At 43.2% G+C, this 144,179-nt stretch overlaps 2 protein-coding genes across 2 annotated transcripts; one reads left to right on the plus strand and one right to left on the minus strand.

Moving 5' to 3' along the window:
* Positions 1-2,143: 2,143 nt before the first annotated feature.
* ALG10 (ALG10 alpha-1,2-glucosyltransferase) lies at positions 2,144-45,672 on the minus strand. Its single transcript, XM_086967243.1, has 3 exons — positions 45,385-45,672; positions 17,580-17,777; positions 2,144-4,255 (listed from the first exon to the last, which is right to left on the minus strand). Exons 1-3 carry the CDS (start codon positions 45,547-45,549, stop codon positions 3,206-3,208), a joined length of 1,413 nt encoding a protein of 470 aa, XP_086823369.1. The 5' UTR covers positions 45,550-45,672; the 3' UTR covers positions 2,144-3,205.
* A 400-nt stretch (positions 45,673-46,072) lies between these two features.
* On the plus strand, positions 46,073-107,207 carry TPRKB (TP53RK binding protein). Its single transcript, XM_086967245.1, has 5 exons — positions 46,073-46,144; positions 68,847-69,035; positions 88,152-88,274; positions 90,343-90,519; positions 106,850-107,207. The coding sequence occupies exons 2-5, from the start codon at positions 68,895-68,897 to the stop codon at positions 106,934-106,936; spliced, it is 528 nt and encodes a 175-aa protein (XP_086823371.1). The 5' UTR covers positions 46,073-46,144; positions 68,847-68,894; the 3' UTR covers positions 106,937-107,207.
* Positions 107,208-144,179: the final 36,972 nt, after the last annotated feature.

The raw sequence follows: 144,179 nt of genomic DNA on the forward strand, positions 1-144,179 counted from the left end.
TATGATTTTACCCCTCCAGTGGGTGATGTCATAATTGTTAATTTGCATTAAGGTGATGCCTGTGTCCCCTTGAATCCTATTTTCGAGTCTTCTGGGGCCCATTCCAGGGTACAGTCCCTGGTGGCTGCCGCTGCCCAGCTCTGATACCCTCCAATGTGGGCAATAAAGGTACCGTAATACGATGGAAGTGGGACTTTCAGTCTTTGCCCATTGGAGGGCAGCTCTCTTGTTTGAATTAAAATTCACGAAGCTGCATTAAACCCATTGGAGGGTATTGAGCGCCTAGAGACTACAAATACAATGATGCCCTGCATGAACACACCAGAGCCAAATGAACGAATAAATGAAGGCTAAGCAGGAGCGCAATGAAACAGACTTGAAAGAAGGAAAGCGGATTTGTATCAGGAAAGACTGCAACCTCGGTGTGCCTTTGATAAAGAAGATTGTATCTTCGAAACGCGTCAGGCATAATCACAGAAGGAGAGACAAGGACTAAAATGCCTACTTCATCTTAAAATAAAAGTTGTGGAATGCAACCTACCCGTTTGGTGTGCGGGCTTATTTGCGCAGGCATTTTCGAGGTGTATATATATATATATATATATATATATATATATATATATATATATATATGCTACAAACATCCCAGGATCCTTGGTCCATCAAGAAAGTAGCACACGCAGGGGGTAGTTCCACAAAAGATTTATTGCGGGAACTTAACAGCAACGACGCGTTTCGCCTTAGGGCTTTGTCAAATTGTGGCACAATTTGACAAAGCCCTAAGGCGAAACGCGTCGTGGCTGTTAAGTTCCCGCAATAAATCTTTTCTGGAACTACCCTCTGCGTGTGCTACTTTCTTGATGGACCAAGGATCCTGGGATGTTTGTAGCTTGGATTAATTAAACGGGTACACCCCCGTTGTGTGTGCACCCACTCACGTGTGCAGCCGGCTGGTGTTTGGAAGCTAATATATATATATATATATATATATGCTATGAAACACACTGTCGAGATCCCTTCATATTAAGGCAATAATAAGTGGGGTATGTCACATCAACTTGAACTGTACCGTTAAAAAAACTATTAGTCAATAATGGGACAGCGTAGCTTACAGAACATTTACTTTATTGCTCAACATAACCAATGAAGAGTGCACATAAATTACTAATCCCACTGCTGGTAACATTTAAATGTACGATATTTCCTACTGGCACTCCCTACACATCTCAGCCTGAAGTGAGTCCTTTCATAAGCAGACTTTTTCAGGGCGCCAGGGTTTGTTTATCACGTTTTTTTTGCAGTGCTGCACTAATTGCTGTCAACATTGTCTGAGGTCAGACCCAATTACGTTATATAATAACGAAGACAACAGTTTATTTTAGAACAATAAGGCAGCCAGCCGGTAGAAACAACACACATTCAAAGTAGCCTTCCAAAAATCGTCGCCACAACGTCACGCTGCCCTCCTCATCATCACCAACCCCATTTCACCACCCCGTATCCAGAAACCAAATAGATTTCCAGGGTTACAAAATCTTTGAGCTGTGTTAAAAGAGGGCATTTTCTTTCAATAATATCTAGATGTAGTTGTGCACAGTCATAAATATTCCTGACAACTCCTCCTGAGCCACTTTCAACTGACTCTTCAAAAACGGTGTGACATTTCACTCCTAGCAATTCATATATCTCAAAGCTCTTCGGGGCATGAAGGGAGATTCAATATACTTCAATAACAACCCAGCAGCCCCCTCCCTCCCACACTAAAGAGCATGGTGTTTTTACCAAATACGCGGTCTGCGCTACTCATACCCTATTACGGACACAATTACTTGGCTTTCCCTCCTCGTCCAGACTGTCTGCCTCTTGTCACAACCGTGACAGGCTGATGGCGAGGATTGTTTACTTGTCTTTTTGTAGAAGCCCGGGTACTAAATCTCTCCTCCCTCCCTGTCGACAAATATCTAGGCACTGTCAACAATACAGGTGCCAGGCGAACATGGACATGGGGGGAGAATTAAGGGATTTTAACAGAGACCCTCCTGAGGTCTGTGTACTTTCAATCTAAAATAAAAACGTGCAGATGTACTTTTTGCAAGCTAAATGGAATACATTTTCAGATTTACCAAAATAAAAGGGAAACTTGTTTTGTAAACCTCAACGAGGTCACTGCTGGTTTTAATTCAGCTCAAAAATGTGATCACTCCTCTAAAATGCATGTATTTAATTACTGCTGAGATGACCATAAAGTCATTGTAAGAAAACATAAACATTACAAATGTCATATTCGTACAAAAACAATATCCAGTCACTGGATAGTTCTGGCTATAAACGATCAAGAAGACATGGCACAAGCCTGCCACCTAGTGTTGAGATTACAGAATACTGCTATAAGATCAGAACACATTTATGTCATTCTTATTACACTGAAGTCATTTTAAATCAACGATTCGATAACAAACGAAAATTACCAAAGGAGTACCTATAAGCAATGTATCAAAGCTTGCAGTTACAGAATGAACATTATTTCCTTGACTACGTATATAAAGTGGAAACATAACACAAATATTATTTCAATGTTATACTGTGCTGGTTGCTATGGGAAAATAACAGACATGACGTTTAGAAGACCCAGCCATACTTTTCCAAGTAATACAAATCTTTCACACGTTACCTGCTCTAATATTTGTGCTAATCAATGAAAAAAACTGATTTGGTTGGTTGTGAATCAAACAAAAAAAATCTAACTCCCAAAACAACATAAAACCATCCCTAAACCCCTCCGCAAAAACGTTAAATAGACGATGATGTGCTTTATGGTTTACAGGTGTAAAAAAAAAAAAGTGGTTTGTAACTCAAGGATATGTTTCAAGTTGGCTGCATACTTCACAGTAAAACACCTTCCAAAGTCCAAAATAGCCTCAAGAAGTAAATCCTCTAGGAGAGCAAACTTGGTAAATGTGCACTTCCTTCAAAAACATAAACTGGTGCGTTTGGTATGATGGCTGCAATTGTTGCATATTTCTTCCACATGATTGAAGCGAGCAGTCAAAGAACACCAAATGTTGAGAATACCATAGCTGGTCATATTATCAGTGCGTTATCCCACTTCCAATTGGAAGAGGTCTACAACTTGGTCTGTGTAGAAGCATGATTAGGCATGTTACCCCAAACAGATATGCTTTTTAAACCAGGATTATAAAAAGAGTTACCACATGAACCTCTGGGTTTCTTCACTATCCGGCCACTGAAAAGTTCGATTTAGAAAAAGATGCAAAGTCACAGCATTTACGGCGCCGTACAAGGCCAGTTCCAGCAGTAGTCTGGGCACCGAGGGGACCTGGACATTGAGCCTGTAAATGAGGTAGGGCAGTATAAAATAGCGGAACTCCAATAATTTCTGAGGAATCGTGGCTGCCAGCAGGCAGGCAAGAAACATTAAGTTCCAAAACACAGACTTGCCTTTCAGTTCATCGAGAACATTCCAACCAGCAAACACATAAACGGGGACAGCCAAAAACCTTGCGAGTGCATGCTTCTGGAAGATTCTTTGCCAGATATAAAAGGTGTAGTGCCGGTTATCTGCGAGCAAGTACTTGTGCACGTGGGTACATTTCCAGACAAGCAGCAGGCAGGCTGCAGTGAGGATGAGGTAGCGGACAGGCTGCCTCCACACGGACTGAATGAAGTCTGCGATTCTACCAGGTGAGAGCACGAGGCAAGGGAAGGAAAAGGCAAGGGCGAAGGCAAAAAAATAAAACAGTTGAGGGACGTTCAGACAGGCTTCATGGTTGCTCCTGTCTCCAACAACTATCCCACCATTAACAGCTACAAAAACAACAAAAACAGATACCACAACGAGGTATGGCCAAGTCGAAAAGATGAGTGCCTTCAAGTTGGTGAATTTCATGAGGTGTTTAATGAGGAACTGCATTCCCCGCGCGGCTTCTGAAAGCGACCCCTTGGGTGGCGCGTGACGCTCGTCCTTCAGCTCAGCTGTCCATGCGTCGCTTAACCGCTCGGCGACCAGGCCCCCTCCGCAGAAGAGCGTCCAGATGATGTTCGTCTGCCGAAACCAGACGGCGCCAAAACTCAGGAGGGCGGCGGTCTTGTGGTTTCCACAGAGGCACATGAAGTAGGAGAAGAGGACGAAAAAGGTGGAGCCCGCGTCCGTGTAGTAAAGGAATGTAAAAAAATAAAGAACAGGGAACATGGAAAGCGTGAACGCAGACAGGATTTTCTTGAAACTCGTAGCTCCCTGCAGAGGGAAACAGAGAAAGAAGAGTATTAAATAACGTTTTTGAGATCCCATTTTCAAAGCCACTTTGTATGAATATGTCAGACTATTCAGCCAGGTTAACAGGAGCGAAATAACAGTTTTATAATAAAAAAAAAGTATAAGTCCTTATTTAATGATTCGGTACAAAAGGGGGTGGTGATGGACGGAGCATCTGAATCAATCAAACACTCACACTCAGTCAAAAGATCTGGGTTTAATCCATCACCGTTCTTTAGCCCACTCTGCCACCCCAGTTCAGACATGGCCATATGCAAATCAGTCTGACTCTGTGCCTCATGGGAACAATCCAGCCCGAACTGCCAAACCATGCCTTCCCTGGACCGGAAACAAGCTTCCGAGGACCGGTTTCTGGCATTTCAGTTGTCTTCAGCCCGGCTTGCTTGAATCCAGTGGCAAAGTGAGCAAGGGACTCACGTCTGAGCATACCCTGCCAACTTATGGCGAACAAAGCGGTACAAAAGGGGGTGGTGATGTTTGGCAGGACGAGGTTTGTACAGTCTGCAATCTTGAAGATGCCTGGTCACTCACAGCTATGGCCACCTTTCTGTCTGATTTGTGGACCATCTCACCATACCGGGACCTAGCAGCTGCTGGCCCTGACACTCAGTCAGTCAGTCAAAGAAACTTTATTCGGTTAATTAAAACCATAAAAGCAGAACATCGTACATGATACCAAATTAAAAAACAATTAAACATGTAAAAAAAGGGATCGCAACTCCATCATAAGAACACAGTAAAGACTTTTTGTTAAAAATTTACCAAGTTTAAAACAGATAGATATGGTAAGTGTCCATTTCAGCATGTTTAGGTAGATTCCAACAAAATTAGCAAATATCAAATTTGGTGGTTCATAGTAGCAGCAGATCTTAATTTATTTTGTCTGGCAGCTGCTACCAGAAAACAGGCAACCCCATATGTGACCTGTACCGAGCTCAGCATCTGTAAGTATAATAATGCTGGCCGAACCTGGACAAAGTTCAGATCTTTCAGGATAGGGACCAGGAATTTTTTCCGAGCCACCAGGTAATGTTCACAGAGCATGACTAAATGAAGGGTGTCCTGTATAGAAAAACAGTCACATGTACAGGGAGGTAAATCTTCTGGAGAACCCCACTTTGACTGCGAGCCAAGCACGAGGTGTATTAAGTTGAACCTGAACCTTATAAGTAAAAAGCGATGATAGGGCTTGGTGACATATTTCAGATAAGGTTCCATGGCTGTGGTTGTGGAAAGTTGGAAGAGTGAACGTACCATTGGTTTTCCAAGTTCAACCATTTCCCTTTCACCATCCAACAAATTTTGAAAATGCAGTTTGACCCATCTTACATCCTCTTTTTTTAAATTATGTGGCAGAGAGTACATTTCTGGTCGTCCTAGCCTTGCGCATGCCGCTCTAACATACGCCAGCCACGGGATTTTATCGGCTTTGTCCAGAGACATACAGTCTTTAAGAATACAATGATTTAGGCTGATTTCCTCATTTGTCCAGGTTTTAACCCAGCATAACACTGGCGACATTTTTAGGAGGTCAGTCACGTGGCCCAGGCCTATTTCATTATGAATTGTATGTATAGGGGATGAATTTGGGAGTGATAGCAAGGCTCGTATGAAGTTGTTTTCTGCGGTTTGAATACCTGGGCTTGCGACATAGCCCCAAATAGCAGCTCCATAGGAAGCGATTGCCAGACATTTAGCTTTGTAGATACGAGTCATGGCTTCCATGGGTCTTGAGCCCAGTCTTTTGGCGAAATGCAGAAGGGCTGTGGTGGATCTAATAACTCCATTCTGTTTTAGCTTCATTTGTGCGCCACCGTTCCTTTCTCATCAAATGTGATGCCCAAATAGCAAAAGAAAGGGACCCTAGAGATTGGTGAGCTATTGCAGCTGAAGGACCTGATCTTCGTGTGTTTCTTTCGCGAACCAGTAACCATGACATGGGATTTGGCAGAATTGATCTTAAGGTCCAAAGCTTCCATAAAAAGGCCAAAATGATCTAAAAGTTTTTGGAGGCCTGTGCCAGTCCGAGCTAAGAGGACGGCGTCATCCGCGTAAAGGAGGACCGGAATAGGTACCCCCCCATACGTGGAATATCCGGGGTGACTGAGTTCAATGTTTTCCCCAGGGAGTTGATGTACAGTGTGAAAAGGAGGGGTGCCAGAATGCAACCTTGTCTAACACCTCTCCCGGACTTAAACTTCGCTGTGCACCTCCCATCCCTGTTCACCCTAACAGAAGCAAACAAATTTAAATGAAGATTGTGCAGAAAATTAACCAGAGTTGTGTCCAAACCCATATTACGCAAAATAATCCACAGTTTTGAACGGTTGACCAAATCAAAGGCGGATGATAGATCCATAAAACCTAAATAAAGAAGCCCCCCCTTCACCACAGTGTACTTGCTAATAATAAGGTGAAGGTTAAGACACTGGTCTATGGTCCCTCTGTGTGCCCTGAAGCCATATTGTAGGTCCGACAGGATCCCGCTCTCCTCGAGCCAATCCCCGAGCCTTTGCAAGATGACTCTGCCCAGGATCTTAACGGCAGAGTCCAGCAAGGAGATTGGCCTGTAGCAGGCCGGGTCCCCCCTGTTCCCCTTCTTGAATATAGGCACGATGATGGAGGTGGACCAAGAGGAAGGGAAGCCAGCTGTGGGTATAGCGTTAAAAACATTCGTTAATATCTTTGACCAAAATTGAGGGTATTGGATGTAGAGATCTGCAGGGACCCCATCAGGGCCCGGGGCCTTGTGTTTACTTGTGTCTTTAATCGCCCTTTCGACCTCCAGGGTGCTAAAATCCATTACCAAGTTAGGAGAGTCATGGGCACTAACAGGTGAACCAGGTGCTGTGGATTCGTAGATATTTTCAAAGTGGCCTAACCATCTGCCATCTTCTATCACGCAATCCATGTCAGTTTTCCCATCTTCGGAAAAAAGGGGCTGGTTAACAGTGGCCCAGAACTTTTTACTATCTCTCAAAACATCCAAAGATAATAGATTTTCCCACGCTTCCTCCTTAATTTGAGATTTGCGGTTAAGAACTGCGATTTTATAATCCTTCCTTAGATTGGCCACTAAAAGCCTGTCCCTAGGTTTTTGTTTTAGGGCTTTCAGCAGGGCAGTGTGTTTCTGCGAGCATTCCTTATTAAACCATTTATACGTTTTCTTGTTCCTTTGCCCAGCAGACTTTAACTCCAAATTCTTGGAGATCCTTGCGCATATCTCCTCATAGGCAGCCACAACCTCAGATCCCCTGGCAGTTGGATCCAGGCACACTGCCATATTGGCTTCGGACTCTTGGGCGAGTAACTGGTAGAATTGTTCGGGAACTACCTGCTCCCATTTTAGTCGCCTGCCCTGGTCTTTAGTCTTCAAGTCCTTTGGGGCCACCACATCAGTCGATATACGGGTCCGAAAACAATCTAAATCCAGCAACAAGAGAACAGGATTGTGATCACTGAAGCTAGCAGTGACCACCGTGTACTCGCATGCCTTTGCCAAGACCCCAGATGATACGAAAATAAAGTCTATGATGGTATTGGCGTCTTTGCCCACAAAGGTTGGGGCTCTGGGATCCTTCTTGCTTTGATCAAGTTCAAATAAATTTAAATTCGCTAAGAGAGACTCAAGACACTCACCCTCCATTGTATGCATGAAGTGTGGAATGGCTTCTGTTGGTAGGCCTCCATATCTATCGTTGAGACAATCTCCCTCACAGGGGTGAATATTAAAATCACCCAGGATTATCATCTCTGGGGCAGGGGTGCAATCATATCTATAGGCTGACAAGAAATTTAATAAGGAAGTCAAATGTTCATTCACGTGGGAGGACTCCTTTGAGTTGTAAAAGTTAACCAATAAAAAAATTTGGGAATCAGGTAGGGTCCACTCCACGACTAGCATGTTCGCGGATACGGTTTCTATTTGTTTAAAAACTCCTACCAGGTCCAAGGAACACAGTGTTAATAGACCGCCTTTTGCTCTTCCTCTTGCACCAGAGACTGCGGGAGTGGAAAAACTGCAAAAGCCATCCAGTGCAAAGTTTGTTGTGGTGTCCCAAGTTTCTTGAAATCCCATGATGTCGTATTGTTTTACAAACCCTTGCCATATAGGGTCTAGAGCTTTTGAATGTAAGCCTGCTACATTCCAGGTGAGAATTTGACAAAGCACCAAAGGAGCGGTGGAGGGATTAGGGATACTCTGGCTCTCAAGCTCCACCAGACTCTTATCGGGGGTAGAGGGAAGATTACCTATGGGCGGGTCTGTTGTTGCCACTACCTCACAGGGAGAAGTCAAAATGGTCTGAGGTCCCCTTCCCTTTGGGGAGCCCTGTGTATGTCAGTCAACCCAGTCTGTGGTTGAGAGACATTCAAAGCGATTCGCCGTAGGGAAATACAGGGGATTAACAAGACCATTTAACTGTTGGGGGTAATGATAGGATTGGATGAAAGGCGGGCCAAATAAAGGGCCACCTTGCGGTGGTCTACCTCCTCTGTTCCTAGCCAAGTTCCATCCCCTGTCCCAACCCTCCTCTCGGCCAGGTGATTGTAAGTCCCAGGGAAAGTTGGATTTCTGTCTGGGTTTACGGGCGTTGGGTCCCTTAAGCCAACTCCATCGATTGTCGACTTGATTTTGTGGGAGATAGAAATATGAAAGTGGTCTAGCAGTCACCGTGCTCGCCTGGTATCTGGGAGCCCTACTGCTACAAATAAAGTCAACAACCTCGGTGTTCTCGAAGGTAACCACTATACAATCCCCTGGGAGGTTTTTCCTATTGTCTCCTACCCAAGGAGCTCTCTCTATCATAAGGATGTTACAAGGAATATTTGGCGGGAGGGGATAGTTTATTTTTTAAAGCCTGATACGACTCTTGTTCTGATGCAGGGATTTCAGTGACCCCAGTAAGGATCACCACATAGGAACAAGCATCAGGGGGGAGGTGGATATTTTTCCGAGCCCTACACTTCACTTTATCAGGTGCTTCAGGGTTTACAGGCTGGGATAAGCCATCCCTGGGAGCAGCCTGAGGAGTTGGGTTATTATTGGAAGGTGTTTGGGCGAGATCGGTTTTCTTAGTTCTCTCTGCTACAGGAGGCTTGATATTAGGGACAGTCTGATTTGAAGAATTACAGCGATTCTTCGCCGCTTTATTGGTCTCCAAAGTTTTTTGAGCAGTCGCCTGGGGTTTTGATGATTTAGTCTGATTAGTAGCCTGGGCAGTTTTATTATTTAGGGTAAAACTAGGTGCACTTATGTCCTTGTGAATATTTTTTAGGACAGTTTCTAGGCAACGTAATCTAGCCTCTATGGGTTCTAACATTGTTTTAAGCATGTTAAAAATCACAGAGTTGCTAGCAGTTGAGCCGTCCACCTCCTGTGGTGGCACTGAGGGTGAGTTTCCAACATCGACACTAAGCTCTAAAATTTCCTCCAGACTTTGGTCAATTAAAGTGTCATCAAGAAGATTCAAGGGTAGACCAATCTTATTTGGGAGTGAACCCCCTGTTGAGCTGGATGGGGCATCTAGGAGCTTATCACCGTTGGGGAGGTTGGGGGGAATCTGGGCCTTCTTTCGTTTGGAAGTAGTTTGTTTATTGCCCTTATGTTTTTGCTTGGGGACAGCCCCTTCAATCCTGCCCCTCTCAATAATAGCGGCAGTAGTATCACAGGTGTTTGACTCAAGAGGTTGTGTTCCACTCTCTATTAGGAGGTTTAGATTGGGTGAGGCCTCTAGGTCCAGGGCAGTGTTTGTAGCATCCGTGTCCCCATTTTCACCATGGCTATGTACTAGGGCCTGAATTTGTGGCCGAGAATCAGTGCTGGGTGTCTGGGCCTGTGCTATCAGGCCCAGTGATGAACGCTTGGCCATGGCCAGGTCTTGTGATACTCTCCTGTCCATGAGTATGATTCCCTCATCGATTAATGCATGCGTGCGGGTAATAAAGTCGTCCAAAGTCCCAGTCAGTTTTTTAGCGCCGGCAACAGCCACAGCCATACTTCTAGTTTTACGAGTGGACATAACCCGTATCTAGGCAAAGATGGATTAGAAAAACTCGACCAAAGTCTGTGGCCCAGCCCAGCCTGGCCTCTTCTGGCCTCTGAGGGCCACAGAGGGCCCGCCCTTTGCCCGGGCTTCGCCCCGGGCGCTCCCGCGCAGCGGATGTACAACCGGTATTAAATCCCTGTTAACGAGATAGGCGGGGTGGGGGCAGGGCCGGCAGGGAGAGCCGGCTAGCTGGTGTTGATCAGGCCCTTGCAGGGACTCCTGGTCCACGGAGTCCCTGCTCCCAGCTCGCAGCCCTGCCGGTTTCCTCTCACACGCCCCTCCTTTCACACAGCTTCCGCGGAGATCCGCGCAGCGGGACCCGCGAAGCGGGTCCGGCAAGTCGTGGAGCGAGTCCCCCCTGGTGTCAGCCCTGCTGCCCAAAGGACCAGGAAGCACGTCTCCAGTCACCCGGTAAGGTCCGCTTGCAGGGGTATCCCCTGCACTCAACACCTTACCCATCACAGGAAGAAGCCAGTGAGAAAGCCCTTCAAGGCTGATAGTCACAGGGCAAATGCTCGGCTACTCAGGCAACTAAACCGAAGCAATGTCACTAAAATCAAACAGTAATCATTAACTTCTACTGTGGTCATGCACCTGTTTAACTTTCACTGGAGCCCCCCCCCCCCCCCAACCCCCCCCAAACTTACTTCTTAGGTCAAGATCTCATCTAGGTTTGCAGTGACTTCCCCTTGTTCCAAGCCTACAATTGTTGATGGCAGAGCTCCACAACTCGATGGAACTGTGGATCGCCCACGACATGGACCCTCATTTACCAGTTATTGTTGTCCCCAAGCAGAGGGTGCACTTGACGGAAGCGTGTTTCCGGTCCAGGGAAGGCATGGCTTGGCAGTTCGGGCTGGACTGTTCCCATGAGGCACAGGGTCAGACTGATTTGCATATGGCCATGTCTGAACTGAGGTGGCAGAGTGGGCTAAAGAACGGTGATGGGGATTAAACCCAGATCTGTTGACTGGGTGTGAGTGTTTGATTGGTTCAGACGCTCCGTCCATCACCACCCCCTTTTGTACCGCCTTATTTAATGATTGGCAATTTTGTGTGAGCAAACAATAGGCAGATAGATTAGTAAAGGTTCATTAAGGTGCTGATAATCCACAATCTTTGCAATCAACACTGTTTTATTAAAACACATTATTATGCTGAGGTATCACTGCTAATATTCCTGGAATAGATTTAGGCCCAGATCTCTGTACTGGGGTGAATGTATGACATTGTTCTGCATTCTGTCCATCAATTGTTATTTTTGCATTTGTCACCCCAAGTGGGACGGGCATGCCCAGACGTGGGTCCCTTGCTCTCCATGCCACTCGAGTCAAGGTATCCTGGCTGATGAGGGCTGAAAGCCCAAAACCGGTCCTAGGATGCTTGTTTCCAGTCCAGGGAGGACATGGCCTGGAAGTTTGGAGTTTGGGCTGTTCCCTTTGGTCGCAGGGTCAAGACTGATTTCCATTTGGCTTGGTCTCAACTGGAATGGTATGGTGAGAAAAAAAACTATGGATTTAGGCCCAGATCTCTGTACTGGGGTGAATGTATGACATTGTTCTGCATTCTGTCCATCAATGGTTCTTTTGCAATATTCCTGGAATAACAGGAAAATTAACATGCCAGATATGATAACATATCAACTATTTAGCCTCTTTGTGCAGTATTACAAGATTAGGTTAAATGAAAACTAGCATTGGCAAAGCCGATAGACTGGACACTACTCAAGCACTGACAAAAGAAATAAAAATGACGCACGATATGCAAAACAATTTACAAAAAAGTACTCCTCTATATAAACAATGTAGACAGTGGAAGTGGAAGGATATAAACAAACAGCCATAGAAAGGAGGTGAGACTAAAAAAACTCTTGTGAGGTGATGCAAGATGAGATTTCTAATGTCTTTCATCAATGGCTGATGCTCCCTGACCCAAACAAGCCCATGACTAAAGGAGGCTGAGCTAAAGCCTAAAAAAATGATACGCAGAATACAATAGGTTTACCAGGAAAGATACAATCACGTTTACATGCCAAAAGTAGAAATTAAGAATTGGATATGTTCTTTCATGTTGTACAACATTTCATTTCCAAAACCACTAGCTTTTATGGTATTTCATTTTTTAATATTGTTAGGCTAGTCTGCATCTGTTGCAAAGTCCATGTTTTCACAGAACGATTTACGATGTAAAACTTTGTAATATTGCTGTAAATGAAAATTGCCACAGCGCCCAGTACTGAATCAGTACAAAAAACGTTTAAGATAGAGAAGACATTTCAAGTCTTAATTCCTATAGTGTTCTATTAAAAGGCTACAATGGGGCATCCTGTGCATTCATACTTAGAGTTTTGTAAAGTGCTGAAAGTCGTCTTTTGATTACCTCAGAATGAACAGGTGATGACAAAAAAACAGGTTAGTGAGTAAAAAGGGACTTTAAAGTCCTATCAGATAAGTGGGAACCATGACTGACATTTTTCAATCAATCAAGCAGGATTTCTAAAGCGTAACTAATCACCTATAAGGGTATCCAGGCGCTGAGGGCCTTGCTGTTTCAGGTGGGTTCAGTTTAACAGTCAGGTCTTGAGTGCCTTTCAGAATTCTAAGATAGAGGTGGAGCTCCGGAGGTGAAGGAGGAGGTTGTTCCAGGATTTAGCCACAAGGTGGGTGAAGGAGTGTTCTCCACTGTTGCTTCTGCGAATGTGGGGGGCAGTGCGCGAGGGAGAGGGGGTGGAGTGAAGGTGTCTGGAGGGTTGGTGGAAACTCATGTGATGGTTGATGTATGCTAGTCCTTGGTTGCGCTGGGCTTTGTAGGTGTGGATCAGCATCCTTAATTGGCATCTCTTCTGTATGAGGAGCCAGTGGAGTTTCTTGAGGTGAGGGGTGATGTGTTTGGAGATGTCAAGGATGAGTCTGGCCACTGAGTTCAGTATGGTGTGCAGTCTCTTCAGGAGGTGAGTGGGGATTCCTGCATAGAGTGCATTGCCATAGTCCAGGTGGCTGGTGACTACGGCTTGAGTGACGGTTCTCCTGGTGTTGATGGGGAGCCATTTGAAAATTTTCCGGAGAATGCTTAGAGTAAGGAAGCAAGCAGATGAGACCGCGCTGATCTGGCTTTTCAGGGTGAATTTGCTCTCCGGGATGATGCAGAGGTTGCAAGAATGGTCTGTCGGAGTCAGGGTCTTAGTTCAGAGTTGTCCTAGTTTCAATTGTGAATGATAGGTCTGAGGGCGTGTCCGAGTCTTAGGCCTTTTACACCAAGGGCTCTCATTCTGGGCTTAAGCCTCTTGATTAGTCATGGGTTAGTCAGATGGGAAGCCAATGAATAGAGATTTCAGGTGAGGAATATTGAGCAGTTAGCTTTCTTTGCTATTGTGGACCACTGCCCCAATACACTTGGTAAACTTACAATTCATCCTAGCATCTACTTGGTGTAAGGGAAGGTTTGATGTGGTCCAACTTGCAGCGATTTAAGCACATTATGGCTGCCTGATTCTCTAGTCTTTAGAGCCTGGCCATAAGTTTATGAAGAAAGACAATGTAGATCATGTTCCAATAGCCAAGGTGTACCATGGCAAGGGTTCTTATCAGCTCCAAATGATGGTCAGTATGGAATGAGAGATGAGGAGGTTGGAGATGGGCCAATACTTTCTTAGATTCGTAAAATATGCAGATGTTGTTTCAAGAGGGGTATGATGATTATATGTTTCAAGGATCCAGTAATGATTCCAGAGTAGATGTTGGAAATAATCATATTTGCTGGGCCTTTAGCAAGAGAAGGGGAGAATTGTGTGGGTAAGCACCACTTCATTGTCAACAGGTTTGAACGCACTTGTGTCAAAGGGTAAAGTATGAGATGGTAAGAATGTTGCTCACAATTATTAGAGATGGACCTGCACAATTTGGCAATTTTGGCATTGAAGAGCTGATGGGGCGACAGAGCCTTCAGCTCCTGCGCTCCAAAAATTTGGAATGCTCTTCCGTCTGAGATCAAGGAAATTACCTCCCACCTCCTCTTCCGAAAGGCTCTGAAGACCTGGCTTTTCAGGCAGGCCTACAACTGATCCTCCCTCCCGTCTTCTACCACACAGCTCTTTATTCCATCTCTAGCGCCTTGACGCCCTCGGGCAAAGTAGCGCTCTATAAATTACCTCTCAACTCAACTCAAGTACGTCTTCACAATCTTGCCAGTGTATGTGAGGTTTGCCTTTCCAGGCTTCTGGATTTATTCTTTCGTGGGAGATACAGAAGATTTCATTAGCATTGCCTTTTGAGCTTGATATTCACACATTTTAGTTCAGCTAATTCTTCAGTAAACCACCTCGTGACTAATTTGGTGCCCATATTGGCTGTTCAAGCTTTAGCTGGTTTTAGGTTGTCTGGAGAAGACTACATTTTGTCGTAGAGGTTGTCAAACATAATTCTGGTTTCAAGCGAGTATGGTTGGTTAAATCTGGTAGTATTGCAGATAGAGTCAAATTCCTCTGTGCTTATGTTGTTAAGATGTGTAATAGGGACATAGTTTCAGATGCATGTGATAGGCTAAGTTTTGGTTTGACAGGTTGACATTTTTAAAGGATTGGACCAAAATGATTGGTGACTGAACTGTCATTTCAGAAATTTCAAGAGTAAGTGTGTGCACCAGAGATCCAATATATATATCTCTCACTATGCACCTGGGGCCACTCACCTCGAACATGGTGTTGAGGGCTTCCTATTATCAAGGAGGTCTGCAGTTGGTTGAGAATCTGACCTGTCAACTAACAAATTGAAGTCTTCTGTGGCATTTAATAATATTTAGAGTCCTCAAACAAAAAACATACTATCAGAGTTACACATTTCCTTAACGAATTGGATTTAGTATACATTAGCAAAGAGTTGAGTTTAAAAAAATATTATTTCATATAGTTACCAATCTGCTGCGTGAATCCAGCCTCAACTCCTAGTCTTCAGTCAGAAAACACATTTCTACAGTATGTTCGTTATCTAAGCATTTGTTGGTGATAACTACTAGAACCTTATAGAACAACATTAGTAAATGAGCATGTACTTGTTCAAAGAGTCCGGTATATATGTAACTCGGTGGCTACAGGTCCAATTCTTGAGAGGTCACACAGATGTGCAGGTAGCCTGCAGTACACTGCTGAAGTAAGCTCTGGCCTCAGTACACATTCAGACTCAACATAGGGGGTGGGGTGGTGGGGGGTGGTGAAGCCATTCTATGCACCCAGCACCTGCTTGGAATGATGAGAAGTTAAGCTCAGCGGAGTCTGCATTGTCGGCGACATTGAGCTCATTAGCGAAGCAACTGTACTTTTCCTATGCAAAATACAACTTGATCATAGCCACTGATTCCTTAACACAGACTCTTTATATACATAATACAACACATGCTTAAGAGACGAACAATCGAGACATATACCTTGCCAACAATCTGTGTAGTCAATGACATAGGATTGCATTCTTGTTTAAAGGCTACTGCTTTGGTGTCTTGCTTGACACATATAACATTCACACAAATGAGAGAATTTGTGTACATTTGTAAGGATTGTGAATACAGCGTGTGTCTGTGTGTTGTAATCGTACAACAACCAAAAAACACTTTTAGGAAAACATAGGATTCTCTGAAGACACCGTCTCTATTTTAGGTGCCGTCTCTATTTTAGGGCGCACAGGAGTGTTACACGTTATCAATAAAATATGATGAATTAGGATACAGGACACATTTTGCATTTGCTTGTAGCAAATCATAACGCCATAGCAAATGAGGAAGGTCAAACTGTTTTGGCAATAGAACCTACACAAAACTGAACGAAATGGTCATTTGGTGATATAGTATGCCATAATAGCATGGACCATTGTCTATACTGATAACATGTAATCTCTCAATTGATATTTATGAGGGTGCCCATAGATGTTTATTCAAGGATAGATTTGCATTTTACATATAGATACTCAACCTTATGATCTTTGACGCATCTTAGGAGCTTTTGACTAACTTTGTTTCAGCAGTCCATTTATATTGATATTTGTAAACTGCATAATGGCTCGGCATATGCATGTGTGTCTACTGCACCATCTAGCCACAGCCTTAATGAATAAATAGTCATCACAATTAAAAATAATTGCTCTAACCTGCCTGTCTTGGTTTGTTTCGAGGGTTATCCAATCATGCCTTCTGTGTGTGCACACATCAACACCCCCTTGCAATTTTGTTGGCTTTGATTGCTTTATCAATGACCGGCAGTGAGGCTAACATTATCCTACCACCCGCTCCCAGACAACTACACAAACAGCACTGCCCATCACTCAGCCATTGTTTGATGCAGAACAGCTAGTGCTGCTGAGCACTTTCTCTCTTGGTGGAGACTGATTTCCCACTTCTAGCAGCTACAGACCATGCCAGAACATTAGCCCAAAGTACCTTCGTAAATATATATATATATATAATTTACGAAGGTGCTATATATATATTAGGAACATTAAACTCTACTTCTAAGGTGAACCACTCTATGAGCATTTCACTAGTTAGGACGAGTGAGAAACTAATGAGTAAGGAGAGGAGCTCGACAAAGTAACATTCAACAGACATAAGCGCAACTTTATTAAGTACCCCGGCAGGGTGATAATAGAGTCTGGAGGTAGGGGCCCGGTCTCCCCGAGGGACTGTAGTCTCGGTTTTTTCCTGTGGAATGCCACAGTCCGTCTTGATGGGTTTATCACACGGCTGAAAACAGCCGGAAAATAAATAATTGGCTCCGTATTACATCTTTGCAGTTCGCCCCTTGTTTATTTCCGGGAGTGAGCGGCTCAGTTTAAGCAGAAATTACAGTGGAACTGCAGCAACAATGCATTCACAAGCTCCCTTGAAGTGACTATCTACAAAGAGAACACAGTGAAAACGTATTTTAAGCAAGCGCGGCTGCGCTTCATAGTTCAGACACTCGCCGCTGTCTTTCATTTTCACATCACAGAAGCGCCATTCCCGAGACGTAAACAGTTGGAAAGTCGGATTAAATATGCTTTTGATTATTTTTTCCCCCTAAAATAAAGCGCTTCCATTAAAAATACATTTTCCTTAGCTTCACTCCCGCGTGTGCACGGCCGAATACAAAACCTTCGCATCAGAAGGTACAAAAATCAAAAGCCCCCCGTTTCCTGTTTATAACGCTCGCTGGCTGCCAACAAAACAACCTCAGAGCCACCGCTGAACCGAGGTGTGCTTTGTGTCTGTTACCGTACCTTGTCTTTGTAGTGGATTCTGCAGACGAGCGAGTACAGCAGGTAAAGGTTGCCGACGCTGAAGAGAAGGTTAACGAAGCGGAGCATGGCGGCGGAGCAGACCACACTCGCAGGCCATCCCAGAAGCCAGGCCGCTGGTTTCACGATGCCAATGGACACTAGGTACAGGCCGGGCAAAGTAGTGATCATGGGGTCCCACTGAAACAAACACAAGCAACACAGAGACGAACACAGACGACAAAAAGAGAAGAAGGGAGAATATTACTGACATGGAATGAGACACAGGCGAATGCTTGAGAAATGAGAATGCATTAACCACAGTGAGCATGGACAGTGAGCCAAACTAGGTTTCAAAATACACACTGCGAAAATAACACGCGATTCGCTCCAGTTTCCTCTCATGGTAAGGAGGGCATCCCTGAAACTTCCATAAACCGTTTGGTACCCTTGGATGTTAATAGCATGCCAACTTGAAGACCCCTGCATGCAAAAGCCAGATATTACTGCAGACACTCTGTTTGGAGTAAGCGTGTAGAAGACAACATATGTGCAGTACACTGATCACATCCCATAAGGATGACTCCCTTAAGTCTTGTTCGTGAGGTGCAGCTGGAGTCCTATGGCACAATGAGCATGGGTGCACCAGTCTGAAGTTGTGCTCTCTTGATAGGGGACGTGGCCTGCCATTTGCGCAGGAGCGTTCCTATTGGAGCAGGACAAAGAATGATTTGCATATGGCAACCACCTGAAGGGGCATTAAACCGATGGGCTGTGGCCCATACTAAATACCATTTGCTGACACTAAAACAAGTAATCCATCCACTTTTTGTTTTCCTCAGCCTGAACATAGCGGGCATATGCTTGCTGTAACATATGAAATTAAACTGACTGACATCCCCCTCCCCTCACAAGACCTCTGCAACAAACTCAGCACCTTCTTCCACTGCAAAATCAAGAACATCTAAGATAACTTCGACAAAGACAACCAACACACAGAACACCCAGCAATTACCCTGACGCCTCAAAGCCAACGATTGACAGCTGTACAACCCTCACCACCGAAGACGATTAAGTCAATCCACTCCGGGGCCCCCACGGACCCCTGCCCCCACCACATCTTCAACAGAGCTGCCGACACCATCGCACCCATGCTTCGCCACACCATCAACCGCTCCCTGGCGAACGCCTCCTTCCCCGACGACTGGAAACATGCAGAGATCAACCCTCTCCTAAAGAAGCCCTCAGCGGACCCCACCAACCTCAAAAACTACAGACCCATCTCCTTGCTCCCGTTCCCAGCGAAAGTAATTGAGAAAGCCATCAACAGCCAACTCGCCACCTTCATCGAAGAACACAACATCCCTGACCTGCCACAATCTGGCTTCAGAAAAAAACACAGCACAGTAACCGCCCTCCTCACCACAACAGACGACATCCGCTCCCTACTGGACAAAGGAGAAACAATAGCCCTCCTCCTCCTCTCAGCGGCCTTCGACACGGTATCCCACTGCACCCTAACACGCAGACTCTGCGACGCAGGTACCGGGACAAGGCCCTCGACTGGCTCTACTCCTTCCTCTCCGGCAGAACACAGCGGGTCAGACTCCCCCCGTTCCTCTCGGACCCTACACCAGCCACCTGGGTAGTCCACCAGGGGTCCTCCCTCAGCCCAAGGCTCTTCAACATCTACATGGCTTCCCTCGTCCCTATCATCAGAACCTAAGGGCTCAACATTGTTTCATACGAAGACAACACCCACCACATCCTCTCCCTGTCCAAAGAAGCCAACCCAGCCAAACACAACTTCCAAGAAGGCATGTAAGCTGTCACCAAATGGATGAAAACCAGCTGCTTACAACTCAACACTGACAAGACAGAAGTATTCATCATGGGCCCACACTCCGACGCCTGGAACGATACCTGGTGGCCCACCGCCCTTGGCAGCCAACCCGCCCACACGGACCACGCTCGCAAACTTGGAATATTCCTAGACTCCGAGCTCAAAATGGACCGCCCGATCCACTCCGTCACATCCTCCTGCTTCCACATCCTCCGCCTCCTATGTAAACCTTGAAATGGATTACCCTTGAGCACAGAAACACAGTCACCCACGCCTTCATCTCCAACAAACTCGACTATGGCAACGCACTCTACGCGGGAATAAATAAAAACCTCATCCGCAAGATACAAAATATCCAGAACGCTGCCGCAAGACTGGTCGTCAACTTACCATGACACTGCCACATCTCCCAACACCTGCGCACACTCCACTTGCTCCCCACCGAGGCAAAAATCACCTTCAAGATCCTCACCCATGCACACAAAGCCCTCCACAACACCGGACCAGCATACCTCAACAGCCAAATCAACTTCCACGCACCTCAAAGAACCCTATGATCAGGCCAGCTCTCCTACGCTGTGGTTCCCTGCGCCAGAAATACCAGATCAGGAGATCGCTTCGTCTCCTTCCTCGAGGCCAGTGCATGGAACACCCCACCACTCCACCTCACACAGACATCACTCCCCATCTTCACAAGAAACCTCAAAACCTGGCTATTCGACAGACCCCCTCCTTGATGGACTGGAAACAGCACCCCGCGCCTTGAGACCCTTAGGGGTGAGTAGTCGCGCTTAACAAACCCATGATTGATTGAACATGGCAGGAGGCCATCTTGCTTTGGTATTGTATATACTGTATCATTGTTTTAAAGTTCCAGCATTACCACATAGGATGTAGTGCACTGCAGTTCACATAAACAGCAAGTGTCCCATTGACAATATATAGGGAGCTGAAGTAAGCTCTAAAAAGTAACAATAAATAGAGAAGGAAATAAATAAAAGGGGACCGTTAACAGGAGAAAATGGAAAACTAAAAGGACCAGCTCACCAGCCCTGTCATTTTCAGGTGGAGGTGCATATGTAACCAGAGAAATGCTTTTATTCAAAGGGCTAAAGAGCCAATGGCTGTAGCGAGAGATGTGTTGTTCTACACTGTTATTATGGAAGCAGACTTTGAAAGACACTCATACAGACCAATTACAGAAGACAGCTGACCAAAAAACCCTCTAAGGGTCAGATGAAAGACAATGTTATTTTGCGAGTCGCAAATTGCGCTCAATTGCAAGTCGCAATTTGCAAATCGCAAAATTACATGTACAACAGTGTCAGAGACACTGTTTGCAAACTCATCAATATTCTTGAGGCACTCACAATTTGCGACCCCATTGAGAATGGCTGGCACTCCCAGGTATGGTGGCCTGCTGGGCTCAGCAGACCTCCATGTCTGGGACTGCTTTTAAATAAAGCATTAATATATTTATTTTAATACAGCCCATTTTCCTTAAACGAAAACGGCATGCATTCCAAAAATAAATAAAAAAATGAAATGTTTTTGTTTCATTTTTTAAGGGCAGATAGTGGGGGTCGCTATTAGGAAGGGGACGCCCCTTCCTAATAGCGAGTCACTAAACACTATTTTGCAAGTCGCAATTTATTTGCCACTCGCCAAATAGTGTTTGTACATGGCCTACATGATTTTTGCATGCGTAAATGGCTCGCAAACCCGTTTGCGCATGCAAAATCCCATTGTACATCTGACCCAAGGTGTGTAGATGTATGTACATATATTACAGAGCGGCAGTAGACACTCTATAGTTATAGTTAGAATTCTCAGTTAAAGGAATTTCTCAAATTGTTGCTCACTAATACCTTTGCCCACATTTGAAGAATCTCCACAAACCTTTACAGACCTATTCCTTATTCTACATTGGCAGAAAATGCAAAGTTTTGGGTTGGTTGTTTTGTTAAGTGGTAGAAAGAAAAAGGGAAGCCCTAAAACACATTTTTCAACCAATGTATTTTCCATAGACTTTTAAGTTAGACGTAGCTGAAAAACGGATAAACAGAGTTTGATGAAATTTGGCACAATTATAAATAATGGTATGAAGATGACCCGTTTTGATAGTACCAGGTAAGTATTTTTCAAGTTATAAGGGATTTAAACATAGTGATATCTTAGGCCACGGAACACAGTACAATTTTGCGAAATACCGCAAAATGACTGCAGTACTTGCCAATGACATGGCAGTATATGATTGGGTGAGGGCTGCCTTTACAAAAGTGCAGACATGATGTATTACCCACCCTTTGACTGTGTTCTGGGTTATGGCCTTAGATGTACGCAAGTAGTAGGTTTTATATTTACACTTTATTAAAGTGGTAGTTGGTATAGGAAATTATGTAAAAGTTTCTATCCTTTTTAAAACAAATTTACGAAGTACTACAGTACTACCTAGGAAGTACTGCAGTACCTAAAATAAAAAGAAATAATATGTATACAATTTTTTAAACACTGGGCTACACTATATGTCACAAATATAGTGTTCTACAGTGTATTTTAACATTTTTGCATATTTAATTTTTCACAAAAAAAGTATCAGAGGACTGCAGTAATATCTACAAATTACCACCGGTGTACTCAAATATATATTTTTTAAATTACATTTGTTAAAAAATTTAAAATAAACTGCACTATACTATATTTCAGTGTATTTTTTACATATTCTTTTTTATGTTTTCCTGTTCTCAAGCAATACTCCATAAACCTTCCTAAAAATATACAGAAAAATATAAATATATTTCCCTATCTTTTATCACTTTAATAAAGTTAACATAGATAGGGACCAACAATAAAACCTACTACTTACCTATATGTAAGGGCCTAACCCAGTGTCTTAAGTTTTATACTTTCTCAGTAACAACTGTGCGTTTGTTGGACAACATCAGAACTGTACAAGACTGACTCCCCGTACACCATATGGATTTGTTGGACTTAGTCCTGCTAGCTCACAGTGCACCATCTGTACCGCCAACCTGACAAGGTAACACATGGATTGTGCAACCATAGAACATGACAACCCTGACTCCCCAAGAAAATCGTGGTAACATAACTAGAACCCTTTTGCTTAGTTCCTTATGTATACCCAAAGAGATACACAAGAAACACACAGTAAAGCGTTTCAATATTTATTGAAGCATTGTGATTCTGGAGTAAAATACTTGTGCTGCAATAATCAATAGAAGGAAACAGAATAATGTGATTAGCATTACAAGAATGGTGAAAAAGATAAGCCATTCAACCATTTTGCTTATTACAGAGAATACATGCTTGCATACAAGAACTGTAATATATTGCACTCCTATCTAGCACATCCTAACCTGCATGTCTAGGGTGAGTGAATCTGCCTAATTACTGTAAGGTTATCTAACTCCCTGTTACCTGAGGGTAAGTGTCATTAGGCTGCCCGTCATGGTGGAGAGCTATACAGCATCCCTCGCATGAGGTAAACATGAAGCAGCTGGGCTGGAATTAATCCATCGGTCTACCTCTCGGTGCCAACGAAATGTCTAAATAAGGGAGTGATGTTGTTCATATAATAAACAGCATCTATGATACCATGCCGAAATCCCAGTCAAGCTGCTATTATTTTTGCTTTTCTGATAGCTGTCACCAAAAGGGCAACACAAATAGCATTTTGTGTATTGAATTTAGCCCTTGTACAGAATGTTCAAAGTATTTGATAATGTGCCCATGAAGAGGAAATGTAAGCATAGCTCAGTTCAGAGAATAAAATTCTGCCCAGGAACGCAAACGAAGTCGTTAATTGTCACAGTGTTTGAGAAAGAAGGCAACTTAACGCGATCATGTAAAATGGTGGTGTTTTTCCTGAGACCTATGATGTGACCACATAACACCAGAACACAACCAAAGTGTGGTGAACACCATATGGCCACCTTTTACTTTTACTAAGGCAGCCATTAGCCAATGATATACTGCATTGTGATTGTCATGTACCGCAATACACTGCAAAGTTACAGCTGTAGACCGTGGCACACTATATAACTAAGGGTCTGATTATGAGTTTGGCGGAGTGGGAGCGGTTGCCACGCCACTGCCTGCTCCCACACCACTAAACCTCACAGCCTGCTGGCAGCCTGCCAGATTAAGAGTTATCTCATAGTCTGGCAGGCGGTTCTTTGGAATTCCCACAGTGCTGCCTATTAAAAAGGCATCACAATGAGAGCACCATAGCCCGTTACTGTACAACATGGACTGCAAAGTCCATGCCGTGCAGGAAAAGGGGTGCATGCAGACGGGTAGGTGGGGGTTCACCATGTGCCACCCTACATGCATCCCATGGCCCTGAGTGAACAGGGAGCCCTGTAGGTCCCCCTAAGTTTTCTCACCGCCACTCTTTTCCTGGAAGGCTCACCGCCATGAAAAGGATGGGATGTGAGGAAACTCCTAATATGCTTGATGGTCCCGCAGCAGCACGGCCAGCATATTTTAGCCCTCAGACGGCCGCCACCAGAGAAACCTGGTGGTTGTGGCAGGCCTATTGCAGTCCGACTTCAATACTCTTAGTACGACGTTCGGACCACTGGTGCAGCAGTCCACAACCGCCACCGCACCTCCACTGAGTGTTTGGTGGTCCTATGGAACGTCAAACTCTTAATCGGACCTAAGTGTTTTCTAGACATAACTTTAACAGTACTTTACCAATATATAGCTGGAAAGATTACCTCTTTCCACCCCATAATATATATATTCCTGTCACATTTCACCTACTTCTGTTCAGCCACTTTCACGCTACGTCAGTTTAAACTACTCTCTGCTACTCCACTCCACTCCACTCCACTGTAGGGAATACCACTCTACGACACTCAACTCTACAACACTCCACTGTTTGCTATTCCACTCTACCCCACTCCAGACTTTTATATTTCACTCCACTCCACTCCACTCCACTGTAGGGAATTCCACTCTACGACACTCAACTCTACAACACTCCACTGTTTGCTATTCCACTCTACCCCACTCCAGACTTTTATATTTCACTCTACACCACTCCACTGTATACCAAAACACTGTACGGAATTCAACTCTATGGCACTTGACTCTATGCCTCTCTACTCTACATTATTTCTGTGTACGCCACCCCTCTCAACGCCACTGCATGCTAAGCTATTCAACTTAACGCCACTCCACTCAAAGCCACTCCACTCAATTCTACACCAAGCCATTTCACTCTACACCACTCCAGTGTGCCCCACTCTACAGAACACCCCCAGTCTGCGCCACTCCAGATTATACTACTCCAGTCCACGCTATTCTGCTCTACGCCACTCAACTCTATGCCACTCAACTCTATGCCACTCTCTGCTATTCCACTCTATGCCACTACAGTCAATGCCACTCCATTCTACACAGTCCACTTTATGCCACTCCACAACACTACACGCTATGCCACTTGATTCTATGCCACTCAACTCTTCGCTATTCCAGTGTACGCCACCCCTCTGTAAGGCACTTTACTCTATGCTATTCCACTGTATACCACTCTACGCTACTCCACTCGACAACTCCACTCTACATTAATCCACTCTATGCCACGCTACACCATCCCACTGTATGCTATTTGAATTCACGCCACTCCACTCCACTCAATGGCACTGTACTGTTCAGCCCTCCAAGCTATTCAACTCTATGCCACTCTGCTCAACACCACTCCACTTGATTCCACTCCACTGTACTCCACTCCACTCCACTATAAGCTATTCCACTGTACTCCACTCCACACTATTCCACTGTCTGTCACTCCACTCTACAACACACCACGTCGCTCCATGCAGCTCGAACATACTCCGCTCGACGACACTCCGCTCTATGGCATTCACTCCACGCCCCTCAACTCTAAGCAACTCCACTCTATGCCACTCCAACGTACGCTACTCAACACTATGCCAGTAGATCAATCTTAAATGAACAACCAGTGCTATCCTAAATGTGGTTAAGGACATAAAACTGCCCCAATCTTCAGCCACATCTAGTTCTAGTGAGCAGATTACTTTAGAACAGGGATATTCAATTTTTAAGGGGGGGGGGGTCAGATTACATTTTTTAGGAAGTTACAGTGCCATTGTATTTTAGGAACTCTTTTCATACAAGGCAGTGATGACAAGTGAATCCTGCCACCAAGGATATCACAGAAGTAGCAGTGGAATGGGCTACTGAATCCAAACTTTAAAAAAGCACATTCCTCGTTATAATAGTAAAAATAATATTTTTAATGAAATATTAATACGTGGCTAAAAAAAGCCACATACTGTGATCTTTGTGGCTTCCCCAGGGGAATGATGTGCTATATAAATGCTACAGAACTATACATTTTAGAACAGATGCAGGTTTTCTTCCTGTTCAGCTCCGAAAATTGCTACAGATCACATCCCACTTTTTTATGAGCAAAGTCAGCATCCAGTGTACTACCATCTTCACTTGTTACGTAGACCCACAAAAAGCATCTTCAATGGAAGTTCCTAAACATATTTTTTTTATGTCAGAAGCATTACCTTTTTTAAAAGGCCACAACTGGTGAAATAATGAGTTACCACTCAAGGGCAAATGACTGCTCTAGCTGTCCCATGCTCAGATCAGTGAGCCAGATCTGAGGGTTGATAAACTGGAATCTGTTCTCTTGCTCCCCATCAGTATTGGGGGCACCAGTGATTCCTTATATGATTAAAATGACAGATACTACATTTTGACAGCTGGAGCGATTTAGGCCAATATTTAACTTTCGTTCGATGCTGTAACACACAGACTCCTGACTGAGCTCAATAAAAACGTTATCCTCTCAAGGATCATTCGCTTGTTAATCCCAAAGCTTCCAACTGTTTTTCTCTGAAACTTGCCTCCAATTCACACTTTCCTATCCAGTCTGAATTGGATCTTCACAGACTGTCGAAATTACAAAATGGTGGTCCCTAAAACACTAATACCACCTTTTACCCCCTACCCACCCCTAAAACACCCTGTGCACCTACCCACCCCTAAACCCTAATACCCATACCACCCTGCACTCCTATCCACCCCTAAACCCTAAAAATACCTTTACCAACATATACCCTTACCTACCTCTAAACACTAAAAATAACCTTAAACCAAAACCCATCCCTAAACCCTAGATATACCCTTACTACCCTATTACATTACTTACACCTAAACCCTATATATATATATATATATATATATATATATATATATATATATATATATATATATATATATATATATATATATATGTATATACATACATACAAACAAACACACACACTTATCTTGAATATACTTACCTCCCAATAATAAAAGAATGCTTGATAAAGGCAATGAATGCGCAATGCGGCTGTGTGCTAGCGCACCCTTTCATGTGTTGTTAAATGTGCAAATGAATGTTGGTTTGACAATCTCAAAAGTATTGGAAACACAATAGAGATGTTATCTAATTCATAAAATGTATTTTTTGCTTTCTGTTTGAGTGTGCAATTATTAATATGAAGACATATTTATGATATTCTTATTTTGAATTCTACTCCCCATTTAATAACATTGAATATTCGGTTGGGGAAGATTTTTTTTTTTTAATTCGGTTGGGGAAGATTTTTTTTTTTTTTAATAAATATATTTGAAGGAGGTTCAATTGCCCGAGGATTACTGGCCAACAGGTCATTATGGAAATGAATGGTGGCACGGACCATTCAGACAATGGGGAGAACAGAGGATGAAACATTGTGAAGATTTTTGTTGCTAATTCTTGGACAATTCTGTCTTTAGCTCTAATACAAAATAGGAGTCCTCTTTTAAAAATCTAGTCTTTGATATAGGCAACTGAGTGACAACACCATTAATAATTCTTCGTCCATGCCTATTGAAGGCAAACATATCTCAAAAACTCCGCACCTTGTGGTGCATCATGGTCTAGAGCAGGAAATGATTGGTAGTCATTCAATTGCACGGGGTGCCATGGACCCTGGATCCAGTTGGTTTGACCCAGATATGGATTCAGATGGTCGTCATTATAAAAGACCATTTAATTATTTAAATGATTTATGGATTAATAACTTGTACTATGATAATTCTTATTAGGGTCATTGCAATGTATCTGATGCAGATAAAAAGCTTAAAAAAGAGGTTGTTCTGGATTCTGAGGGGAATCCTATGTTTGATCCCGCTCTATTGCAACATCCAAGCTTGGCAGAGTGGTTCCCACCATCATTTGTGGATGTTTACATTAAGTCCAGATTTAGGGGCCCGATGGATAGGGCTACTAGGGGCCAAGAGGAGCGATGAGTGCCCTAGGCCTACAATTTCTGATAAGGTGGCATTAACCACTTCATTTGCTTCAAAGACTGTTACTTTTCTAAGTAAAGGGATAAGGACACCAGAAAAGGGGTTAATAAAGCGTGGGTCTTTTTGTCAGGATATGCTACTAGGCACTTTGGGCCCATTGGCAACTCATTTTGAGCTGGGCGGAGCAAGCAAAGCCTTCAGGGGGAGTTTAGTACCCTAAAATAGTATCCAGGTGAGCTCAGAGGGATATTTGTTTCTTAGGAAACGCTAAAGCTGGTATTTCCTACAAAAGGAGGAAGGGTTTGTAACTAAAAATGTACCCGAAAGCGAGGGACTTGGCAAGCCCCAACATTGCTTTGAACATGTAGAGTTCCCTTTTTGAGGATGAATTTAATAAGGAAATAGGACGTTATGTTAAGGTCTTTCTCCCTTAAACTAAGCCCACTCTTCACTAATGAGATCCCTTCTAAGGCCTGTGGAATACGGGGTTGTTAAGCTGGCCAGCTGTTCCCCTTCGAACCAGCCGCCACTTCAGGTACACCAGCCTGGTGTTTTTCCAACAGAGAAGGAGGTGTGCATCAGCTTTGGACACATTGGGGATCAAGCAAGCCATCTTTGCAAGAATGGAGAAGTATTTCCAAAGACCCATGGGATCTACAAACATGGAGTACTTATCAAATAGACTTTTATGCAACACTTTACCAACACGAATTTCCAGCCTAATGAGACATTCTCAAATGAATGTCCTAATCTAGAAAGAACCCACGTTACTTGCATGTATTCCTAGTAAAGCTCTGGAAGTCTGAGATTGTGGTCACTGGTAGAGCTTCCTGCGTTCTTCTGAAAAACGGCAAATGTCATATTAAGGAAGTCGCCACAAATACTTCAAGGGGACCGACTGACTGAGGTTTTGGGACACAAGCTTTACTAGGAATACATGCAAGTAACATGGGCTCTTTCTAAATTAGGGCATTCATTTGTGAACACACAACACTGTGGGTGAGCACCACAAAAATAGCAGGGGGGGTCACTAAGTAGATTCGAAGTATCCCTTTTAGTCCCTATCTAATGCCACAGATCCCAGGGGGGCAGGGTGGAGGGGGGGCGGTCGGACTCCTGGGCAAGAAACATGTCGACCTCAGATATGAACGAAAGGAACATTATTTCCAGTGTGGTTCTTTCACTTTGATATTAAACTGAGCAAGGACACAAATATAACTCATTGTTTGATGACCTTAGTTAATTTAAACTTTCACTTTGGCTCTCCAATCTACCACTGCATGTACTGAAAAAATCCTCCAGGGTAAGCGTCTGTCGTTTTGAAGCTTTCCGCTTCATTTCTCACCAAAAAAATGATCTCCAGCAAAACCCCCCCCCCCCCGCGGGGCCCATTAGCCACTGCAGCACCCACCCAACAAGGAAACTAGGAACACAGCCTGATGATGAAGCATGCCACCTCAGTAGGTGAGGGTCTGTGCATCCCAAAGTGAACTCTGAGAAGCAATTGAACCCTCAAGGTGGGTTTCACTTCTTATCATTATTGGAACTGCACACTCAATATATATGATATTTCCAGGGCCACTTTACTACTGGGTGTTCCACAGATTAAAAATAAGACATTTACAGAAGGAGCCAGGTTATTCCCAAATGGTTCCACTCGACAAAAATGCAAAAGCAGAAGTTGCTTGGTGGTTGGCTCACATGGATACCTTGAAAGAATTTGCAATTTTTCCTACCTTTCCCAGATCTTGTATTAGAGCCAGATGCAAGCCTACAGTAATGGAGCACAAAATATGGCACCTTTTGGATTTGATCAGATCGAGCTATTTATAGGACCTACTCCTCCATTCGTTTGAGTGAAATTACACTGGAAAGGAACAGGTGTTCTGTTCATTCAGAAATTGAATAAGCAATAAAGACAACTTTAAATCTTGTTTTTATCTTGACACATTTGTGCTGTATTCAAGGACTGAGGTCAAATGTCACCTTGTCTTTTTAGTAATTGCTGCTTATGTTATCCTGGAAAACAGTGTTCACTTTACTTTCTCTTATTACAGTTAGAGGTTTTTGTCAAGTGATCTATCGGACAAGAATTGCGAAACAAAAGGCTGTAAGATGCAAGTTTCTTTCTCGCACACAACATTTAAACAGCTTGTAAATGAATAGTACACATTTTTCAAAATATATCAGAAATTACGAAAGCACATTACTTTTGCAATTCTGAAGTGTGATGCAAACAAAGATTAAAATAGGAGCAAAACAAACAGAACACTTGGTGATGTGCAAATAATAAAAAAATTCAGAAACTCGACTTCTAAACATTGTTTGTACACAATATAGTTTTATCAGTAGGTAGCATGTCAGTGGGAAATTTTGTGGTCATTTGAATGGAAAATCTGCTGACTGTAAAGGAGTGTGCTACCACTTCATGCTTTAGGTTTTTTTTTTAAAGTGATAGTTTCTAAATATTATTTGAGAAACATTCCTGCCCCAAACCGGATGACAATGCTGTTAATGAACTAAGAGGCAAGTCAGTGGTTATCTGTATCCTATATGTCGCTAGATTTGCGTTATTTGTGGAGCAAAGGTGTAGTCGATTAAATCAAACAAAAGTGATTTTTGTACAGCAGACATGCTGAAGAAAATGGTGGTCAGTGAATATATCAACCGATGATCACATAATTTGAAAACAGTTTATGGGTCAAAAGCATTACAATTTGGTCGAGTAGATTATTCAAGTCACTAGACCTGCAGATCTAGTAATATTTGTATGATTTTCCAAGGTTTGAGGAAGATGGTCCATGACGGAGTCTGCTATGCATATACATTGTTCAGAGCTTCTTGAAGTAAAAAGCAAAGCAAAGTTTCCAGTTCTCCTACATATGGACAATTTGACTGCAGTCCGTCACATCAACAAATTGGGGAGACAAGGTTGAAACTGCTGGCAGAATCAGCAAGAGTTCTGAGGGTAGTGGGTTTCACACAAGAAATCTATTTGGTGCAGAGTATCTCCCAGGGTAGGCCAACAGGGTGGCGGATTGCTACTCACTAAATATGTTGGGCAGCAGTGAGTGGAGCTTAGATTTCTAGGTGTTCAAAGTTCTGGAAACTGTGTGGGGACCTTTCGGAATGGATCTCTGCTTCCAGACTGTCTTCTCAGCTGGATAACTTTTTCAGTCAAAGGCTGTATCCGGAGCCCTTGGCATCAGATGCCCTTCCCATGGATTGTCCTGAGGGATACATTATGCATTCCCTTCTTTTGCTATGGTAGCCAAGAGCCTAGCCTAAATACGCAGGCAGTCGGCAAGGGTGGTGTTTACTCCCGACTGTGTTCTCTTTCATATTACAATGAGAATTAACAATGCAGCCACTTAGGTAGAATTTCTCTGTTTTTCTTCACATTCAAATCTGTGTAGTGAGATGCCTTAAACAGTATACCTATATAAACAAAGGAAGTAAGAACATCTGCACCTAAACTATTGATAGCCATAAGGAAACCTTTTATCCAGGTTATTTAAACAATGTTAAGTAACTGGGTAAAAGAAGTAATGTCCATGACAAATGATTCACAGGGCAATTAGAAGCCCATTCAGCCAGGAGGGGCATGTTTTCCAAAGCATTCTGGACTGGTGCAAAGCTAAAGGACATTTTAAAAGCTGCAGGCTGTCTAGGGTGTCAACCTTTAGAACATTTTTCTGTAACTTTATTTAAACATGCATATTATGAGCCTCCGGCAGTCTTGTGTTAAGATTGCAGATTCTCCTAGCCACTTGTGAATGAGAGTCCTGACTTTATTAAAGGCAACAGAGATGAGATTTATCCCACCTCCATGTTGCACCCTCCTAGAAAACAGTTGGTAATGAACGTGTTTCTCCGATTATTTTAGCCTCTGGACAGCCAGCTAGCAACCATTTGAAGACTGGAGGAACAGAGAGGCTGGAAGAGCAGTCCAGTTAGACTCCGAATTAATGTGATGGGAAGGATTCTGTAAAGACCAAACGGATTTAATGTGGCTTTAATTGCCATTTCTTTTATTGTTTCTGATCTTCTGCTTTATTCATGGACTTTAAAACATTATCACAGTCGCATCAAGCAACAAGGACGCGGTTTGAGGAGTGGTGCCATTTATACTGTGTTACTAATACATAGTGTTTTGTTACTTCTTGCTGAGCCATCAGGACTATGAGTGTTGTAGTGTGTTTAAGTGCTGTGAATAATAAACACTAAGAAAAGACAGTGCATAATACTTGCTTCCATTATCTTTGGTAAAATCAGGACTCTCCTTTACAACTGACTAGGACAACATCCAATTGACAGAGGTTTTTTACACATATCACAGGTTCCCGTTCCCCTGTCAGGGAGGAAGAGGATCAGATTTTGTGAGGGAAGAGCGTTCCACAATGGGCAAAATGTTTTCACACTCAAAGAGGAAAAAAAGGGAATAATATAAGCACTTGTACAGAAGGCTCTTTCCCCTGCAAAGATTTCTGAGCTATGTAGAACTCTGAAAAGTAGGATGAGGAGCCCCAAGGAATAATCACAATATTCCCAATAGTATGAATTTGCAGGCGCTGAAGCTGCAGAAACTGTCTCAGGTAAATTCTCCACAAGCGGCCAAGGACGGGCAGCGGTTGGGTCTCCTTGAGTTCATCACAAGCAGGCCTGCAAAGGCAGCAGCCGGAGGGGGTCCTCGATGCTCCCCTGATGCTGGTAAATTTCCTGGAATCCTCCCCACAGGGAGTGAGGGGTGTTTGACGCTCCAGATGCTGGTCCTTAGTCGGAGCTTGGACCTGCTCGGATCACCACAGTGGTCTCTTTCTCTCGACGACTGTCTCGTCCAGAAAACGCTCCTTGCCATGTGCCGACATAGGGGTTCACTGTCCTTACTCTTTACATGGGCTATGGGCCAATCGGCACAGCAGCAATCTACGGGCAGCCCCACCTGGCAAACCGGGTTGTCAACTTTGCTCCACACATCGACAAAGCAGCAATCATCACAGCAGCCCTCCTATGGCATATGGGGGTCACCAACTATTCCCTGAACACAGGCAATAAACCGTTCAGTGCAGCAGCCATCTTCTAATGCCTTGCTACAGGGATCCAACAGCCAGGATCCCGCATTGGGCCTATCTCCCACCAATGCTCTCCTATTACTCACAGGGCAACACTGGTCTAGGCACCCAGGCAGGAACTGGTGCATCAGCCTCAGGGGCAGGTTGGTGGTTTTGAATTCCCTCGGTGAGGTATCCTCACCCATCATGGAGACTGGCAGGTTTTGGACCCTAGTCCTGGTCGCAGGCAGAAGTGTTGCAGAACTTCTCATCCTCGTACAACCCGACTGGCTACTTGACAGTTAACAACTTTGGGGGCCTCGATCTTCCCTTCTTAAAGTCCATTTCCGGATGGCAAATGTGAAATAGATTCTGAGACTTTAAGGTTTATGTTGGGGCCCTATTTTCTTTTAAATTGCCTTCTCCTCTGCCCTGCCTTCAGAAAGAAATCTGTCACAACATGAATAGCTCAAAATCTAAAACCCAACAACACAGGCCATGGGAGTGACTAGAGGCTCACACTTGGATTACAGTCACAGTGATTTGAGCCTCTGTCCTACTCTTTATGATTCTCATATCAGCCCCATCTCCTTCCCGAGATGTGCCCAGGACCCTTCCCAATGATCTGTCTCTAAATCAAAGAGCACCCTTTGAAGTGTACTGATGAGCCTGGCTCTCCTTCCCTTTAGTGTGTCCCATCCAGCACACAGGGATGCAGAAATGCAGAAATCCACAAATCTGTTTGGGGGCAGGAAGGTTCCTCTAGCTCCACATTTGCTCCTGTTAGTTAACCCTATGTCTACCAAAATGGAACCCAGAGTCTTCCATGTATTTACCATTCACAGGCACACATACATCCAGCACATACATATAACTTGAACACACTGCACAGCACTACTTTCTTCGTGTATTGTACCATTCACAAGCACACTTATACCCAGCACATGTATAGCACACGCACAGTGTGAGACTACACACCAAACCGAAGTAGGCCCAGGGTGCATTATGGGCATAGCAGCAGAACTTTAAATGAGTGAGCCAGTAGAAAGGCCTGTTCACTCCTACTAGCTTTTTAGGGATGGGCCTCTGCCACACTTTGTATGCCTCAGTGCGCTTACGCTTTGCCATCCTTCCTTGTTAAGAGTGCTTCAATAATAATGCTTGCTTACTACTCACTTCCCAATCCATCTCCCTTTCTTCTCTCAGTCTCTTCCAATTTCTAAAATATGTGATGTACAGTGCTTCCATCATATCTTACCTCCAGTGGGCTTCATAGTGTTGGTTATGTTGTGTTCTGTGGGGAAGGTGAGCACAATCAACTATGCTACATTGAATCTGATCATGTAGCTAAAGATTACTTTATTTCGACATTAAAATACTTCCTTAATATATGGGTATGTGTGCTTGTGATGGATGGTGGGGAAGGCAAAACGTTCCTAGTTCTTTGGTGAACACACTCAATTTATTTAGTTATTTTTAGGAACTCCTATATGTACTTCACACAGATGGAAATAGCACCACCAGAGGTACCCTCATCAGCTTCTGTAATGCCACCCCCGATCTCCAGCGACCGTGAACACTACATCTTCCTTAGGTTCTCAACTTCCATCTTGACCACCCCAGCAACACCAACAAAATGGACCTCCTGGAATGCACGAGCAACATCGGCCTCAAGCAACTTGTCACCAGCCCTGCCTACATCACAGGACACACGATCAACCCCATTTTTACTTCCAGCAACACAGTCAAGTACAACCACACCTCACAGCTAGCCAACACATCGAAACTGGAAAATGATTTCTGAAGACTGGGCGAACAGTACTCTCAACTCCCACCTCCCAGACACCAACATCCAACCCAGAACAAGGTGCGAAGAACTTCTGCCAGTGGATCACAGAATGTGCCAACACAATCACCCTGCCAAGCTGGCCAAGTCCAAAGGAATAGCAGAAGTGCCAGCTGGTTCACCGGAGAGCTGAAATACACCAAAAGCAAATATCAGAAACTAGAAAGGAAGTGGCGAACCAGCAAAGACACAGGAGACCATACCCCTTCAAAACAGCCTCAACCAGTAGCACCACTTCCTGAAAGAAACAACCAAGAAAGCCCTAGCAGACCACAAGGAAGCCATCACAAACCACAGAAAGGAGCTCCTCGCCATTGTGAAAGAGTTCTCTAAACCTGCAGCTGCAGAGAACACCATCACACCCACAAACACAACCCCGAACACCTGCTCACTGATTGGGACCCTCTCACAACTCAAGCCACAATCTCCATCATGAACTCCGTGCACTCTGGAGCATCCACAGACCCCTGTCCCCACCACATCTTCAACCTCGGGCACAAGACCATTGGCGACGAGCTCAATAAAGTCCTGAGCAACTACATCAACTCGGCCTCCTTCCCAGGGGGTTGGAAACATACTTAAGTAAGGCCAATCCTGAAGAAACCTTCCACTAACCCAGCCGAACCAAAGAACTACGAGCCCATCTCCTAGCTCTCCATTCCAGCGAAGGTTCTGAGGAGGCAATCAACCAGCAACTCACTGAAAACCTAAAACACAACAACCTCATGGACCCCTCTCAATCCGGATTCCGGACCAAACACAGCACCGAGATAGCCCTTATCGTAGCCACCAATTACATCAGAGCCCTCCTTGACTGCAGCAAAATGGCAGCCCTCATCCTCCTAGACCCATCAGCCTCCTTCAACACCACCTCCCATCACATCTTAATCAACAGACTCTACCACATCGGAATCCAGGGAGACAATGTCAAATGGATCGCCTCATACCTCACCAGAAGAACTCACAGAATCAGTCCCCCCCTGTTCACCCTGAAACCCAAGATGATCTGCGGCATCCACCAAGGATCCCACCCTCTTCAACACTTACATGACCCACCTGGGCAACACCGCCAGATCGCACAGACTCAATATTATCTTCTACACTAACGACACCCAGCTCATCCTTTCGCTGTCAGAAGACCCCTCCACCATCAGAGCCAATTTCCACAGATGGGGAACTGGACTGGATGAAGGACAACTGACTGAAGTACAACAAGGAAATGCTCATCTTTGGGAACAACAGATCACCATGGAGTAAAGCATGGTGGCCTGCTGAACTCAACCCATCCCCTGCCCAGACAGACCACGTCTGCAACCTCAGCATCAGCTTGGACAGCAAGCTATCTCTGAAGAAACCGGAAAACGCTGTCTCATCCGCCTGCTTCCACATCCTTCACATGCTCCGCAAAATATTCAGGTGGTTCCAAGTCAATACCAGAAGGACAGTGATGCAGGCTCTCGTCACCAGCAGGCTTGACTATGGAAACTCACTCTATGTAGGTATCACTGCACGCCTTCTGAAGAGACTACAGACAATACAAAACTCTGCAGTAACACTCATCCTCGACCTCCCCAGACTGACCCACATCACACCACACCTCAAGAAACTACACTGGCTGCCGATCCAGATGAGATGTCAGTTCAAGGTTTTGTACACAAAGCCCTGCACAACATGGGACAAGCATAAATCAACACGTTTGACCTCCAACCAACCTACCAGACACCTACGGTCCGCCTCCCTCTTCCTCTCAGACAACCCCTGGATCCGCTGAAGCAATAGCGGAGGACGACCCTTCTCACACCTGGTGGCCAAAGCTTGGAACCACCTTCCCCTGCACCTCCAGACCACCTCATCACTGCAGGAATTCAGGAAAGGCCTCAAGACCTGGCTGTTCAAATGACAGGATAAGCGAAGCCGCTAGCAACTCCATCACTTTGAGACCCTCATGGGTGATTTGCAGCACTCTATAAATCCCTGATTGATATTTGCCAGCTGCCGCTTAAAGTGTACCAGTGGTTGGAAGTGTTTGGCACTGGCATTTACTTCTGAAGACAGAGACATAGTTTTTATCATAAAATATTGCCTCAAAACAAGAGAGAGAAAGACAAAAATGAAAAAAGAGAGGGAAGGAAAAAGATAGGAAAACAATAGCACAAAGAGAAAGCAGGGTTGAAAAAGAACATCCAAGATTAAGATAAAGCAAAGTAGGTGGTGGAAGAAAAAGGCATAATGTGGAGTCAATTTTAGGCTGCCTTGGTATTGAGAAGCCCCAGTACTTGGCCATCAGGCAGGGGTGCGTAAGAAATATTCTGGACTCGCAGGACCTATTTTTTTCATTTAATCATTGGGCAGCTGTGACTGATGCGGGTTATCGTGCACAATCAGTGTAGTCCTTCTACTCTGCTTTCGTGATCTGGACCGCACTTAAGTATGTGGGGCAAGATGAGCCGCAGATAAAAGCACAACCATCACTTTATAATTTCCATTATCTGCAACTTGTAGCTAGCGCTTGCAGTGTACCTACCAAGTGCAGGTCTTGAAAGGTACTTCGAAAGTTTTCAAAGCAGTCATTGGGTATACATTGGTTTATTTTAATTTTGTTTTCAACTCAGCCATAAAGTTGATCTATAATTACCTTTGCCTCAAAGTGAAAGCTCACCTAAACCAAGTTTACCGCTTCCAACAATTACTCTTCATTTTTACTGATAACGGAAAATGAGCCACTCTACTAAATCAAAATACACACTTTATTTGAAAATGTGAATACAGTTTTGGATGTGAACATCTGATTAGGAGTTATGCTTTTAGAAAAAATATGTGAGTGCTTGTCATAAGCTTTACGCACCAAACCTTAAGTTTATCAGTGCTGTAAGACGAAGAATAAGTCTCAAAAAGCTCCAACTTGGCAAGGATAAAGGGGGCCTCGGAGTTCCGGACCTTAGGGCATACTACTATGCCTGCCAATTGCAATGGCTATCCTTTTGGATGGCCAGGCGCAACCTACAAAAAAAAGGATACACTGAGTGGGATATTGCAGGAGGAGCCTTGCATACACTACTTCCGTGGCGCTGCAAACTTCCGCGACAGCTGCCTACCCTGTTGAATACAGTGCTGCAGTGTTGGAAAGTGGCACTTCACTACACGGGCACACATTCAGACTATGCAGGCAATATCCCCCTGATGGGTATACCACTGACGGCTGGACGTATAACAAAGCGTGCCATCGCTCCCTGGGCTGAAGCAGGAGTCAGCACTGTGTCGGACTTGTTCCATGAGGGACAGTTACTAGACTAGGGTAACTTTGTTCGGGAGTCGGAGTGCCCGACCACCTGTACATATTGCATGCAGCTGTAACACAATGTGTTAAAACACATTGGGCCCCACATCGACAGGAACCAGCCACACATGAGTTGGTTAAGATGCTATATTACATTGGAAGGGGAAGGCACTTAGTAAAATGGTTATATGTCGGGATCCGGGCCCATGCGGGAATAGCCCTCACTACGTTACGAAATGCATGGTCGGGAGACACAGGGCGGGACATAGAAGATAAAGAATGGGAGAAAATTATAGAACACCCAAGGAAAATTACAAGAAACGCAAGATTAAAATGTATCCAATCCATGATACTTCACAGGGCCTACCTTACCCCTCATAGACTGGACAAAATGTTTCCACAAACGCAGCACAAGTGTCCTAGATGCTACGAAGTGGGTGCCGATTTAGCTCACATGATGTGGTCCTGTCCGCATCTAGGGGGATTTTGGGACTCGGTCAGGACGCCACATATCTGCAGTCACACAAAGGGACATAACCAACAATATGGAGGAATGTATCCTGGGTCTTCATAAGTCCTCCTCGAAACACAAGGTACAATATAGGTTTGAGAACCTGTCATTAATCCTCGCAATACTGCCATCACCATGCGGTGGAAATCCAAGAAACCACCCCACACACACACACATGTGGCATAGCGACATGATTAGGTGGGGCAGTGCAGAAAGTGCGACCCTAAGACGGGAGGAGGCCAAAGGATTACGTAAAACCCCGATAGCACTGGAATGGGATACAATGTTAGAAACTCTTTAAATGCAAGAAGTGAACATTGTGGAATATCATAATGGTTCAGAATAAGGAGTGTGGGTCTCAGAACCCGTCCCGAAAGTGATACTTTTGCTTGCAAGACTACAAATCTTTGGTTAGTGATAGTTAGCACTGTAATTCTTTCTTGAATTGTTTTATTACAGATGTAGCCTGCCGGGCCCTGGGCATCATGAAGCCCTACGATGCCGTTTCATGTAGACAAAGGACTGGAGGGAGGGGAGAGGGGAAACAAGTTGGGGAGTTTATGTTTTCTTATAATAGACAAAGACATGTTGTGAGAACGAACACATACCCGACTGGGAAGTTGTGAATATCTGGGTACTGTTACAGGCACATTTGTCAATGCTTGTGCAACTTATTTACGTGATGAGAAGAAAGTATGTAATGACAATATTAGCATATTACTGTGTTGCACAGCAGACTCACTTTAAATATTAAGTAATACTTTAGCAATGATGCAGACTGTAATGTCCCAATTGCCCAAGGTATTGTGATAGCCGTATTGTGTTAAATGAAAAGTTGCTAATAAAACTTTGTTTAAAAAAAAAATCAGTGCTGTGTGTCCCAGAGGGTCATCAAGACATACCACACAGATGGAACGAGAAAATATAATTGAAGAGTCACAGTATGTGCCTACACTCTCTCCTCAATGCAATGTCCTTAGTACGGAGGAGTGCAGCCATGTCTATTTCACTGAGACCATACCTCTGATGTTTATCTCTACTCATCCTTCGACTGCCTGGGCAGGCAGTAGCCAAATGATGGAGCTAAAGGATAAAAGAAAGACTCATTTTGTGCCTGCACCAAGCTTTCACCGAAGTCATGCAGAGGCACGTAGTAACATGCAACTTTTCAGAGTCAATGGCAAGGCATTGTTTCGATATTAAAGAAGCACTGCAATAATAAAACAAACACTTTGGGGAGAAAATGCAGGTCATTTCCATTTTCAAGGCAAGTTCATTTTATTACGCTGCCATCTCGTCACGCAACACCTATTCCAGGAAATGTGTGAAACGTTAAATCACGATATGCTGGTGGATCTCCATAATGCTGACTGTCTGCTCCTAAACACAGCTCCTGCAAGTTCAACGTGAGTGAATATCCCCACCCCAACCCCTAGAGTTTGTCCCTACCATACATTTGCTGGACGATGTACTTCCAGTGCACGTTCTGTAGCTCTGAATCCGGCTCCTTCGTCGTCATTGCTAACAATGCACTCCCTACAGTCAGTGAGCTTTCAATGCACTTGTTGCAGGTTTAGTCCACCCAATACATCTCTTACATGCCCCGCACTCCCAACGTACCACCTGCTTCATTGCTGCTCTCAGTGCACCCCATCGAGTTTTAGCTCCCAATTCACTTACTCAGCATGCACCCACTGCTACTCTGGTGCTTCTAATGCACTACTTGTACCCTCAAGTCATGCTTACATACCACCTTATGCTCTTCCTAAAGATAGTGTGGTTCCACTGCATTTGCTGCAGCTTTTGTCCTCCCAATGCGTCCAACGCTCTGAAAGTACCATCCGCCGTGTTGCTACTCTCAGAGCACCTCCTACATCTTTTGCTTCCAAATGGCTGGTGCCACAAATGTTCTTTTTGCATCCTGTGTTTACAAACCCGTTCCTGCACCTTTTGATATCAACACACCTATTGTAGTGCTTTGGGTTGTTTACCTGAGTTCCATTTACAATGCAATCTTATGTTGGAATGTCCCCATGGTATTTCTGGCAGAGCTTTCTAGGGAGACAGTTAGTCTACTTTAGACGAGCTGCTAGAAGGGCTGTGTGCTGGCTGTCAAGAATAAACCTACAAACCGTCTTCACTTAACACCTGTCTAGTGTTGATTATTCACAACACGTTTTGGTGACAGCACCTCGGGCCCCGTGTTGCAGGACAGCACCAGTAGGACCGTATGTTTTACTGTTGAACTGCCGGTGTACAGGCAAGTGCGGCGCTCCGCTTATGGACCTATGATTCTGGTGCTTGGGAGGGGTTGCTTTCAACGTTGTAATACTCTCTGTGCTCTCCAACTGTTTGCTGGAAAGGGGGCGGAGAGACAGCAATTGCTGGGGCAACGTAAAAAGATACTCCTTGGCAGCCACTAGGTTTTTAAGTAATTACATAATAAAGGCCACATGTAAACATAAAGTTAATGGATTTGATAATGTCTTATTTATTCTTTTGATATTTATTTATTATGATTTCTTTCAATATATACATGAGTCACAAAAGTGGTTCTAAATGTTTGACAGCTACTTAATTTTTATTTGCTTTACAACTGTTTAGGTGCAGAAGTGCAACACATATTTGACCATTTACCCCCAGCTCTTCGGCCTCTGGACATAGAAAGGGATGCATTTCAAGGGTGACACCAGCATCATAGTGGAAAGACACAGGTTTTTTACTAGGACACAATCGCAATTACATCCATTGATAATTTTTTTGCTGAGTTGACTATTAGCTGTGCAAATTTGATGGGAATCTGGATAATTATTTCAGGGACCAAACTGTGGTTAATTGTTTTGACAAGCGCATTCAGCAGAAATTGCTATGCTGTCAAAATCTAAATCTCCAGGAAACTCTAAAGATAGCTAAAGAAATAGAAAGGTCAACCCAGGCTTCAAAAGGAGTCAATCAAAATCAAGCAACAGATTTCTGCGGAACAGGTACATGCAATTACACTCTAAGCCAAATCTCATAATTCCTATGATAAAGATAAAGAAGGATGGGATACCTGGTGGAAGTTCCAACACATGCTTCATGTGTGGATCTAGCAACCACCTGGTCAATGCTAAAAACTGTTTGGCAGCTAATAGACTGTTTGAAATGTATGAAATTAGGCCATTTTACGAAAGTATGCAGAAGTGCGCAAAAGGTGGGGGTTGTATGGGAAGAGGAATATCATTCTTACCTTGAATAGGCAGAAGAATTTGACACCAAAGTAGTCGTATCTATCAAGATGGTGGGGACCACTCAATAAAATGTTAAAATTGGTGATCCCATATGTGATGTCTGTATAGATAAATTTAAATTAAAGGTCACTGTGGATTCAGGGTCACCTATCACTATTATTATTGACGAATTATACCATTCCGAGTGGTCTTCCATCCAGTTGTTGCCGTTTAACATGCGGACTATAGCTTTTGGTGGCCATAGCATTGATTTGAAGGCACTTTTGTGGATACTCTCATTTAAAGGGAGGTCCATCTCTACTAAAATCTGTGTAGTTGTAAAAACAATTACAATATCCTGGGGTGGAGAGATCAGGGAGTGCTTAGCATGATGCTCAGACCAGCCACTGAATGTCCCATATCCTTAGTGGATCCAATGGATCAATCCCAAAAGACAACAAAATTACTTACAGATCACATATGTCAATCACAAACATGGACAAAGTTGCTTGAGGATCACAAATCGTTGTTTGAGGATCATCTTAGGTTAAGCACCAGATTATGTTTAAAAAAAGGTGCTGTACCAAATGTGCATTAACTAAGCATTGTTCCTTTGAGTGTTAGAGGCCAGTTGAAGGATCATCTTGACAAACTGTGTTCTGCTAAGGTCATTGAGCTTGTTGATTCCTTAGAGTGCGGTTCCCTCATTGTGGTAGCCAAGAAGAAAAATGGGGAGATAAGGCTATGTGTGGACCTCAGACCTCTCAATAAGAACATCTTAGTGGACTGTTTTCCACTCCCTAAAATTCAGGAAATGGTAGCACAGTTGGGTGACGCCAAGGTGTTTTGTACCATTGACCTCAAAGCAGTGTATCACCAGATAGATTTGTGTTCCAATTCCAATCTTTAACCACCTTTAATATACCTTTTGGGGTGTATAGGTTTTTGAGGCTGCCATTCCCCCTAGCGTAGCCGCTTCAGTCTTTCAGAAAGTAATGTAAACATTTCTGGGGGGGAAAAAACAAGTTTTGCCTTACCAGGACGATATCCTGATATTCATAACCAATGAGAACGCGCATTTGAAAGTTTGAGACGATGTTCTGGGCACACTGGAAAGACATGGTTTAACTGTAAAGAGGGACAAAAGTTACTTCTTTGCTCAAGAGGTGGAGTATTTAGGGCACATTTTGTCCAAGGCATGTATTACGCGCAAATCAGATTAGGTCAAGGCAATTAAACAGGGCCCAAGAACCTACACAAAAGGATCAGTTAAAATCCTTCTTAGGTCTGAGTAAATATTATTCCAGATTCATACAGAACTTTGCGTTACAAACTGAACCCCTTAGGAGAATTTTGCACATGATTGGGGGGCTCTGATGAATATGAAGAGTTTAAGGTTTTGAAACGATTGATTGCTGATGCTCTTGCCTTATCCCCATTAAAAGATGATCCTAAGTCAAATGTGACGGTAGATGCTAGTGGTATTGGTCTGGGGGCAGTACTGTCACAAAAGATGGATGGTAAAGAATGCACAGTAGCTTTTACCTCCAGACACCTGTCCATGGCAGATCGTAATTATAGTACAATAGAACATGAGGCACTAGCCTGTGTGTGGGCCACCAGACATGTTTCAACATATCTGTGGGGATGTAAGTTTTCTCTATTTACTGATCACAAATTGGTATTTTTGCATTCGGAGACGAATTTGAGAAAAGGCCAGTCCACCTTTAATAAGACTACTTGCAAAAATTTAATAATTCAATTTTGACGTAAGACACATTCCAGGTGCAAAGAACGCCAGAGCATATTTTCTGTTCAGGTGTCCAATTCAGAATGTGGGGGAAAAGGTTCTAGTTGATTAGGTTGAGTGCGTTCTTGGAAAAGTAGATGTCAAGGTAATTGCCAGTAAAACCATTTCACTTTTGGAATGGAAGGAGTGTGCTGAGAAAGACACTTGTCAAGTTAAGACAGTTCATCACTAATGGTTGGCCTCAGGGAAGGGATGTGAGCGATAAAATTAGATTTTTTTTACAACATTAAAGAATAGCTGTCTATTGAAGGTGAACTGTGTGCTTCACGGTAGAAGGCTCATTCCCCCAAGTTTCTTAAGGAAGCGCTTGGTGGTTCTTGCGCATCAAGGTCATGTTGGCAGAACCAGTACAAAAAAAAAGGGTGAGTGATTTCCATTGGTGGCCGGGGATGGACAATGAAGTGGATGTGTGTGTCAGCCAATACACAAGTTGTAGTCAGGCCAACAAATCCCTGTGGGTTTATCCGGCTCCCCTGTGCCCAGCTGTATATCCCAAAGGCCCATGGGAGACATTGGGTGTGGATTTTATTGGTCCCATGTCTGATCTATTAATCTGTAGGAGATGCGCTTTGGTAGCTGTGGATTACTACTCCAAGTGGGTTGAGTGTAAGTTTATGAAGAAACCTAATACGGAGGTAGTGGGATTTTTGTCATTGTTGTTTGGGAGGGGTATCCCCAGGTTATTGTTACTGACAATGAGGTGCAGTTTAAGTCAAATACCACGTAAGAATTTATCAATGACCATTGTATCAAACATCTCGCTGTTGCTCTGGGTAGTCCTCAGAGCAACGGGATGGTACAAATGGTTAGCTGCATGTTGAAGGACACTGTCCAGATAGCATTGGCTGCTGGGGTAGATTTAACAAGGGCTGTCCAAGATAGGCTGAGAAGCTATCCTAATATTCTGCATTATTCTACAGAAGTTTTGCCTTTTGTTTTCTTGAGATGCTGAAATTCATCTTGCGATGTATCCCCTGCGTCGGTTGTTGATAAAACTGAAGCTAGTAGAAGAGTTCCTGCTTGTGAGGAGGTGTGATGCAAGGCGAGTTCTTCATCTGTCGCCGGAAGGGTATGCAACATAAGGAATACGGGTCTTCCCACGTAGCTACATGAATATGTTTTGCATTATTACTTGATTTTATTACTTTAAATATGAATTGTTAATTTTTTTATTATTTTGTTTATGGTTGTTAGTTCATGTATATTAGTTACTTTTGTTTAGGTCTGTTAAGGGGGAAGATGCGTTGTGGGTTTGTTTACTCAGTTTCCATTTGCAATGGAATAATTTTTGGGGATGTTGCCACAGTAGTTCTGGCAGAGCGTTCTAGGGAGACGGTTAATCTACTATGGACAAGGTGCTTGAAGGGCTGTGTGCAGTCTGTCAAGAATAAACCTACTTTGCATGACACCTGTCTTGTGTTGTTTATTCACAGCATACAACTTACACTCCCAATGCGCCTATGTCAGCCTTCGCTCTCAATGCATGCCCTATGCTAATTTATTTATTTAATGCAATTTTACAAATCGGAAACTTTACCCGAAGGTGTCAGAGCGCTTTACAAAAGGACCAGTTACATTACATAAGGACTTCAGAGTACATGTTACATAAAAGATATGAACAGAAAAACTCTAAATTCACAGAAGAATGGTAGTAAGTATAAACTTCTACTCCAGATTCTAGTGGTTGGAGTAATTTCTCCCTAAGTAGTAGCTACAGGTGTGTTCCCAATGTAGCTCCAGCACACTATGCTTCTTGGCACTTTGGCAGCTGACGCTTCCTGTCGTCTTAATATCACTGCAGCAATCTTTCACTCACTAGTGCAAGCTTTGTTAAATGTAGCCCATCAGGGCAGTGTAACCTTCAGAAATGTTTTTCTTTGTGTAGCATTTAACAGCTCTGATGCCCCCAAGTTACCTCTCGGAAGCGGCCCGCGCAGTAGAGCTGCGCCTGCTGGACGTGGAAGATCTCGTCCATATACGGTGTGCGCTGCTCCCTCGTCACCCTAGAGTAGATTAGGCAGGAGAGCAAAAAGCCCCCGCTCAGCACCGCCGAGAAGAGCCCGTCCTGCATCACTCGCATCCTGCAGCCTTGGTATACTGGCAGTGGGAACAGGACCCGAACTTGAGTCCGGCGCAGCTGTACCTGTGCTGGGCAGAGCTGGCTGCAGCGATACTGTGAAGATGGCAGAAGCCAGCATCAACTCGTCCGCGAAGGGTCGGCGCCATCTTGGAAAAGACATCAATATCTGCCAACGACTGATACTTACAGCAAAAGTGGCAATAGAGATGAGAAAGTAAAAGGCGAATTACAAACATATGCCTTTAAGCCACTAACCTCCGAACCCCCATGATAAACCCGTTTTAATAATTCTTCATTAAAAAAAACGTAGAACTAATAACTATCTTTATCTATATTAGTCTTATTATTACACTTTCGAACACAATATTGTATATTCCTGGACAACTGCTCTGGAGGCTGTTGAACACAAGGCCTCTGTATGCGCTAGAGACGTTACGAGCAGTAGAGACCAGGAAGGGCTTTTTATAGGCTGAGGTCTTTCTATTATGTCTAGTAATTTCACGCGCAGTCCTTTTTCCCTTTCCCTGATAGGAAATTCGTGGAGGGTTAGTTTCAGCCCTGGTCTTCAGCACAGCGGTAGGAGCCCGAGGCACAGGTCAGTGTAGGATCTAGAGGGGCCGCCTCAGTTCTTGATCGTTCTCTGCTCTGCGGAAACGGCCGGCATATGTTTTCATTTGCACGGTGACTGATCTACCTTTTCGAGTTATTCAGACCAATCTGCGTAAAGCAGTGGTCGTTAAACAGTTTAATGCCGAGGCCCCTGCAATTATTTTTTTAAATCACCCCTAATATTTTTCACAATTATTCTATTAAACTGGTACTGTTGACATATGTCTAGACTTATTTAAACACTGCATGTAAGTTATGTTACAGTTTTCAAAATGCAATCATATACACGAATGCCAAACATACTATCTGGTCAGGTAGGAAAACATAGTTGGAGTACTTCCCATTTGACACCTTCTCTCAGCTAGGATATAAATGACAGATGATGTTGGTGATGGCACATTAACCACAGAGCTACTTACTGTCGCTCATTTTTTTCACTGAAAACAAAGAACTGTTATCGGCTTATGCTTCTTTTGACTAGAGCTTGGCGCACCCTCCTTTGATCACTCGAGGTCCCCAGTTTGAGACCCCTGGTAACACTGGGAAGTGCACCATATTTTGACTTGTATCCTTTTCTAGTCACCCATTGTAATGTATACCTTTTCCACTCACCCATTGTAATTTATACCAAGTTTATCACATGCAGTACACCTTTAAGGCCAGTAGAAAGCACTAAATTCACAGTAGAGCTGTCATCTAGTTTCTGGTCAGAATGCTATTGACTTCAGTAAAAGTGGCATTTTTGGGCTTCAGTCTTGCAGATTCTTTATTTCCTAGGGGCTACTGGAATTATGCTGCAATCGAGGACCACGTTTTGTGACAGAGCTTACTAAACTATGTAATAAAGAAAGGCGCAAATTACATAGTTTTTACACAGTTTAATGCCAATTATGCACCATTTCTAAGTGCAACAGTCAGTGCCATTTTAATTTAGCTCTTCTAACATGCATTGATATATGTGAAGCCGAACGCTAAAGCAATTTTGAATATTTTGTGGAATCGAGTAGGCTGACTTACTGAATGAGGAGATTACTAAAGCACATAGCTGGCTACTATGAGTGACTGGCGCTAAAATCAAAAAAGATATGCAACCCAAGCACAGACACCCTAATCCCTGGAGGAGAAGAACAAGTTTTCAAATGTCTTCTAAAGGCAGCCTCAAAAGGACTCCTCAGAAGTTTGCACGGGAGCTTGTTCCATGCTTTTGAGGTGGGGAAATTAAAATGCTCTGCCATCCTTCCTCATGCTTAATGCGGGGAACAACCAGCAACATGGTAGATGCAGAACGTAGCACTCTAGAGGGGCAATAGGACACAATCCTCATCGCAAGGTAGCCTGGACTTGCTTGAAATACTGCCCTATGACCCGAGACAAGAAATTTAAATAAGATCTGCTTCCTGACAGGCAACCAGTGTAGGGAATTGAGAACAGAAGAGCTTGAAATACAGTTGGGCAAGTGCAAAATGAGCCTAGCAGCATTTTGAACCACCTGAAGGTGACCTAACAAGACTTCTGATACTCCAGGATAGAGGACATTCACATAATCCAGGTGCTATGTGATCAAAGCATGGATTACAGTCCTCCTGTAAGGTAAGCACAGGAGGAAAATACATTTTCTAAGAGTACGGAGCATCGCAAAGCATTGACCCACTACATTAGAGATCTGAGTTTGCATGGACAGATGATTGTTCAGCTTGATGCCCAGATTATTAACCACCAAAGCAGGAGGAGGGGCTGAGGGGGTAAGGCAGATGTCTTCTCACCAGTTCGATGTGTGGGTCCCAAACAGAAAATCTCTGTTTTATCAGTGTTACATTTAAGCTGACTGCTCTGCATCCACTCAAGGACCGCAAGAATGCAGTCCTTGGAAGTAGATTTAATTGAGGCCAAGGGTACATCAAAAGCAAAAAGCAGTTGGGTGTTATCAGCATATGAGATAATTTTACAATCAAATGACTCCACTACTGAGGCCAACAGTGGCATGAAAACATAAAAAAGGGTGGGGCTCAGTAAGGAGCCTCAGGAGACACCTTGATTCAGTGATGTATCTGCAGAGGCGAAAGGTGCTATCCAGAACCGACTGACCTCTGCTTTCCAAAAAGGACTTAAGCCAGTCTCATGATTTACCAACCATACCCAGTTTAACAAGACGATGTAAAAGAATGGTGTGGGGAAAAGTATCAAACACGGCAGTCAAACCAGGAAGTATAAGTGGGGTGTTTTTGACCTCACAACCATTTAATGTGGTTAGAGGGATCAGTGACAGAATATCGAGGGACATAATATCGACTGGACACAATATCGATGCCAGAACATCGACAGACAAAATATAGTCTACCTATCTACAAACAGGTAAGTGCCAAAAAATCGATTCCAAAATATAGTTGTTAAAAATATAGTTTACTAAAATATCGAATTTTTACAATGTCTTAAAATTAATATTAAATTATTTCAATAATAAATATAATTGGGCAAAACATTCTTAAAATTAATTAAGAAATATTAAAATTAAAAATAATATATTTAATCCCCCCCCAAAAATTAAACGTACATTTCTATTTTTTTTATATATTAACATAATATTAAAAGATAATTATTTATTTTTAATTATAAAATGTTAGACAAAATTTAATATATAATTACATATATATAAATAAACATATTAATATAAAAAATATTTCAGATATAATACATTTCAATATCAAAAGAAACTTTTTTTTAAAATATTTTTTTGCACTAGAATAAATATAAAAACAGTGAAAAGGTTGCATAGGATATAAAATTACTATTCCCACTCCATCAAGTTTAATAGTAGGGAAAGTGTTGGATAGCGGGAATGTAGAAATTATTATTCCTACTCCAATGAGTGGAACAGTAGGGGAAGTGTTGGATAGCAGGAGTGTAAAAATTACTATTCCCACTCCAGTGAGTGGAACAGTAGGAAAAGTGTTGGATAGCGGGAGTGTAAAAATTAGTATTCTCACTCCAGTGAGTGGAACATTAGGGAAAGTGTTGGATAGCGGGTGGGTAAAAATTACTATTCCCACTCCAGCGAATAGAACAGTAGGGAAAGTGTTGGATAGCAGGAGAGTAAAAATCACTATTCCAACTCCAGCGAGTGGAACAGTAGGGAAAGTGTTGGAGAGCGGGAGTGTAAAAATTAGTATTCCGACTCCAGCGAGTGTAACAGTAGGGAAAGTGTTGGATAGCGGGTGGGTAAAAATTACTATTCCCACTCCAGTGAGTGGAACAGTAGGGAAAGTGTTGAATAGCGGAAGTGTAAAAATTACTATTGCCACTCCAGTCATTGCAACAGTAGGGAAAGTGTTGGATAGCAGGTGGATACAAATTATTATTCCCACTCCAATGAGTGTAAAAGTAGGGAAAAAGTTGGATAGCAGGTGGGAATAATTTGCTATTCCAACTCCAACAAGTGGAACAGTAGGGAAAGTGTTGGATAGCGGGAGTATAAAAATGACTATTCCACTCCAGTGATATGAACAGTAGGGAAAGTGTTGGCTAGCAGGTGGGTAAAAATTACTATTTCCATTCCAGTGAGTGGAACAGTAGGGAAAGTGTTGGATAGCGGAAGTGTAAAAATTACTATTGCAACTCTGGTCAGTGCAAAAGTAGGGAAAGTGTTGGATAGCAGGTGGGCAACAATTATTATTCCCACTCCAATGAGTGTAAAAGTAGGGGAAATGTTGGATAGCAGGTGGGAATAATTTATTGTTCCAACTCCAACAAGTGTAATAGTAGGGAAAGTGTTGGATAGCACAGGGAAATAACTTAGTATACCCACTCCTGCAATATAATTAAAATTAACAATTAATTAATTAATACAATTTTATTTACCTCCCGCCATTTTCCCCTAAAAAACGTCACCTTGAATATCGTAAAATATTAATCAATTTAACATAGTTAATTAACAATTAATTATTAGCTAATGACAATTAATAATAAAATAATAACAATCATATCTAAATGAATTCACACAATTAACACTATAAAATAACTTTTAATAAATATTATATAAAAAAGTTATTTAAAATAAACTACTTCGCAGCCTACTCCCCCCTATCAACGCTCAACCTGGTCCTAAAAAAATGTACACAATTAACATATTAACAAATGAATTAATAATAATTATCTAATTAATTACTAATGAATAATTTTTTTACACAATTAACATAATTAAAAGTAAGTATTGCTTGTTATTAATCAATTAATATGCAATATAAAATTCATTAACTTAATTAATATAAATTATTAAATACTAAGTTATTAAATAATACAATAACTAATTACTTTAAATTAAATTAATTCCCACCCTATTCCCCTATAAACTCACAACCCGCTACGGAATTAAATGACACAAAAATGTATTTATATATAATTAATTCTAAATAAATATTAAAAACTATATTCTAATTAAATTACTTCCCACCCTATTCCCCTATAAACCCACAACCCGCTATGAAAGTAAAATACACAAAAATTATGTAACATAAAATTAAAAACTTAAAAAAATTCATACATACATTACAAAAATAATTTATCATTTTGACAAATACTAGCATGCATAACAGTAGAAAAAAATCGATATTATGAAAAACGATATTTCTTACCTCAAATTCGATATTCTACACAACTATATTCTGGGAATTCGATATTCTGTCCTCTCGATATTTTTGACTCGATATTCTGTCCTCTCGATATTTAAAATTCAATATTTTGGGTGTTTACTCGTTAGAGATTTTCAATACCGCCGTATCCGTACAATGACAGGGATGGAAACCAGATTGACTTGGGTGCAGCAACCTACCCTGCTCCAGATATTTGAAAAGCTGACCATTAATCAGCTTTCCGAGTATTTTGGCAAATGCTGGCAACAGATAAAAAGGCATATATTTGCTGAAGATGTTAGGATTAAGAGATGGTTGTTTGAGAAGAGGAATCACTCTGGCCAGTTTCCAAGTGCTGGCATTATGCCGGAAGATAGAGAAAGATTAAAAATTCTGTCAGCAATGCAGGAGGGAAAGCATCCAGAGGGGATCCCGAATTACACTTTAAAATGGCCTCATTCGATTTCTCAAGGGCGATTGTCCTTTACTGGTCGAGCTTACTAACTGTATTGTCCGATCCAACAGGCTCTCATTAGGAACAGGAAGAGTCTTTTGGATGTTGGCTGTCTTAGTTTAAAAGAATGCCGCCAATCTGTTGCATAATTCTTAGGAGAATTTGGGCGAGAGGAAAGATTTAGCAATCTGAAAGATAGTGCATGAACTGTGAGGAGCAGCATTGATTTATTCTCAAAATAGGAAATATGTTCTGTTTAATACAGGCATTCTATGCCTTAGAGACAATTTTATGGGTAGATTTACTATCGAGAGAATAGTCCCTGCGTCAAATTCTCTCAGGTTTTATACAGGCTTCTCAGCAGTCAAAGAGATGGCGAACCAGGAGGCAGACTGCCTCCCTCTCCCACGCCACTTGAAGGGGAGGGCTAATGTATTCACAGCCTCAGCAAGCCAAGAATTGAAATTTTCAATGTCCTGGTCAGTATCCTTCATTATAATTAATTTATTCAAAGAGCGTTTTTTTGTTATAACAGTAACTTTGGCCCATGTGCTGAATCTGTATGATACTTTCCCAAAAAAGATAGTCCACCTCAGCTTCTTAAAGAAAGTTTCACGCTCCTCCATCACGCAGGGTCCAAGAAATGGGGGGATCCCATATGTGTGATTTCCTATGTTAATTCCCCCAGGGAACGTTGCTCTCTAATACAGTAAAAAATGGCTGAACGGGATTACTTGGAGAAAGGGAGTGTGGTGCACAGTATTCCGAGTTTCTCAGAATTTTACCCTTTGGTCATTTAGAGGAACGATTACGAGAAAGCCTGAGTGCCATTAACATTGTACCTCGGCTTGTATATAGTTAAATTAACTTCTTAACAACAATCCTTCACATCTGTACATCGAATACTACATTTCTTAAGTAAGAGAACTGTACACCCTTTTCAAATTATATTAAAAACAACTATTAATGGTTTGACTTGCACAGAATTGCACGAAGGCCATTTTAGTTATTGTCCTTTATACCTTGCAAAGTAAAAAAAAATGCTATGTATCATAATGTTGCACTCAATTGAAAGCACCCTTCCATGTACACAAGTCTTTTAAAGACGTGCCTTTCTGGATTTTACAATATTTTATTTTGAAACCAGAATTTAACTTTGGTTTATTTACTGTTTATTCTATATTGCCTTTAGAACTACCACTTTTACTTGTGGAAAAAGTGCTGTGGAAGAGTATAGAGTATTTCATTTTTAGTATGTACATTTACTGCAAGGCTCTTTAGGATTTAATATATTGGATACAAACTATGCAACTTCTGATTCTTCTAAACTTTGTGTGCTCTCTTGAAATACCAACTGCTTTTTAAACACAGTCTGAAATAACTGCTTATTTGAGAGCAGTGTCTCGAAGCATCTTTAGCCAAAAGGTAAAACTCAACACAGAAAGCTTGCTTTTTGTAATTAGGTGTAAATTATTTCTGCCATTTTTGAGAAATTACCAATTAAAGCATTGCTTGGGTTGGGCATGAAGGGGTCATTGCTCCAGAAAAAGTTAGACATATCTGGATGGTTGGTCCTGCAAGAGTCCAACATTTCCAAAAAATCCTAAAATATGGCCTTCTGATTGGGAGTTTTTTCTACAGTCAGACATTTCAGTATGATACTGCAGTACAAATAATTCTGATTGGCTGGCAGCAACTCTGAACAAAATGTTGCTGATGTTGCCATTAGGGGATTAGTTCTCAGATTCCTCAAAACATTGAGAAAGCCCAAAAGGGAGCAGTGTGGGCACATAGTCCCAAAAAGACACTTCACCCCCTTAAGACAAATAAAAAAAAAAGAATTTGGGATAGTGGTCCTACAATAGCAGCACCCATACTGCAGTATCTGTGATGGTTCAGCAGTGCCAAAAAACTTACAAGCCAGACCCTACGGCCAACCACCATTTATCAGGCTGTATGGTTTGCTTATTGTAGTGGGTTGGGTAGGGGACCAAACCACCTCTTCACCCTGCCAAAGGCTGCACACAGCGTCAGATCGGGCGGTTCTGGAAGGTTCCCCCTTCTGCCACCTCCTGACATGTTAAATTACATCATCCAGTCATTTTGACAGCGCCCTACTGAGTGTGTAAACATTGATTTATTCCTCACGCTACATCTGTGACCAATTTTCTATTGCCAATCACAAGATAATAGACAGAACACTTGACCAAATAGTATATCTATTAAGTCACCCACATTTCTTGACTTTTACCCTGTTTTTACTGTAGTTCACCAACCTAACAAATCTCCATGAACTTTAAAGTGATCACCCCCTTTTTAAGCTTTGAACACCCTCCAAATAGTAGTTCTTTCATAATTCACCATAATGTGATCTCAGGCTTTAAGACTTCACGTGACTCACAGTTTTAAGGCAGAAGGTTGACAGTTATGCATGGCAAGACACTTTCATGCATTTACCACTGACAAACATCTGCCAGGCGCTATAGACAATCTTCTGTAGTTTTCTAACACTACGCACGTTCTTGAGATGATCTCAATGGCATACAGACTTGGCGACATGCTTACAACTCAAGTGTGAGTTAAACTACCTATAAGTGGCTCATCGTTCAATTATTTAACAATCTGCAGTGCTTCAAATGTTCAGCAAAGTTTTGAAAATAAACAACCACACCTTCTAAACCCCTTCAATACATATAAACATGGGCACATGACCTTACATCCATGGTGGATAATCTATTAGCAACACAACCTTTGGCTTGTCTCACAGATTTTTTTGCAACAGTCTTTGACTTCAAGCCACAACTTAATATGACACCTATCTCTTCCATCCTGATCAGGTGTGTTTGGAGCCTTTATCTTGTTTAACAGGCAGTACTACATTGCTGATTTAAAAAAACAAAAAACTAAATGATGTACCGTTTAACATTCAACATGCACAACTGCACTTGTATCCAGGGTTCACGCTATTTCCATTCTTTGCACCCATGAGTGTACATATAGTCACTCAATGCTATACATGACTATGATGTCTTCAATTATGGTATTTAGCATATCATGAGTGGTGTAATTTGAGAGGTCATTAAGCAGTGTATGGTGGGGACACAAATTTTAGTGAGCTCATGAAACTATAATTTGTGAATTTTAGTGATTTTTATTTAATTTCAATACCTAAACATAACGTCACTTTAACCTTTGTTTTTTCCATGAAAAAGTGTGTGTGTGTAGATATTACACTGTTACACACCTGTAGTCTCCAGTCTAGTTTTAGTTCAGCTGCACTTTCCATTGGAAAGGCATTTTTTTATTTGCCTGTAAGTGTTCCTCTTATAGGCGGATCTGCACTAAATTTGGCAGTCACATAACATAGCCATCTCAGGTCTGGCAGGCAGATTTACGTGCAGATCTGTTAAGGGGATACAAATTAAGCAGGGTGAAAAAAGATTTGTTTGCCCATTTTAGCTCCCAGAGGAAATCTTGCTCGAGCCTACAGCATAAATTGATGAACAGGTTTACCCCAAACTTGGGAGAAAAACTTTACTGTGTTCCTCTCTCTCACCTATGTGCTTCTCCCCACCAACTCCTCATTGCTCTGTCCTGAGTAAAACAGTTTACTCAGAAAGCATGCTTATGTGATTTAGTGTAAATCCGTGTAGTTTCTGAGGGGAAAAAAGCACGCATAACGAAGCTTGGTGGGTTTGAAAGGAGTTAACACTTTTATATATCTTTGCACATTTAGTTTGCAGGGGTTTGAAGACTTAGGGGCCCATTATGATAACGGGTCTATCGCCACCGCCCATATGGCAGTGGCGATCCACCTGCCAAAAACCACCGGCCGCCTCTAATTTTCCCCGCCACATTACCATGGCCAGGGGACCCCGGTGGAAGACCGTCCGCCGGTTTTCCGCCGGTAGGCAATCCGCCCGATTTCCTACCGGGCAGAAAAACAGTTCATAGGGTGCGGTGTCTGGTAGACACCGCCATCCATATTACTTCGAGGGCGGGGATGTGCCTTTGCCGCCACAGAAAGGCAGGTGTTTTTTTAACATTGGGGGCCCGTAGCAGGCCCTCAGGGATTCTGGGGGATGTGGGGTGCACATGGGGGGTACCTATGGTACCCCCCAGCAGTTCCATGTACAACATAGCAGGCACCGCGCAGTGCCTGCCATGTTGTGTATTGGAGTGCACAGCATGCCTTCCTGGCATTGTGGCGGGCGGAGCTGACTGCACCGCCCGCCACAATGACAGGAATGCTGGATGCGCCCGCCACTATGGCGGGCACATCCTAATGTCCCGCCCTTATGGCAGGCGGTCCCTTTTTGTGTTGGGATGGCGGGCGGACTTTGTCCGCCCACCATCCTAATGTGCCCCTAAGTGTGCAGACCTAAAAGTCGTAAAATGAAAGTCTACCATCGGTTAGGTGGAGGTTAATGCTCCGATTTACCACTTTGGTTTCCCAGTAATAAAATCGTGGCCGTGGAGTGTAACAATACTGATTGACCGGCTGCATGACTATCTATTGCTTCTAACCACCACTCTCTTGCATTGATTCATCTCGTCTTTCTTCCTGCTGTTGTGTTTGTACGCTCTCTATTATTTTTTCGAGCTCGTCCTCAGTCTCTATGTCTTGTAAAACGTCGTCAGGCAGGGATGACGTCGAGAGACCTACTCTAGCTTTGCAGCCGAACAGAGCTTCGTATGGTGACCTCTTAATCCCAGAATGAAAAGCTTTGTTCTTCATAAGTTGGACGAACCGCAATCCCTCACTCCAGCAGCTAGTTTTTTCATCTTGCATCCAAGCACACAGCATATTTTCAATGTCCTGATTAGCTCTTTCAACGCTCCCCTGACTTTGTGAGTGGCGCGGCTTACCATGGACGATCTTCAAGGTGGGCCAATACTCCTTTAGGCTGCTTACCACATGTTTGCAAATTCCCTGCCGTTATCGGACTGTAAAATCTTTGGAGCACCAAGCAACGTAAATATGTCGATGAGCTTGTAGGCTACTTCTTCCGCTCTCTTTGATTTCAGAGCCGTGAGAACTATAAACTTGTACTCTCTGTCAGGATGGGACTGAAAACTTATGAGATCGACCTGACAACGGGAGTTGAATTCAGAAAAAAATATTGACTTGACCACAACACCCTTTTTAACACCTTTTTGCTTCTTCTGGCAAGGCTCACAAAGGTGAATGTACAGCTCAATATCATGACGGGTAATGTTCTTATACTTGGGTGAAAGTTCTTTCAACATCCTGTCCCGTCCTCCATGACCAATAGCCAAATGGGCCTTATGGAGTACGTCAAATAACTCGGAGTCCGCTACGTAAAACTGAATAGCACTCGTACCTTCTTTAACAGGATAGATCAACTTAGTTGTATTCTCGACCATCATTACATCATGGTGTTTCACCAGCCAATAGTCCTGTGGGTCCTTCTTAATGATCGTCTTTTTTTCACATCGTTCACTAACTTTTGGTAACTGGATTCGGTTAGGAAAACACAGTTTTTAGCAGCATTGGCTCTTACTTGAGATAATTCATTGCAGAACCGTTGTTGTATGTCAGCATGGCGTGATTCCTGTCTTGGCACTACACTCCCTTCTGACATGGCGATACAAGAACCACGTGAAAGGATGACGGCAGAGCGTCTGTGGAATCTCAGCCGGATGCTATACACGACCTCTGACCCTGCTTGCAGGCAGGTCGCTCCCCACACCACCGCACGGCTGCCCCCTGCTCTTTGCCTGGTTACTTGTGCTGTCTGTGCCCCTCGCTTGCTGCCAACTCGTGCTGTCTTTGCCCCTCGCTTGCTGATAACCTGTGCTGTCTCTGCCCCTCGCTTGCTGATAACTTGTGCTGTCTCTGGGATTAGGTGTATTATATACTTAGCCGCAGACAATCCGGCAAAGTATACAATGCCTAGGCAATGTATAAAATATCAATCATTTCATACTTTGACGTTCGATTTTCAGGCATTCTATACATTACCTAGCCATTCTATAGAATGCCGGATTTCACACATTGCCGGGCGGGAATAAAATGGCGGAATTAGGCGTATTATATACTTTGCCAGCAGACAATCTGGCAAAGTATACAATGCCTAGGCAATGTATAAAATATCAATCATTTCATACTTTGACGTTTGATTTTCAGGCATTCTATACATTACCTAGGCATTCTATAGAATGCGAGATTTCACACTTTGACTGTAACATATATACTTTAGTATATACTTAAATGTGTATGTACTATGTGAGCTCTGGAGATCATCCCTAGGACTTTTCGGCTTCCGCTTAGGGACTTATTTTTTCTGTTCAACTGCCTCTATTTAACTGTCTGGATAGAAAACGACCAGCTGAGATCAGTAAAATAACAGAATTGCTTTCTGCTGAGGGACTTTATTTTTTTTTATTTTTCTGGCAACTCCCTCTATTTAACTTTCTTGATAGAAAACGAAAACCAGAGGTAAAATACCAGAATCGCTTTAGCATTCTCTAGATTTCAGTCCTTAGAAATGTCTTCCTCGAGCACCCGTAGACAATAATGTTTATTACAAATCCTGTATTTTCAGATACATGACCTCCGAAGCCCCTGCTTCTATATTAAAAACAGAGCTTTCGACTGTACCATTTCCCCCCTGAAAGGCAATATTTCTATCCATGTGTTCCCATACCTGGCGTGTCACGCAGTTTGGTGCTTACGTTCCCTCCATGTTAAAGAACAGTAGATGTTTTAGCACCCAAGCTAATGTGCTGCATAGCTAAATACATATAAGGTCCCAAAGGCGAGACCGATTGCATTGCAAATTTTTGTTTTTTGATTTACCAATCAAAGTGGCATCCATCATCTTTGATCAGTCAACTAAAAAAGAAGATGGCACCCACTCTATTCCAACGGAGCACAAAGCAACATGAAAATTAAAGAGAATTGCAGGCCACATGAATACAAAAGAGTTGTCTGAATTTTTCAGCAGGAAAAAAACAAATTAATGATACAATATTTTGTGTGCATAACAAATGATGTGAACATTCTCTGACATTGTTATTTAGACAATATAACATTTTACCAATACCAGACGTCGGTGAAAATGGTTCCGAGGGCATTAGCAAATGCTGATTTTTCGGAAGAGAGATAACTTATACACCCAGAGGATCCTATTCAACATGTTCTTATTCATGAGTCAAAAATTTATCAATCAAAGTTTTGGAGCACAGTTTTAGAAGTAGTGACCTTTTTATTTACCAGATTAAAATCGTTCTTGTGAAACATATACAATGCTGCACACTGCAGAATGCAAGCATTCACATACGAATCCAGCAATATAAATGTGATTAGACAGATGGTACCTTCTGCAAACTCTCACTCTCTGCTTTACATTTTATAAGCAGCACTCTTAGTAAAAATGGTCTCATTTGAAGTGGAAGCTATTTTAATTTTGTTAAAACCTTCAGTTTATACAAATGTGGCAATTCTTCATAGTCTACAGCACCTGGCTTGTTGCGGAATGGGTGGCGATTGTGTACCTGAAAGTGCTACAACCATTTATTACCACAAGCATTTGCAAAGCCAATAGGTCTCGCCTTTGGGACCTTATATGTGTTTAGCCAGAGCGATTGGCTTTGCCAATGTTTTTAAGCTATGCTGTAGAGCAGTTTGGTGCTGAGCAGCATGTTCAAAAGTTATAAAAAATAGTGCCTCACCGTGGACCGAACTCGCCAATCTTAGGCCCATTTCCCTACTGCCATTCTTAGGGAAATTAATTGAAAAGCATGCTAACCATCATCTCTCTAAATACATTGAACTTGCTGGTGGCCTGGACTATTCACAATCTGGGTTCAGGCCAAAGCATAGCACTGAGTCCACTCTTCTATCTGTCACGGACGATCTGCGCATGTACCAGGATAAGGGCTATGCAGTCATCCTGGTACTATTAGACCTGTCGGCAGCGTTCGACACCGTGTCACACACCATCTTAATTGACCGGTTGACAAACATTGGCATAAAGAACAAAGCCCTCGCCTGGTTAAAGAGCTTTCTAACCAATCGCACCCAGAGTGTCACCATGGGTGCCTACCGTTCAGAGGAGGTGGAGATTTCGAAAGGGGTGCCACAGGGCTCATGTCTGAGCCCAACTCTTTTTAACATCTATGTGGCCCCCCTGGCAAGAGTGATGCGCACGTATGGTTTCATCCCAGTGTCATACGCGGATGACACACAGCTCCTCTTCCCCTTCAAAACCCTCTCCACTGAAGTTATCAGCTCCTTTTCATCCGGCATGAAGGCTATAGCACAGTGGATGTCCAGCAACTGCCTCCAATGCAATGTTAATAAAACGGAAGTCATGCTATTCGGGGAGGCCAAAATGTTATGGTCCCCAGACTGGTGGCCACAAGACCTAGGAACGGCTCCAGAACCTAAACAGGTTGTTAAAAATCTAGGGATAAAACTGGACCAGGACTTATCACTAAAACAAAACAGCAACTTCGTTGTAAGCTCCTGTTTCCATACCATCAGCCTGTTGCGCAAAGTTTTTCCCTTGCTCCCAGATTCATTTCAGAAAACTCCGGTACAGGCTCTAGTGTTACGTCGAATCGACTATTGCAATGGCCTACTACTTTCTGCCAACAAGGGTGTGCTGGATAAACTACAAGTTATCCAGAATACAGCGGCCCGATTAGTCCTAAATGTTCCACCTCGAACAGCATCCCAACCTCTTCTGGACCAACTGCATTGGCTCTCAATCCGGCAGAGAACGAAATTTAAAATATGCTGTCTAATACAGAAATGCCTCAATGGACATGGGCCCGCATACCTGATGAAGAAATTTACCCATACATTCCCACCCGCTCTCTCAGATCCAGCGACCAACTTCTTCTGGTGGTACCCCGTGCCAGAAAGGCAAGATATGGCGCGAAAGCTTTATCCACTACGGGACCCATACTATGGAACAAACTCCCACTGTCCCTCAGACAATGCACAAAGCACTTTAAATTCCGTAAACAACTTAAAACCCTGCTGTTTAGTAATCAGATTTAAATCCCAACAGTAACATTCTGCTCTTTCATGTTCCTGGCCCTAAGCGCAGAGATACTCCTCATGGAAGTTGATTCAAGCGCTATACAAACCCGCAAATAAAAAAATAAATAATAAAAAAAAGTGTTATAAGTACTTTTGTTACCCTATATATAACTAAGAAGACATCAAGAGAGTAAAGTTTGGGAAATAGTACCTGATTTACAACACGATCCGTGAAAGGACACTAGGGGAGAATCAACAGATGCTAGTTTCAGAGGGCAGACTGAGGTGGTGCTGCGTGTTGGTGAGGTGGTGATGTGCTGGTGCGGAGGTGATGCTGAGGTAGTGGTGCTACACTGATGCTCAGGTGGTGCTAAGTGATCCCGAGTTGGTGCAGTGCTGAAGTCATGCTGCACTGATGCCAAGGGGTTGATGTGCTGATGCCGAGGTGGGGCTGTGCTGTTGCCGAGGTGGAACTGTGCAGTTGCCGAGGTGGGGTTGATGTGCTGTTGCCGAGGTGGGGCTGTGCTGTTGCCGAGGTGGAGCTGTGCAGTTGCCGAGGTGGGCCTGTGCTGTGCCCAAGCCTTACCCGACTCCGTTTAAAAAGGAGGAACCTACAAAAATGTCTCCCAGGGAACCAAAGAACAACCTGGTGTACTCTATATTAAAAAATCCACAGGGTAGTACACAACAGGCCAATGAAGAGAGCACGGACGAAATAAAAGTTGTAGAATTTAATCAAATAAATGAAAATTGGATAAGGACTGCACTACATGACCACTGACAGGAAAAAAAACGTTATAAATTGGAAGAAAGGAAGTATGCTCGGCAACCTGTTATTTTATGCTCCTGGAACATAAATGGATTGTGTAAAAAGATCAAAAATGCTGAAATAGATTCCCTGTCAAATCTCTATCAAATCATATGTCTACAAGAGACTTGGGAAACGGACCCCTTCTTTCTGCAAGGTTATAAAGGGTACTATGTGCCAGCAATCAGATATTGCAAATTTGGTCGTCCATGTGGGGGATTGGCAATACTTTATTAGGATTGATTTGCAAATCAAGCATGAACAGGTGGTTACCAATAACGCAAATATACAAGCAGTAAAGATATCATTTACAACCTGTGAGCAAAAAAACATAAATACGTTAATAATAATTAACATATATATTCCACCAAACCAGTCATCGCGCAAGAACATAAGTGTCGAACTAGTAGCATTTGTACTGGAGCAAATAATACTTGACCCGACCGTTAATATTTTAGTTACGGGGGATTTTAATATAAACTTGCTGATTCAAATGACACGGGATGATTTCATCCAATCTCAAAATTATGAATGGTCCATCCCGGAACAGGTACTCGACGTTAGCATAAATACCAAACAAAACTCAATTGGGAAATGCCTACTGATGGATCTGGAAGCAATGGGACTACGAACATTAAACGGTAGGTTCCCAACTGATCAACCTGCTGGCTGGTCATTTCACAATCAAGAATCAAAATCAAGAATAGACTTTACATTATTGTCAATAGATATTTTTGATAAAATTGGTTCTTATAGACTAAAAAAAGTAATTGAGAGTGACCATAGCCAGCAAATATTAGAAATGTATTTTGAACTTCCAAAACACCAAAACTATTTACCTACCCAAAGTCAGATCAGTACGATTAACCATAGGAAACTCATTTGAAAACCGGATAAAAAATATGTTTTGGAAAAAAAGGCCCAAAAATTGGTCCAAGAATGTTTTAATGAACATTCTATCCAATCTACTCTTAAACAATGGGAACAGTTTACCAAGAATGTGATCGAATTGGATGAAGGTACTTCAAGTAGTAGGAAAACCCAACTAAGGATAAGGGTAAAAAGAGATATTGATATTAACCTTCCACACACAATTAAAAAAATAAGGCGGACCCGTAACAAACTGAGGAAACAGCTAACTAGGTTACCAGAGAACGAGGAAATTAGAAATGAACTGAGAAGTGTGAACAATAACTTGAGAAAATTGTTGTGGTCTGGAAAAAACAAAGCCCAGCAGGAACTGTAAACAAAAATCTTTCACACCAGTAATCTCACAAACTCTAGAGAATTTTGGAAAATAATTAATGATCTTAACAGATCTAACAAACACGTTCTAGCCTCGCCAATAACGGAAGAGGATTGGGTAAGATTCCTTAAAAAGACCCTATTTGCTAAATCAGAATTCTGCCCCAAGGAGAACAATCAAATATTGAAGACCGAAAGAGGGCAAGAAATGGATCTGGTAAAAGTCTTCTTAGAAATCGAAGTAGCCAATCTCTTATAAAGAAACAAAAGGATGGAGCACCGGGACCCAACGGAATACCATTTATACTTTATAAGGAGGACCCGGCTCTATAAGCTACTTACCTGACAAAGGTGTTTAATGAAGTTGTTGAAACAAGGCAAATACCGGAATCCTGGAGAGGATCATTAATATCTCCCGTTTACAAAAAGGGTAATTGGCAACTACCAGAAAATTATCGCTTGATCACACTCCAAGACACGGATGCAAAGCTATTTGCGGGTCTTCTACTAGCAACTCTGTCAGATTGGGTTAAAGAAAAGCTAATATTACCCCCAAACCAAACCGGATTCATTAAAGGTTTAGGTACTGAAACAAATATTTTAATTCTATCAGGTTTAACGGATAAGGCACTTTTATCTAAACAGTCCCTCTATTTTTGTTTCATCGATTTAAATCGGCATTTGATCTTGTAAACAGGTCTCTTCTATGGAAAAAACTTGAAGATTATGGAATCCCGGGCTCACTACTGAACCTTATTCAATTACTGTACTCCGAAAACTGGGTCAGGGTGAGGATCGGTGATAGGCGAACCTTATCCAGTAAAATATCGGTGACGCGTGGCCTTAAGCAGGGTTGCGTCCTTGCTCCATTACGTTTTAACTTATTTTTAGCCGATCTCACCAATGCACTAAACGAAGTGAACTCACATCCACCAAGGCTAGCAGGAACACAATTATCAAATTTGTTGTATGCTGATGACGTGGTGTTGTTGAGTCAGACAAAAGTAGGACTGCAAAGACTAATTAATCGAACACTTAGTTATGCAAAGGATAATCAAATGGTAATAAATGAGGCAAAGACAAAAGTAATGGTAGTTACAAGGAATAGAAGACAAAAAAACAAATGGATGCTGGGACAAACTCAGCCAGAGCAAGTTGATAACTATCAGTATCTCGGCGTTCTATTTAATGAGAATGGAAGTTTTCTCCCCCTGAGGAAAGATATCACTAGAAAAGCAAATAGCTTGATTGCGGCTTTTAGAACCATACAAAAGAAACGAACTGCCTTGACATACGGTCCTTTACTAAAAATCATAACTGCTAAACTATTACCGACCTTAACATACGGTGCCGAAGTCCTAAATGGTAAGGATGCGGACTTAATTAACAACTCTGTGGCAAAAACCTACAAAATACTATTCCAGCTACCAAGCAATGCCTCACAGGCACAAGTAAGACTGGAGTTTGGGATAAACAATCAACAATACGCCCGACAAGGCCAAATTTTGAAAGTCTGGAACCATGTAAAAAATTACCAGGATAATCAATTGTCCCGAGCCTTATGGCAAGAAGTAAGAGACAATCATAAACTTCAAGCCTGGGCTTATCTAAATAAAGCAAAAGAAGAATTTGGAATAACAGCAATTTGAGAAAATACAATCACCCAGGAAAGCTTTAAAAAAACAATTAATAAATTGTCTACTCACCTATCGCTGCTAAAAGACAAAGAATTATTGGTAAAAAGGAAGCATGCATGGCCAATTATAAACGAATATAAAAAAAAGCAAGTCCAAAAATACCTTGAAACTCCATGGTCCCACCAAAGTAAGCGATCATTTATAAGAGTACGCTTTGGACTCTGGCCAGGCTTGTGCCATCTTCCACCATGGAAGGCCATTGAGGGCAATATGACATGTAGGTTATGTAAACTGGGACAAGAAGATATTCTGCACTTGGTATGTCTGTGTTCTGCAATGGATACAGAAAGGAAAGCAATCCTCAGGAGGTTATTTAATGCCCGAGGTATAAGGACTTGTAGACAAGCAGTAATGGCTTGCCTAAACCCGAAAGATCTACCAATGAACTCTGCTTTTGTACATTTTTTATTGGTGATCGTGAAAAATCTCAAGGAAAATGTTAATTAGATTTCGTTTTTATGAAATATGAGCATAACTATGTGCATGACGTTTTTAAATATCTGATACTTAAAGATATTTTAAATATGTATCTGTTTTGTAAGATTTTAATTAATCAAACAAATAAACATGAATTTGAATTTGGGTCTGTGCTGTTGCCAAGGTAGGGCTGCACTGTTGCTGAGGTGGGGCTGCACTGGCACTGAGGTGGTCTACTAAGGTGGAGGTTTGCTGATGCACAAGGAAGGAGAGTGGGAAAAGCAGCAGGAGGTAGAAGGAAGGAGAGTGAGGAGAAAAAAAGCATGAGGCACAAGGATGAAGAGTGAGGAGGAGAAGAGCAGCGAGAGGCACAAGGAAGGAGATTGAGAAAAGCAGGGTGAAGCACAAGGAAGTGGAGTGAGAAGAGCAGCATGAAGGATAAGGACGGAGAGTGAGGAGGAGAAGAGTAGCGTAAGGCACAAGGAAGGGGAGGTAGGAGGAAAAGAGCAGCGTGAGGCATTAGGAAGGAGAAGAGCAGCGTGAAGCACAAGAAAGAAGAGTAAGGAAGAAGAGCAGTGTGAGGCACAGGAGAGGTAGGAGGAAAAGAGCAGCATGAGGCATAAGGAGAGTTAGGAGGAAAAGAGCAGCCTGAGGCAAAAGGAAGGAGAGTGAGGAAGAAGAGCAGTATGAGGCACAAGAAAGAAGAGTGAGGCGTAGAGCAGCGTGAGGCACAAGGAAGGAAAGGGAGGAGAAGAGCAGTGTGAGGCACAAGTAAGGAGTGTGAGGAAAAGAGCAGCGTGGATGGAGAGTTAGGAGAAGAGCAGCGTGAGGCACAAGGAAGGAGAGTGAGGAGAAGAGCAGCGTGAGGCAGTAGAAAACAGAGTTGGATGATCTCAGTGGCGGCGGATGCATGGCCCCCAGCGGACCCACCTGCGAGAATGGTGGGCTGGACCTGGGCTGGTCCCAGGGCTGCATGGGCCCATCGGTGACTAGGCGTAGGGTAAGCAAGGAAGGAAGCAGTCTCCCTTGAGAAGCGCTCTGATACCCAGTACCGGGTCAAGTTCGCGTTATATAAAACTCTGTAAAAAAAACTAGAACCCACAGACATCATTGAGCATTAAAAGCAGCGCCAATGTACACATTGAATCAACTACTTGTTGCGGTATTTCCGTACCTGTCATAGCTGGGTCTGTTGTAAACCATTTGGAACTAGAAAACTGGAGCCCCGGAGGCCCTTTGAATTTAATAATATGCACTGGTTACTGAGCATACACCGCTGGCAAATGTGCATCTTGCGCCTTTCATGTTTATTCATTTGTTTATTTTTACACGATTTCTCTTTGTACATTACAGCACACACCTAAAGGTCTCTTGGTGCTCAATTATAACACATAGTTCAACACTGACTCCACAAAATGGCTTTCACTGGGAGCAATGGTAGAGAACAAACAGGTATATTTCCAGACATTTCTTGTCGAACTCTAGCAGTCAGAAGCAGGTTACATTACTCAAAAGCACATTCAGTTTGTCTTAGGCAGGCGCAGGGTTATCAATTAATTTGCCCAGAATCGTAGGATGTTGAACCGTCGCCCAGGCTCGAACACCGTTCCAAAGTGGCAGCTCTGGCTGTAACGCTTGAAAGGGGCACGGTTGAATGTCTCTTCTAGAGGGGTTATTCTGGCGTGAAGCTTCCTGTTTTTTAGCAGTAACACCTGGCATCACTAGGGTTGTGTGCTTCAAGTATAAAAGGCGTGTCCTTTTTATTGTGGCACCCACTGTGACAATGGCTTTTCAAAGGAAATGGCGTCCACAACTCCAACATGTGAGGATTTCGGAGAGCACATTACCGGATCACCGTCCTGTCTCCCACTTAGCGCTCTGAAGTAACCAAAGAGACTCGGAGCGCTCTCTTAAAACTTGTGAAAAATAGAGAACACGTATTCCGAGACAACCCGCCCATACCTCCAGGGCGCCTAAATCACCCGCCCTCCCCACCTCCGCTTACTTTGTCTCCAGCATAGAATGTGACGCTGTGCTCATTCCCCAAGGACAGCCAGCCCCACGCCGCCTGTGACTCGGTCTTGCATCTGTACTTTTTGTATTTACTTTTATGACTGGAAGTGTGCCTGCACTCTTCACCTCTCTGTGTCGTGTTTTGAAGGCTCTTCTCAAGTTCAGCGCCCTTGCATACTTGTCCTGTTCACCCACACAAACGACCCCGAAGCTGGCGAATCCGGTTCGAGTCTACGCAGAGACGCTCAAACATCCTGTGATTCTGGGCAAATCACTTAATCTCTGAAAGGTAATGTGTCCATCTGTAATGCAACTGGTGCTCATATAACGCAACTGGTGCTCATATAAAGCATTTGGATACCTTCAGGTCGAGTTGGCGCTATTTAAAACTCCCTAAAAATAAATAATTACGCAAGATTGGCAATAATTTGTTTACTAGAAAAAAAATAATCTGCAGTCATCAGAAGTCAAATTACTGATCTGATGAACCAAAATATATTTTGTTTAGAATTAAAATGTTCTCCAACACCACTGGGGCCACGGCGCCTGGTGAAGAAGGGAGGGTGCTGCAAAGTGAGTTGTGTTTTGCTTAGAGCAGCCTCTCCTTACAGCGCGGATCAGACTGATCGCCAGCTGCACACTCAACGCCTCTCCAAGAGCCAATCAACACAAATATATTCTGTCATCAGTTCCAGTCATTACAGCATAATTAAAAGCGGAACAAAATAACCCTTCTGTATGTTATAAAAGTTGAGTTTACGCCGTCCCACAGACAGGACATGCAAGCGTATGCAGTACACAGTGTGCAGGACGAGGAGCCAGCCCGAAGAGGGCAGGTTGGTTTCTGAGAGGATAGCAGGGCCGCTTCACTCAACGCCCCGCTTAAGCATTGTCCTCCTTTTCAACTGTAGGTCAATAGATATTTAAAAGCAGATTTGTTTCTCCTAAAATATACTTCAAACCATCTGCCAGCTGGGGGCATTCGCAGACAAAGAATGGGCACTCGAGAAGAACGAACTGCAAAAATGAGACTGCGGCCGCGAAAATGCGAGATACGCCAACCTGGAGCCCACGGAGTCTGCCGTGCATGTAGGTGCGCATGCACACGTGCGCCCGCATCCACACACGGCAGGGACGCAAACTACGTGCACAGCAGGAAGCCAATGTAACGCACTTAGACACACACACAGCATCTTACCCCACTCCAACACGAAAACCACATTGCACAAGCATTGGCCGCGCGGCCGTGAAAGCGAAAGTCATCGCGACTGCGATGACGCGCTAAAGTACGCTAGACATCCGCGTGCAGCAGTGCGCTCGCTTGTGCGCGTGACAGTAAGCTGGTGGTCGCTTTAGTAGCACTTTTAAAAGCAGCTATTAAATGTCTCGGCCAGGGCAGCGCATGCGCTGGATCCGACGAGACCTAAACATTTAATAATGAATGAATAATAATGAATAAACAAGTCTGTGCATTTTTTGTCAATCACACTTGTGGAGAGGAAGCCCGATACAGCTGAACGAGGATAGGAAATTATGCCCTGAAGCGTATTTTTCCCATTATTGCATTTAAAAATTCACTTTTAAGATTAAAACAAGCCTGAAATGTATTCTAAGATCGGTAAAGCACTATTTAAAACTTTTAAAAACCACATCAAAGATTTATTTTCTGGAAAGGATTCCCAACTACTAGACATTTAACTGGTGGGCTGATCAGATGTTTACCCTCTCATTTACTTGGGTAGGTATTGCAAATGAGCAGATGTTAGCATGTTTCTGAAGAAAGCACTTAACTATAGATATCCGGATCAGGGCAGCTTTGGGTATTGGACAAAGAGTTGCAATTTGTAATTCTTTTTTTTCTGTTCTGTAGGCCCTGTTGAGTCGTTTGATGCCAAGGACAGCTCACAAGTAACCCCCGACCCACAATGTCAGTGTGGTTAAGCACTTCTCTTTACACTCTAGTTGGCAATGGTTAATTGCCCTCTGTCGCTGGAGACCTCCGATTTGAGATACTGCTCCTAAAAGCAACTAATGGCATCTGCTAAACTTGATATCTCTTAGTTTTTAGATTAGGTACAAACTATTTTATTTCAGAAATGTAATTCTTTGGGGGTGGTTTGAGTCCATAAAGTGGTTGATATTGATCTTATAATGCAAAATTGATCAGCATAGCTGCCCAATAGGCCCATATCTTGGCCTGTAAAACAATTTCACGGAATGGTGAGAGCAATCACTGGCCGAAGTATGGATTCAGACGTGTACCTGTTGGTCGTGGGTTCCTATCGATACCCGCTTGTATTGAACCACTTCTTTCCCTACTCGAGACAACTTTCTTCATAGTTGATTGTGGTGTTCCATGAAACTGCTCAAACTAAAATCACTTTTACTCTCAATCTGTTTGTGACTTCTGCAGATTTTCTTGTGACACCACGGCGCATTTCATGTGCTCAGACTGCAGAGAATGATTTTGAAACAACAACTGGAGCTCTTTCCTGGTTCAAGTGTGTCCCTCATGTTGTTTAATGATGTGAAGAACGCAGCAAGTCTAAGAAAAATGGCAATGGAAGGATCCATTGATGGGGCCTTGCTAAGCCCTACAATGGTAAGCAAACATCACTTATGCTAATGATGGCGTTTATTTTCTAGAAAGATTGGGGTGTGTGGATGAGTGTTTTACAAAATGTTTTTATAGTCAGAATGGTGTTGAATATATAGAATTTTAGATGGGTAACAGTGAATTATGAGGCCGATTTTCACTGACAAGTTCTGAATGACATCAAATAGACAACAATAGCGAAGCTCATGGTGTTTATGATGTCACTCAGAATCCCAAAGTGAAAAACATCCCCATAATTAACTTTTGCCCATCTATAATTTCATCTATGGCCTCTGAAATCATCTTCCTCTGCTGTCAGCTGCTAAGTAGTGGCAGAGGAGTAGTGGGAGAACCATACATAACATGGTCTCTGTTGCGTATCCCTGTCCCAAAGGTTAAAAAAAACATAGCTTACCTACCATCCTTGACCAACACCCAAACACCAGCATCCGTGCCTTTCGTCCCCCTCCTGCAGCTGTGCGTTCTGTTTTCAGTCAAAGCCGACAAGCAGAGCAGTGCTGACAGGCTCTCAGCGAGGCCTGTCAGCCCGGTCTGGAAAGCTTTAATGACATCACAACAGTGGGTAAACCAGTTTTGTTATCAACAGTTGCTATGTCATAGCAGTGAGTTACGAGATTCAGAAACTGAACTAAACGATAGAGGCTCTCTATAAGATTCTTGCATCACGAATACATCTGTATTTATGCATTATCATTATTTAATCTAAATGCAATATTTGTGATAAAATGTCATGTCTGTAAGGGCCATCTCAGCAATCACAGATGGCATTGCGTCCCTTGGGGAGTTCAGAGGGGAATCTGCACAATACACAAACAAGCCTGTATTAATACAATCCCACACTTTTTTCATTGTAAGAGGGTTCTATGCTCATTCCGTGGAGTGCAGAAGCCCGACCTGTGAAGGTGCACACAGAATATTGGCAACTGGCTTTCTGTGCTAATAAAGGTTCGGAGTCTCTTCAAAAGACAAGTCTTTGCATAGTTTATAATCGTATGCTTTGCCCAAGGGAATTAACTGCGTAAGTTCAAGCCCTCACTGTAGATCTCATTTCTTTTTGTTCTGCTCATACTCAAACTCAGATTCATCGCTGGCACAGCTCTTTCACTTGCAATGAAAATAAAATATGCTGAATTAATAATTTCAAGATAGTGTAATTTGTCATTCCATTTTGTGTGTGCTAAATATTTCTGCTTTTATCGTGCTTACCATGATTTTCTTAACAGCAGAGTCATTTGTCTCCATAATTAAACAATATTTCTGATATAGGCAAGCGGGCAATGCTCTTTTTTATTCATATTTGTATTCATTATTTTTTTTGCAGACACATGAAATGTGCCAGAAAAATGCAAACTTTTTCAAAATGTGAAAATGAAGGAGTTGGCCTGCAGTTAAGGCTCACGAAGCAAATGTAATTTATGTTGTTGGTTTGGAATGGAAGGCGTGAGGAGCTACAGTGCCACTTACATCAGCCTCCGTTTAGCCAATAAGAAAGAAATGGATTGACACAGCTCCCAGTCACTTCCCTTCTAGCAACCTCTTTTAATTCACTTTTTAATCCCAGGTGGGAAGAGGAGTAGAGTAGGACGGTTGGAAACACTGTCCTTTCCTAGTCTCCCTTGTTATTCATTCTCCCAAGAGAGAGAAAGAAAGAAAGAGACGAGGGAGACAGACCTCAAAAGGACAGTTGTAAGGAAAAGAGTCTTCGGAACAGAGACGTCATGAAGGAAGATGTAAAAGTTGCATGTGAGAGATAGGCTCATACCTCACACAACACAGGTGAGAAAGGTGTAGATTAAAGGCACAGAGGTAGCACACATGCAATGTTGTAAGAGGGGAGGCCTCTATGCTGGAAATATGAGAGAATGTGTGTATGACACAGTAGAGAAGATCCGAGTTTAGACTGACCGACCTAGAAAGTCCTCAAAGCAGTTCTTAATTTAAGCCAGTGGTTTCCGGTGCTGAGCACCGGCACTTATTACAGTGCACCACATGGTGGCACTGTTTGTCTAGTTTAGAGATGAGCAAAACATCAGTTGTTTATTAATTCAGTGCACATTAAAAATGGCTAATATCTGCCGCCAAAGCCATTCTTATATCTTTGGGGTCCCTGCAGTAGTCAAAATTGTCACACTTGTAGTATGATGATAAGAATTGTTGTTTGTTACTGTCCGTGGCAGTGCTGGCAGGGGCAGTGGGTGGTGCAAGTTGCAGTGACCGCCTGACAAGGGCCCTGGCACTTAATATTTTACAAACTAGGCACTTCCTCAAAGGTACATGTGTGACAGTACCTGTGTTTTCTTATCTTTGGAAGAAAACTCTTCGATATGTATGTGCATATGTGTTGCTGCTTTAACGTCGAGCCATCAGCACACGGTGTAGAAAAAAAGAAACAGTACAGAATTGACAGCAAAAGAGGGTGACCTTTGAGACCCAAGTTAAAGAGGTCGAATACAGACATTTGAGTGAGAGATTGTCACACAGGCAAGAGACTGCGAAAGATCTCCGGCAACAAGATGGAAGAAAAACAGAGGTCCCAAAGGCACATAGCTAAGTGTGATGGAGGTCAAAGTCACAGAAATGTGAGCATTTTATCTATTTATTTTGAGGCACTTGCCAACCTTATAATTCATTGAACGAGAGCTCAAGACAGACCCTGGAGGTACAAGATGAAATTGGAAGGCCAAAACGTTTGAAAAACAAGTTGTTAGTATGAGAGAAAGGCATAGAATTGTATGATATCTCGCAGGCAAAAGGGTGAGCGAAAGATAGACCCACAGTGGTGCATTTGGGAGCAGGAAATGGATATGGCACAGACCACAAGAGATGCACATCTCAATTTTCCAGACATAAACAAGGCTGAGATAACCACATATCACATTTGCCAAGGGTTCCACAACCTCAGCTAAATGTACGCACTCACATGCACCTAAGGATTCCCCATATAGACCCAGTAGACTCTGATAAACATACTTTGAAACACATTTAGTGATGCATATTTAAATATATCAAACTGCTCTTATTTACTGTGGTGCTTTTATTTTATCCCTTGGCTTAATGGGGTTTTTATAATTCTCAACATCACTTGTAACCTTGTGCTCTACACGGATGGTCAAATGGGAGTACTAATGTGGCTTTTTGCCCAGGCCTCACACTGAATGAGTGCCCCAAATGCGTGTTACACCTCTGCTTTCATACCAAGATGTAGTATTTATTTATTTATTTATTTATTTTGAAAGTTTTGTAGAGCGCGAACAAGACCCTTGCGGATATCAGAGCGCTATACAATAGGTAAGGATAGTTATACAACGAATAAATGCAGGTAAATCAAGTATACATAACATCTTGTGCAATGTAAAGCAATAAGGTGCAAAACAGGAAAGTTCTGTTAAGTCATGAACAATGGCAAATATAAAGACTAGGTTGTCTAGTTGGAGCCTTGTCGTAGTAAGGAATCCTATTGAGGGTATGAATGATCTAATACTTTCCTTAGTCTATGTTCAGGCGAATTTTGCCATGGGAATCGATTTTACTTCCTTTTTAGGTCTCGGCTAGCGTAGGCTATGCACATGTGTCGTCTCGCTGGCGAGATTTAATGACTCTGAGTAGCGAGGTTAAGGCCCGCCCCTCTTCTCCATTGGCTGGCCTCCTAAAAGGTGGCCTGCCATTGGAGAAGAGGTCCCAGTGATGTCATTCTTTGGATCTAAGCCCCGTCCTTTTCGGATTGGGGGGGCGTTTTTTTTACTTTCTTTCTACCTAGTGACGTTCTCAGTCAAAAACACGCTCCCAGTCTGAAAAGGACGGGGCTTAGAGATGGCAAGCGCTTGTTTTTTTCCATTCTCAATTCTTCTGGCCCCCAGACCTCGCCCCTAATTTTAGTGCTGCAAACCGCAGGTTGGTTCAGACCCAGTGCCCCGAGTGCCTCCAGATAGCGGAATGTTGTTTTCTTGAGAAAATGTACTGACTTGTTTTAGATTTTTCTTATGCGAGAAGTGGAGTACAGCTCACCGCGCGGTAACATTTCTCGTTCAAATGCTTAGATGGTAATGATGAAAGGAGTTGTCAGTACATCGTACCTAAAGAGCAAAGAATTGTGGTTACAGACTGGGGCTGGCACTAGATTTATATTCATGGGAGAATCTTCACCTTTCATCTGGTACTGGCTGCCCGCGGATGATGTCACCTTGCAGCTGATTGGCTGCTCCGACACCTAGTGCAGGGAAGAGAAAGGAAGATGTTGGCTCCAAGCTCAGTGCTGGATCTGTGGTCGTCTGAGGCTGTCTAGGCCGGTGTCTGCGAGTGGTCTATCTGCTGTGTGAGCACCATGTGAGCTCCTGGGAGCGTCCCAGAGCCAGGGAGGACGAGAGCGCTGGAGGAATGAGGCGGCTCATCTGCAAGCGGATCTGTGATTGTAAGTTGCAGAGCCAGATAGAGAAGCGAGTGTAGGGAGTGTTTGAGGATGTGCATCAGAGAATTTCATGCTCAAGACCCAGCCCAGGATTACCCCATTGATGGGGGCACACTGGAGCTGAATATTAGGTTAGCTTCAGTTGTCGTTCTTCTGCCCTATTTTGTTTAAACTTTTTTTGCGTTTAGTGTGGCAGCGTGTCCTTGGCTCATTTTAAACCTCGGCTTATTAACGCAAATCGGTATTTCAATAACACCTCCATTTGATCCGACATACTGTGTTTTCATTTCTGCCCACTGCTCGGCCAAATCAGTGCAGCCTTTGAATGGACACCGTGGCATGTTCATTCTGATTCACAAACTTCCAAAGGAAAATGTTTCATTCATTATTGCAGTGCTTTTTGCAATGTACCCTATTTGTATATATAACACCAAGGATTGTTTGTGCTCTAGTGCATGTGAGTGTCGAATGATATGAAATTAGTATTATATACACACAAACAATGTTCTGACGATGCTTTGGTTAATTAAGTTCTTGATATTTTCACGTTCCGATATCATTGACACTGGATGTTTGCTCATATTAATTTTATTTCATTATGGCTGCCCTGGTCCTGATTTGCATTAGCTTGCACTCTTGTCAATACCTTGCTGACTTATTAAAAAGCCTAAAGTGGGTTGGCACTTTTATACTCTATTAATTGTGCCACCGGCTCCTAGTTTCTTGCTGCTACTTTGCATGGGATGCAATAGATTTTTCCTGGTTTCCAAATTCAAAGTGTTGAATTGGGTTGTGTTCGAAGTAGGCACATGCTGCATGCTCTTCCTTACTCTGTTTGCTTGATGTTCCAAATTCCACGTGTGTCGCATTTCGTCCTTGGAGTATCTGTTTAACAGTTCTCCTTTTCATTCTTTCTGCTTGTGTCACCTCCCCTATTCATACACTATTGCCTGCATTGTTTATAGTACAATCCTATGACCTGCCTCACTGTATGCCTGTCTTGAATATATCGACCTCTGCTAATGCCTATTCTCCACTTTGTTCTCCTAAATCCTTTGACTTCAATCTTCTCTAATGTTATGCCATTCTCTTCGTGTCCCTTTCAAACATTTCTATTCCAGACTGTGTGTGTGGCTCTGTGTGTGTGGGGGGGCTCTGTGTGTGTGCGGGGGGCGGGGCTCTGTGTGTGGAGGGGGGCTCTGTGTGTGTGGGGGCTCTGTGTGTGTGTGTGGGGCTCTGTGTGTGTGGGGCTCTGTGTGTGTGTGTGGCTCTGTGTGCGTGTGGCTCTGTGTGTGTGTGGGGGGGCTTTGTTTGTGTGGGGCTCTGTGTGTGTGGGGGGCTGTGTGTATGGCTCTCTGTGTGTGTGGTTCTCTGTGTGTGTGTGTGTGTGTGGCTCTGTGTGTGTGTGTGGCTCTGAGTGTGTGTGTGTGGCTCTGAGTGTGTGTGGCTCTGTGTGTGTTTGTGGCTGTGTGTATGTGTGGCTCTGTGTGTGTGTGTTGCTCTGTGTGTGTGTGTGTGTGTGGCTCTGCGTGTGTGGCTCTCTGCGTGTGTGGCTCTCTGCGTGTGTGGCTCTCTGCGTGTGTGGCTCTCTGCGTGTGTGGCTCTCTGCGTGTGGCTCTGTGTGTGTGTGTGGGGGGGGGGGGGTTCTGTGTGTGTGGGCCTGTGTGGGTGTGGGTCTGTGTGTTTGTGTGTGGCATTTGCGAGAGATTAAGCTTTTGCCATTGTAAATGACAATGCCATTAATTTATCTGTTTTCAAAACCAACGCATAAATAAAAATGTTGTCCATTACAATGCCAATAGCTCTAACTTTTGCAAATGCTTGTTGAAAGATGCAGTGGAGGCATTCAGTCTGGTTTCTGGGGGTAGAACATTCCATATCCTGGGTACCATCCCTGAAAAGGAGCAATTATATGTTTTCTTCTATGGAATCTTTGTGGCTTCAGTAGAAGGTTTTCCGCACTTCTTGTGGATCTTAGACCACCAGAGATTGTCAGTTTCTGTGTCAGATAGCTGGGTGCATTGTGGTGTATGGCCTTATGAGTCATGCACGCTATTTTCAGGTGAATTCTGGCCTCAAATGGTAGCCAATTCAAGGATTTTAAGTCTGGAGATATGTGGGACCTTCTTCTCGAGCCAGTGATGAGTCTCGCTGCGGCATTAATAGAGTCTCTTGGGGGTGCTGTTATAGCTTTAGGAAGGCCGCAGAGAGAGACACTTCCATAATCCACACGAGGGATAACTAGAGCTTGAACTGCCAACTTGAAGTCATTGCTTGGCAGGAAGGGTTTCAACTTCCTCAGAGTATTTATCTGGAAGTTTGCTCTCTTTGTTGCGTTGCTAATGTGTTTCTGCATATTGAGGTTGCAGTCAAGGGTTATACCCAATTATTTCGCTGAGTCCACAATAGTTGGTTGAACGTTGAATGCAGTAAGATGTTTGAACCAGTCATGCATTATGGGGACTTTGGCGGGTGGCGCTATTAGGAGGAATTCAGTTTTTAGAGCGTTCAATTTTAGATGGTTCTCAGACAGCCATGTCTGGGTGTTCCTAAGCGTTGTGTTAAGCAATTTAATATCTTCTAGGGTGTGGATCTTAAGGTAAAGTTGGGTATCGTCTGCGTACATGTGATATTGCAGGTTGGACGCTTGTAGCAATTCAGTGAGTGGTTCCATGAATAAATAAACAGTGTTGGAGATAGAGAGGACCCTTGCGGGACTACCAACGTTACTGGAACAGGTTTAGACAGGGTGTTGTTGACCTTGAATTTTAAGTCCGGTTTTGGAGAAAAGAGGTAAACCAATTAAGCACTGACCCTGATAAACCCATTCTGAGATTCGGCAGATCTATCAAGTTTTCGTGTTTGACCGTATCAAATGCTGAGAAGAGGTCTTGTAGAATGAGAAGGCATGTACCGTTCTGATCAAGGATTTGTAGTGCATCGTCAGTTATGTGTGTCATGGCTGATTCTGTGCTGTGACCTGCTCGGAAGCCTGATTGGTGTTTGTTAAGAAGGTCGAAGTGATCAATATGTTTTGTCAATTGGTGGTGTACACATTTTTCCAATAGTTTGGCCAAGGTAGGAATATTGGAAATCGGGCTATAGTTGTTTAGGTCTGTAGGGTCAGCTGTGGGTTTCTTTAGTATGGGTGATATCTGTCCCACTTTGAGGGTGTCTGGGATGCAACCTTGTTGAAGTGAACAGTTAATGATTTTGGTCCAGAGAGGCAGAAGCAATGGGGTTAAGTCTTTGACAGCGTTTGCGGGGAGAGGGTCGGTGTGGTGATTGGCAGGCTTCAGAGCACTGAGAATCTTGCCTATAGCTTCTTCTGTGTAAGTATTAAAGGATGACTAGGCTGCGTTGTTTTTTAGGTCAAACTTTGAAGTGATTTGTTGTGACGGCGTTGGGAGTAGTGGTGAGGTTTTTGTGTGAGGACTGGAGCGTAGGATTAGAACAAAAGTGTATATGGGTGTAAGGGACTCAAGGGGGATCTTTGAAATCCGGTGATAAGAGTTTGGGAAGGAGGGTGGGTAGGGGAGGGTGAAATTAACAGCTGCGGCTGTGACTAATTTATTAAGGGCTGAGGGGGAGACTGGGGTTGTATCTCAGATGTACTGATGGTTGTATCTCAGATGTACTGATGGTTGTATCTCAGATGTACTGATGGTTGCACCATGAGCGCCAGGTGCTGGGTAGGAAGTGGGGTAAAAGAAAAGACACAGGCATAGAGATAGAGTAGGGGGAGAAAAGATGAGGGTAGATTGTTACTAAAGTCTGGCCTGAAGTGAAAGGGAGGAGCGGTCAGTAGCAGTTAAAAACTAAGGGTTATAACACTGTGGCGATGGCAGTCTAAGATGGCCGACTCTTTAGTAGAGGTCTTCCTAAACAGAAATGTGGTCCTCTGTTTGTTTCCATTAACTGTGGGGGAACCCGAGTAGTCCTGTTTTACTGTCCATCAAAGTGTTGGGGGACTGTGGGAGAGCCAGAGAAGTCCTGTTTCACTGTCCATCGAACTGTTATGGGCTATGGTCCTATTTCCATTGCAATGAAATTAGAATCCAAAAGTCATGCTGTAAAAATATACTTAGAGTGACCAGTGGGTTGGAGGGGGAGATCCCTTGCCCTTGTTATATCAGCTATCATCCATTTTGAGATAGTAGAAAGCCCAAATCCACTGAACATGTGGGCATACATGAAAATAAGGTCAAAAAGATAAAAATAATGATAAAGTCAATAGAACAAACGTAAAATTACCTTGGCCTCAATGTCGTGGCTGTAGTCGTGTCTGGTGTAGTTTAGATTGCTAGTTTTGCTGGCAGCGTTATGCCCCTTTGGTGCTTGTGGGTTCTGTTTCCGTGGTGAAGTGGACGCTGTTAGAGTATTCTTTCGGATTCTTTAGGTTAGGGCTTCAGATATGAGAAACACAACGAATGCGCTATCAGCATTGTTGTGTGTTACTGTCTGGCCCAATCCTCCGGCAAACCGCAGGCCAGACGCGATGGCACCGCTGCTGTGGGAGGATCTTGCTCCGCCGGGGACAGCCCGCCACCTCCTCCGGGGGCATCTGGGGTGTGCGTCGGCCCAGCTGAAGTAAAGAGAAGTAAAGAGAGAAAGCGATCTCCCCAGGTCAGCATGCCGCTGTAAAACAAGGAGGGCCAGGAGGATCCACCACCTCGCCGTGGGGTCTCCGTGGGCATGCTGCTGTCTTACTCCCGCAGTTCAAAGGTCTTGCAAACCCCACTCAGTGGGCCCCCTGCTGCGGGAACAGATGGAGAACAGATGGAGAGATTCTGACAACCTAGTCCCACTGACCTCGGGTGGCCGCAGCAATGAGGAGGGATCACAGCCACAGACCTAGGGGCTCCAGGGGCCTTTCGGCTCCAGCTCCAGGAAGCCTACAGTCCCCTCGTGGAATACCGGGGGTCCACCTTAGCCGCGGGAGAGGGATCCTACCGTATCGACCAGCGAGACGCCGGGGCCGCACCGTGTATCTCCAGACCAGCGCCGGGGCCGCACCGAGTATCCCCAGACCAGCGACCTCGTACCAGCTACCCCAGCAAGCGCATTGCTTCAATTACACATTGCAGCTTGGGTGGGCCACACTCACCTTTTGGCCCCTGTTCCCTAAAAGCTTCAGACATACCTCCCTCCACCTACTCCACTAGCATGTTCATTTGCTAAATCGAAATAAATAAATTCCTGTTTTGAAATATTGCAAAGAAAAGCACAAATGTCATTTTTCTGATGTTTGTGAATCATAGTAAAAAATATCTGCTGCCTAGTCCGAAAATGCCCTCATCCAGGTCTGTAGAAAATCAAGAATTACCACACTGAATCCAGCTTGAGAAGCCCTACTTGAGATGACTTACTCAGTGTCTCCACACGTAATAGTCCACAGGTGCTAAAAAAAAGCTAACAATGAGGCCACTTTGGCCAGTCTACTCCCCTGATCACATTTTCAGCAATCAGAAGAAGGCAACTACCATGCAATGGAACCAGAATTCACAGGCGGAGCTATTTTGTTATTTATCCTCCAACAGACTGCTGAGTTTCTGAGAAATCAGATATTCTGCACTCCTCAACAGCATGTAGGGCACTGATTCTGGTAAGGTCAACATACCGTGGCCGTTGTCATGATCACTTCTGTATTCCAGGCTGGGACTAAAGTGCACTGATGGAGGTGTGGGTGTGATTTCTGTTGTGTACTACCCCAGAATGCTGCAGGCCTAGACAGTCCAGGTCAATGAATGTCAAATTTACCAGAATGCACCTACTATCCCGGATAAAATCAGAGTTGACTGGCCCACCCTTTGCCACTCAACTACCTTCTATTTGTAGATGAGGGCCACAGAGAATGTCTGCAACCCACTGTGATAATACTGCCTTGGTCAAAGAGAACTTGGAACTGGAACAAGGAGGTCAGCAGCTTCCACTTTAATACTGAGTTAGACAGTGGGGATGTGGATTCTCTTGTCTCCCTGTGCAGAGCTGGTTTGAGTAGGTTCCCTTTTATGCTGCCTTCTTAGACTGTCCTCCAGCCCCCTCGTTTGTCTTTAATGATTCTTTTCACAGCAGGGTTGTTTCCAGGTTGGAGCATTCACATCAGTGCGCAGAAAGGCGTGTGCAAGGTTGCACCTCATTGCCAACAGCCAAACTTGATAGTGATCAGAAAGAAATACAAAGGTCTGCCCCCCCTTATGAAGAATCAATCACATCCTGACACACAAGCTGCAGTTCCACCCCTCATCCGTGCCATCTACCAAAGTCAGTCTTAGGAAGACTAATCAGTAGCCCTCTGTATCAGAAAGAGCCTAATATTAAGGAGAAGCCCCTCTCCTTTTCCCTATTTCAGTGTTTGGCTTCCCTCCCTTCAGTCTAGGGAATGTCAGCAACACACTTCCACTCTTCGGAAAAGCAACCAACCCTCATGTTGTGTGCAGGCACATGGCAATGGCTCCCAAAATGGAACCCATAGGCCCCTGCAGTCTGGTTCACTGAGGTCAATGTCAATGTCAATGGTATTTGTAAAGCGCAAACAATCATCCCCGATGGGATATCACGGCGCTGTCCTGACAGTAGTGAATAGTTAACAGATAACAGAGTGAGGATTATGTTTAGTCAGATAAGAAATGTTTTTAATTGCTTCCTGAAGGACAAATAACAGTCTGTTAGTCTGAGTTCTTGCGGCAGCTTGTTCCAGTTGTTTGGCGCCAGGTGGGAGAACGCCCGTCCACCCATCCTGGCTGTTTTCACACGAGTGTTGCTTGCTCTAGCAGCCGTACAGGAACGCAGGTTCCTCGTGGGAGCATAGAATCTGATTTTATTTTTTAGGATGCGATGGCCCGTGTTGTGCAATGCTTTATGTGTTATGCACATTAGCTTGAAGATAGCTCTCTGTCTCATTGGTAGCCAGTGAAGCTCACGCAGGCAGCTTTTGGCTGGGTCGTACTTTCTTTTATTGCAAATTGCCTTTGCTGCAGCATTCTGTACAACTTGTAGTTTCGCGAACAGATAGTCCGCCATTCCCACAAACGGAATTTCCGTAATCCAGCCTGCTCATTAATAAAGACTGGACCAGTATCTTCCTACACTCAGTGGGGATCCATGGAAAAACTCGCCGGAGCATCTTGAGTAGTGCAAAGCCTTTACCACAGATTGTAGATACATGGGTTTTCATGCTCAGGGTATTATCTAGAATCACACCTAAATCTTTGGCCGTTGATGCTGGGATAGGAGCGGTACCCAGAGTGGTGGGCCACCAGCTGTTGTCCCATAGGTGGGTATGTCTACCAAACAGCAGAATCTCGGACTTGTCTGCGTTTAATTTGAGACAATGGTTGTGCATCCAATTGGCTAGTTCGGTCAGGCAGTTCAGTAGCCTATCCTTAGGGTTGTCTTCTTCATCTAATGAAATCATTAGTTGGGTGTCGTCTGCGTAAGAGCAGATCCCAACACCCCACTTTCTCCCTATATCGGCTAGTGATGAAACAAACACGTTAAATAGGGTTGGGCTCAATGAGGCCCCTTGTGGGACCCCATACTTGATGTTCCGGGGAGGGGAAACAAAATCACCCATTCGTACTGACTGTGTTCTGTCTTGCATGAAAGACTGCAGCCACCCTAATGCCTTTTCCCGGATACCCTTGGCTGCTAGGATTTCCAGGAGTCGGTGGTGTGGGACGGTATCAAATGCCGCCGAGAGGTCTAGTAAAATCAAGGCGACTGTCTTTCCCTGATCTACCTTGGTTCTGATATTGTCTGACACTGCCAGGAGTGTTGTCTCGGTGCAATTGTTGGCCCGGAACCCTGTTTGGGAACTGTCCAATAGATCATTGGTCTCTAAGAATTTGGAAAGCTGCCTGTTGACCAATTTCTCCATCACCTTAGACAAATAAGGAAGTTGGGAAATAGGCCGATAGTTTGCCGGGTTATGAATATCAGATCCTGCTTTTTTTAGTAAGGGAGTAACTATGGCGTTTTTCCAATACTTCGGGAATTCAGCAGAATTCAATGATTGATTAAAGACTTTGGTTAAAGCTGGGCAGATTATTGGTGTTAGTTAGAAAATATGATGCGGGCATGGGTCCAGTGGGGAGCCTGATTTTACTTACAACATAGCTTTGCCCACTTCCTCCTCTGAAAAAAGGCAGAATCTAGGACAGCTAGCCAGAACTAGGGATGTTACACGAGGTTGTGGTTGCTTTGATTCGATGTTGGAAAAAGAGGCATAGATCGTATCGATTTTTTCACAGAAATATTCATTAATTTTATTGCAGCCTTCTTGCGAGGGGGTAAGATCCACTGATAGATTAGCCGGGCTGCATAGCTCTTTGACTATTTTGAATAGTTCTTTTGAAGAATTTTTGCTTTCTGTTATCCTCCGTGAGAAATAGTCTTTCTTTGCTTTCCTAATAGCTTTGTTGTAGAGCGCAAGTTCCCTTTTGTATATGGCTCTCGTTTCTAGGGTTTTATTGAGCCTCCAATTGTGTTCGCAAGATGTACATTTCCTTTTTAAAGATTTTAATTCAGGTCCATACCACTTCTCTGAGACTGTGCCTCTCCGTTTATGTTTAGAGAGTGGAGCTGAGCAGTGTTCCAGCGCACACTTGATATTATTCTGGAGCTCTTCTATTTCATTATTAATATTGGTGTTTCCTATGGATACATGTGTAAAAGGATTCTGGAATTTTTCCACAGAATTTTTTTTCCAGCTGATGCTGTTGCTGGGGGCATGGATTTAGAGTGTTTGGTAGGTACTTTAATAGTGAACACAATCATAGAGTGGTCAGTCCATTTCAATGGTTTAATCGCATTGATGTCAATGGCTCCTATATTGGAGAAGATGAGATCTAAAATATGTCCAGCCCTATGTGTTGGATGATTAATTATTTGTGTCAGCTGTAGGATATCCATGTCCTCCACTAACTGTTTGGTTAATAGGTTGCTGCTGCTATCAAAGTGTACATTAAAATCTCCTATCACAAGAATATGCTTGTTTTTGAGACAGACCGGTAGTATTTGGGTAAAAAGTTGGGCACTAAAGTCTAAAGTGCTTGCAGGGGGGTTATAAACTATCACTCCCCCAAATATAATATTGGTGTTTACGGATACTGAGAATGCCATTGCTTCATGGCTGTTGGACTGTGTGATCGGTTCTTGTCTACAGGTGAGGGATTCCCTAAATAGCAGGGCTACCCCTCCGCCTCTTTTCTTCACTCTATTCAGATTGAGTATGTTATATTCCGCTGGAAGGGCTGTCACGATGTCTGGGGTGCTATGGGTATCGAGCCAGGTATCAGTTATAAAAACCAAGTCTGGTTTGGTTTCTGTTAATAGGTCCCACAGCTCTATCGCATGCTTGGGTAGGGATCTGGCATTGAGATAGATGCATTTAAGGGCCAGAGTTGGGGTATTTTTTATACAGACTTCTGTCCCTGTGTTACTTCCCCATTGACAGTGCCGACAACAGAAGGGGCCCATAGTATCATATGGCCCCAGTCGAGCCCAATGTGTGGTATTTCTTACCCCTACGTTGTTCAGACTCCTAAGTGAGGTGACATGCATTGCATGCCAGACTTCACTAGCATACAAACACACATCCAGACATGCAGAATCTCAGGGATAGGTTTCCAGGTTCACCGTTGGCAGCAGAACTTTAGGGGATGGTTCAGAAGGCTCCTATTCATGGGAAAAAGGCCTTGTCATATTAGACTATAAAACATGGAACACTGCCACCACCAGGCTTCATGTGTGAACCCATGATAAGGACAGTAGTACGGTTGTCACTACAGAGGATCTGCTTAGTATATCCCTTGTGGTCCAGGACAGGTCCAAGACCATTTTGGGGCCAATATCTGAATCTTGTGATACTGCAGGAGTGATGTTGAACACTTCACTGTGTTTCACTTAGTCTGAACAGAAATGTAAGCGACATTTCTCTTGTTTACTTAGTGGGTATTCGTTTTCGTCAGGGTTTTGTGGTGTCTGAATAACACACAAGAACCTAGGAGGTCTATAAGCCAAGCAAATCGCTGGCAAAAACCGGCAGGATTATCTCTATGTCAGTTGGTGCCCAAGTCACCATGTAACAACGTATAAAGAAGTGGAGAAGAAAAAAGGGGGAGCAGTGATAACTAATTATCAATTAGAGAACTGATCAAACCAAATCCTATACATGTGTATGTTGTGGATGACCATCAAACAAACCAAATGATCAGTCCTATCACTTGGTCGTCCATACTGTGACCTGGCGGGTCCATAGATCATCTAGACCAGGGGTCTCCAACCGGTCGATCGCGAGCTACCGGTAGCTCGCCGACCCTCTGGGAGTAGCTCGTGCCTCCTATCTAATTATTAAGACGTGGTTTCGCTTTTTATTTTGTACTCCATCATTCTCTTTTATGGCAATCAGCCTTTGTCCGCCCTCACCCAAACCAGCTTCTCAGATTGGCTAAAGTGAGCTTTGCTGGGGCGGGGCGGACTGAAGAACGTGACGTTCTTCCTGCAGTCACAACTTCCTGAAGTCACGCGCCACCTCTGTTTTCCAGGCTGGCATCGCGCTTCGTATTTCCCATTTGATCCTCCCGGAGTAATTTCAAGGTAAGATGGCTGGTGGCCGAGCAGCAGCATAGTGACTTGTTAAAATTAACCCCATGCAAGCAAGGCCCTTTGGTTTGAACGTCGGCTCCCACCGCGCTTTAGATCTGCATTAAAAAATAAAGCGTGGTGGCTGGCGACATTAAGATCAAAGGTCCTTGCAGGCACTGAGCTGCTACCGCCGTGGCAGCCGGTGCTAAAATACAAGTTCCTTGTATGCACGGAGCCGATTTCACTGACTTCACCAAGCTTTCCTTTGCCTGCACGTTGTAGTCAGTGAAAGTGGCTCCGTGCCTGCAAGGAACTTTGATTTTAACATGGGCTGCCACAACTCTTTACGTCTGCCTTAAGTGATAGAGCGCAGTGGCAGCCCATATTCAAATTAGAAGTCCTTGCATGTACTGGGCAGCTACGCTTTACATTTGCCTGCCTTCATTAGTAAAAACAAGTTCGCAGACAAAAAAAAAATCCTTGCCAGCACTAAAACTGTTTCACTGTCTACTTCAGGCAAATATATAGCGTGGTGTAATATTCAGTGAAAGTTTTCACTGATTACTACACCGCGCTATATATTTGCCTGAGGTAGACAGAGAAAGCTGCTCAGAGCATGCAAGGAACGTTGACAGCCACCACGCTTCACATCTTTCTTCAATAGTAAAGTGCGGTGGCAGCGGATGTTGCAATCAAAAGGCCTCATATTCTCTGAGCTTCATTTTTGTAATTTAACTGTGGGGCATTTGAAAATTAAGGTCAGACTGGGGCCAAGTATAACAGTACATCGAAAATATGTACTTGCACTGGCAACACTCAACATTAATGAATGTATATTTTTTTGAAACATGAAGGCTCTGTGCCTCTTGCTTTGCATATTTCCCTAATGCTACACAACATGTATCAACAAGCAGAAACAGGGCATTGCCACCAGTCAAAGACGGAGTCCCTTTGATGGGTTTTTGTCTTGTTCTTCTCTGCTTTTTAAAGTCCAGACTGCAAAATTCATGCCACACAATGTGAGAAGGAAAAATAAATGTTTACTTTGCAATCTCCTACTTTTGCAGTAAGGCACAGGCTCCAGATGAGTAGGGACCCATCAGACATGTGTTAGCAGTGCACACACCCAAAAATTAACAGGCAGAGCAGAATGGTTTTTGAGATGAAAAAGTAGAATAAATTCAAATATGCACTGGTAGCCCTCAACATTTTGAGCAGGTGAAGCACCATGGCTGGGATTGTACACAGACAAATTGATGCCCTCACATTCAAAACCTTTTTTGAAGAGGTTTACACCTGTGTGCCTGAGGGGTATGTGGCAATTGTGCGCAGAGGACAGCTGTACTGTTAGTGAATGGCTTTTGAGAAAATGGGGATGTGCTTAGTGTAGGATGCAGACAATGCTGGCATCTGAAATCTGTGAAGTGCAAGACTGTGTGAGAACATAATTGAGTTAGGGGTGAAAGCTAGACTGCAAAGTAAGCCCTTGTAAAATAGACTGCAAATTATGATTTTGATTAAATAAAAGGCTGCCAAGAGATTGGAGTTGGATTTCTGGAAGTAGAAGACTGGGCAGAGAGTGCAAGGCTTAGCAGACAGTATGTTGCTGTGCTGAACAGAGTGAAGAACTATGGCAATGCATTTTCTAGACTTTGCAGAGTTGAAGTATGTGTTATAGAACTGAGTGAAATGCTTTATAGTGAAACTAGGGTGGTTTCCAAATACCGGCCATTTGACCTCTGTTTTAATAGTTTGCAAAGGCACAAGCATAAAAAAAGTAATATGTATTCACTTGTAACATAACTTTTCTCCCTTTGTTTATTTTACTTTATTTGATAATGAAGAAAGGGGAGGCCTTCTGTTGCAGCATTCTATCTATTCTAGCGCTTACTAATCCAATGTGTGGCACTGAAGCTCTTACTTCACTGAAGCACTTACCTACATTGTCAGCAAACTATGGCATGTGTACCGTGAGTGGTTGGACATGTTTTCTTTGGTTTGTGATCCTATATGGGAAGTGTTACCTTGTCTTCCCTGATGAACACAAATAATTCGGCTTAAAGTCAATGAAGCCAGGTGTGGGGGGGATGTCTCAGAAAAATGCGCGAGTTGCTCGGCATTTAGTAGCTCACAACGATTTTTACTGATCAGAAGTAGCTCTCACTACAGAAAAGGTTGGAGACCCCTGATCTAGACCATATGCCACACAGTCATAATAAGTACTGGATACGGTCCACAGTGTACCTCCAATCGGTGGTCAGATTGTGACGGTCAGTAGGAAGTGGTGAAAAACAGTGCAACATACAAAAAAGTGGTGAGTCTTAAAATAGGGTGATATGTCTGAAACAGATACTTTAATAGAAACCAGGCACATCCCCTAGTTAAAAGATAGGAACAGCGCAAACGACAGTATGGAACAAATGACTGTCGCAAATAGGGCCAACATGTTTCTGCCTACCGGGCAACACGTCCCTTGGCATTCGTCAGGGCCACTGCTCTAAAGGGTTGCTACTGTTATCTGTGTTAGAAAACAAAAATGTATATGACAAATCAGTGAACAAGAGTATAAGAGTAGGGACGATACAACCTGTACCTACAGTTAATTACTCACCCTCCTTGTCAGTAGGTGCTCAACGCGATCCAACATGACAGGGGACTGGACCTCACCTCACCTGGACCGTGCTCAGGTATACGAGGCCCGCACTCTCCGTCGGTGCCACCAAACTCGCCTGAAGCTTGGGGGAGGAAACATGTTGGCCCTATTTGCGACAGTCATTTGTTAGGACTGATCATTTGGTTTGTTTGATGGTCATCCACAACATACACATGTATTGGATTTGGTTTGATCAGTTCTCTAATTGATAATTAGTTATCACTGCTCCCCCTTTTTTCTTCTCCACTTCTTTATACGTTGTTACATGGTGACTTGGGCACCAACTGACATAGAGATAATCCTGCCGGTTTTTGCTAGCGATTTGCTTGGCTTATAGACCTCCTAGGTTCTTGTGTGTTATTCAATTGCTGTTACTGGGGAAGTGAACCAGTAGTAGGTCTTTAAACTGCTTCCCTTTGACCCCATTCTCCCTGTATGTTTTTGATTGTTTTGTGGTGTCTGTGCAACATGTGTATGTATGGGAGTTGTGCAGAATGTTCCAGTGCCAGCCAGAGCTGAAGGCCTGTGTGGCGATGTCCTCATTGGACCATCGGGTAACAGAGAATGTTTAATCAGTTGGGAATTGAAAGTCAGCATGCCCAGCGTTACGAGCTGATGAGAGAAGAGGTGGAGGCTAGCAACTACAAATTGATAGAGAGAGAGAGAGCAAGAAATGCACTAGACTTGATAGATGAATAAAAGCGAAGGTCAGAAAGCTGCGTTCATTCCAGTGAGCCGGACATGCAAAGTGATGCAGGGGAATTCTGGAGGACTGGGTGCTCAAACCCATCTAAAGTCGAGACCCGATTTACAGAATTGGAAAGGGCACATTTTGCTTGCACAGATGGGATTAGTGAGTACATGAAACTTTGCCTGTAGATTGAAATGTATTTATTCGAAAATGTATGGTTCGGGGAGGGTTTGTGGGCGTTCCAGGGAGTCCGAATGGGAAAGTGTGTGAACACCCAAAAACCTGCAAGTTTGTATTCACACGGAAACACTTTTATATTTACTTGTCAAGAGTAGGTGTTCATTTTTTCCAGTATGGGATTGAAGAGGTAGCATGCCCATATTTAATAGGGGTGTGGTGGATGGGGTTCCTCCGTAGCGCAAAATATTTTTCCACCTGCCCACAGGAGAAACTAAAATGTTTGTATATGTGCCAATGCACGCTAGGTCTGATTACTGTGTGAGGGTTTTCAGAAGTACCTCTCAATGGTGTGAAAATGTCATGTACGTGGGCATTTGCCCCAAGGAGTCATTCTGCATGAGCCGTTTTCTGTCTCCTCCCCTTCCCCAAATTGTGTGAATCCGTCCCAAAGACAAGTTTTGAGGAGGTGTCTGAATGTACCGAGAATAGGGCAAAGGCATGTTGGGGGAAGCACACTTTAACAAACAAATCACAAATTGTTTAGCCTGTGTTGTGGTTTGCCATAATGTGGATTTTTTCCTTCAGATTTTAGATCCTCTTCAGATCCTGGTGGCAGCCAACAAGGCTGTTCATTTACAGAAGCTTGGGAAAATGAAGACAAGGACGCTGTATTCGGAAGTCATATTCAACCTTTCTCCCACCAACAACGTAAGCTCTGCTCTGTGTTTGTAAATGTCCTCATAGCTGTGATACATTGAGCAAGTGACGTGTAAGGCAGCTAGCTACATAGTTTGAGGCGTGACCACATCATTTTAATTTCTTTTGCAAATGTACACTGTCCATAGTACAGTCTCATGCTGTATATTTCGTGTTTACGGAAGGAATTACTGCCGTCTTTATTTTGTAAACCATTCGCTCGCGGCTATTCAGGAAACCCCGGAGGAGGATGGCAGGGGCATGTTCCTGGCACTGGTTGTGTGCCCCTGCTTCCTGCATGCGTAACAACGTGGAACTCTTGTGTATCTGAGTCAGCCTCAGACGAAGGCAGGTGAAATGTGCTTTCCACGTCAGTGCGGGCTCCTGGTGTGCGCGTGCCCTCGCCTGGTGATCCTGTCTTCAGCCCCAAACCGCCGCTCTAACCTTTATTACGAGTTTATAAATGTAACCTGGGTGGCCCAGACTTTGACGTCATTGGCGTGGTCTTCCCAGCACAGATACGAGACAGAACCGGTAAGAAGCTGGTGAAACCTCCTTCAAGGTAATTGTGTCACAGAACGCTGCTGATCACAGAGAGACTTGTATGAAAAACAGTGTCCACCGTGGGGGCTATTTTTAGAAAACTATTGGGCACCCTCATACATCAGTTCGGGGAAGCCCCCAGTCAATGTATTATTTCCAAACACCAAGTGGTGCCTATTCACTTTGGTAGTCTTTCATACAAATATAAGTGTAAACAATAATCAACTAATACTGATATTGGCTTCTGTGCTCATTTCCGTATTATTTTCAAACACGTTTTATATGCAGATAATAACATTAATAACACGTGCAGACGACGCAGTGCTCAAGTATGACAAACAAAAAATATACACATAAGAAGCAAGATATAAACATTAACTGGTTATATATTTACAGGGAAAAGCACGTGCATATCCCATTAGTACATGTGAAACAATTATTGCTCAAAGCAACCAAGTGAAAACATATGTCAACGTTTCAAACCCTATAGAGTCTCAGGGTCTCCTCAGGACACTAGTCGTCTCACTTATTACCAGGAGATATCTTATCCACTAGTCAGGATGTAGTCCAGCCTGGGAACTCGTCTAGATATCTGGCTTCATTTTTCGGGGGAAACCTACTTTCAGGTGGTAATGCCAATGTAACCACCACTATTGGGCATGTCTCACACTGCCTGTACGTGCTTCCGCACTTTCAGGAGCTGGCTAAGTGGAAACAGGTATGGTGTCAGATGAGAGAAGTGGAAAATACGGACGCGACGTGTCAAGATTCCATCTACGTACCCTGCTGTATAGAACCAATCGGCCGGGAGTGACAGAGAGACGACTCCGTCTTCTGGCGCCTCAGAATATGAAAATATACCAAATGAAACATGTCACTTTTGTAGTTTTTGCCTTTCCCTTTCCACTCCATTTAGGCGCTACATAGTCCAGTTATCATTCCCACATAGCCGAGGCACTGATCCGTTTTATTTGAGGTAGGTGATTGCAATGCAGTCTTACCTTCAGTGTACAGCGGTGCGCTCCAAAGATAATATTTTATTTGCAGCAGGGGCGCTTGAAGCTTGCAGTGTTGAACGAAGAGGAGAACTGCGGGGTACAGGGCAGGTGGGTCCGTGCTGGACCGGATGATAAGCACAAAGGTATGGTTGGGAGTCTGTGGTGGCATGCAATGTGGACAGCACACCTAACACGCGTTTTGAAGTATTACAACGCGTATAGTTATTTCAAATCTTCACAATACGGGTAGTTGAAGTCATTTTTCTAAAAACACAGAACATGTTACTCCTGTGCCAGCCATCAGGGTTCCAGAATCTGATTTATGTACCACAATGTGTGTTTAAGTGCCTGGGCTCTGGAACAATTAGCATCTTAATGGAAACCACATTCTAAGCCATTTATGACAAATGGGGAACCCTCTTAAATATTTCAACTTTAAGGGGAGTTGAGGACCTCTGCCTATGGGAAAAACTGCTATTTTTCAAAGGCAATTTGTTAGTGCTGAAGAGTATTTTGTTCTTTCTCATTGATTCTCTCAGATTTCCGAAGCTTTCAAAAGGTTTGGTCTTGCAGACAATGACTGTGCTGTAATCGTCGTTTTGATTGAAGATGAGACGCGGCCCGTCAATCCTGACGAAGTTATCTCTCGAGTGGAAGGACAGCAAGTTCCTCTAGCCGAGTTATCAAAACTCGCAGACATTGAAAAGGTCAAAAAGGTATGAAAATTAACAAAGCAAAGAGAATGCATATGTCATCTGGCATTGCATTGTTATTGATTTCTTCTCTAAATGAAAGTAAAAGCAGCTGGATAGGCAAGTGTATGTAGAGTAACAATTAGATACGATCTGCAGTCTAGGGTAAAGGAGCTGTATATATCTAAAGTCACCTGCCAGAGTAATCGATTATAGCCTTCTGGTTGCAGTAAAGTGGCCTCTGTGATGTGAGTTTCAGTCTTAGGTTTGACCTGATGGGATACTCCATCACAAACGTGACAGATATCCCGTCCATTTTACAACTGCTTTATGTCTAAGGCTCCCTGTATTTCGTTTTTACTGATTTTTACAGATAAATACAGACAGAAAACCATTTAAGTTTCTGTCTGTATTTATTTTTAAATGTGGATAAAAACGGAAATCAGTTGTTGTTGAGCGATTGTTCTGTAAACCATGACTGCAAGGCCAATAGTTGTGCAGATTAAACAGGTAACGGGGGGTTAAAAAAGGAATGTAAGTAAAAAGACCTAAACAGCAGTTTAAGTCTAAAAATGGCATGTTTTCTTATAAGTGCATATTTTATCATCTGAGTGTGTTTAAGTCATTGAAACCTGGCAGGCGTTCAGGCACGAGTGTACATTAACTGGTTAAATAAATGTAGAAATATACACATTTCAGCTACATTTTTCACAAAACCTAAACTAAATATGGATAAATACAGATAAAAAGAGCAAAAAATAAATGTGGATAAATACAGACAGAAATGTAAAAAAAAAAATACCATAAAACAGGGATCCCTACTTATATCCTATGGCTGTTGTAATACTGTGAACAGGATATCCGTCATCTTGGTGAGGAAGTATCCCATCCTCCAAGCTTTAATGCCGGCCCATAGTCTGTTTAATGTTGTGGGATTATGGCTTCACAAAATAACATTTGTTGATATTGTATGATTGCCATCTAGAAAGCCAAAGAAAAAATGGCATCAGCTCTTCCTTAGTATGCTGACGAGGCCTCCGCTTTCAGGTGGGTTTAATTGGATGGACGCTAAGGATAGGTTTCTTCTGCTTGTGGAAGCGTGGGATACCCGTCCAACAATACCACTCCGTACGATCCACAAGAACTTCTTTTTATTAGGAAATCAATATAATGTAGATTGTCTTCATTTTAATTTAGTCAAAGCTTTTAACGATGCAAGCCAAGGTTTTAGCATAGTTTCCCAAGCGGCATAAATTACTGTGATCAATCTTACTTTGGAATTGCATTCTGCCAGAGAGATAGTTAATATAGACATTGCTTTTTGTCTCCAGGGAGCTCAAATGATCAACTAATAATTAGCATACATTTTATTGTGCTGGTGCGGTTATGGATAGGAAAGTGGAATGATATGAAATATAGTGTTTAGCCGAAAGTTGCACACCGTTACCTTTTTGCTTGGAGCTCAGAACACAGTTTCTGCCACCTCCTTATAATCACAAGGCTACATTAGCAGAGGTAGACCACACTGGTTCTTGCTCATATTAGGTACACTGCCACCTCTCTTAAATCATTGGTTAGTGCACACTCTACTGATTTCTTGTCTGAAGTCTGTCATCTCAGAACATTTAAGGATCTCGAGCTGTTCCTCTACTTAATTAATGGTGTGCTTGTGCACCTCAGCTCTGTCGTTTCTCACATTTCTTTCATTGTAAAAATGATTGGCCTGTGATGATTTGTTTTATTGCTGGACTCATTTTAATTAGCATGTCGCTTTTTAGTAGCAGAGCCACCCCCATCTGCCAGCGGGTCACTTATTTCTTCAATAAAAGTGCTTTCCTCTGAGACTCGACTAGACGGTAATCTCGGTTCTAAATCGAATGCTTCCTCCTCTGCATATTAAAGTAGATGAACTACAAGAGTTGTTTCCAAAGTACTGGTCTTGTTTGGCTTTTGTGAAATTGTAGAGTTCCATCTGGTGCTCCAGCATCACACGGCTCCCTGTGGTGGCATTTTTGTTACGGCTGAGGCATAGTCTAAGTTCCTACGTGTTCCAGCAATCCCTTACTCATGGTTCAAAATGTACAAAGTGATGTGCTACACTTCCATTGGAAGCGCTTTGGCGATTTGTCAGGGTTACAAAGTCCCTTGGTGTGGAACCACCATTAAAATGGGCCTAATTCCACCCATTGTGAAAAGAACCTTCATCCCTCTCGCCACTTGGTATGAAACACTATCTTAACGCTTGCTGCATGGACAACTACTATCCATTTCAGGAGGGCCCTATTTTTCCAATGCAACTTTTCCACTTGCATGAGTGTCTTGATCACTCATTATCCTATCCACTCAGGTATGTTCCTACAGGATAGATGGGATGCCACCCTGCCATCCTTAGCTTGTGGTGAATTGTGGGTGTTGACAGTGGTTCTGGTATACCTGGAGCCAGTGAGTTTCAAGCCTTCAGCGTCTGCACTGTTCTGCAGGGTGGAGCAGGTGTACCTACTCTGTTTCACCTTATTTTAGGCAAGTAAACAGCCGATATCTTTTATAAACATTGTTGCACCATTTACTTCCTGGCGGATGTAATCCATAAATAATGGACTCTTGACTGCCCAACAAGATCTTCATGAAACAGGTTACTTACTTTGGTTTAATGGATTTCAATTCCAAAAGCAATTATGACACCTGGGTATACATATCTCAAGAACTGAGGACCATCACGCCGACACCAACCAAATCACGCAAACAAAAATCATAATATTTGATGAACTGATAGAGCCATAAAATGATGATCTTAAAAACCCAGATGTTTCATTTAGTGATTATGATAGTTAAATTCAAGTTTGCAGATTTAATCCTTGCATGGTCGAGGTGTGGCCACCAACAACCGAGGCATCAAATACCTTGGGAATAACCTACAGTAGTCTCCTTCGTACTCAATGCATCAGCATTGTAGACATATTTTTCCTTACATAGCACAGAGGGTATGGCCCTTCATGTCTTATAGTACCCATTTCATAGCTACATAGAAAGCAATGAACGAAAGTAGGAGGTATCCACAAACAAATGAAACAATCTGTGATGCACGGACATCCTACTTCAACATAAATGGAAAAAAAATCTTTGGAACATTGGGTCTTATGAAAGGAGTGATTTGGGTGGTTGAAATAGAAGTAGAAATCTGACTGGGACTTGGAATTATTTGCATGATTTGGATCTTAAATTCAATTAAGCCACCTCATTGACCTTGACTGTTGTATTGCACAACATTATTCCCAGAAAATAAGCCTTTAATGAAAAGGTATTGCAGCAACCAAAAAAGCTGGTCTTTTTCTGTAATATTCTCTGTCTCAACCTTGTAAAAGGCAGTGGTGGCTGGTGAACCTTGAAAGTGGGGAAGCCTAAAAGCACATCTGGAATGACTGTGCACAGTGAGCAAGCATGCCTGTCAGAAGGAGGGTTTGTGGGATCCCCCCCCCCCCCCCCCCCCCCTCCACCTCAAGAAACCGCCTTTCGAAAAGGAATACAATAGTGCTCCTGCCTTAGCTGGACCATTCGGGACTGGCCCTGGGGTATAGGTGCAAGTGAACCTAGGGTGTACAAGAGTTAGGAATTAGGGGATTAAAATCGGATTTAAGAAACAAGGCCACCCTCCTAGGCATGCTATGCCCTTCTCTGTCATTCCTTCTTTTCCTCTATTCAACTCTTTCTCAGCCCCTTTTCTCTCCCCACTACTTAATTCCTTTCCTTTTCCCCTCCCTCCTTCTTTTTTTACCCCTTCATTTTTCATGCCCAGTCCCTTTCCTCTCCCATCCAAACCCACACGTTTTCTGGCCTCCCTCCCACCTAATCTATACCAGCATAGTTTCTAAGCTGGCAGAATGTCGCACTACAATACTGCAATGATTCCATGTTGCTCTGTAAATGTTCTCTGCTTGTTAAAAAAGAAACTAGTACGTTAGCAGAACGGAGTGTGATTCATGGGTGACCTCAAGTTAATGTGTAAAATACACACGTTTTCCTTACTTTTCTCAACTTACTGGAAAACAGCAACCGATTGTAACCTATTGTCTGATCAGCATCTAAAACCTTAGAAAACAGAAATGGTAATTTAGGCCTCAAGGAAACGAAGCATATATTTTCTCAAAATAACTACCAGTGAGCGGATTGTATTTCTCATCAAGTGATGTTAAAAGGTAAATTTGGAGAAGAGTTTAAAATTAGGTTAGTGGTGATAGAAAAGATTTGTGTTCGTAAATACGCATGTTGAAGCATAGTCTCAAAGGCAATAAAACATCCTGGCCAGAAAACAAGTTGGCCGTACCTTTATATAGCATGAAGGCTCGGGGAAAACGCCACTTCTTATGTCTAGTGATCAGTACAGTTTGTAAGCTTGCATCCTGCCACGGTCAACTCTGCCTTTCATTCGTCTGTGGTAGCGACACTGTAACACTTGCTATTTATAGCACTTACAACATTGCAGAAGTGAAGCACCAAACAATATATAAAAAGTGATTCGCATTAATTATTTGATTCCACAGATTTAAACTCTAGGTATCTACTTACTCATTCAGTCTCCAAATCTAGGGCAGTCTGTCAGGAGAGTCTGAGCACAGCCCAGTACTTGGCTGTAATTCTCTGTTTAATAGGCAGTGTTTGTACAATGTTACACAGCAGCAATGGCAGGCTCATTATTGTGTTTATATTCAACAATGATGAATGAATGTGCCACTTGGGCTGCAGGCGGTTGATATCATCAGCATTCACTGGCCAGGCCAGCCAGTCACAGAGAGCAAACACTGTGCGCTGCTAAGACTGAGGCTGACATTGACCATGATCCCTCCTTCAGCACCTGCCACTGCCCTGGGGCCTCCTTGCAAGCCCCAGCATGCTCCCAGCTATTCGAACTGCAATGCTTAAAGGCATCAAGATACTTTTAACATTGTTTACCCCATTCCCTACTAATAGATTTTAGAGGTTCCTCTGAACATGACACGTTTTATAATTTATAAACACATGACTCACTGGAAGACCTGCTGATATTGGAAGGCCTATTCTAGCCAGTCTAGCTCACTTAATGGGAAGCCATATACACGAGAAGGCAGGAGCAGCACACCCTTCACAGACGCGTCAGCTGGCTTTTGAGCATGCGTCTTGACATCACTGTTGACACCTTTGAAATGCATACTGGTCCACAAGGAAACTGATCCCAACCGCCCAGTGACAAGTCAGGAAATGTCCTACCTGGCTGATGGACATTCAAACTTGGGCAGAAGCCTAAAGCATTAATTCTGCATTCATTCAGAGAGGGTGGAGCACTTCACAGAAGGGAGTGGCCTTAGAACCTGTCAGGCCACAGAAGCAGGCACGGTCTGCGACAAGGCACATGCACCCCATTGCATGAGCATGTCTGTGCCCTGACTCCTCTTTACCCTTGGGTAGAGGGTCAGCGTGACCATGCTAGAGTAACTGGGTAGGATTCAATTTATATATTTGAAGTAAGAAATATAAAGCACAAAACATGGGCGGGCAGGGCCCTGATGCCCATAATACGGATAAAAATCCAACTTTGAAAGGTCCAGGTAATTCAAATTACGAATGCAGGCTTTAGATACAAGGCCACAAAACACTTATCCTAGGGGACATTTATAGATTGCACTCCTATGGATGAATAAGTCCTCCCCCAGCTGTAAATTACTTGGCGACGTAGGATTTGGCACTTATAAAAAAGGAGAGGTAAGAAGCGGAGTGGGCAGGCCCGGACTGCTTTCTCCAAAATGTACTTTTTATAAACGGATAGGCCGTTAAGGATTATCCATTACATTAGTCCTAGAAACTAAATCTCATAAATGGGTTTCATAGAAAATGTAAGTTAAACCCTCACCCACCAGTAAAGGTAGAATGCTTCATCTTTGGCTTTGCCAGATTCATCCGGAATTCTTGTAGGGATGTATGAACTTCCCGGTTTAAGGGAGGCCTTTATTTTCTTTTTGTGGACACAGTGGACGGGACCCCAAAAGTGAGGTTAGAAATCCCTCTAAATATTCCTAACCATCCATTATTCTGGGACACCAGAGAGATGCTTGAAAACGTTTTTGAGGATGTTGAGGGTACCTATTGTCCCTGCATTTCCATGTTCGACATGTTTCAGCCATATTATTGGCCCCATCCGGGGGACCTGACTTAGTGCGGGATCTGAATCCCTAGCATACGTTTTATTGACCAGATGTTTCCGGTAGAGAAATGCAGTGTTCACATTCTCATCAATTCATGCTTTCAGAGGCGACACATAATAGTCAGATAAACTGACGAAAGAGCCCTTTGAAAACTTTAACTACAAGAGCCGAGTCCCCCATACACCCCTCTCTGTGGATCTAGTATTAGCACACAAATAGGGATATTTCTTATGGAAGACTCCACCACAGATACAAGTATTACAGCACACGGTCCATGAATAAATAAGAGTGTGAAGGTTGTATGGAGCCCAGACATACATCAGTCATTTTAAATTCTCACTGCCCTTAATCAGCAGTACCTCCCTTACTGCAGCCTCTAGTAATCTAATCCAAACATTAAGGGCTTGAGGCCTAAACTAGCAGTCACAGTAGCCAGACCCAAATCATTATGAATAGGCATATTATATGTACTTTTAGGGGGGTCCCACATTTGCTTTCGAAATGTTATTCTCTGTGATTGATAACATATGAGTATTGTCATTTTGCAAGTTTCCCCTCTGTAATTGTATGCTACCAAGGCCTTTGATTCACACATGGTTAGTACTGTTGTTTGTAGCCGTCTCATCTAGGTTTTTGTCAAAAACAATAAACCAGATGCATTAGAAACCTAGCTCAATGACATAAAGCTTGACGGCTTCGAACCCCAGTTTGCACCAAATGTCAAGTCGCTTGGGCTCACCCTGGACACCACCCTCACCCTCATGGAACACTTTACCAAAAAACAAAGATAGCCCGGTACTATCTCTCTTTTCTAAAGAAAGTCAAACCATTTCGTCCAGAAAGCGACTTCAGAACTGCTCGTACTCTCGCATCTGGATGGTGGTAATGCCCTACACAACGGCCTCACAGACTCCACGTTGGCACCCCTAGGGGCATGCCATATGCTGCAGCACATCTCATCCATGACCTGAAGAAATATGATCACATCACCCCATCATGATGAAATGCCATTGGCTCTCCTTGTTGGCCTGCACTGTCTTCAGAAACAGCGACTTAATTTACAAAGCTATCTTGACCAGCACCGCAGCTTATCTTGCAGACTGGTTCACGATCTTTGAAGGATCTCAGCACACAGAGCCAGGACAACATCAGACTGCAGACTAAGAAGTGTAAAAAAAAAGGCAGGAGGCCTTTTCAATCTATGTATCCAGGGCCTGGAGCAACATCCCTGTATTCATCAGGACTGCCCCAATGCTGCTCCAGTTTAGGAAAGAGTTGAAGATGCGCCTCTTTAAAGAACACTTTATCGCAATGCATTAACCTTGCGCAACCCAGTTTCCTCTCCTCTTAATCGTTGACTTTATGCTTGTCTATGATCATGTACATGACTCCGCTCGCTGCCTTTTGGCAAGGTTTGCTCTATTGTAATACCACATACATACATACAGAGATCCACACATAAAATAATCAGGAGTTGAGACATGTAATGGGGGGTCATTTAATGTATATTGTTATGATTCATGGTGCATAGTTTGAACGTCATCCTGGCTGGAATCTGAAGCTAGTAAAGGATCAGGAGGATACTTTTTCTTGCTTTGCAGACTGATCAGTCACAGAATGGAGGATGGATTTGAGCAGGTTTGGGAAGAGTTGGATAAGATAAAGAGTCGATTAGGACCTACACTTTTAGGGAATTGACTGCTGGATATAATATTTTCCAGCTCTTACTCTCACTTCTACTGTCTCACCCCCATCGCAAACATATTATGCTTTACTTTGATTCTCGGTCAACTTTGCTGTTGCCTTCTCTCATATTCCTTTCCTTTTTGTCCTGTCAACACAGATCTATTGCCTTTTCTGAACCCTTTTCCTTTAATTCTAATTTTTCCCTGTCCCTTCACTCTTACTTCTATAGCGTTTTTCTATTGTCATCTGCTCCTCTGCAAAAGACCCTTATAAGGAAGCTGGTAGAATATTAATTACGGACACTAGTCAAGTAATTGTGTTTGGCATCAGTAGATTTCTCTTGGCTGTAAAATTCATTAGACAAAAATTGTCTCTGCCATTTTAAGCGTCTGGCTGTTATAACCCAATTTAATGCTTTTTTAACCTTGTAAATATTTTAACAATTTTTGTAACTATATTTATTGATGTGTGTTTCAAGCCCCAACTCATGATTTAGCTGTGAAGGGTTATGGTAATTATTTGGTCATGCACCAGCACTTTCCTTGATTGTATATTTTTGTACATTTGTCGATAATAATGTGGTCATGTATATTATGTATTTTGTATATCTTTTATGGTGCAACTGCAACGAAATAAAGATTATTGAATTGAATTGAAAAGACCCTTCCCCCCCCTACTACACTCTCTCTCTCGCTACTCGTAATCCTCTCCCAGGAATAGAGCTTGATGCTGTGGGCTGCAATTCCGGGAGTGGCCCATGTTGCATGATATTCATTTGTCACCAACAGAAATGTTTGCCTGCATTTTCAACTTAAAAGTAGCCCAAAACAGGTGAAAAGCAAGGGTAAGTTCCTTAAGGGAATGGATGCACTAACCCTTCCTAGCAACCCGGCTGTAAGCCATGTGACACCCCAGAGGGTTTGATCGTGCCACAGAGCATTGCCTCAGGAAGCAGCAGCTTAATGCGGCCACTCGCCCGAACTACAGTATTGTTATTGGTCATGGTCTTCAGTGCATGAGAATGACGACAGTGGAACAGCTTTGACCCAACCCTTTCCCGCTTTCTATAACAGTATATGTCACACATGTTCCACTCCCTCCTGTAGCAGGTGGGAAATACTACTGTTGGAAACTCTTGCTTTGACTTCACCATTTCCTATCCTGACAAGGCTGGGGGTGGGACTATCGAGAATGGCACCACCCCATTAAACGATGCAGATGATCAAATACGCTTGCTTCAGCCTCTAAACTCCTTAATGATTACTCTGAATTTTCAGTTCTAATGAAGAGGTAATTGGTGATGAAGACGGGTGTGTTTTTCTTCATTGCATGTGTCAGCTGTGCAGTAGAGTGAGTCTTAAGAAATGTTTGCGCATTTGCAATGCATTCTTTTTTTTTTTTAATTCTTTTTATTAACAACAAAAAATAGATGGTGGTCATCACATTCAAGGCATAGAAAGTTCACATGTGCAGCGCAGGAATTCACCGAACATACATAGCATATGTAGTACAAAAGTAGTTGGAGCAGTGCATTACATTGCAGTTACAGGGCAAGCGGTTCGTCAATCGGGACAACTTGGGGGGGGGGGGATCACAGATGGTACCTCTATATTCATTCCAATTGGACCACACTTCTATCCTTTTCCGTGGGCATCTCCGTGCCACGTACACCGTTTTCTCCTGGAGCATGCACCAGTCAATATCAGTCTTCCATGAGCCACTCTAGGAGGCCTAACTGCCCCCCACAGCCTAGCTATGTTCCTTTTGGCGATTGAAAAATCCCAGTGTCGCCCACAGCTTCCCACAAGGTGGCAGATCTGTAGGTTCCCATATGTTTAACAGGCACCTCTTTGCTTCCAGTCGCAGCTCCACCCCCCACACCTCTTGCATACAGCGGGTCACCCGGGCCCAGTAATTTCTCAGCAGTGCACATTCCCACAGGATGTGGAAGTATGTCCCTACCTCCCCGCATCCCCTCCTACAGAGCCCATCCTCACTGCGGCCCATTCGCTGCAATCTAGTTCCTGAGAGGTATGCTCTGTGTAGAATTTTGAGCTGAATCAGCCGGAGCCTGGCCGAAATGGCTACCTCCTTAGGGGAGGCAAGCGCAATTCTCCATTCTTTCTCTGCAATGCATTCTTAATTATTGGTTTGTGTTTCTTCTGCCTCATCATGCCCATCTTGGTTAGGAGGTTCTGCATAATATCAATGTTAGCTATGCACAATAGTTGTATCTGTCCAACCACGGTATTTTGTTCCTGGGCTTTGTTTTTTATTTTGTGAGATAACGTGACCTTTTAAAGTCCATTATTTCAACCTCACTGGCTTCAGCATTTCTGCCTGTTTCATGGTTCATTACTTTCTGCTTAAATGCTGTGTACACTGCCAGAGACAAGCTTACCTCTGTTCTGCTTTCCAAACATGTGCCCATGAGAGCCATTTGTATGACGGAAATGGAGCTTCCCTGTATGCATACTACTATTCTATGCTCTTGGCACTTCCTATTGGAATTATTCAACTTTAAGCTAGAATCCCTAAGCATGTGTTTGCTAAGAAGTTACTTGCTGTCCAGTGCTAGGTTTAATTCACCCCCGTTTTATTTTATCCCTCTTGCCGGACTAACAATGAGCTCAGATTTACAGAAAGGTGGAACTTAAGAGTAAGTTAAAGTTATCTTTGTTGTGTGTGACTCTTGAACTCTCTGCTACACGTAGCACCCTCTACTAACCATCAGAATGTTACACTGATAACTTCTTTCAAACAGAAACTTGCCATAAGTTAACTAACTGTCCATGAACACACACAAGCACTGCGGTGAACTGCACACTTCTTTCGGTAAATTCTTTGGAGAAATCATGTCTAGGGCTGGGACAACTGGAGAGTGCCTTGAACTAAACGTAATAGTCTGCATAGAAACTTTATCCTGTTTTCAAATTGAACAGTGTTACCAGGTTAGTAGATAGTTGTTGCAAGGTAGACACAACAGTTTGGTGGAATCAATGGCATTTGAGTTCTCCAACATCTTAAAGATTTCTTGTAGTTTGTTAGTCTGTTGATACGTTTGTATAGCGAGGAAGACGTTTGAAACTGTATACTGATAGGATAGTTAGGCATACTGATGGTTAGGCGTCACACTGATTTTGCTGTGTAGTTAAATCTGTCCAGATTGATAGCACAGAGTGTTGCACACTCAGTTTCAGCTAGATACTACAATTTCATCTATTGTATTCTATCAATTGGACTGTTTGTTCAGGATACCACCACTGTATTGCATGCGTTATATTGCATGATAGAATATTGCATGCTCTAAATCAGGAGTGCAACTCCCATTGGGCTCAAAAGTCTTTAGCCCGCCCCTCAACCCCTCGTGTGTATTTTGCAGGTTATTCACAGACTTAAGTGCATAAAAAAATATTGGAACTGTGATCCTCGGTGGAATGGGATCAGGGCCAGAGTAATGGCTAAAAAAGAACTATTCCACAACTATTTTGTTGGTGTTTCACCTTCAGGTAAATAAATATTACATGCAACATCCACACCTTAATTGAAAAAATAAATACAAGTTAAAGAAATCGGTGGTAATGCATTCTTTTTTAATGCTACTGAATCTCTATTGGTTAATACGACCACTGCATATTTCTGTGTGTGTAACCAGACTGTCATGTAACTGAACCTTGGTTAGTGCACTCAGGAATAATGACCTGTATTTATACTACTATTGGGTCCCAGCCAGTGACCAAAAGCACTGCGAATAAACAAAGAATTATTTTAAAATTGTATAACACAGTATAAGGTGGCTACAAAATGCACAAAGCGCTATAGGGCCGGATTACGATCTTGGCGGACAGGATTACTCCGTCACAAACGTGACAGATATCCCGTCCGCCAAATTACAATTCCATGATATCCGATGGAACCAGTAATACGGTGGACGGGATATCCGTCACGTTTGTGAAGGAATATCCCTTTCACCAAGATCCTAATCAGGCCCTTAGTGTTTAAATAGAACACTTGTGTCAAAAATATATGTATTTTCGGAAATAGCAATCAGGCTGTACCTAGTACAAATCTCCATTTATAAGAACACACCACATAAAAGACACGGTCTCTGAGTAGGAATTGTGCATTGTGGAATTCCATTCTGCACAACTATACGAGGTTCAGTGTTCTTGCACCCTTATTTACTTGGTGAGGGAACAACTAACTTGATTTTGCCAGCTAGAGGATCCAGCAGGTAAAATCACTGGGAAAAGGCTGCATTTTAGCCAAGACTCCCTTCCACGACCCCTGCACAAACCTCATATAAGGCACAGAAAGAGCATTACATGCTGCCCCCTGCCAGCCAAAATACTCCACGCCTTCCTTCATCCTCCTCACGCTTTCCCCCACCCTGCTTTACAATAGACGCCTGCACGCTTTCACACAGTCCCCGCAAATATTTACCACCTGCTTAGGGCAGATGGTAAATGTTTGTGTCAATGATGACGAAAAAACGAATACCATGCAGAATACTGCCTGGTAAATCTAGGCCTGCTCAGTAATTCTGCGTTACTTTAAGTGTCACTCATAATTGAACTGTATTGGTGGGTTGTTACCCCACATTACTGATAATTACTGGTGGGGAGTTTGCACCCTTTGTGTACCATGCAACTTGTAATATTGGGCCATGGTAGGCTACTTAAAACTTCCTGGGGATTAATGAACAAGGATGAAAGGCCCAGTTACCACTCGCATCCCACCACATCTACAACAATACACAACAGGGGTACTCCACCGCCCTTTAACTTCCACAAAAGACAGAGAATGCAATTTTCCATCAGAATGTGATAGAGAAGCAGTGATATTATATTGCATTGCTATTTGTATAGCACTTTCCTAACCCTTGAGACGGTCAAATGGCATATCTGACAGAAACATTTCTTTATTTTAATTTCTTACTGCTTTGAAAGCACTATTTAAACAGAAAAGTAAAGACAAAATTATACATTTTGCCTTCAGATGTTAGCAATGATTCTAATTAATGCCCCTGTCCTCCTAAGCCTGTCAGCTATTGTGATCCCAGACAATGCTTGCTTTAAGCAAAGTGTATTGTAGGTGCTGTAGGCCCCATTGTACTGTGACGTTTATATGGCTTTTCCCTTCCACATAGTCTGTTTTGGGATAGATTGGATGCGCTCGTGCCTCTCAACTGCCTGATCCCTGAGTTTGCACCACCCAGGGATAGCTCCCATCATCTCTGTGAATGTTCTTAGCCCCGTATTCTATGTGGTTCAAACTGTATTTAAACAGACTACCTCGTAGATGGCAGGTATTGGCTTTTGCGGCCGCATCTATCCTCTCGCTTCTTTCCTACACCCATGTGTAAGTACACCCACATACTTGTTTATGCCACAGTCTACTGTTTCAACCATACGCATACACTGAAACAGACTGAACTCCTATACTTCTGTCCATCAAGTAGAATTAAATGCCTAAGGAGCTTATCTTTCACTAGTTTGCTCTTTAAATTCACACAGAAACATATCAACAAAACGTATTAGGCACGTAACTCTGATCCTAACGCATGACAGCAAAAAATTCCCTATATAGGTCACAAAATAAATATCCACTGTTTCATCTATGGCACTCCACGGAGTAGAGTGCTACCCTTTTGCAAATGCACTTTTGGTGCTTCTTTAAGAGTATGAAGCACTGCGTAACTACAACACAATACAACATACTCAAACCCTACAGCACTGCGACGCCATAATAATGACAATACAGAACTAGGCACATCTCTGTTGGCATAATCTATCCCTGCCTTCTATAAACATACCGACTTTACTTAAATCCCGAATCAAAGTTGTGTTTTAAATTTCGATCCATACACAAATGGATGTTGTCACACAGATTGAAATTTTGAGGTGTGCATCAATTAACACCAAAATTAACAAAAAGAGGAGGGAGGGTTTACAGGCGATTCATACCCCCTGGTCAATAGTTTATAAAGAAACAGAATCCACTGTAGAAAGGGTTTCCCTAACTATGGTTGGGAACACCCTATGTTTTAAAATACCCCTCACACACCAAAAGGACCCTTGGTGTCATGCTTCATCATTGGGGTCTTCGCACCCCTCTACGGGATGCGGCGTGCTACGACCTGCGGCTACGCGGTACACACACACAAAGGAGGTAGTGCACATAGCCTTGCACTTAAAACCTCAGTTTCTGCACGTTTTTAATAGTGCCATTTCGGGGGCAGATTAAAATGTTTTCATTACCCCATGAGCCAGGCCCTTTTTAAACTTCACTCGCCGTCTTTAACCTCACCACTCACTTAAGATACCTTCACACATAGTTGTGATTAAGTGCTCCCGCGTAGCCGCAGGTCGTAGCACGCCGCATCCCGTAGAGGGGTGCGAAGACCCCAATGATGAAGCATGACACCAAGGGTCCTTTTGGTGTGTGAGGGGTATTTTAAAACATAGGGTGTTCCCAACCATAGTTAGGGAAACCCTTTCTACAGTGGATTCTGTTTGTTTATAAACAAAAAGCATCAATTAACACCCACATTGTATAGCTGTGAACCATCACCTTAGTCTCCAAATCGGTCTTGTGTTTCTATCATGATAATATCCATACAGGTAACTTAAAATATATTAGTTTGGGGTTCCCAAGCACACTAGGTTTACCCGTTTTTTCCCCCTGCTATAACTTCATAGCCCATAATAGTCCAGGTGACGTATATCCAGTTAGGGCTCTAAAATCGTTATCTATGCTTATAGCATCTTGTTGTGTTCATCTGGCACTGCCACTAGTGGACAGAAGAAAGGGTTGTCAGACTCCTTTTAAAGAAGTCAGACTTGGACTGCGAGGTAGAAGCTAACTATAAGCTTATGTTACTTTTGTCAGCAGTCACTAAAATTGGTGGATAGTAATGGCTCACTGGCTTTCTATACATCTTTAAGGCCTGGTTTCGGCTCTGCTACTGCTTCTGTTGCTGTACTCAATGACGTCAGACAAGGTTACAGTGATTGCATTTCTACCTGCCTCATCCTGCTGTTGTAGTTGTGCCATCCTTTTCCCCTATTCTCTCCTTTTTATTATGTGGCACTTGAATGTTGGTGGTGTTAATGCTACTAACATTTGAAGATTGAACTATGTCAATGCTTGCTGCATTGACCCTCCTGAGTCCCCTACTTACAAGTTGCCAGGCGTTAAGAATACAGTAACGTAAATTGAATATCAGGAAATCTGATAGGTTCTCAGAGGCTCGCTCTAAGCTGCAGTGGTTGCCTGTTTCTAACAGGATTCACTATAAAGTGCTTTGCCCAGAGAGCCCATTATTAAACAGCCCCCATAACGCTTATTTGTTCCCTTCCAAGTCTAAGTGATCCCTTTGTTTTGGCTCTTCTCTCCTGTTATCTGCCCCCACTTTAGAAAGGTTTGGTGGGGCAGGTGGTATGAGGGGCATATTCCCTAACTTTTGTGGCTTCCTCTATGTGGAACGCACCCCATCTTGGCCTGTGCAAAATAGAGGAAGCCTCTTAATATTAAACTATTTCATTAATTGAATTCATATCTCTTCTTATGTTTTTCAGCGCCAAGATGCCTTTAGACATTCGTCGAACTATATAAGTGTCAACTAAACTCATATCTTGCATGTACAGATTATCAGTATATTTAGGGAGAACCTCAGGCACTAAATGCAGAGTTGGTAGCAATTTTCTAAAGAAATCGAGCACAAAGTGTGGATTGGGGCTCTTGCCTTTTGGTGATGTCACCTTAGGGATAGCTCAGGTGTCCAAAGCCTGACCAGTGGGTAGACTGAGAGCCAGCCCAGCTATGTGAAGCCTGAAAATATGATTTAAGTCCAACTGGAGGCCTACCTATGCCGCCTAAAGCAAACGCCTCCACGATCAGCTTCTCAGAGTGCATGGTAAAACTGATGCAGAATTTACTTCAACATATGCCTTGCATTGTTTCTCTCTGAAATGGTGTCCATGCAGAGACTCTAAGAAACGCTCTGCACTATTATTTGAAGTGTCCGCCTCACTTTGTTTGGTTGATCTACAACCCCCACCCACGAAGGTTTGTTCTGTTTTTGCCTCCTGCTGTATATCTACCTGAACGTTACATTTCAACGTAAGTTCATGTCAAGGTAAGAATAGTAAGTTTAGATTTACCTTGACAATGTAATAGTTGGTCATGTTGTGGTTGCAATATTTTGTATCATGCAGCCATTTTTCCCTTAATGTATGTTACATTCTAACTACCCATTCGTACAAATAAATCCAGGTGATCAGAAAATTACTGTTTACTTGCAAGGGGTAGGATTGTGTGTGTCGTATCATACATCTTAGATCGACTGGACAAATAAAGAGCACAACGTAAATTGAGTGCACACAAAAAGTTTTATAATTCTTCCTTTTGTGGAGCATCATTGATTTGGGTTTGAAGGCGGCTCCTCTCCTAACTCAATATTTGTTTTGTCTTTTTTGTTTTTGTCTTTACAGCTGTATAAACTGACACCTCAGGAAGAGAAGATTGGCACTCTGTTGGAGGGTGTCATTTGCAGGATGTCAACAAAAGATGTTTTGTGACAATTGACTTATTTGTTGGCAGACAGCGCTATCATTTTGTTACAAGGTGCAAAGATCCTAGCATACTCTGTTTGGACTATCTGTATCAGATAATTAAGAGAATTTTCACACTCTTTATTTTGTAAAGTTCCTGTGTAAGATTTCTTAAATAAGCACGTTTACGATTCTTTCCTCCATCAGGTTTGTTGAACTTTTCTCTTTGCGAAGATGTAAAAGGATTATAATTATGTATTGCAACAAGTAATAAAATAAGTCGCCTTTTTATTAATAATCAATTTTTGTTGTTATTCACCAGAAAGGCTCTCTCATAGCCCATTGCAATAGTTCTATTTGTGGGGTGATGTTACTACTTAGATTATGTGATGTGAGCTAGAGCTGTTAAACCTGTCTGACAAAATGTAAATCAGTTTGAGGGAAGTTAAGGTTTAACATGCTTAGAAAGTAAAACCTATATTGCTGTACATGTAGACTATTATACTTGGCCTTAAACCTTATTATTCGCTTCATTAGCACCTGTAGGATCTTAAGAACGACAAAGGGATAATAGTGATGTTCCCTTACATTTAACATTGGAGAGTGGTTTACCTCAGTAGATCACACCTACTTAGTACGAGAGGGAAGGACAGTCCCAGGACAGGGTGAGAAGAAGACTTGGGGCCAATACGCTAGTTGAAGACTCTACTCTGTTAGGTGTATGTCAAAGAGGGACTGTGAGTGTGAGCGAAGGCAGCTGAGTTAGCATGCTGTGCAGCCTGCTTCCCTGGCACCTTCCTCTTCATTATCCCTGTGCTGCCGCTTTGCAGCCCACAGCGCATTGAGCATCGGGTGCGCTCCGTGTCCATTCTACAGGACAATTTGGAAGTCCTGTTCCTGCACTCAGCGCCACTCCTGCGCACTCCTGGCCAGCTAGATAACAGCTGGGAGTGTGACGTGGCAGTGTGTGGTCCAAAGAGTGAGACTGCCTTCTCCAAGATTCCTGTGACAGGAGGAGCATTGAGGAAGTCAGATGGGGAGACTTGAAATAGTCCCTTTTATTTAGCATACGGCTATTCTCTTGAGATCTTCTTGTTTTAAAAATGCACACAATACCTACATCTGCTCTCATTTCCAGTTAGAGACCCAATATGATCCCTGCTCTGTCTCACTAGGAGTATTTTTGCGAGATTTCATATCTGCATGCTACACTTTTATCTGCATCGTACACAACGCTGCACGGGGGAGAGGATTTTATCCAGAGTGCTTAGAAAATTTAGTTTCCAGCCCATCTTCAGAAGGAACACATTGCCAGAGGGGATTGCCCATAGCGGGAACCAATGAGCATTACTTCTAACATGTTTAGCAGCAACCAGATTTATTCCCCTAATTTTTTCCGATCGAGGCTGTGGCTTGACCTAAAAGGTACTGTCATTAAGGTTCAGCTTGAGCTCCATCAGGTACAAGCACAGACACATCGCCCATTGAATCTAGACATACTCACCGAAGAAATAAATCCTGATAAATCTATGCTGGAAATGAGTGTGAGGGGGGAGAAAGATGGAGTAAGAAAAGGTCATAGACCCAGATACAGAAGAGATCTGAAAATACCATAAAATGAGCTTTTTAGGACTAGTGTTCCATGAAGTTATTATTTAGGGGCATGACTACCCACCTCAAGGTACAATCACAACCCTTGTCAGTGTTAACACTGAAAGTCACGAAAATAACTGAGCTCATCCCCCTGATAGCTATGGAACAGAGCAGACATAGCTTAGGGCAATGTCAAAAGTATTTAAGCAGGACCAAACACAGTAATAAAGCTGAAATGCCAGGAACTATCAAATCCAAAACTGAATTTGGAAAACAGAGCAACAGTTAATAAATAAAATGACACCAAAATAAAAAGAAATCAATGAGGGAGACCTGAGATATGACTTTTTAAAAGTTTTAAGCAGGAATAGCTCCAAGAGGCATTAAGTGGCAATGGTAGTATATGGTTGTGTCAGACTGGAACCTAGGCACAATGTGATGTTGGCCAGCTAGGTACATCCTTGTCAAAGGGTTTTTACCTTCTGACTTAGTCCTTTCAGTCCAAATCCACCACATGAGGATAGTTCTAAAGCACCCTTGACCCCAGGGGAGGCACAAAGACACTTACAGGTTGTCAGGCAGAGGCCAGCATAGGGTCCAGTCCAAGTCCAGTTGTCACTGGTCAGCCAGGCAGACGCAGGAAAGGCCGATTGTAGCTTGTTGTATTCCTGCAGCTTGAACAGGCGGTCAGACTTATAACCCTCTGAGTCAACGTCTTTGTCCTTTATACAAGAGGGAGAGCAGGTCCAGTCCTTCCTCTCAGGTCACACACAGTCCTCTTCTGTTCCCCCACTGGTGTAGAAGTTACATTAATGCCTGGCACGAGCTAGGGGGTGGGCAAGTAATTCATGGGCATGCTCTAACTAATGTTGTTAATGTTCCTGCGCCAACCCTTCCCTCTTTGGGCATTTTGCAGATGGGAAAATCTTCGACCACACTAAACTTGGGCTCTGATGGCTGGGTGGCTGGGTGGCTGGGTGTTTGGGGAATGTACTAGGATACTCCTAGTGCCCTCCCACATCTAACCCTAAAATCCAGTTTGCTGCAGCTGCTGTACCCATAATATATACCCATAGATAGAAGGGTATATTTTGACAGGTTGAATTGCAGTTTTTACATTACTACAGTCAGGCTACACAGGGAGGCCTGAAGCCATGTTTTACACAGTAACTGTAGCAGATGGCACAACAGATGCTGCAGTCCGTTAGTGGCATTGCACTTACAGGGCCTAAGTACATTCTGTCCCACCTACTAGGACCTTATAATGAAGTTAAATATGCCAATTAGGAGTATGCCTACTCAACCATGTTTAAAGGCGGAGCACAGGCCCTTTACCACTGGTTAGCCTGGCTAAAATGCACAGATTTCTAAAGCTAACAAAAATACGGAGTCCAACGAAAGGCAAAAAATACCAGATTACTATGCAGAAAAGGCAGAATTCCTACATGTGGCAAGAATGGGACATGGCTTACCATGGGTGTGTTATGATAAAACTGAGTTTACAGAACTCACATATGATAGTAAATATGTTGTGGATCTTAGACACCAAAAAGCATAACATGGTAGATGATCGATAACATTTTGGTCACAAATGTTTCGAAAACTTTGAAGGGAAAGCCAAGAGGTGTCTTGCTGAATAAATCTCTGACATTGAAAAAAAAACTAGATAAAGAGGTTACATTCACATGAGCATTGGTTCAGACCCTGCAACTTTTGTTCAGGAGCAGTAGTAGATGTTAGAGAGCAGGGAGTGGAAGTAAAGGGGTATTGTATGTTTAAATTAGAGAAAAGTAGAAGGTGAGGAAAAAGAAAAATATTATTTAAAAAATAAGTATATGTTGTATTTTTTTTAATGTTCTTGGCTAGTTTCACTTGTTTTTAATATGTTAAATGAATATCCAAAGAACTGATACCTTTGCATTACCTATAGGTAGTATCAAATCAAATGCGCCTAAAATGCATCGTGTTCAGGATAGATTGACTCAAAATTACATATATGTCAATCCTTTCGCAATTCTCAAGGCTTTAGCGTAAGCACGTTTGAGTACTGAGTGTTTGTCATGCATGCTTTGTTATTGTTGCATTTTGGTGTGTTTTTAGAAATTACCATCTTTTTCGCGGTATTCCATCATGTTTTGACCTTCTTTTACTGAGCCGGTTTCTGTTGGCCATTAGGACTCTGCGTACTTTGCCCTGATAACCAGAGAAGCCCACCCCATTAATGGGGCACATGCCCTTGTAGCAGAAAATCTTCCAAAACGTCACTATAACCGTAACCCACGACTACCGAGCATGAGACACCTTAACCAACCTCATTACCAAATTCGTCGCCCTGCTCACCATCAACTCCAGAGCCTACATTCTCCATTGTGACCTCAGCTTTCCCCTCGGAGAATGAAACGACCCCTGCTCCACGACCACTTCTCGAAAGCTTGAGCAACATCGGACTCTCCCAGCTCATGCCAGAACCAACACACACCGTAGGACACACAGTGGGCTCGTCTTCACCACAAGCGACCGCATAAAATACAACTCCACCACACCACTCACATGGACCGACCACTCTATCATCCATTTCCAAATCAACCATCTCAAGTCAACACCCCTACCAGGTTCAGCATTCCAAGCTACAGCTTGGGCAAAATCACAAAAGCAGACTGGCTCAGATCCCTCAGTACAAATCAACCTAGCTCCACATACAACCTCAACAAGGCTATCAAAAACTTCATTAACTGGATCAAGAACTGTACAGACCCCCTTGCACCCATAAAACTCAACAAGCATAGTAGGTCAAACAAGCAGGGCATGCTGGTACACGGAAGACCTCTGAGACACCAAACAATTCTGTAAACAGTTAGGAAGGAAATGGGAGCCAGCAACAGCACCACCAACAAAACAACCTACAAGGCTGCACTTATATGCTATCATCAGCAAATAAGAGACACCAAGAAAAAATCACTTGTGGACCACATTCAAGGAAGCTCCAACAGCTGCAGGGAGACCTTCTCGATCGTTTAAGATTTCACCTTGCCCTCAGTCAGTGTCAGTGTCAACAACATTGCTGCCTCCCAACAACTCTGTGGCAACCTATCCAACTTTTTCCACAGCAAAATCGCAAACATCTACAGCTATTTCGCACACCACCAAACCCCAGAGAGCTTGTTGCTAACCTCCCCACTGCCAACCAAGACGTCCACCTAACCAGAAACACCACAGCGGCAATTATGCGGACAAACCACTCAGGAGCCGCAACGGACATATGCCCCCCACTACATCTACAACCTAAGAAAATCACCAATCAGCATCACCCTGACCCGCATGACCAACATCTCCATCACATCCGCCACTTTACCGTATAAGTGGAAACTTGATAACATAAACCACCTCCTGAAGAAGCCAACAGCCAACACAAATCAACTGAGCACCTTCCCCCATCTCGCAGCATCCCTATCCAGCCAAAGTGCTTGAGAAGTCCATCAACAAGCAATTCACAACAAACTTCATTGTTTTCTATAAAACACTCAATCAGGATTCAGAAAGAACCATAGCACCGAATCAGCACTTTTCGTGGCCACCGACGATATTCAAATCATCTTGGACTGAGGAGAAACAGCAGTCCTCATCCTGCCTGACCTCTCCATGGCCTTTAACACTGTCTCACATAACACTCTCATCAGAAGATTTTACTAGATTGCAAGGATCTGCTCTCAAATGGATCTGTATCTTCCTCACGGGAAGAACCCAAAGGGTCAAGCTGCCTCCCTTCACATCAGAGACCAAGAAATTGATATGCTGATTCCCACAGGGACCATCCCTCAGCCCCACCCTTTTCAACATATGCATGAAACCGTTTGCCAACATCATCCGATCACACAACATCACTGTCCTCTCATAGGCCGATGATACCCAACTCATCCTCTCCCTCTTCCACGACGCGTTTAACAAGACAACCACCACCAGAACCAACTTCACCAACTGCATGACCATGGTATCTGACTGGATGCAAACCAACTGCCTGCAGCTCACTCCAAGAAGATGGATTTGATGATCTTCGGCGGACTCCTCCTGGTGGCCATCGGAGTTAGGACCAACACCCACAGACCACACAGGAAATCTAGTGACAAGCTCAACATGATAGCTCAAGCCAACACAGTGTGACCTCCTTCTTCTACATCCTATGCATGATTCAAAAGATCTTCAAATGTTTGCCTCAGAACACAAGGCAGATAGTCACACAAGACCTCATCACCAGCAGGCTGGACTACAGCAACATTCTCTATGCAGAAATCTCCCAACAACTTCTAATTAGACTCCAGAACTTACAGAACTCCACTGCAAGACTCATACTCGACCTCCTACGCTGCACCCACATCACATCACACCTCAAGGAGCTTCATTGGCTCCCCATTCACTAGCGTAGCAAATTGAAAATTCACATGCACACAACACAGGACCGTAATACCTGAACAGCTGCATACACTTTCACCAAATCACCAGACACCTACGCTCTGCCTCACTCTCGCTCGCACCCATTCCCCGCCACTTCAAAAGCAAAACTGATGGTCGCTTATTCTCCTACATCGCACTTAAGACATTGAACGACCTCTCTCAATACATCAGAGCCTCATCCTCACTTTCTGAGTTCCGCAAGAAGGTGAAGCTCTGAGTATAAGCACCTTGAGGTCACACACCTGCCCAAGCACCTGAATAACCTCTCTGGTGATTAGTGCGCTAATCAAATTCATGTAACATAACGTAGTATGCTCTTTCTTTCAAATATGGTAAAATTGGCATGCACCTCATTGCCAAATTTACATATTCAAAGTCCCTTGTATGTGGTACTATACGTACCCAGTACCTGTAAATTAAATGCTATCAGAGGGCTACATCACTCATTGTAACACTCAATAAATTAGCACTGTAAAGCATGCTCCAAGCCTGCCACTGCAGTCTTGGCGTGTAGATTTTAACTGCTATTTCAACCTTGAAAATGAAACCTTTGCCCAACCTAATCCTTCCTTTTTAATTTTTATAAGTCACCCTCTAAGTTAGTCCATAAATGCTCATAGGGCAGGATGCATGGTATTCAAAAAGTAGGTCATGTATGTTAAATGTTTTGCTTGTACTGGCAGTGAAAAGTCATCATAATAGTTTAGAACTAAGGCAAGGATGGCTCTTACATAGGTTTACACTGATTTATGCTATTTCAGTTTTGAGAATATCTAGAAAAATACTTCAAGGACTCATTTCAATAGTAATCTAAAATCAAACTTAGTGGTCAAGTCCGATTTTATACTACTATTCTGGAAAATGACACTTATAGAAAATTCCAATTTTTCTGTTTAAAATCAAAAGGCTTTCCTGCCAGTGTACATATATCCCCTGTGGTGCGATGTGTATTGCTCCCAGACAGGGAACAAAGAGCTGTGGTTGTGGGTAGGATGTTCTCCTTCCTGGACAGGTTGGCCTGATGGCTATGCCCAGCCCTTCCTGAGCTTCATAAGGTGCCTACCCTGTCAGTGGCAGATAACTCTCGCATCTAGGGACACCTCTCTTTCATCTCTCTTTTCAGGCTGGTTCCAAACCCATTGGGAGGGGAGGAACTGACCAGAACAGGTATAAGGGGTGGACAAAGGATTGCCCTCCACCCACAAGCTGGCCCTTGGCATAAATGTGAACCCCACAGATGTAACTTCAAGGTTCAGTTGGCTGACCTCCTGTTTGAGCTGCAGGGACCTAACAAGCTTTTTGAGGCCTCTCTCCCTGCAAATACCCAGATAATTAGTTCGATCTGAATCTGCCCTGAAACCTGCTCCTGACCTCTGTAAGAGTGAGTCCTAACCCCCAAGTGGTACTGCTCAGACTTAATTAAATTATCACATAAAAACTTTGTAATTTGTGTTTACTTATGAAAAATTGAAAACCTACAGTCAGAGACTGCCATTCATACGTTTTTTTGGGGGGCTTCAAACAATTTTTTTTGCCTTCAGCAAAAGATCTTGAATATAAATGATAGTACATAGCCTTAGACATGGTGAATTCTGGTAACTCCATAACATTCATAATCAGGTATGTTATCCAGTTGATCAGTGTCTCTTCCTGCACTTGGACTCCACCCCTTTGGGGTCCCTACAATTTAGAGGTTAGTGATTCTCTTAAAACTCGCACATGCCATCTAGGACCCTTCATCTTTCATCATGTTTCTGCCTAATAGTCTGAACCCATGTTTCAAGGGCATCTAGCCATTCCTCAGCACCACAGCAAGAAATCCGAGAGGTTGCCGCAGATGACTTGTAGGGGGTGGATTATTTAAATCTCTGACACTGCTGAAGAGTTCTTTGCCAACGTTGGAGCAGGGCTCTAGTCTTAGCACGAGGGCACTTTTCCTGGCTTCTTTGTTCTGGGTGTGGTACCTTCTGAGAGTGAATTAGTAGGCATCTATAAAGGTGCCATCTTGGTTAGTTCTCAATCTTCTTTCTAGTTGTTTTCAATAGCGCTTGGGGTCTCTAAGGTCTTCCGTGTACCAGCATGATTGAGCTTGACTTCCTGTATGCCTGATTTTCTTCATGAAAGCCAAGGTTTTGGTGTAGTCTGCGATCCAGTTGTTGAAAGAGGTTAGGTCGTCTGTAGGTCTTCTGTGAGGAGAGGCTGGTAGATCTGAGGGTGTGGGTCTATTTGCCTCGGCTATGTTGTTCCAGTTCCGTCTGTTGTTGATGGCTGGTTTTGGTTTGCTGGGGTAGTGTGTATTGATGTATAAATGTACGATGGAGGGGTCCATCCATGTGGCTGAAGGTGATCCTGTTGCTGGCTGTAAAGATTAGGTTATGTGTGTGTCTAGTGATGTGAGATCAGGTGTGTGAGACCGATGTTGTCAAGGCTCTCTAGGAAGATGGTGGCGTTGTGGTCCGTGGAGTCATCAAGATGAATGTTGAGGTCACCTAGCAGTAAGAAGTTCTTTGATCTGATGAGAAGGTTACTGAAGTGCTGCTAGGTTCTGACAGTCAATAAGCGAGGGTGCCCAGGATGGTCGCAGAATGGCTAATATGTTGTTGGAAGTGCATGTGTACCATGATCACAGTGGGTTTGTCTGTTGCTGTTGTGCAGGTGATGGTGTCTTTGTGGGTGATCACAAGACCTCTGGGTTTGTGGTGCATGTCTCCGCAGACAGTCTTGTTCCCAGGAAGGATGGCCTCACTGATGGCTGGACTGGAATACAGGTTTAGCCAGGTTTCAGTGAAATAGAGGCTGTCTGGAGAGTGCGTGTTGACCAGGTCCTAGATCACAGTGGCATGTTTGCAGAGAGATCGGGTGTTGAGGAGCATACAAGCAATGTGGGATGAGTTGTGGGCAGTTGGTGGAGAAAAAGTGATGCAAGAGAAACAGCAGGGAGCATATGAGATTGGTCCTATCATGTGATGCGGTGTGGAGCTGGAGCAGCAGACATGTCAGCATCTGGTGTTGCGTTCTAGCATGTGGGATGAAGTGTGGCGCTTGGATGGTCCAGGGTCCTTAGCATTGGACACATTCCATGCTTAGATCGGAGCAGACGGGCTTTCCTTTGGCATGCCAGTGGCACAGTCGCTCATCGCAAACCATTAAGTAGGTCCTAGTACCGGTAGGAGAGGGGGGTGGGGCTTTGGAGGGGCAGGCCTCGACAGCGATAGAAGTACATGTAAGGAGAGGAGTGGGGAGGGAGGCGGGAAAACGTGGGATGAGAGGTGGGTGGTGTCCCCAGAGCGAGGAGAGAAGAGGGGGAAGAGTAGAAAGAGCAGTCAGCAGAAATGATTCAAAGCAACGAAAGGGATACAAAAAGATGAGAGAGCACAAAGCACAGGTCAGAGACAAGAGAGCACAAAAACATGCACAAAAGCCAAAGCAAAAAAGACAAACGGGCACAAAAGCCAAGCACAAATGACAAAGCACATGTCAAAGTGAGTGTGTGAAGGAATGAGTGAGAGGAGGAGTGAGCGAGGCGGAGCCTTGAGCCAGACAGCCTGTCCGAAATGCCTTTGACTGGTCATTTACTTATTGTGAAATAGTTTCCAGTGGGGGATGACTTGGGTTTGGGAGATGGGAAGGGAAGTGACCTAGTGGATTTTAGTGCTTTTTAAAGCTCAGTCTGACGGAGGCAATGCTTCCTCAAATTTTATTTCTCCATGTGCAGTAATGGACCTTTGTGTATGCGCTTTCCTCGGCTAGGTGCTAAACTGAGTTATATCTTATGTCACTGTCACTGACCTATCACTATCTGAATATGTTGTGTATGGGTTTGGGGAGAAAATAGGAGGCATCCTTAGCCTCCATAAAAACGAAATATTCTTTAGGCAAATTGATTGATATGTTGTTAACAGCAGACAGTTCCAGAAGGCATGACTTTCTGATTCTCAAACATTTTTGAGGTCCCCATCCCAAAAACAACATAATTGTATTTGCATAGCTCTATAACCAACAACTAACATAATCCACTATGGAATGCAGCATTCCAGAAAAGCACAATAAATGCAGGACATAACGAGGTTTTGCAATGCAATAGGTCTCGCATTTACGAGAGTTTGAGCTATTGGCATTGTAAATGATAATGCCTTTTATTTATGTATTTTGAAAACCTGGAAGCCATGCGTAAACATGCACTTTGTACTTAAAGTCCTTGCTTACGAGAAGTAAGGCTGGCAGTAACTACCCCTCTCTTACTGCCAACCTTGCTTCTGGTAAGCAAGGACTAGAAGTATAAAGTGTGTGTTTACGCACCACTTGCAGGTTATCAAAACACATAAATAAAAGGCATTGTCATTTACAATGCCAATAGCTAAAATTCTCGCAAATGTGAGACGTACTGCATTGCAAATGCTTATTTTGCTTTACATACTGTGGTATTGCGGATATTGGACTGGCAATCCACTTTACGCAGTGAAGAAACTGTCCTGAAGCTTTGTGATAACTGGCTTTGTGATAACTGGCCTCCTGTCATACTTTACATACTGGTGAAATAATGCGTGGAGACATGCTGGCTTGGTTAGGGCACCTTTCTTGGTAAGGCATTGTGAAAACTCGCCTTGTCAGGCTGCAGCTCAGAAGCTTCTGTGGGTCCGGACTGCAAACACATCTTCTGGCACCATCTAGTGGTATCAGCCTAGTGAGATGCTTTGTTAATGATAAATAAAGCTGTAGAGTCTATAACTAAGTAAAGGGTTGAAGCTGGAGCGCCGCATCAGAGCGAGGCATAGTGAACTAGGACCTCTCATCTCACCCACTACTGATTACCACACTGAAGTACTGGGGTGGTTCATTAGCTTTCATTCAGAATTGCCACCGTAAAATACTGCTAAATTGTCTGTATATTTCATAAATTGTCCAGCGAAATCTTTAATCTGGACCCTTTTTTAGGCCTCGGCCTGCGTAGACTGCGCTTGCGCAGTCTCGCTGGGGAGAAATGATGTCTTCTAGTAGGGAGGTCAACGAGCCAGCTCTTCTCCATTGGCTGGCTTCCTAAACGGCGGCCAGCCATTGGAGAAGAGCTGTGTCTGTTACTTTAAGCCCCGTCCGTTTTGGATTGAGGGTCGTGTTTTTTGCTGTCCTTTCTCTCTGTGACGTCTTCAGTCACTCAGCAAAAAACACGCCCCCCAGTCTGAAAAGGACAGGCCTTGCTGCCTCTCGAGGACCCGCGTTATGGCCGCCTATTATTTTAAATTTTAATTAGGGTGCCCACCCGTCATGGCGTCAGGCAAACAGGCACACAGGGAGTGCAGACACAGCGTGGGTCTCGGGGCACACATTCCACGACTCCCTGGACTTCAGAGGCACCATAGAGCCTGTCTCCTTCCCTGCCTGGCGGCCCCTCTGTCCTGCTCTGCCTTCCCTCCCTCATTAGGCTTGGAGGGGGTCGCTTTCTTCCTCTGTTTAAGGTCGTTAGGGGGGTGCAGTGGCCTGCGGCGGGCTGTGACGCCGGCCCCAGTGGAACGAGTCACAGCGAGTACTACCCTGTGACACTGGTGCGCACACTGCGACAGGGCCCGACCGGCGGTAAGTGAACCGGTGAGTGAATTGGGAGACTGAGCTGCGTCGCTTGCCCACACCCCCTCGACCTGGACTAGCCCGCCCTCGCTGGGATCACTCTAGGAGTGAGAGCTGAAGCCAAGGTGCCTTGTATCGGACCTCAGTAATATGAGGCTTTCGCATAACCCTGCATCAAGCTGCTGTTCTCCCCGCCCCGAGGAGCCCGTAGAATCCTCTTTAAGGCGGGCGAGGCTGTACTCTGCAGTTAGTGGCACATCGTGGTGCAAAGGATGTCCCTGCAAGTTTCCTTCGGTAAGATCCTTTCCTGCCTCTCTGGTGGTTTCAGTTCATTTCTTCATTGCAGCCTCTGAGGGGCTCTGAGCAGGTCTGAGAGCTCTCTCTCTCTCTCTCTCTCTCTCTCTCTCTCTCTCTCTCTCTCTCTCTCTCTCTCTCTCTCTCTCTCTCTCTCTCCAGCTGTAGGTGTCTCTCCCCTTCGCATCTTACTGCCTCTCTGTTCCTTTCTTTATTCCCCTCTCGCTGCCCTTCCCTTCCCTCTTGCATCTGGGTGTTTGATGTTATGGGAGTGCCTCTCTCTGCACGCCCCCGCCCCCCCTTCCTTCCCCTCTCGCTGCCCTTCCCTTCCCTTTTGCATCTGGATGTTTGATGTTATGGGAGTGCCTTCATCTCTCTGCACGTCCCCTCCCCCGTCCATCCTCGGTCTCTCCTCTGCCCCGCCTGTCTTTTTCTGGCACTGACAATAGCCCATGTGAGCCGCTGGCCCCGACCCCCCCAGCTCATGACAATGCCCCCTCGGTCCCGCTGCCGTCAGCCAGGGATGTCTCCCACTCCCTCACTTACCTCAACTCCCCCGCAGCCTTGCCCAGCCCCGGAGTCACAAGGTAGCCAGGCCGAGCTCAAAGGGTTAATGCAAAGCGGCCAGAAGAGCCCTTCCAAGCACTTCATGCCACAAACACTGGGACACATGTGCAGACAGTGCCTGCCCTCACACCATTCTCTCGGAGTGAGTGGAGACCCCCACAGCTGTAGAGTAAAATTAAGATGACATTTGTAAATCGCGCCCACGGCAGTTTTTTTATTCTACTGTACTTTCATTTTATACGTTATTGTCACATGGGAAGTTAAAAGGCGGTCGTTCATACCGTATTTTATTGGCCGCCGCAGCTTTTGATTTAGAAATTGATTCTAAAGTTAGATAATTTGGGCTGGTATTGAAGAATGGTATTCTGCTCCATAGGGCTCCATGCATGTGCTGGGGTCAGAGTGCAGTGCTTGCTGTTGAGAATTTATGCTGTATTTGGCCCCAACTGACTACAGGCTCATTCGGTTTAATCTGTGAACGGACTTGTGCGCCTGTCCCTTCGAGTCGACCCGAGTGTACAGATGTGAGTAAAGCTGATGTGTTTTAGATCCGGTTCTTTAGATCTCCCCCTGTTGCTGATAGGAGGGAGGGGCGAAGGGGGTCATACGTGTTCGCAGCATTCCTGTACGTTTTTAGATTTCTCTCTGTCTACTGGCTATGACATCACAGAGCAATTCGCTGCTGGCTTTAGTTTTTTCTACCTGTGTGAGAGAAGGAAGGGGGTCTGCCTATTCCTATTCCGCTGACCATCGTAAAGGGTGAGGTGCTTTACAGCAGGTTTGCGTTCCGAATTTAATACTTATTGGAAATGTATGATCCAAATGTAGAAGCATGTATTGACAATCATACTGTGGGTGAAGTTGGTCAAATGTTGGTCATGTTATCAGAATTGCAGCGTTGCGTCAATCTACAAGCACCTTTTTTTTTTTATTGCTTTGAATATGTACGTACCTGGCTTTTGACTGCACGAATTTGACGTTTGCATCTGCACCCATCCTCTAGGGACTGTGGAAGTCCCCCGGCATGCCTTTTTGGTGACAGAAAATGACTTTGCAAAGTAGAGAAACATGCAAAAGTTGAACATGCCCTTTGCCCAGACAAGTCCTTAACATGTTGTCATGTGTTTCCTGTTGCATAATCATTACAATGATTGGTGGGGTGTTAGTTCAACGTCTGCGTATGCTTGGCAGTGTTGCTTGATACAAATGGTACTGTGATTACGCAGTCATGTTTCCAGATGCCAATAAATACAGTAAGTAGTTCCACGTTTCTGTCCAAATTTATCCACGTCGTATGTGACACCATCAACCAATGATGGGCTTTCAGCAAATAGTGCACTGCATTCTACAACGTGTGGTAGGAGCACAGGCATATATGCCGCAGCATGAAAAGTGTGTAAAAAAGCAAGGGCTGGCTCATCATGTCTGGCTTGATGAGGCCACTTGGTATTAATTCTACTTGTATCTAAAGAAGAGACTTACCTGGTCTTGAGAATCAGTACACTGCAGTATCTCTGTATTCAGCTCATCCCATGAGTGAGCCAGCACTGAGGTACCCGAGTGAAAGCCTTGTCTTATGGTTAGAAAATGGTTCATGCTGCATTGGCAAAGATGAAGCTCTTGTTTATCATTACCTTGGAGAACCAAGTGTGCTACTTGCATATTTCTCTGTAACCACAGCTGGAGGCCAAGGCATTGCTGGTATGTGCAGGAAAACACCATCCAACATGGCAATGTGCATGTGAGGGCTTCATGTGGAATAAGATTAACCACACCCTGCAACAACGAGCTAGAGTGCTACTGTGAGCAAACTACAAGATGACATTTCATTCTGAACCCAGACAACCAAACCATGACCAAGCCCCCCAGATGGGTTCTATTTGACGGACACGCTCCTATTAGTAAAAGGTGGCCTTGGCATGAGAGGAGGGACGGAGCCTGGGAGAAGTGGGGTTTTCTGCTGAGCTGCTCTTGGGACGCCTTTACCTGTTGCAGTTTCTTTCTTTTGCCTTGGTGACTGCTTCCTGTATGCTCTGACAATATTCGCCATGTTTATTCCAAGTTTATTTATACCCCAATGAAGACTACCGATCCCAGAATGCACTCCGTTCATTAAACGTCATGTATTTCAGTGACATGGAGTTACCTACAAGCCACATCTATCGGCCTCATAGATTTTCAGATATAGGTCATGACCAATCTATGGTTAAAGGTTCTTCATTTCCTTTTAAGCCGAGCACTCTTTTGCCTCTGTTCCCTGCTTGTGAGCGTTTTTTCTTGCCTCTGTTCCCTGGGGCGTTACTGGGCAGAGATGGGCGTGTGGCTGACCTAGACTGAGGGATGTCTGTATGTGTGCGTATTGCTCTGTGTGTGTGTGTGTATGGCTCCTTGTGTGTGTGGGGGGGGGCTCTGTGTGTGTGTGTGGCTCTGTAGGTGTGTGTGGCTCTGTGGGTGTGGCTCGGTCTGTGTGTGTGGCTCTGTCTGTGTGTGTGTGGCTCTGTGCGTGTGTGGCTCTGTATGTGTGGCTCTGTCTTTGTGTGTGTGTGTGTGTGTGTGGCTCTGTGTGTGTGGGTGTGTGTGTGTGGCTCTGTGTGTGTGTGTGTGGCTCTGTGTGTGTGTTGGGCTATGTGTGTGTGGCTCTGTGTGGGTAGCTTTTTTTGTAGGTGGGTCTGTGTGAGGGGGGCTCTGTGTGTGTGGCTCTGTGTGAGGGTGGCTGTGTGTGTGTGTGTGTGTGTGTGTGTGTGTGTGGCTGTGTGGGTGTGTGTGTGTGTGTGTGTGGCTCAGTGTCCGCTAATACTCTCTACTACTCTCTAATGCTCACCTATTGCCATTGTAAATGATAATGCCATTTATTTATGTTTTTTTTTAAAACGAAAAATGAAACAAAATCCATCTGCAATGCCAGTAGCTCTAACTTTAACAAAGCCGAGACCATTCATTGCATTGTAAATGCTTGTTTCAAACTTTGCTGGGAGTCTAAAGTCCAGCAGTCACAGCCCCCCCCCCCCCCCCCCCTCGTGGGTCCTGTGATGGTATTATTTCTTCCAGTACTGCTTTGCATTTCCAACATATCGTTGAGCTAGTGTATGTTTGCACCACAGATAGCGAACCCAACAGGGAGCCGATTGGATGTGTAAAATTTGTAAGGGCAGCAGACAGAAATTCATAAATAGCCGTGAAATGCTTTAATTGTTTTATAGATGTTTTAACGCAGTTAACTGGCAGAAGGGAATATCTCTGCATTGCTCCGTTGCCTCAGAGGTTGTGTTGCTTTGTTCTGATGCTGATTTACAGCAGTGAAAGTCATATTCTTTCCAGATCAGTATAACTGGGTGAAATTCGATATTAGCAAATACGGCAAAGCATCCTGCAACTGGGCCAGTTTTCAGGCCAGGTCTGTAAGGTATCAGGGCCCTCTATGGAGAACTGGGATTAGTGGGTGAGTGTAAATAACTCTGCTGTCTCCTGGGAACCGGTGTGTAGGAGGGGGCTGAGAGAGGATGGGGCAGAGAGGGTAGGCGGCGGCGTTGATATTCAACCATGGCTTTCACCAAAAATCTTGTAGAGGTAAAATAAGTGCGTTTTGCGCCCGCTGCAGTGGAAACGTGTCTCAGAATCATTGTTGGGGCTGCCTAAGTGCAACCCGGATTATCTAAATGAACCTGATTTACGGAGCAAGAATGATCTGCAAATGAAAAGGAATGCACCGCCAAACAATAGCAGGAAACAAAGAAAACAGAGTCCCCTATAGAACACATAAACATGACAAAGCGTAATGATACAGTAGTTATTACCTGCTGTGTGGGAGGAATGAAAGAGACAAATGGACTGGCCAATAGCAAGCAAGGATTTATAAAGCACACTGCAACAAACAAATCAAAAGCTTTAAGCCCACAAGAGAAGTATAGTAAAGTATATCAGAGGTCCTATGCTTACGCTCGATCTAAAAACAAGTGGGAAAGTATAAATGCACATATGATTTGAATCACCTCCAGGCACTTCAGTATCATGTCCTCAACGGAAGTGCTGGAGACAAATTAAAGGAGATTAGCAGAGCAGATTCCCATGCTACAGACTTTGCAAATTCTTATGTTCATAGTTATGTATTCCATATGGATGTTTTGCTTTCTAGAAAAGGGATTTGCAAAAAGTACTTTAACTTGGTAACAGAGAGAAGAAATATTCTGTATCACTCTGAATTTAACTGTCTTTTTGGTTAAACAATAATTACTCATGAGTGGAAATTGTGTGGCTAAATCTCTTTTAATTCAATATTACTGAAAAGACCACAGAAAATATGAACATTAAAATACTGGTGAACTTTATTGAAAGAGAGAACAGCAACCCAGCACTGACCTTTGTAGGACACTGTGTACGGAGAAAAGAGTAAAGAATAACTGGCATGAGTCGAACTGATTATGTCTGCGGAAAAGGAGAAGATTGCAGCTGAACTGGCCTGGACATGACTAGCAAGCTCTGTGGAAGTAGAGAAGAGCATAGCAAAACTGGCCTAGTTAGGACCGATTCATTTGCGGATGGAAGGAGAGCAGATAAAAGCAGACCTTCTCCCTTTTATCATTTGTAACTTATATAGTGCTGCATGCATACCATACTTGTGGTATTTCTAAGCGCTGAAAATAACAGATATTGTTTACAATTTATGGTACTCTTATTGCCTTTATGGGTCTGCTCTTATGTAAGGCAATGCTCCGACGGTGGCGCAGCTAGGCAGTTAGCCACCCGCGGCGGGCCATACAGCGGCTGCCACGCGGAGGCCGTATGTAATTTGGGGGGAAGGGTGCTGGCGACTTTTGGAGCGGCCGCCCCAACAGGGCCGCTGGTAAGAGAGGGGGAGGAAGATCACCACCCCAAAACTCGTGCTACCCCCTCCCCCCTTGCTACGCCACTGTGCTCTGAACTTTGTCAGCACTCAAGCCAAAATAGACCGCCTTTCGTGAGTATCTCTACTTCTGCCATTGCACCCTGTGTTTTTTAGGTCTCGCTATAGCTATCGCGCAAGCGATGCTTTGCGAGAATTAAGTAAGTGGCATTTAAAAATGCTCCCAAAGGCTGCAGGCGGACCGGGTACAGTGCATGTGCACCGGGCGCGCGCACCATATGTCAGCCTGCAGCCTTTGGGAACCCTGCCCCCCATTCTTCCCCCTTTCTCATCTATTTCTCACTTCCATATCTTCCCTTTAACATGCTGCCCCTCCCCTTCTCTCCATTACAAGCCCTTCTCGCTCCTCAACCCTTCCCCATGCCTTTCTTTACCCCATACCTTACAACCTCATCCCCGTTCTTTGCTTTCTCCATCGCCTCTGTTCCTCACTCCTTTCACCCTCCTCACTCTGTTTACCTCTTTCTCCTTTTTTTAACTCCTTTCTCTCTCCCTTTTTACTCCTTTCTCCCTTCCTCTCTCCTTGTTTGCTCCTTTCTCTCACCTTTTTTTTTTACTTCACCTCTTTTTATTTCCTTCCATCACTTTTGCTACCCTTCTTGCACTATCACTCCTGTCTCTCGTCATCTGTTTTTCTCTGCAGGTTTCTTTGCCCCAGGGCCCTCCGCTTCTCCACCATCCTGCCCTTTATCTGTGTTCATCGGGTGTCTCTGAACACGTCCCTTCCTCTGTCTGGCTCTTTCACTTTGAGTGCTGTCGCCTCTTGACAGCTCCATCCCCCCTTCCCCACCTAACACACGGTGGTCCTCCCAGGAGACCACCTCCGGCATGTCCCCTCTCATTCACCCCTCCTTCCCTACCAGTTTTCTTTTTTCTCGCTGTTTTCTCACTTTTCTTTCCATGAAATCGGTTTATTTATTTGCATTTCCACCCCCAGCGCACCCCTCCCTTCTTGGCGTTTTTCCTCTCTTACACACTCTGACACTGCCCCGGGTCCGTCAAAACCAGTTTGCCCAGTTTGGAAAGCTTCACTTCAGCACTTCTCTCCTCTACTTGCATATCAACACGGTGGTGTGAAGGTGTCTGGTGGGGTGTGGTGGGGGGAGGTAGGCTGGAGGGAGGAGAGGTGTGTGTGTGACAACTACCACGGCTGCCCACCAACGCCAAACAATAACACGCCACTCCACCCCCCAAGGTCGTGTGACAGATAAAAAAAAAAGATTATTTGAAAAATGCTATTTGAAACCCGGTGGAAGACGGTGGATTGACAAACCCCACAAATGGATTGATAAACCCCACAAGTGGATTGCAACCCCCCCCCCCCCCCACAAAGGTGTCCCTTCTCTGGCGGGATGGTTTTGTGGCGCTAATTCCTCCCTCCAGGATTATGTGGCAGACAGACCACCACCCCCTCAACTAAACTGCAAACCCCAGAACAGGCGACTCTGATGAAGTGAGCGCCTTGACTCTTGCGTCCTGGTGCTCTGCTGTTCTTTAGGTCTATTCTGCTAATTCCTCCTTTTCTGTTGACCATGAAGGATATCATACAAGATTCCTCCTTGTGGGGTCTCACTTAACATTTTTCTGCCCTTGTTATTTATCAAGCCCATCTTGCATAAATCTAGTTTTTGGCCTCAGCGCAGAAGCACTGTTGTTTTTACAGCAGCTTGAAAGTGAAGTTATTTTTTTGGTTTCACTCTTTTCAATTGGGGGTTAATGGTCAGGCTGCAACTTGACTTCTAGTCAGGGTTAACATAGTTTGAATATAATTAGAATTTTTGTATTTTTTACCCTGTTAAGGCGTAATAGTGCGTCTTCCTGGTTCATTGCACTTTGGAAGTTATAGTGATTATCTTTGATAGATGCTTAGTCGCATATCGGACCTCTGAGGATCCCCTCCCCCTCGAACCATTATGAGCATAAGTGCCTGGGACATTTTTATTGGTGTCTTTCTAGCGGTTATTTTAATTGCTCCTAATTATTTTAATATAGCTTGTATTTTATCTTTGATCAAGCTGAAGCCTCTTAGCTCGTAAACAATAACTATTATTTGCTGCAGTTGTTTTACACATATGTGCCATTAGCATATCGCGACTGTATCGTTCTCGTTTTGCTTTTTTGGCTCTTAGTTTACATGCCGAATAAAGATTTTATTGATTAAATGACAACTTTTGTTTTCTCACTCCTTTCTTGCTCATTCCTATTTCTTTTTTTTTCTTGGTTTGTTTGTAAATAGTTCATCATGGTTCTTCAAAGATAATAGATATGTGATTTTAAGTGACTTCAGATCAACATGGGTTGTAGTATGCCATGTATTATATTACATTTCCTGATGTCCACTTTGAGATTCAGAAATGTATCCTTTTTTAAATTTTGTTTATTGCATTATACAGAGCATATTCAGCAATAATACAATAAATGTTCAGGTATATGTTAAGGTAGAAATGAAAATAAAGGAACCTATAAAAACAAACAAGGCAAGACATCCCCATCACTATAGTCTATACACTTTACAACATCTTCCGTTCGTGCATTGATTACGGCATGCATTTTAGGTATATTGAACACTGTATTGGTCTGGAGTCAATCAGAATACTGGAAGAACAAGCAGTACTGTTGGTGGCAGTACCGTGAGACTTGAGTTAAGGACCGCAACCATGCAAAGCAGTTGGCACAGTGTATCAGGTACTTTCCCTTAGTGGTCTTGCTCAGTTGTTCTCACCTTCCGGTTCTCTTGTCTCTTTCCCAATTAGGTATTTCTGATGTAGTCGCCAAAAACCCTTGAGGACTACATCGCCCTGACTGTATCTATCTATCACCCTCACTCGATCTATCTATCTATCGCCCTCACTCTATCTATCTCTCTATCTATCGCCCTCACTCTATCTACCTATCTATCTCCCTCACTCTATCTATCGTTCTCACTCTATCTATCGCCCTCACTCTATCTATCTATCTATCTATCTATCGCCCTCTATCTATCTATCTATCTATCTCCCTCACTCTATCTATCTATCTATCTATCTATCTATCTATCTATCTATCTATCTATCTATCTATCGTCCTCACTATCTATCTATCTATCTATCTATCTATCTATCTATCTATCTATCTCCCTCTATCTATCGCCCTCACTCTATCTATTGCCCTCACTCTATCGCCTTCACTCTATCTATGGCCCTCACTCTATCTATCTATCAACCTCACTCTATCTATCTATCTATCTATCTATCTATCTATCTAACTATCTATCTATCTATCTATCTATCTATCGTCCTCACTATCTATCTATCTATCTATCTATCTATCTATCTATCTATCTATCTATCTATCTATCTATCTATCTATCGTCCTCACTATCTATCTATCTATCTATCTCCCTCCCTCTATCTATCGCCCTCACTCTATCTATCTATCTATCTATCGCCATCACTCTATCACTCTATCTATCTATCTATCTATCTATCTATCTATCTATCTATCTATCTATCTATCTATCTTTCTATCTATCTATCGCCCTCACTCTATCTATTGCCCTCACTCCATCTATCGCCCTCACTCACTATATCTATCTATCTATCTATCTATCTATCTATCTATCTATCTATCTATCTATCTATCTCTATCTATCTATCTCTTTCTATCTATCGCCCGCAGTCTATCTATCTATCGCCCTCAATCTATCTATCTATCGCCCTCACTCTATCTATCGCCCTCACTCTATCTATCGCCCTCACTCTAATGATCTATCTATCTATCTATTGCCCTCACTCTATCTATCGCCCTCACTCTATATATCACCCTCACTCTATCTATCTATCTATCGCCTTCACTCTATCTATCGCCCTCACTCTATCTATCTATCTATCGCCATCACTCTAGCACTCTATCTATCTATCTATCTATCTATCTATCTATCTATCTATCTATCTATCTATCTTTCTATCTATCGCCCTCACTGTATCTATCGCCCTCACTCTATCTATCTATCTATCTCTTTCTTTCTATCGCCCTCAGTCTATCTATCTATCGCCCTCAATCTATCTATCTATCGCCCTCACTCTATCTAGCGCCCTCAATCTATCTATCCATCTATCTATCTATCTTTCTATCTATCTATCTTTCCATCTATCCATCTATCTATTGCCCTCACTCTATCTATCTATCGATCTCACTCTATCTATCTATCGCCCTCACTCTATCTATCTATCGCCGTCTCTCTATCTATCTATCTGTCGCCCTCACTCTATCTATCGCCCTCACTCTATCTATCGCCCTCCCTCTATCCCCCTCACTCTATCGCCCTCAATCTATCTATCGCCCTCAATCTATCTATCGCCCTCACTCTAATGATATATCTATCTATCTATCTATAAATTGCCCTCACTCTTATCTATCTACCGCCCTCACTCTATCTATCTATCGCCCTCACTCTATCTATTGCCCTCACTCTATCTATCTATTGCCCTCCCTCTATCTATCGCCCTCTATCTATCTATCTATCTATCTATCTATCTATCTATCTATCTATCGTCCTCACTATCTATCTATCTATCTATCTATCTATCTCCTCCCTCTATCTATCGCCTTCACTCTATCTATTGCCCTCACTCTATCGCCTTCACTCTATCTATTGCGCTCACTCTAATTATCTATCTATCGCCCTCACTCTATCTATTGCCATCACTCTATCACTCTATCACTCTATCTATCTATCTATCTATTTTTCTATCTATTGCCCTCACTCTATCTATTGCCCTCACTCTATCTATCGCCCTCACGCTATCTATCTATCTCTTTCTATCTATCGCCCTCAGTCTATCTATCTATCGCCCTCAATCTATCTATTGCCCTCACTCTATCTATCGCCCTCACGCTACCTATCTATCTCTTTCTATCTATCGCCCTCAGTCTATCTATCTACCGCCCTCACTCTATCTATCCATCTATCTATCTATCTTTCTATCTATCCATCTATCTATCGCCCTCACTCTATCTATCTATCGCCCTCACTCTATCTATCTATCGCCGTCTCTCTATCTATCTATCTGTCGCCCTCACTCTATCTATCGCCCTCACTCTATTGCCCTCACTCTATCGCCCTCAATCTATCTATCTATCGCCCTCAATCTATCTATCTATCGCCCTCAATCTATCTATCGCCCTCACTCTATCTATGGCCCTCACTCTATCTATCTATCAACCTCACTCTATCTATCTATCTATCTATCTATCTATCTATCTATCTATCTATCTATCTATCTATCTATCTATCTATCTATCTATCGTCCTCACTATCTATCTATCCTATCTATCTATCTATCTATCTATCTATCTATCTATCTATCTATCTCCCTCCCTCTATCTATCGCCCTCACTCTATCTATTGCCCTCACTCTATCGCCTTCACTCTATCTATGGCCCTCACTCTATCTATCTATCAACCTCACTCTATCTATCTATCTATCTATCTATCTATCTATCTATCTATCTATCTATCTATCTATCTATCTATCTATCTATCTATCTATCGTCCTCACTATCTATCTATCTATCTATCTATCTCCCTCCCTCTATCTATCGCCCTCACTCTATCTATCTATCTATCTATCTATCGCCATCACTCTATCACTCTATCTATCTATCTATCTTTCTATCTATCGCCCTCACTCTATCTATTGCCCTCACTCCATCTATCGCCCTCACTCACTATATCTATCTATCTATCTATCTATCTATCTATCTATCTCTTTCTATCTATCGCCCGCAGTCTATCTATCTATCGCCCTCAATCTATCTATCTATCGCCCTCACTCTATCTATCGCCCTCACTCTATCTATCGCCCTCACTCTATCTATCGCCCTCACTCTAATGATCTATCTATCTATCTATTGCCCTCACTCTATCTATCGCCCTCACTCTATCTATCACCCTCACTCTATCTATCTATCTATCGCCATCACTCTATCTATTGCCCTCACTCTATCTATCGCCCTCACGCTATCTATCTATCTCTTTCTATCTATCGCCCTCAATCTATCTATTGCCCTCACTCTATCTATCGCCCTCACGCTATCTATCTATCTCTTTCTATCTATCGCCCTCAGTCTATCTATCTACCGCCCTCACTCTATCTATCCATCTATCTATCTATCTTTCTATCTATCCATCTATCTATCGCCCTCACTCTATCTATCTATCGCCCTCACTCTATCTATCTATCGCCGTCTCTCTATCTATCTATCTGTCGCCCTCACTCTATCTATCGCCCTCACTCTATTGCCCTCACTCTATCGCCCTCAATCTATCTATCTATCGCCCTCAATCTATCTATCTATCGCCCTCAATCTATCTATCGCCCTCAATCTCTCTATCGCCCTCACTCTATCGCCTTCACTCTATCTATGGCCCTCACTCTATCTATCTATCAACCTCACTCTATCTATCTATCTATCTATCTATCTATCTATCTATCTATCTATCTATCTATCTATCTATCTATCTATCTATCTATCTATCTATCTATCTATCTATCTATCTTTCTATCTATCTATCGTCCTCACTATCTATCTATCCTATCTATCTATCTATCTATCTATCTCCCTCCCTCTATCTATCGCCCTCACTCTATCTATTGCCCTCACTCTATCGCCTTCACTCTATCTATGGCCCTCACTCTATCTATCTATCAACCTCACTCTATCTATCTATCTATCTATCTATCTATCTATCTATCTATCTATCTATCTATCTATCTATCTATCGTCCTCACTATCTATCTATCTATCTATCTATCTCCCTCCCTCTATCTATCGCCCTCACTCTATCTATCTATCTATCTATCTATCTATCTATCTATCGCCATCACTCTATCACTCTATCTATCTATCTATCTATCTATCTTTCTATCTATCGCCCTCACTCTATCTATTGCCCTCACTCCATCTATCGCCCTCACTCACTATATCTATCTATCTATCTATCTATCTATCTATCTATCTCTTTCTATCTATCGCCCGCAGTCTATCTATCTATCGCCCTCAATCTATCTATCTATCGCCCTCACTCTATCTATCGCCCTCACTCTATCTATCGCCCTCACTCTAATGATCTATCTATCTATCTATTGCCCTCACTCTATCTATCGCCCTCACTCTATCTATCACCCTCACTCTATCTATCTATCTATCGCCTTCACTCTATCTATCGCCCTCACTCTATCTATCTATCTATCGCCATCACTCTAGCACTCTATCTATCTATCTATCTATCTATCTATCTATCTATCTATCTTTCTATCTATCGCCCTCACTCTATCTATCGCCCTCACTCTATCTATCTATCTATCTCTTTCTTTCTATCGCCCTCAGTCTATCTATCTATCGCCCTCAATCTATCTATCTATCGCCCTCACTCTAATGATCTATCTATCTATCTATTGCCCTCTATCTATCTATCGCCCTCATTCTATCTATCGCTCGCCCTCACTCTATCTATCTATCGCCATCACTCTATCACTCTATCACTCTATCTATCTATTGCCCTCACTCTATCTATCGCCCTCACTCTATCTTTCACCCTCACTCTATCTATCTGTCTATCGCCCTCACTCTATCTATCTATCGCCCTCATTCTATCTATCGATCGCCCTCACTCTATCTATCTTTCTATCGCCATCACTCTATCACTCTATCTATCTATCTATCTATCTTTCTATCTATCGCCCTCTATCTATCGCCCTCACTCTATCGCCCTCACTCTATCTATCTATCTATCTATCTATCTATCTATCTATCTATCACCCTCACTCTATCTATCGCCCTTTATCTATCTATCGCCCTCACTCTATCTATCGCCCTCACTCTATATATCGCCCTCTATTTATCTCCCTCAATCTATTGCCCTCAATCTATCTACCTATCGCCCTCACTCTATCTACCGCCCTCACTCTATCTATCCATCTATCTATCTATCTTTCTATCTATCTATCTTTCCATCTATCCATCTATCTATTGCCCTCACTCTATCTATCGCCCTCACTCTATCTATTTATCGCCCTCACTCTATCTATCTATCGCCGTCTCTCTATCTATCTATCTGTCGCCCTCACTCTATCTATCGCCCTCACTCTATCTATCGCCCTCCCTCTATCCCCCTCACTCTATCGCCCTCAATCTATCTATCGCCCTCAATCTATCTATCGCCCTCAATCTATCTATCGCCCTCACTCTATCGCCTTCACTCTATCTATGGCCCTCACTCTATCTATCTATCAACCTCACTCTATCTATCTATCTATCTATCTATCTATCTATCTATCTATCTATCTATCTATCTATCTATCTATCTCCCTCCCTCTATCTATCGCCCTCACTATATCTATTGCCCTCACTATATCTATTGCCCTCACTCTATCTATCTATCGCACTCAATCTATCTATCACCCTCAATCTATCTATCTATCGCCCTCAATCTATCTATCGCCCTCACTCTAATGATCTATCTATCTATCTATAAATTGCCCTCACTCTTATCTATCTACCGCCCTCACTCTATCTATCTATCGCCCTCACTCTATCTATCTATTGCCCTCACTCTATCTATCTATTGCCCTCCCTCTATCTATCGCCCTCTATCTATCTATCTATCTATCTATCTATCTATCTATCTATCTATCTATCTATCTATCTATCTATCTATCTATCTATCTATCTATCTATCTATCTCTATCTATCTATCTATCTATCTATCTATCTATCTATCTATCTATCGTCCTCACTATCTATCTATCTATCTATCTATCTATCTATCTATCTATCTCTCTATCTATCTATCTATCTATCTATCTATCTATCTATCTCCTCCCTCTATCTATCGCCTTCACTCTCTCTATTGCCCTCACTCTATCGCCTTCACTCTATCTATTGCGCTCACTCTAATTATCTATCTATCGCCCTCACTCTATCTATCTATTGCCATCACTCTATCACTCTATAACTCTATCTATCTATCTATCTATTTTTCTATCTATCGCCCTCACTCTATCTATTGCCCTCACTCTATCTATCGCCCTCACGCTATCTATCTATCTCTTTCTATCTATCGCCCTCAGTCTATCTATCTATCGCCCTCAATCTATCTATCTATCGCCCTCAATCTATCTATCTATCGCCCTCACTCTATCTATCGCCCTCACTCTAATGATCTATCTATCTATCTATTGCCCTCTATCTATCTATCGCCCTCATTCTATCTATCGATCGCCCTCACTCTATCTATCTATCGCCATCACTCTATCACTCTATCTATCTATCTATCTATTGCCCTCACTCTATCTATCGCCCTCACTCTATCTTTCACCCTCACTCTATCTATCTGTCTATCGCCCTCACTCTATCTATCTATCGCCCTCATTCTATCTATCGATCGCCCTCACTCTATCTATCTTTCTATCGCCATCACTCTATCACTCTATCTATCTATCTATCTATCTATCTTTCTATCTATCGCCCTCTATCTATCGCCCTCACTCTATCGCCCTCACTCTATCTATCTATCTATCTATCTATCTATCTATCTATCTATCGATCTATCTCTTTCTTTCTATCGCCCTCAGTCTATCTATCTATCGCCCTCCATCTATCTATCTATCGCCCTCACTCTATTTATCGCCCTCACTCTATCTATCGCCCTCACTCTAATGATCTATCTATCTATCTATTGCCCTCACTCTATCTATCACCCTCACTCTATCTATCTATCTATCGCCCTCACTCTATCTATCGCCCTCACTCTATCGCCCTCACTCTATCTATCCCTCTCACTCTAATTATCTATCTATCTATCGCCCTCACTCTATCTAACGCCCTCACTCTATCTATCGCCCTCACTCTATCTATCGCCCTCACCCTATCAATCGCCCTCACTCTATCTAACTATCGCTTTCACTCTATTCATCTATAGCCCTCACTCTATCTATCGCCCTGACTCTATCTATCTTTCGCACTCAATCTATCTATCACCCTCAATCTATCTATCTATCGCCCTCAATCTATCTATCGCCCTCACTCTAATGATCTATCTATCTATAAATTGCCCTCACTCTTATCTATCTACCGCCCTCACTCTATCTATCTATCGCCCTCACTCTATCTATCGCCCTCACTCTATTTATCTATCACCCTCACTATCTATCTATCTATCTATCTATCTATCTATCTATCTATCTATCTATCTATCTATCTATCTATCTATCTATCTATCTATCTATCTATCGCCCTCACACTATCTATCCGTCTATCTATCTATCCATCGCCCTCACTCTATCTATCGCCCTCACTCTATCTATCCCCCTCACTCTATATATCTATCGCCCTCACTCTATATATCTATTGCCCTCGATCTAATTATCTATCTATCGCCCTCACTCTATCGCCCTCACTCTATCGCCCTCACTCTATCGCCCTCTATCTATCTATCTATCTATCTATCTATCTATCTATCGCCCTCACTCTATCTATCTATCTATCGCCATCACTCTATCTATCTATCTATCTATCTATCTATCTATCTATCTATCTATCTATCTATCTATCTATCTATCTTTCTATCTATCGCCCTCACTCTATCTATCGCCCTCACTCTATCTATCTATCTATCTATCTCTTTCTTTCTATCGCCCTCAGTCTATCTATCTATCGCCCTCAATCTATCTATCTATCGCCCTCACTCTATCTAGCGCCCTCAATCTATCTATCGCCCTCAATCGATCTATCGCCATCTATCTATCTATCTATCTATCTATCTATCTATCTATCTATCTATCTATCTCCTCCCTCTATCGCCTTCACTCTATCTATTGCCCTCACTCTATCGCCTTCACTCTATCTATTGCGCTCACTCTAATTATCTATCTATCGCCCTCACTCTATCTATCTATTGCCATCACTCTATCACTCTATCACTCTATCTATCTATCTATCTATTTTTCTATCTATCGCCCTCACTCTATCTATTGCCCTCACTCTATCTATCGCCCTCACGCTATCTATCTATCTATCTATCTCTTTCTATCTATCGCCCTCAGTCTATCTATCTATCGCCCTCAATCTATCTATCTATCGCCCTCACTCTATCTATCGCCCTCACTCTAATGATCTATCTATCTATCTATTGCCCTCTATCTATCTATCGCCCTCATTCTATCTATCGATCGCCCTCACTCTATCTATCTATCGCCATCACTCTATCACTCTATCTATCTATCTATCTATCTATTGCCCTCACTCTATCTATCGCCCTCACTCTATCTTTCACCCTCACTCTATCTATCTGTCTATCGCCCTCACTCTATCTATCTATCGCCCTCATTCTATCTATCGATCGCCCTCACTCTATCTATCTTTCTATCGCCATCACTCTATCACTCTATCACTCTATCTATCTATCTATCTATCTATCTTTCTATCTATCGCCCTCTATCTATCGCCCTCACTCTATCGCCCTCACTCTATCTATCTATCTATCTATCTATCTATCTATCTATCTATCTATCTATCTATCTATCTATCTATCGATCTATCTCTTTCTTTCTATCGCCCTCAGTCTATCTATCTATCGCCCTCCATCTATCTATCTATCGCCCTCACTCTATTTATCGCCCTCACTCTATCTATCACCCTCACTCTAATGATCTATCTATCTATCTATTGCCCTCACTCTATCTATCTATCGCCCTCACTCTATCTATCACCCTCACTCTATCTATCTATCTATCTATCGCCCTCACTCTATCTATCGCCCTCACTCTATCTATCGCCCTCACTCTATCTATCCCTCTCACTCTAATTATCTATCTATCTATCGCCCTCACTCTATCTAACGCCCTCACTCTATCTATCGCCCTCACTCTATCTATCGCCCTCACTCTATCAATCGCCCTCACTCTATCTAACTATCGCTTTCACTCTATTCATCTATAGCCCTCACTCTATCTATCGCCCTGACTCTATCTATCTTTCGCACTCAATCTATCTATCACCCTCAATCTATCTATCTATCGCCCTCAATCTATCTATCGCCCTCACTCTAATGATCTATCTATCTATAAATTGCCCTCACTCTTATCTATCTACCGCCCTCACTCTATCTATCTATCGCCCTCACTCTATCTATTGCCCTCACTCTATCTATCTATTGCCCTCCCTCTATCTATCGCCATCTATCTATCTATCTATCTATCTATCTATCTATCTATCTATCTATCTATCTATCTATCTATCTATCTATCTATCTATCTATCTATCTATCTATCTATCTATCTATCTATCTATCTATCTATCTATCGTCCTCACTATCTATCTATCTATCTATCTATCTATCTATCTATCTATCTATCTATCTATCTATCTATCTCCTCCCTCTATCTATCGCCTTCACTCTATCTATCGCCTTCACTCTATCTATTGCCCTCACTCTATCGCCTTCACTCTATCTATTGCGCTCACTCTAATTATCTATCTATCGCCCTCACTCTATCTATCTATTGCCATCACTCTATCACTCTATCACTCTATCTATCTATCTATTTTTCTATCTATCGCCCTCACTCTATCTATTGCCCTCACTCTATCTATCGCCCTCCCGCTATCTATCTATCTCTTTCTATCTATCGCCCTCAGTCTATCTATCTATCGCCCTCAATCTATCTATCTATTGCCCTCACTCTATCTATCGCCCTCACTCTAATGATCTATCTATCTATCTATTGCCCTCACTCTATCTATCGCCCTCCCGCTATCTATCTATCTCTTTCTATTTATCGCCCTCACTCTATCTATCCCCCTCACTCTATATATCTATCGCCCTCACTCTATATATCTATTGCCCTCGATCTAATTATCTATCTATCGCCCTCACTCTATCGCCCTTACTCTATCGCCCTCACTCTATCGCCCTCTATCTATCTATCTATCTATCTATCTATCTATCTATCTATCTATCTATCTATCTATCTATCTATCTATCTATCTATCTATCTATCTATCTATCTATCTATCTATCGCCCTCACTCTATCTATCTATCTATCGCCATCACTCTATCTATCTATCTATCTATCTATCTATCTATCTATCTATCTATCTATCTATCTATCTATCTATCTATCTATCTATCTATCTATCTATCTATCTATCTTTCTATCTATCGCCCTCACTCTATCTATCGCCCTCACTCTATCTATCTATCTATCTATCTCTTTCTTTCTATCGCCCTCAGTCTATCTATCTATCGCCCTCAATCTATCTATCTATCGCCCTCACTCTATCTAGCGCCCTCAATCGATCTATCGCCCTCAATCGATCTATCGCCATCTATCTATCTATCTATCTATCTATCTATCTATCTATCTATCTATCTATCTATCTATCTATCTATCTATCTATCTATCTATCTATCACCCTCACTCTATCTATCGCCCTTTATCTATCTATCGCCCTCACTCTATCTATCTATCGCCCTCACTCTATCTATCGCCCTCACTCTATCTATCTATCTATCTATCTCTTTCTTTCTATCGCCCTCAGTCTATCTATCTATCGCCCTCAATCTATCTATCTATCGCCCTCACTCTATCTAGCGCCCTCAATCTATCTATCGCCCTCAATCGATCTATCGCCATCTATCTATCTATCTATCTATCTATCTATCTATCTATCTATCTATCTATCTATCTATCACCCTCACTCTATCTATCGCCCTTTATCTATCTATCGCCCTCACTCTATCTATCTATCGCCCTCACTCTATCTATCGCCCTCACTCTATATATCGCCCTCTATTTATCTCCCTCAATCTATTGCCCTCAATCTATCTACCTATCGCCCTCACTCTATCTACCGCCCTCACTCTATCTATCCATCTATCTATCTATCTTTCTATCTATCCATCTATCTATTGCCCGCAGTCTATCTATCTATCGCCCTCACTCTATCTATCTATCGCCCTCACTCTATCTATCTATCGCCGTCTCTCTATCTATCTATCTGTCGCCCTCACTCTATCTATCGCCCTCACTCTATCTATCGCCCTCCCTCTATCCCCCTCACTCTATCGCCCTCAATCTATCTATCGCCCTCAATCTATCTATCGCCCTCAATCTATCTATCGCCCTCACTCTATCGCCTTCACTCTATCTATGGCCCTCACTCTATCTATCTATCAACCTCACTCTATCTATCTATCTATCTATCTATCTATCTATCTATCTATCTATCTATCTCCCTCCCTCTATCTATCGCCCTCACTATATCTATTGCCCTCACTATATCTATTGCCCTCACTCTATCTATCTATCGCACTCAATCTATCTATCACCCTCAATCTATCTATCTATCGCCCTCAATCTATCTATCGCCCTCACTCTAATGATCTATCTATCTATAAATTGCCCTCACTCTTATCTATCTACCGCCCTCACTCTATCTATCTATCGCCCTCACTCTATCTATCTATTGCCCTCCCTCTATCTATCGCCATCTATCTATCTATCTATCTATCTATCTATCTATCTATCTATCTATCTATCTATCTATCTATCTATCTATCTATCTATCTATCGTCCTCACTATCTATCTATCTATCTATCTATCTATCTATCTATCTATCTATCTCCTCCCTCTATCTATCGCCTTCACTCTATCTATTGCCCTCACTCTAATTATCTATCTATCGCCCTCACTCTATCTATCTATTGCCATCACTCTATCACTCTATCTATCTATCTATTTTTCTATCTATCGCCCTCACTCTATCTATTGCCCTCACTATATCTATTGCCCTCACTCTATCTATCTATCGCACTCAATCTATCTATCACCCTCAATCTATCTATCTATCGCCCTCAATCCATCTATCGCCCTCACTCTAATGATCTATCTATCTATAAATTGCCCTCACTCTTATCTATCTACCGCCCTCACTCTATCTATCTATCGCCCTCACTCTATCTATCTATTGCCCTCCCTCTATCTATCGCCATCTATCTATCTATCTATCTATCTATCTATCTATCTATCTATCTATCTATCTATCTATCTATCTATCGTCCTCACTATCTATCTATCTATCTATCTATCTATCTATCTATCTATCTATCTCCTCCCTCTATCTATCGCCTTCACTCTATCTATTGCCCTCACTCTATCGCCTTCACTCTATCTATTGCGCTCACTCTAATTATCTATCTATCGCCCTCACTCTATCTATCTATTGCCATCACTCTATCACTCTATCACTCTATCTATCTATCTATTTTTCTATCTATCGCCCTCACTCTATCTATTGCCCTCACTCTATCTATCGCCCTCCCGCTATCTATCTATCTCTTTCTATCTATCGCCCTCAGTCTATCTATCTATCGCCCTCAATCTATCTATCTATTGCCCTCACTCTATCTATCGCCCTCACTCTAATGATCTATCTATCTATCTATTGCCCTCTATCTATCTATCGCCCTCACTCTATCTATCACCCTCACTCTATCTATCTATCTATTGCCCTCACTCTATCTATCTATCGCCCTCATTCTATCTATCGATCGCCCTCACTCTATCTATCTATCGCCATCACTCTATCACTCTATCACTCTATCTATCTATCTATCTATCTATCTATCTATCTATCTATCTATTGCCCTCACTCTATCTATCGCCCTCACTCTATCTATCACCCTCACTCTATCTATCTGTCTATCGCCCTCACTCTATCTATCTATCGCCCTCACTCTATCTATCTATCGCCCTCATTCTATCTATCGATCGCCCTCACTCTATCTATCTTTCTATCGCCATCACTCTATCTATCTATCTATCTATCTATCTATCTATCTATCTATCTATCTATCTATCTTTCTATCTATCGCCCTCTATCTATCGCCCTCACTCTATCGCCCTCACTCTATCTATCTATCTATCTATCTATCTATCTATCTATCTATCTATCTATCGATCTATCTCTTTCTTTCTATCGCCCTCAGTCTATCTATCTATCGCCCTCCATCTATCTATCTATCGCCCTCACTCTATTTATCGCCCTCACTCTATCTATCGCCCTCACTCTAATGGTCTATCTATCTATCTATTGCACTCACTCTATCTATCTATCGCCCTCACTCTATCTATCACCCTCACTCTATCTATCTATCTATCTATCGCCCTCACTCTATCTATCGCCCTCACTCTATCGCCTTCACTCTATCTATCCCCCTCACTCTAATTATCTATCTATCTATCGCCCTCACTCTATCTATCGCCCTCACTCTATCTATCGCCCTCACTCTATCAATCGCCCTCACTCTATCTAACTATCGCTTTCACTCTATTCATCTATAGCCCTCACTCTATCTATCGCCCTGACTCTATCTATCTTTCGCACTCAATCTATCTATCACCCTCAATCTATCTATCTATCGCCCTCACTCTAATGATCTATCTATCTATAAATTGCCCTCACTCTTATCTATCTACCGCCCTCACTCTATCTATCTATCGCCCTCACTCTATCTATCGCCCTCACTCTATTTATCTATCACCCTCACTATCTATCTATCTATCTATCTATCTATCTATCTATCTATCTATCTATCTATCTATCTATCGCCCTCACACTATCTATCCGTCTATCTATCTATCCATCGCCCTCACTCTATCTATCGCCCTCACTCTATCTATCCCCCTCACTCTATATATCTATCGGCCTCACTCTATATATCTATTGCCCTCGATCTAATTATCTATCTATCTATCGCCCTCACTCTATCGCCCTCACTCTATCTATCGCCCTCTATCTATCTATCTATCTATCTATCTATATATCGCCCTCACTCTATCAATCTATCGCCCTCACTCTATCTATCGCCCTCACTCTAATTATCTATCTATCTATCTATCTATCTATCTATCGCCCTCACTCTATCTATCGCTCTCAATCTCTCTATCGTCCTCACTCTAGCTATCTATCACCCTCACTCTATCTATTACCCTCACTCTATCTATCGCCCTCACTCTATCTATCGCCCTCAATCTCTCTATCGCCCTCACTCTATCGCTGTCACTCTATCTATCACCCTCACTCTATCTATCTATCACCCTCACTCTATCGCTCTCACTCTATCTATCTATCGCCCTCATTCTTTCTATCTATTGCCCTCATTCTTTCTATCTATTGCCCTGACTCTATCTATCCATCTATCACCCCCACTCTATCTATCGCCCTCACTCTATCTATCTATCGCCCTCACTCTATCTATCTATCGCCCTCACTCCATCTATCTATCTATCTATCTATCTATCTATCTATCTATCTATCTATCTATCTATCTATCTATCTATCTATCTCCCTCACTCTATCTATCGCCCTCACTCTATCAATCGCCCTCACTCTATATAACTATCACCTTCACTCTATCTATCTATCGCCTTCACTCTATCTATCTTTCGCCCTCACTCTATCTATCGATCTATCTATCTATCGATCTATCGATCTATCTATCTATCTATCTATCTATCTATCTATCTATCTATCTATCTATCTATCTATCTATCTATCTATCTATCTATCTATCTGTCTATCTGTCTATCTGTCTATCTATCTATCTACCTCACTCTGTCTATCTATCGCCCTCACTATAATTATCTATCTATCTGTCAGGATCGTCAGTAGCGCAAGAATATATATATCACCACTAACCTGTCTCTTGTGAACAGCAGAGACGATGACAGACGAAATCCCTCCCTATTTCCTTTGTCGCAACTCCTGGCAGAGGAGGAATACCTACTGCTTGAAATCGCGCCCAAAGGGAAAAGGGAAGTGGATAAAATAATAAACTAGCCGTAGTTTCTGAACTCCCATCAAGGTCTGGTCAGGTAGACAACACGGTCGAGGAAGGGGGTGTGTACTGCAGGACATGGAAACAATTAGACAAACATTAGAATTCACTCTCTCTATAAGAACTATCTCGCTCTCGCTCTCTCTCTAATCCTGCTCCAACTCACCAGGAGATATACAGCCTCGGCTGGAATACGACAGACCATGTACGATGAAATTCCGAAGTAGAAAAACCTGGGAGTAGGCACACACATCAAATGGCTACAAGGATCCTCAAAGTATAAGTGTTGTTAAGTCACAACTTGAATAGGGATAATCAGCAAGGAGGATCACCCGTTAATTAATCGTCTACACGTAGTACGCCAGCAAGCGCCGATCCCTGTGAATACAGAATTCGATGTTCACGAGGAAACAGCGATTATCAAAAGCGCACTTGGGAACAACCAGAGACAGTTCCGAAATACAAGCGCTAACTAGCTCCATGTCGGAACACTGCAGAGACCCCACAAAGTATAAAGAAAAGGAAAGGAAAGTACTCGGGACTCTAGATGCGCTCCATCGCTCTCTGAGTACCGATGAAAACAAATAAAGAAACAAGAAGTAATTAAAGGGAGGAGGCGAGCCCGCACTCCTTCCTCGATACCTGGGAATCACCGCGGAGCCCTCGGGGAAAGACGTAGATACTCGGTTAGCCAGGAGCAGAAAAGCCGCAGGGCGGCCAGGAATACGGAGAAGAATGATCACGCAGGCTTTTGATCGACGTTGGTTAGACTGACCACGCAGGCTCTTGATCGGCGTTGGTTAGACTGACCACGCAGGCTCTTGATCGGCGTTGGTTAGACTTCTGGCTGAAATCCGGCGGGGGCATAACATACCGCCATTCCTGCTACTGGGAGGATTGTCAAGCACCTTTCCGGTGTGAGGGAGGTGCTTATGTACGACCTGCCTAATGCCGGGTTTTCATGCGCCCCATGGCCTGCTGGTAATAGTAGTTCCTTATCCCATGTTTCAGCGCGAAAAAGTGAACTACCCTAAACCGCTTGCTCCGTCGGTACGAAATCGCTACACTATCTATCTATTTATCTATCTATCTATCTATCTATCTATCTATCTATCTATCTATCTATTGCCCTGACTCTATCTATCGCACTCTATCTATCGCCCTCAATCTATCTATAGCCCTCACTCTATCAATTGCCCTGACTCTATCTATCGCCCTCACTCTATCTATCTATCTATCTATCTATCTATCTATCTATCTATCTATCTATCTATCTATCGCCCTCACTCTATCTATCGCCCTCCCTCTATCTTATCTAACTATCTATTTATCTATCTATCTATCGCTCTCACTCTATCGCCCTCACTCTATCTATCGCCCTAACTCTATCTTTCTATCGCCCTCTATCTATCTATCGCCCTCTATCTATCTATATATCTATCTATCACACTCACTCTATATCTATCTATTCCCCTCACACTATATCTATCTATCGCACTCACTCTATCTATCGCCCTCCCTCTATCTTATCTAACTATCTATTCATCTATCTATCTATCGCCCTCACTCTATCTATCGCCCTCACTCTATCGCTCATACTCTCTATCTATCGCCCTCACTCTAATTATCTATCTATCACCCTCCCTCTATCTATCTATTGCCCTGACTCTATCTATCTATCGCCCTCACTCTAATTATCTATCTATCCATCGCCCTCACTATATATCTATCTATCTATCTATCTATCTATCTATCTATCTATCTATCTATCTATCTATCTATCTATCTATCTATCTATCTATCTATCTATCTATCTATCTATCGCCCTCACTCTATCTATCTATCTATCGCCATCACTCTATCTATCTATCTATCTATCTATCTATCTATCTATCTATCTATCTATCTATCTATCTATCTATCTATCTATCTATCTATCTATCTATCTATCTTTCTATCTATCGCCCTCACTCTATCTATCGCCCTCACTCTATCTATCTATCTATCTATCTCTTTCTT

This window comes from Lissotriton vulgaris, chromosome 1_1, assembly GCF_964263255.1.
Source record: "Lissotriton vulgaris chromosome 1_1, aLisVul1.2, whole genome shotgun sequence".
Taxonomy (NCBI): Eukaryota; Metazoa; Chordata; class Amphibia; order Caudata; family Salamandridae; genus Lissotriton; species Lissotriton vulgaris.

Bases quoted from the DNA above. Each gene is read 5' to 3' on its own strand.
- ALG10 (XM_086967243.1), bottom strand. From the start codon at position 45,549: ATGCGAGTGATGCAGGACGGGCTCTTCTCGGCGGTGCTGAGCGGGGGC. The intron at 17,778-45,384 runs GTAACTTGGGGG...TGTTTGTTTCAG, and splicing joins GCGCGGGCCGCTTCCGAGAG to TGGGACCCCATGATCACTAC. The intron at 4,256-17,579 runs GTACGGTAACAG...TTCCCTCTGCAG, and splicing joins GAATCCACTACAAAGACAAG to GGAGCTACGAGTTTCAAGAA.
- TPRKB (XM_086967245.1), top strand. From the start codon at position 68,895: ATGATTTTGAAACAACAACTGGAGCTCTTTCCTGGTTCAAGTGTGTCC. The intron at 69,036-88,151 runs GTAAGCAAACAT...TTTTTCCTTCAG, and splicing joins CCTTGCTAAGCCCTACAATG to ATTTTAGATCCTCTTCAGAT. The intron at 88,275-90,342 runs GTAAGCTCTGCT...TGATTCTCTCAG, and splicing joins ACCTTTCTCCCACCAACAAC to ATTTCCGAAGCTTTCAAAAG.